At 35.5% G+C, this 144,179-nt stretch overlaps 3 protein-coding genes across 3 annotated transcripts; 1 reads left to right on the forward strand and 2 right to left on the reverse strand.

Moving 5' to 3' along the window:
* Nucleotides 1-7,091: 7,091 nt before the first annotated feature.
* LOC132544950 (plasminogen-like) lies at nucleotides 7,092-25,137 on the reverse strand. Its single transcript, XM_060208614.1, has 6 exons — nucleotides 25,131-25,137; nucleotides 24,220-24,491; nucleotides 23,830-23,920; nucleotides 18,933-19,115; nucleotides 16,419-16,610; nucleotides 7,092-7,312 (listed from the first exon to the last, which is right to left on the reverse strand). The coding sequence occupies exons 1-6, from the start codon at nucleotides 25,135-25,137 to the stop codon at nucleotides 7,092-7,094; spliced, it is 966 nt and encodes a 321-aa protein (XP_060064597.1).
* A 2,727-nt stretch (nucleotides 25,138-27,864) lies between these two features.
* Nucleotides 27,865-45,554, reverse strand: LOC132544937 (lactase/phlorizin hydrolase-like). Its single transcript, XM_060208599.1, has 16 exons — nucleotides 45,368-45,554; nucleotides 42,338-42,471; nucleotides 41,491-41,751; nucleotides 40,992-41,175; nucleotides 39,824-40,030; nucleotides 39,113-39,245; nucleotides 38,484-38,665; nucleotides 36,940-37,164; nucleotides 36,157-36,261; nucleotides 35,838-35,965; nucleotides 34,391-34,648; nucleotides 31,932-32,115; nucleotides 31,460-31,702; nucleotides 30,947-31,076; nucleotides 30,283-30,464; nucleotides 27,865-28,390 (listed from the first exon to the last, which is right to left on the reverse strand). The coding sequence occupies exons 1-16, from the start codon at nucleotides 45,552-45,554 to the stop codon at nucleotides 28,191-28,193; spliced, it is 2,943 nt and encodes a 980-aa protein (XP_060064582.1). The 3' UTR covers nucleotides 27,865-28,190.
* A 2,770-nt stretch (nucleotides 45,555-48,324) lies between these two features.
* LOC132544951 (uncharacterized) lies at nucleotides 48,325-106,427 on the forward strand. Its single transcript, XM_060208615.1, has 58 exons — nucleotides 48,325-48,448; nucleotides 51,659-51,729; nucleotides 52,118-52,372; nucleotides 54,913-55,081; nucleotides 55,592-55,723; nucleotides 56,009-56,090; nucleotides 57,312-57,493; nucleotides 57,809-58,105; nucleotides 58,521-58,657; nucleotides 59,404-59,661; nucleotides 60,461-60,623; nucleotides 62,953-63,168; nucleotides 64,054-64,183; nucleotides 64,653-64,837; nucleotides 65,228-65,557; nucleotides 66,238-66,368; nucleotides 67,507-67,767; nucleotides 69,074-69,257; nucleotides 69,664-69,903; nucleotides 70,020-70,149; nucleotides 70,650-70,834; nucleotides 71,485-71,814; nucleotides 72,594-72,715; nucleotides 73,362-73,619; nucleotides 74,615-74,798; nucleotides 75,347-75,589; nucleotides 76,499-76,628; nucleotides 76,948-77,132; nucleotides 77,488-77,796; nucleotides 78,885-79,012; nucleotides 79,967-80,227; nucleotides 80,401-80,584; nucleotides 80,991-81,233; nucleotides 81,793-81,922; nucleotides 82,400-82,584; nucleotides 82,898-83,175; nucleotides 86,455-86,548; nucleotides 87,547-87,674; nucleotides 88,844-89,104; nucleotides 89,530-89,713; nucleotides 89,877-90,119; nucleotides 90,794-90,923; nucleotides 92,330-92,514; nucleotides 92,880-93,197; nucleotides 94,762-94,889; nucleotides 95,227-95,487; nucleotides 96,666-96,849; nucleotides 97,261-97,506; nucleotides 97,802-97,931; nucleotides 98,488-98,672; nucleotides 98,997-99,350; nucleotides 101,257-101,384; nucleotides 101,572-101,829; nucleotides 102,126-102,303; nucleotides 102,455-102,697; nucleotides 103,549-103,675; nucleotides 104,639-104,817; nucleotides 106,084-106,427. Exons 1-58 carry the CDS (start codon nucleotides 48,325-48,327, stop codon nucleotides 106,425-106,427), a joined length of 11,520 nt encoding a protein of 3,839 aa, XP_060064598.1.
* The last annotated feature ends 37,752 nt before the right edge of the window (nucleotides 106,428-144,179 follow it).

A 144,179-nucleotide genomic window follows, 5' to 3' on the forward strand; every position in this document is an offset into this window, starting at 1 on the left:
GTTAAATCTTTCATTGTCTCGTTTAGGGACAGATAGTTTCCAAGTGAACGAAACGATATGATATAAGAATTTCTTAAATACAATGTGACTCTTCGAAGCATTCTTTTTATACACGACTCTGAATTTCCGTGAATTTCATCTTAAACTAGAGAACTGAAGTTTTCTGGTCTGGATTGTAGAAAAAACACACAGGTGAATATCACTTTTCAATAAAAAGTTAGAAGTCGATACAGTAGGTTCAAATAACCAATGAAACTATCGTACAAACAGCTGTTTCATCGTTCTAGAGATGTTAGAGAATATTTAACACTAGCAATGTATGATTCAGCGACATTCGGTTACAGTTAATGAATGGTAACGCAGGTAGCATCTACAATGTAGCAAATCTTCCTTACATACGATTGAATTCGTTCTAAACAATTGTTATTGCTGGACGTGTTTGGTGCTCGTTATTTTGCCTCTTGGTTCCGTTGTTGTATACATTGTTTTCATGTAAGAAAGTGACATTTCTTCAATAGGATGTGGGAGAATATTTTTAGGATTGTGGAACTGTGTGGATATCATTTCACGCCTGGACAATTGAGGTTAGAAGTCCAAAGGTGGGACGGAGAGATTTCAAGAAAGATATAATACACTATCGACAGGCAGCTCAGAATATTTCGGTCACCCTATCAGAGGTCTTGCCTATTTGAATAAGGTTTTGTCTTATCGTCTAGTGTCATCAGTCGTCAGTCACGTGTCTCTAAACAATATTTTCGACATCACAAAGACAAATTTAAATGCATGTAATATTGCAGAAATAGTCCATGGCAATAGGCGATTCGAAATTTGAGAATTATATAGCCCGCATACCAAGGGACCTTAGGTAAATGTCCAAAGACAAAAAGACAGACAGTTATGTAATTTAGCATATGTTTTGAAACATTTGTCCATCGTTCATCCACTGTCTATTGCACCTTCAATTCATATTTATTTTCACTAATTCTTAAGGAAAACTGGAAAGAAATATATCAAACCTTGTTGGGAAACTGGCACTGAAGGCATTCTTTGGTTTGTCAATATAAGTGTCTTATTTCGTGATTATTATTCTTCAGTTCTAAGACTGGTCAGAAAAGAAAATGACTGGGAGGCAGTCATTATAAATTTTGGTTATTGAATTCGTAATTTAACCATGGAGCCTTTATTTGCATTAACAATTTTGAGTTTGGTCAGAAGATAAAAAAAACAGTTGGTCATGTTGGGTAATGACGTTTGAAGTTTAGGTTCCTCTTGGTCTTTCATCTCCAGACATCAACATTTGAACTTGTTTAAAGTGAACTGGCATAGAAATTGTACTAGTTTAATTTGTGGTGGACAGATAGAAACTAGAGAGACAAAGCCATAACTTAAACTTTTTATCACGCGGATGGGGTGACTGGTATTACAAGTTGGTGTGATCCAACCAAACCAGTCAGCTTGAGACCCAATCTACATGAAATGAAATCAGTACATTGAAATGATAATTTCCTGGTGAAACCATGCAATAGCACTGCGTTAATTCAAAGCTGTATACAGTTTATTTTGTTGTTTTGTTTGTTTGTTGGTTCTGTTTCTGGTGTATTATATTTTTGTGAAAGGTTAGATAACTTTAAATCATGCATTAATGTTAATACATTATTAAACAACACATTAGGATGGTAAGTATGTTTCTAACTTTCCATTCATGGCCATTAACTAATTCTATTTCTGTTTCTTGTTTTTAATAACGAAACTGACGAGGAAGCTAGGAAACTTAAATAATAAACCAATATTGGAAGTGGAGGTAAATAATTAATATCCCTCTTGTTCCTTCAGAAAGTATTTAACTCGGGGTTGAGGGACAGAGAAAAAGCAAAAGGGGAAATAGAAATTGTTCTCTTTTGCTTGATATATATTGTTTCAAGTAGCAAGGGTATTTTTAGGTGCATGGAGTCACCTTGTAATAAGTGGTTGCTACTTCACTGAACAACATGCAGGAGGCCTGTCACATGCTGTCCAGAGCTATTTTGGCAAAAATCTTTCGTATTGGAGAATAAGATATTTAACTGTCAATATAACTGCACAGTATGTGAATGAGATTCTGGATGAAAAATCCAGATGTTTGTTACAGTTATTATCATTATGACTCTCTTAACGGCCTGTCAACACATAAAAGGTCATTAGGCTCGTCAACCCTGTGAAAGACACAGACCTCCAGAAAGAAATAACATCAAACGAACTAAAAGGTAAAAGACAAATGCTAAACATCTTAAATGGTTACATTATCACAAAAGATAAAAATATGCTGTACAACTGCTCATACCATCTTTGTTTGAATTTTAGCGGCAAATTTGCCTTTCAGTACTTGCATAAAATGTCTGCACATTTTGCGTTGCATTGATGCTTGGTACATACACAGGCCATCAAGATTTGTACATATTTTTAGCTCTACTGTCTAGAGTCAACGGCTGCAAGAGGATATCTCGTGATCTCTCTTCTGTCTGTGTGTCTTTATTAGAAATCACCTATATATCATTTGGACCATCATCGCATTCAAGATGGAAGCCATCTCAAACATTTTGTTGGTTAAAAATATCATCTTATTCAGGTTGACTGTCATGTAGAGGATAAAATAAAACGTAAATGCAATGATTCAGAAAAAAAGTATCTTTAATGTGTTAAATTGTTTTCTCAGTTGTTACTTACCGTTATATAAATAGAAAGTACTATCGAAACAGAAATCATTGAATTGTATAGGTAACAGTGTAATAGAGTAGATAAACCTAGTTCTTTACTCAAACCTCTTACTTGTGATTTATTAATACAAAATTTTAAGTAAATATTGTAGGACAGATCATATCCTTTTTGTATCTGGATTTACTAGTCCCCCATCGTGAACCCCAGTGGACTTCAGGTTTATGTTGTGTCTTTCCATCCTTCTATCTGCCCTATGACATTTTATCTTGTCCTGGATCAATCGCCTACCTATCACCGAAACTTCATACTAATGGGTAGACAGTAATAGGTGAACACAGTAATAGGTTCAAACAAACTTGTTTATTTTTTATCTAACGATGTGCGAATAGCCAGTTATTACTGTTCAATGACAGAAAGGTTTTGTAACGATTACATATTATATATGAAAATAATGTGAAAAACATACCGAAGATGTTATGTGACATTGTGATGAGGGTTATCTGTCTTACAACATTTAACGTACAATCAGAGAAAAAAAAATCAAGTAAGGATATAACTTTTTCCCTGCGTAAAAGATCATACTTGTGTTATGTATATCATTAAGGAAAACTTGAATGTAAAACACATTTTGTCCTATCTTGCGTTCAAGTGAGATGCTTTATACTCCTTATTAGAAAATCATTGGGTTTTTTTCACTGAGAATTTTGCAGTTCCAGAACAATATGAAACTGGTTGGTCGAGGCCAACATTTGCCCGCGATGTCTCGTTATCAGGGACTTTTCTGAAGTGCTACATGTATGGACAGAGGGGTCTAGATTTCATCTAGTTAGTGTGTGAAGTGCTACATGTATTGACAGAGGAGTCCAGATTTGATCTAGTTAGTGTGTGAAGTGCTTCATGTATTAACAGAGGAGTCTATAGTTCATATCGTTATTGTCTGAAATGCTACAGGTATGGACAGATGTGTCTAGATTTGATCTAGTTAGTGAGTGAGTTGCTACATATATTGACGGAGGAGTCTAGATTTATTCCCGTTAGCAGCTACACTGTGGAGACAAAGACTTGTTGCCTTTTTTATGAGTTTATTCTTCAACTATTACAAACCCCCGGTATGAGGTAAAGAACTGCAAATTAACATACACAACGTTCGTTACACAATTTGCCTATCAAACAGTAATTTACATAACAAATTATAGGGCCTAACTAGGATGACATAGAAAAATACTACACTAGTATCATATTGCAGTCCACAATGCCAGACCTATACATATTGACCTAGTTACTGATTAAACTGATGATATAAAGTCACGTAACATGTCCTTAACCTGATTGTGTTTATATATTACATGTATAGTGTAACCAGACCGAACCAACTACCCAAGTGACCAATTGATATGATCAGATTACAGAGGTGTTTGCTTTAATACAAAGTTTTGATATAACCAAAGGAGGTAATAACTAGACCAAGAAAAATATAATTCCTAATACAGTAATTGGACGGGCTGGTTCAGACTAGTTATACTGTATTATACATGTCCTAATAATATAATGATACCGACACAAATGACTAGTAACAGCTTATAATTCTGACTACAAAGATAACTAGAGACAGCTAATAATACTGAATACGAATGACTAGCAACAGCTTATAACCTACTATAAAAATAAAACTAGGAAAATCTAATAAAATTGACTACAAATGACTAGCAATCATGCATCATGCAATCTCGAATGGACTGTACCACGTGTATATAGTCACAACAAAGGTATAATTTACGCATAAGGTAGAATTACCAGCGATACTTACAAGTCTTTATGATTCATTCATACAGCAAAATCACATCATATATAATGTTAGTAATGTTCATATTTCGGACGAGAAATACACTTACACTGTGTGGGAACCAAGCCTAATTGTTTTGTGCTCCAACATTCCACGCCATTTTACTCTGTAAACACTAAACTGGGGATTTCCCCACAAGGGAGATAACTCTAACGGCACTCCTTGTACGTAAGCATAAGCTAGACTACAAGTACACTATGAATAGTAATCCGAAAACACTCTTTTTTGGGATTTTCAGCTGGTGGTACGTTACAATGACATTTGCGTAATCAAATGTCGCCAGTTGAGGGACAATATAATATAGGGTTGCAGTATCGGCTACTTTGGTCTACCGTATCGTCAGATTTGTCTAATCGAGCATGTTTGAGATGAAATAGAGCGGTTTCTATGTCACGAGCCATACAATCAATCGGTGTTGGACGCATTTCGTTGTACATTGTCAGGCATAACATTTCTGCGTAATTTGTATAGTCCCTTGTGGCATGGATCTGCGCAAATGGTGGACAAAAACAGTATTACACTTTCGAAACTTCATTTGCGCCTTTTCTTTTGCCGTAAATTTCAATTCTGATTGACCGGTTGTCTGTTTCACGGTGTCATTATAAATTTAATGCATGGTAAAGAAAGATTAAGTACAAAACGGTTTTTTTAAAATCATTTTGCCAATGACATTATAGATGAAACAGTGCAGATATGTAGTTTGTTTATACTATTCATATATATCAAAATGACTTATTAAAGATTTAAAGATTTATCTTCCATGGGTCTAGAAGCCTTGCTTAAGAAGGCATTTTCATTAAAGGCTCATTTTAAAAGCAAGATATTCAATTTGTCTCTTTTATTTGCCAATAAGTCTCGTTCCTTGCATCACACGGATAAAGCTACATGCCCAAGTCAAGGCTGCGAGTCTATTCTCATCGTGGAGACACGTGCGCTTTGCAGTATCCGTATCATTGCACTTGAACCGGACGCCAGGGTCAAGAACTGGTGTTATTTATAAAGTCATCAGCAAATAAGAATGAGACAATAAGAATATCAACACAAAATTGATACGACATATTCACTTTGGGCGCATTTTCAACAACTAATATCCTTATTTAAAAAAGAATATTGGGAACCATGCCGCTATTCGAATGAATTAAAACATAAAGGTTACAGCAAAATAGATCAAAGAACAGGAAGGCATCCATTTAAGAAGCGGGTTCTGACACAACATGACCTATATTTACAATGTACCTTTCATTTCTTCATCTGTAAAGGGTGTATATATTACGTACTGTATTGTTGGTAATATTGTAAAAAAAAACCAATGTTCTCAAAAATATGTGTAACATGAATAAAAAACACATAACATTAATCAAAATGTGAGGAAAGTGTTATATTTCTTTAAACAAGGATCGAAAATATTAGAATTATTTTCCTTTGACGTTTGACAGGAAGTAAGACATTATTCAATATCAAACGAATTCCAACACAATATCTTAGATGTTTTTATACTTATACACTTTGTTACTTATAATTGCATTACTAACTTTTTGTTAACGTTTTGTACGACGTCACAAGGAATTTCATATCTGAAGTTCATTTTTGACGGCGTAGTTGACAGTGTGATTCTGTCAAAAAGTCAACAATTTAAGCGTTTTCAGGTTTCAGATCACAACTAAATGTTTGATGAACGATGACTACAGATCACGGATTTTAAATTCTAGACTTACTACTTGGTGGAACACTTTCCAGCAATATTATAAACTAAGAGCAAATACTGTGTCTTGATTTGGGATAAACTGACTATTTGGGTGAACATTGCAAAAAATTTAAAGCGCGGCGACCTCATCTGCTTTAACCATGAAAACTATTCTCGAATTTTTCTCTATCCAAACATAAAATCTTTTTAAAAGTTAAAACTAGAAGATGGTGAAATAAAGGATTTAAATAATCTTAAAACATTTTCGTTTTGTGGTTGCTACGCTGTTTAAAGCTGGTTAAAATAAAATGAAAACAGACGAGAATTTCTTTCTAAAAAATTTCGCCGCGAAAGTTACCGAAAATGTATGTTATTCAGGGAAAACAAAGAATGATATGATCTGTTCCAAATATACTGACGACTGTGAACGATAAATATCGTGCGAAAAATTGTTTTTTTATAGCTTTTAGATCTACTTCCTAAAATCAAACCTTTTTAAAATCATCATCGAAAGAAAAAATTAAAACACGGAAATTCAACAGAATTTCAATAACCGTTTAACAAACCCGAGCCAACGTAAACAAAACACATCACTTGCATTTACATCGATTCAATGACGTTTTCTTGTAAATAAAGAAATATGTGACAGAATAATGGTAATTACGTATTAATGGAGAATATAAAATGGTGAACGAAAATAGTTTTAAACCGTATAATAAAGATATAGACATTAATATAAATGATATATTATCACCTGTGTCACATTTGAAAACAAAATGAATCATAACACCCGCTAGTATGAACACTTAATAAAAATTAATAATATATGCGATACTGTCCCAACGGAATATTCAATTATTTCTATGATACCTAACATCTAGGCACTGCACAATGCTCCCATCTTGTAGAAGGATCGGTGGTGAAGCACCATGGTTGTTCAGTACTAGCAATACGGCAGTAATTGTCACTTTTAGTGATAAAGTAGAGGTGTGCGTGTGGACTTTGTGTATCCCAGCGTTGACAAGTTCTCCCGGTCACCGTGCAAGCAATCTGGCCATCGTAGACACCATTACTAGTATAGCAGTCCTTTACTGCAAGAACAACCCACCATGTAGTATTGATACGCATATGGTTAGTCTACCTAGGGAATTGTTTTAGAATATCGTATATATTTGCATGTCAGAAAACTCTCAAATATTCTACTTTATAAATTATACATTGAACACTTTATATAAATGAAACATGAGGATAGGTAATATGAAAAATACCATCAGCGTTTTTATTTTTAATTACCCCTTTTCAGTCTTGATTTCAATAATATTCATTACATTAGAGGTAGCATATCATTTACGGAAGTTATTGTATCGTAGTAAGAACACAGAAAGTTGACATCTGCCCCTTTCCTGTAACATGTAAATGGTAACTGGACAGAACGTTTTGTCTTTACTTGTGGGTAGTTCTGTTTGTGAAGACGTCAAGACAATAAGCATAAACAAAATAGATGAATGTCAAGTCGAGAACAATGACTAACATTTGTATAGACTTAGGTTTATCAAAGAAATTAGGCGGACTCCGGTGCATGGAATTCTAACTATATTATAATTCATATGACTTCTGCATAACTATTCCATTCCAAGTGGCATTAAATGACGTCTCAAAACGACTGGTTGTTAAACAATCGATAATAACGATTTTCATTAATTAATCGAAGAGAGCAAATTCTGAAAAAATACACTTTTTTCGCTCTGTGATAATTTAATTAAGATTATTTAATCTAAAATTTTATCGTTTTGGCAATATATGAGTGTCACACGTCATACTAATTTTAATTCAATGTAACAGAACCATCCACTTTGATACCATAGAAAATCCATTGTCATGTCACAATACCAAGGAAATATGTGAAAACTAGTACCAATTAAACAACTATTATACATGCATACCAGAAACGGAACAATTGAAACACTTATCATGTTTTAAACACAGAATATTGAACCCCTTTCGAATCACACTTCTACAACAGTCGTACGCAACGGTCATTAACATATACACTTGGTTATAAATTAGGAAGCACCAATTTTAGCTGGAAAATTTTAATCAAAACTGATTTTTCATAATGAATGATAAACCTTGTGCGGTGTCTCCTTTTGTAATTAATGTCGTATGCCACCATGTGATACACCAAACATGAACTGGGGTATCCCCTATTCTAACAAAACACATGATTGTATTGAAATCTAAAGCAATTTGTGTTACTATTAAATCAGAGATGTGCCCTTCTGTTTTTTAAAAATGGCAAATCGGAAATTGACATAGGCTGAAAGATGGCAAAGAACTTGTATGACATACAAGCAAGTAGCTGTAAGATTAATGTCGACGATTCAGTCATTCATCTGAAGCAAACCGGGCATGTTGCCCAGCGTCCCAGGTCTGGCAGGCCCCGAAATACTACAGATAGAGAAGAAAAACTTCTGTGTTGGCATGCAGGGCAAGCCCCTACTCACCGACCAGTAAACCTTCCTCTGTTGATTGGAAGGCACAAGCAAGCAGGGCTGCAATCGGTAAGTATTCAAAGGACATGGAATATGAAGTCATGGCGAAGCTTGAGGAAAGCTTAATTAGAACAGCCGACGGCAGGAACCGCGTTAGTGAATTAAGAATTGCGGCATTCCTTCAGAATCACAATCTGGACACAGCAACATTAAATACAAGCTTGGCTTGCATGCATCCGTGTAGATCGGCCTATCCATATGGATGTCAAAAGAAGTGATAGAGGCGATCCAATGGCTTGTAAAGTCACCATTCTAGCCTTCTTCAGCACGTCGCTTTAAAATAATACCGACCTTCAGGCTCTGTAAATGTCTTTACCTATATCTATATTTTATATAGTGTGTATAGAGGCCTAGAAATTACCATATATTTTCTTAAATACAGATAAAACAAAATTAAACCAAGGTATAAGTGGTCCCTAACTTATAGTCAGATGTGCATATTTTTCATCGCACAATATGAGAGCAAATTAAGATTACATACCTTAGCATCAGCAAAAACAACCGTTTATAGTTTAGATAGTAGCATGGGAAAGTTAACAAAAAATGTGCGCAAAGCATGTCATGGACACTTATGACAACTACCTCGCGATCTTCAGTAGGAAATGAATTTCAACTTACCATCAAGGTATCTAATATTGCTTTTTGATTTTACACTCGTGAATTTAATGTTACAGAGGTCATTTTTTATTCCGATGCCTCCGCTAGGACTCGAACACGAGACCTCCGGTTTACTAGCATGATGCTCAATTTTGATCCATGTGATCGAGAGGCGGAGAAGTGGGTGGGAGGGGGCAGGGGAGGGGGCTGAAAAATCGTGAAACTCCCGACTTAATATTGAAAGCTGGCAAGTATGGGCTACTTTGGTCTGCTGTATCGTCATATTTGTCTAATGGAACATGTTTGGGATGAAATAGAGCGGTTTCTATGTCACGAGCCAAACCCTCAATCGGTGTTGGTCGCATTTCGTTGTACATTGTCAGGCATAACATTTCTGCGTAATTTGTATAGACCCTTGTGGCATGGATCTGCGCAAATGGTGGAAAAAAACAGTATTACACTTCATTTGCGCCTTTTCTTTTGCCGTAAATTTCAATTCTGATTGACCGGTTGTCTGTTTCACTGTGTCATTATAAATATAACGCATGGTAAAGAAAGATTAAGTACAAAACGATTTTTTTAAAATCATTTTGCCAATGACATTATAGATGAAACAGTGCAGATATGTAGTTTGTTTATACTATTCATATATATCAAAATGACTTATTAAAGCGTGGGCGTGCACAAGATAGAAAATAGTCTTTGGAAACACAATTTTTATGCAAAGATTTATCTTCCATGTGTCAAGAAGCCTTGCTTAAGAAGGCATTTTCATTAAAGGCTCATTTTAAAAGCAAGATATTCAATTTGTCTCTTTTATTTGCCAATAAGTCTCGTGTTCCTTGCATCACGCGGATAAAGTTACACGCCCCAGTCAAGGCTGCGAGTCTGTTCTCATCGTGGAGACACGTGCGCTTTGCAGTATCCGTATCATTGCACTTGAACCGGACGCCAGGGTCAAGAACTGGTGTTATTTATAAAGTCATCAGCAAATAAGAATGAGACAATAAGAATATCAACACAAAATTAATACGACATATTCACTTTGGGCGCATTTGCAACAACAAATATCCTTATTTCGCAAGCAAACCTTTTTTAAAAAGAATATTGTGAACCATGCCGCTATTCGAATGAATTAAAACATAAAGGTTACAGCAAAATGGATCAAAGAACAGGAAGGCATCCAATTAGGAAGCGGGTTCTGACACTAACAGACCTATATTTAAAATGTACCTTTCATTTCTTCATCTGTAAAGGGTGTATATATTACGTACTGTATTGTTGGTAATATTGTAAAAAACAATATTCTCAAAAATATGTGTAACATGAATAAATCAAAGTACTAAAAGTACTGAGAGGCTAAACGTATTGAAAAATGTTCACAAATAACCGCTAAGCTATATTACTTCCCTCATACTCCTACACTTTGGAATGTAAGAATTACTAAAATAAGAGAACCAGAAGCTATTTTTCTTAATTTTAAGCGATTTTACATCTTCTTTAATTCTTATTTCAAATTTGACAACAATAATGTGAATAAATCAAAATAGGTAAAAAAAATAACAAAATACACACAACCATATATTTATCGCCAACAAGCCAAATGATAAATAGCTCTATGATAAAGTTGACTAAATAAAACCTTTAAAATACCCATGATGTTGCAATTACTATCCTATCAATATGAGGATTTAAACAAATCGAAAGGACTGTATACCTACTTCTTTACTTTGAATGTATTGCAAAGTAATAGTCCTTACTCATCATAATTATATTTGTAGTTGAGGCAAGTAGATAAGGTACACACAGCATTTCAGATAGATTAAAGTGTAAGTAATTACATTAAATGTATTTACATGCCTATCTTCCTTGAAGTATCATGGTTGGACTTTTCTTCCAGTAATTATGTCTATAAAGGCAAAGTTCTATGAGATTAAACCAGACTTCCATATACATACAAAATTAACAATATTTTCACTATAGCTACTACTATTTCTGATCTCCAATGCATTAGATAATGTCACTATGACACGCTAAATGAATAAGTATGTTATAGAAATATTTCGTTCTAGTTGATTGATAATAATAAACATGAATAATTTCCGGTTATTTTATACGTGCTTTGTTTGAAGGAATATTTTCATTTCAAGGAACTTTGATACGCATTAACAAACATTGAGAAATCAGCACAATCAACCTTAATCAAATTAAAATAAAAGACAAAAAATATAAGTTATAACAAAGTCAACATCATGATCAGTACAGTATTATTAATATATCATTCATATATCATGAGCACCAAATGTACCTTGCCTACGAAGCGCAAACTTGTATCTTCAAAAACTTGAAAAAGTGTCATGGTGGTGGATGTGAAAATCCTGAAAAAGTGTCATATCGGCGGGTGTGCGCGTAGGACGAACAGTCCAATTTTGTGACGTCTAATGAGGTAAAGTGATGTTATATATTAAGATGATCTTGCCACAACGACAAGGATTAAAGCAAAATTGATGTTCTGTTTGTAAGTTTTGTTTGTGTATAAGTGTTGTTAGCTGATAATTCAACCCAAGCCCCCAGACTAGCTTCTCATTATGGCGCCAACTCGCACGTACAGTGTTCTGTACGCTTACGTCATGTCCAGAATTCCGTAAAATATTTTGGTCAAAATTTATCAATAGTTCAACCACACTGTGCTTCTTTTTTGAAATATATAGTAATCGTATTGTTATTTAAAAAATAAACTAATTTTGGATGATTTTGAAATAGCGATTTGAAAAATCGCGGCATTATTTACGCAGAAAATTGCCGCTAGAGGGCTCTAACTCTTTTTGATATTTCAGCCAATGAGAAGGCCAGGATCGGTAAATTTTGTCTGAAAGGCCGTCGCAATAGGCTATACGTACTGAGTAAGTTTAGCCTAAAACAGATAACATTAATCAAAATGTGAGGAAAGTGTTATATTTCTTTAAACAAGGATCGAAAATATTAAAATTATTTTCCTTTGACGTTTGACAGGAAGTAAGACATTATTCAATATCAAACGAATTCCAACACAATATCTTGGATGTTTTTATACTTACACACTTTGTTACTTATAATTGCATTACTAACTTTTTGCTAACGGTTTGTACGACCTAAGAAGGAATTTCACATCTGAACTTCATTTTTTGACGGCGTAGTTGACAGTGTGATTCTGTCAAAAGAGTCGACAATTTAAGCGTTTTCAGGTTTCAGATCACAACTAAATGTTTGATGAACGATGACTACAGATGACGGATTTTAAATTCTAGACTTACTACTTGGTGGAACACTTTCCAGCAATATTATAAACTAAGAGCAAATACTGTGTCTTGATTTGGGATAAACTGACTATTGGGGTGAACATTGCAAACAAAATGAAAGCGCGGCGACCTCATCTGCTTTAACCATGAAAACTATTTTCGATTTTTTCTCTATCCAAACATAAAATCTTTTAAAAAGTTAAAACTAGAAGATGGTGAAATAAAGGATTTAAATAATCTTAAAACATTTTCGTTTTGTGGTTGCTACGCTGTTTAAAGCTGGTTAAAATTAAATGAAAACAGACGAGAATTTATTTCTAAAAAATTTCGCCGCGAAAGTTACCGAAAATGTATGTTATTCAGGGAAAACAAAAAATGATATGATCTGTTCCAAATATACTGACGACTGTGAACGATAAATATCGTGCGAAAAATTGCTTTTTTATAGCTTTTAGATCTACTTCCTAAAATCAAACCTTTTTAAAATCATCATCGAAAGAAAAAATTAAAACACGGAAATTCAACAGAATTTCAATAATCATTTAAAACCGAGCCAACGTAAACAAAACACATCACTTGCATTTGCATCGATTCAATGACGTTTTCTTGTAAATAAAGAAAAAATGTGACAGAATATTGGTAATTACGTATTAATGGAGGATATAAAATGGTGAACGAAAATAGTTTTAAACCGTATAATAAAGATATAGACATTAATATAAATGATATATTATCACCTGTGTCACATTTGAAAACAAAATGAATCATAACACCCGCTAGTATGAACACTTAATAAAAACAAATAATATATGCGATACTGTCCCAACGGAATATTCAATTATTTCTATGATACCTAACATTTAGGCACTGCACAACGCTCCCATCTTGTAGAAGGATCGGTGGTGAAGCACCATGGTTTTTCAGTACTAATTTTACGGCAGTAATTGTGAAAGTCACTTCTAGTAGTAAAGTCTGAGTGTGTGTGTGGACTTTGTGTATCCCAGCGTTGACAAGTTCTCCCGGTCACCGTGCAAGCAATCTGGCCATCGTAGACACCATTACTAGTATAGCAGTCCTTTACTGCAAGAACAACCCACCATGTAGTATTGATACACATATGGTTAGTCTACATCTACCAAGGGAATCGTTTTAGAATATCCTATATATTTGCATGTCAGAAAACTCTCAAATATTCTACTTTATAAATTATACATTGAACACTTTAAATAAATGAAACATGAGGATAGGTAATATGAAAAATACCATCAGCGTTTTTATTTTTAATTACCCCTTTTCAGTCTTGATTTCGACTGGCTGATAATATTCATTACATCAGAGGTAGCATATGAATAATATCATTTACGGAAGTTATCGTATCGTAGTAATAATACAGAAAGTTGACATCTGCCCCTTTCCTGTAACATGTAAATGGTAACTGGACAGAACGTTTTGTCTTTACTTGTGGGTAGTTCTGTTTGTGAAGACGTCAAGACAATAAGCATAAACAAAATAGATGAATGTCAAGTCGAGAACAATGACTAACATTTGTATAGACTTAGGTTTATCAAAGACATTAGGCGGACTTCGGTGCATGGGATTCTAACTATATTATAATTCATATGACTACTGCATAGCTATTTCCATCCCAAGTGGCATTAAATGACGTCTCAGAACGACTGGTTGTTAATCGGTAATAACGATTTTTATCAATTAATCGAAGAGAGCAAATTCTGAAAAAATACACTTTTCTCGCTCTGTGATAATTTAATTAAGATTATTTAATCTAAAATTTTATCGTTTTGGCAATATATGAGTGTCACACGTCATACTAATTTTAATTCAATGTAACAGAACCACCCACTTTGATACCATAGAAAATCCATTGTCATGTCACAATACCAAGGAAATATGTGAAAACTAGTACCAAATAAACAACTGTTATACATGCATACCAGAAACGGAACAATTGAAACACTTATCATGTTTTAAACACAGAATATTGAACCCCTTTCGAATCACACTTCTACAACAGTCGTACGCAACGGTCATTAACATATACACTTGGTTATAAATTAGAAAGCACCAATTTTAGCTGGAAAATATTAATCAAAACTGATTTTTCATAATGAAATAATAAACCTTGTGCGGTGTCTCCTTTTGTAATTAATGTCGTATGCCACCATGTGATACACCAAACATGAACTGGGGTATCCCCTATTCTAACAAAACACATGTTTGTATTGTCACCTAACGCAATTTGTGTTACTATTAAATCAGAGATGTGCCCTTCTGTTTTTAAAAATGGCAAATCGGAAATTGACATAGGCTAAAAGATGGCAAAGAACTTGTATGACATACAAGCAAGTAGCTGTAAGATTAATGTCGACGATTCAGTCATTCCTCTGAAGCAAACCGGGCATGTTGCCCAGCGTCCCAGGTCTGGCAGGCCTCGAAATACTATAGATAGAGAAGAAAAACTTCTGTGTTGGCATGCAGGGCAAGCCCCTACTCACCGACCAGTAAACCTTCCTCTGTTAATTGGAAGGCACAAGCAAGCAGGACTGCAATGGGTAGGTATACAAAGGACATGGAATATGAAGTCATGGCGAAGCCTGAGGGAAGCTTAATGAGAACAGCCGACGGCAGGAACCGCGTTAGTGAATTAAGAATTGCGGCATTCCTTCAGAATCACAATCTGGACACAGCAACATTAAATACAAGCTTTGCTTGCATGCATTTCGTGTAGATCGGCCTAACCATATGGATGTCAAAAGAAGTGATAGAGGCGATCCAATGGCTTGTAAAGTCACCATTCTAGCCTTCTTCAGCACGTCTCTATAAAATAATACCGCCCTTCTGGCTCTGTAAATGTCTTTACCTATATCTATATTTTATATAGTTTGTATAGAGGCCTAGAAATTACCATATATTTTCTTAAATACAGATAAAACAAAATTAAGCCAAGGTATAAGTGGTCCCTGAGAATTAGTCAGATGTGCATATTTTTCATCGTACAATATGACAGCAAATTAACATTACATACCTTAGCATCAGCAAAAGCAACCGTTTATAGTTCAACATAGTAGCATGGGAAAGTTAACAAAAAATGTGCGCAAAACATGTCATGGACACTTATAACAACTACCTCGCGATCTTCAGCAGGAAATGAATTTTAACTTACCATCGAGGTATCTAATATTGCTTTTTGATTTTACAATTTTTTTAATGTTACAGAGGTCATTTTTTATTCCAATGCCTCCGCTTGGACTCGAACACGAGACCTCCAGTTTACGAGCATGATGCTGAAACGATCGAACTAATAAGAAATCCGATGTCTATGCAACAATGCCAGGTATTTATTCCCGAGGTCCTACAAGGTGCGCCAATGTAACAGAGGTGATTATGTATTTCAATGCCTCCGCTAGAATTCGAAATCGGGACCGGGACCTCTCGGTCAGTAGCCTGAGGCTCAACCGATCGAAGTTCTCTCTAGCCGAGAGATGTATTACGGCTAGTAGTTAACCAAGATTGTACAAAAAACACACAAGTGAATTGCACATATTTATAATTTAGAGTGAGAAACAGCAGAGCCAAACAGTAAATTAAACATCATTGTACAGCTGTTTCGTCCTTCTAGGATTTTTGTAGCCTAGGAGGCGACTAAGGAAAATCCAAAATGACCAAAAGAAATGTCAAAATCAAGACAGGGGGTGCAGCAACCCCATTAGATAAATTTCGTAATTACATTAACAATTTAACAAAATGTATACCTGAACACGATAGACTAAAATTAGTCCACAATTCCACTCCTATGCATACTGTGATTGGGCAGTGGGTAGCGGCAACATCACCACTTAGACTCGGACATTCGTAATTGGCAAGAAAGTTGTCACCATCATATGGATATGTGACATCGTGTGGAACAGACAAAAGAGGAGGAGTTCCGCAAGCCTCTGGAAAGGCTGTAACAAAAAAAGTCGTTAAACAAAGGTGAAATATCAGACAAATGTTCGTTGGATGAGTATTACTAGGATAGATTTATGATCAATGAAGTAATAGCAACAGTGTGGACATGAGAATTGTCGAGGCAACCTGCCCCTTTATCAAGACACAAATATTACATAAATTACATCAAATACATAGAACATAAACAAATACAAAGAAATAAATCTTAATCGAGAGCGGTGGTGTAAATCAAGGTGTCTCGATAATCCCTTAGGCCGATGGACGCCGTTTGTAATTTATGATATATGTGTGTCTTGATAAAGGGGCAGATTGCCTCGAAAATTTGACAATTCGCTTGTCCGTGCTGTTGCTATTACTTCATTGTAACTTAAGTATGATTTGTGTATCGATAAAATATGTGAAAAGAATTTAATCAACATGACAAATTTATTCCGTGGAATACATTTTTCATGTTGAGTTTATTCTTTTCATATAGGCTTTGTCTAATTATATCGAACGCCGATCTGGAAATTCGCGAATAATGAGCTATAAGAGACCTGAACTCTTCAAGACTTCGATATCGGTTACCAAATCAACGTCGAACCACTCCAGAAAAAAATAATAGCGCAACATTTGCATCCTCAATTGACTCTCCCCGTGTATTTGTATTAACTTGAAAATAAATCTAATGCGAAATGTCAATGATTAACAGTATGTAAGTTTTCCCAGAAATTTGATATCAGGACATGCTCTATGTCTTTTTTTCAATCCTTTTCTGTACTTCTATTTTTCTAGTGACTCTCTTTTTATGTCCCCGCCATTAAGGCTTGGTCTTTTTGACGTCATAACTTCACTTCCACTGATTTCTCATACAAAGATATTGAGTGTAATTTAGGATGTAGTAGATACAGGTCCTTGTCTATATCTAATATGAATTGTTAAAAGGTTTTCAGAGAAAAATAGGACAAGTTGTAAAGAGGCTTTGTCTACTTATAGTGAGAATTTGTAAAATAAAACCTTAGGAATTTATCATTCCAGTCTAAATTCTGTGTCACTTAATGTGCTCATCCTGATCAGGTTGGTAAGCTGGGCCGTTGTATTCTCTGTAGTACCATGGTTTTAAACAATAGCGAAGGATTATTTTGCAGAATATTTTCTATGGATTCAATTTTTTTTCTTTTTTTTCTTAAATTCTGCAATCAGATCTAATTTGCCTCGGATTCTACGATCAGGTCTCCAATTCTTATACAGATACTTTAACACGGGATGACATTTTCGCAGCACATTAACCTGAAAGCTAGCATTACTGGGAAGTTTCATCAAGTAAAAAATGAGATCCCTTCATATCCAAATCGCAAAATTTTGATTTCTTAATAGTGAAAGTAGATCCTTTTAAAAGAAAATCGTGAAAAGTATGGCCTGTGGAAATAACGGTATACCACGTGTGTAATTAATAAGTCGTTCCATTGATGTGCAAACAGATGATTAAGTGGCTTGGTATTTCTGTTTCTTTAATGCACGCTTTACATCATGTTGTGACTCATTTGTTTATGTGTTCGTGTGCATTTGTTTGGAGAAGTCACCTGACAAAACATATAAGGTGCGATGTTACTTAATAGTTGTTTGTGTTTGTGGTGTTTACAAGATTTTGTCATTTGTCTTGTTTACATGCTTCTTGCATATTCAGTTCGTGTTGCTTTTGGGACATGTATCTCATCAGAAAATATTCTCTGGGGCCGATCATATATCATATCATTGAGAAAATTATTGCTGACCTTGTCAGGCTTAGTATCAACATTGGCAGGTACTCATTATAATGGATTTGTAGTGAAAAATAGATCATAGTTTTCAGTCCTCAGTCAATTAAATTACTACATTTGATACAAGTCAGTCACTTTTCATGACAGTCTATCTTTTTTTTTTTTTTTTTTTTTTTTTTTTTTTTTTTTTTTTTTTTTTTTTGTTTGTTTTTTTTTTTTTGTTTACATGGAATATTTTCGTTTAAGCTATTGTACCTCAAGGGCGAGACTTGTGGATTGCAATATTTTGTCCATTCAAACTGTAGCTTGAAATGCATAATGATTTGAAAATTCTTCAAATTTCCATTCATTACGTCTCTAAAGAGCACATGCGCACTGATAACGCACCCCGAGTCCATCTGTAAAATTTATCACGAAAAACCAAAACGACAATACCAATGGATATTGAATTGCATGTGAATTCACTAAACATTGAAAATGGTCAATATCATAATTTGAAAAATAGCAACTACTAATTTCATAGCAACAAATGAGGGAATTTGCAATGTCATATACTGCTTCGAAATGCTTTTTACTTACTGGGTTTGCAAACAATTCCCGGTACACTCCATGTTCTTGTGGCTGGATTACACGAAGAGTTTTTGTCTCCTGAAGTGTAGTTTGCCCATTCGACGCATGAATAGTCAGCAATCGGAATACCCCCGGACCTGTCGATGGTGAACTTGGCGTGCATTATAGACGCTGGCTGCTCATCGCAAAAGTCTGTATCAGACCATCATACGTGTAAACATTTCTAATGCTAAATATATTTTCTTTACTTCATAAACATCAAAACTAAATCCTTAGAATATGAAGATATCAGTTAACTTACATGATATACGTGCAGTTATCATATATACTAAACAAAAAAAGAAAGGTAACACTGCTTTATTCTGTGATTAATTAAGTAACCCCTTCATAAATCCTTACCAATCATGTACGAATAAAGTAATTGATCAATTCTGATAAAACTGCAGTCATGGTTCATTATAAAACTTTGCGTTCAGTTGATTTTATTCGACTGTAAAGGACGTTGGGGTCAATTTCAAAGGTAACACCATTAGTAACGAGTATGGCAACCGTTTGCGAAGTAAACAGCATTGCAGCGTCGTCGTATGGAACTCGCAAACCGGCGGATAATTCGAGGAGAGATGTTGTTCCATTCACCGATCAAGGCTTGGGCCAGCTCCTGCAAGATGATTTTGACGTTCTCTCACGCGTCGCCCAAGAACGTCCCAGACATGCTCAATCGGTGACAAATCAGATGATTTAGATGGCCAATCTAACACCTGTACCTTATTCTGCTGCAAGAAAGTTCTGCTGACGCGACTGGTGTGCGCTGGTGCGTTATCCTGTTGAAAAATGGCGCCAACGCCATGGCGTATTAAGAATGGCAGAAGCACTGGTCTTAAAATTTCGTCCCGATATCGAATGCCGGTTAAATTGCCATTTAACACAACAAGCCTGGTACGAGTCCCCCCACAAATACCACCCCAAACCATTACACTTCCGCCGCCAAAGCGGTCCCGTTCTGCGACGCAGCAGTTCGCAAAACGCTCCCCTCGTCGCCTCCACACTCTGCGCCTTCTGTCACCGTGTTGCAGACAAAACCTGGACTCATCTGAAAACAGAACATTGTTCCATTGTCGTAAGGCCCAACGACGATGGACACGGGTCCACTTACGCCGATTATTACGGTGACATCGCAACAAATTGGGTCCAGTGTAGGGACGCCGCACTTTCAATTGGTAAGCCCTCAACCTGTTGTGGACTGTTTGGGGAGACACACGACGCCAAAACAATGTCCTTGTACTCTCTACTGCGGTTACGAATCGATTGCGCAAGTGTATCAATCGTATACGACGGTCATCCCTGGCGGTCGTTTTACGGGGTCGGCCGCTTCGGGGACGATCGGATGTTGACCCAGTTTGGTGTAAACGACTTACCAACTGGCAAATTGTCTTAGCACTGCAACCAAAATGCCGTGCAACTCGACGGCGAGACTCCCCAGCCTGGATCTTGCCTATAGCCCTTTCTCTCTGTACTTGTGACAGCCGGGGTATAATGATAAAGTTGATAGATAGCAAGATTCGGTGATTTCTAAGTCCTAACGATCTAAGGAACAGTTGTCAGTTTGAATGTTTATGAAATTTAAGCGAAGATACAAGTTAGTCGCAGAAAACCTCGTGCAGCTCTTTCGCTAATACAGACTTTCACGCTTGAATGATTTTGGTAACCCCCATGGATTTTGTAATGTAAAATATTACCACTTTCTAATATTCACAAACGTCATTTTGTTTTCACTCATTTACAGGTATTCGCCAAGGAAACACGTTAACCTTTCTTTTTTTTGTTGAGTATATATTTACCATAAATCGACACGTCACAGAATGGAATAAAGGAGGAGTTCCAATTTTGGCCTTCTGGTGGCCATGACGAATATCTTTTATTTTTGTTCTATTAAAAACTTGAGGTCAGACGGTAATGACATGACATTAATCTAAGGTCAGCTCAAAGCCGTTCAGTTGTTATAGGGGGGACAAGTGGGGGATCAAATTCATAATTATTGCAATAATTATCAAACTAAAATATTTTTTTTAGTTTTTTTCTCTTAAATGTCATTTGATGATATATTTTAAAACCTTCATTAGAAAAAATGACCAAAAAATATGCCCGTTGTTGAAAAGTAGGTCACGGTAATTAAGTGCCCTAATTACTAATTAAGTCACACTTGAGCACCGTTTTTTGTCTTAATGCATCTATAAACAATACGTTTATCACGTGCAGTGTATTTATTTGAAATATTTTTGCATGAATTAGAGCAATGAAGAAGTTACAGTCAGGGTAAGAGAGGCATGCCATTTAAATAGACTAGTTTCAATTTAAAGTGCAAGAGCACCAGTCACTATCTTATTCCGGTTAATGAAAATGAATATTGAATTATACTGTATGAAAAATTATTTCAAATAAATTTTACAGTATGATAATTCTTCCGTGCATTAGTTGTACTCTTAGGCTTTAACATAAGATGGTTTGACACTAGAGCTTTAACATAAAATAGTATGATTTCATGACATCTCCCTGATGTATAACTTGTTAATGGACTTGTTTTGAACACTAGCAAACTTCGGTAATCTACAATGCAGTGTATGTAACACATGGTATATCCAGATGTATAAGTATATTTTGTTCTGTGCAGTTCGTACATGCATTGACTTATGCACATATCTTGTGTATAACTAAACCGTTAAATATAATTTCATTCATACAGGTGTGACATATATATAATAGTATTATAGTATTTTGTTTAGTTTTTATTAACTTTTTGTTATTTTTGTAAAATGCCAGTACACAAGTAGTGTGCTTGCTGCAAAGCAGATTATAAAGTCAGAATATATTGTCTGAATCAGGCAGATGTTCTGTCTTTCTTGAAAGATAACATCAATAAATATTTATGTTTAGTTAACCCTGTATGTAAGAAATGCAGAAGGAGATTCTACAAACACCATGAACCAGTAGAGCATTCTAACAGTGGTTAAGACCATCAGAATGAGACACCTGACTCTAAAAAATCAAACTTGATATTCCACGAGCTACGCTTACTGAATCGCGATGTTTCGTTTGTGGAAAGTCCAGAGATGGAAAAAAATGTTGAAACCATGCACGGAAATAAGAGTTAAGATTTTTATTAAGACAGGTGTCATGATTCCAAACACATCTAGGTGCTGTGCTCCTCATATAGTGGATGGTGATATTCATTTCAATGTTCTTCAGTCACTCACTCCTACCAGTGAAGACTCAAAACTGGATTCATCTGAAATATTAGAAATCCTGCTTTCACTGATATCACTGGCTTCTAGAAAAAGTTGTTTAGACTTTGATTCACCTGATGGATTAACTGATCAAGATTATTATCGACTCACAGGACATTATAAATGTTGCTTCGAAGGTGTACAATCTTTGGATTGAATATTCTAATGGACTGACCCCAATATCAGACTGGTATTGTCAATGTAAGGTTGTTGCCAGAGTAGTCGGCTGCTGTGCCCACATTGCATCTGTCCTAAGTTATCTTTCTTGTGACCGACACCAGTCTGATACTACACAAACAACTGCCTCCTCAAGTTTCCTTAGTTGTGTTGATGACGCAATGACGATGGAGAACTGGTCAGATTGTGACAGCGACAGTGACTCCTAAATGAATATCCCAACACCACCATTCCCCTTACTAAAGCAGTAAACAAAAATACAATCCTGTAAGTAATAGACAAAGGTCATTTATGATCCTGTGAAACCCGGTACTAAATTTACTTTTTCCATTTTGATGTCATCCATATTTGTAAAAATATTTCAAATAAATACACTGCACGTGATAAGCGTATTGTTTATAGATGCATTAAGACAGAAAACGGTGCTCAAGAGTGACTTAATTAGTAATTAGGGCACTTAATTACCGTGACCTACTTTTCAACAATGGCATATTTTTTGGTCATTTTTTCTAATGAAAGTTTTAAAATATATCATCAAATGACATTTAAGAGAAAAAAACTTTAAAAAAATATTTTAGTTTGATAATTATTGCAAAAATTATGAATTTGATCCCCAACTTGTCCCAAACATAACTATAACAACTGAACGGCCTTGAGCTGACCTTAGATTAATGTCATGTCATTACCGTCCGACCTCAAGTTTTTAATAGACAAAAAATAAAAAGTATTCGTCATGGCCACCAGAAGGCCCAAATTGGTACTCCTCCTTTACATATCAAAATTTGAAAACCATCGCCACTTTAATCAGATTATAAGTAAGAAACAGCAAATGTCATGCGAGAAACAAACCCGCAAGTGAAAGATAGTATACAAACACACTTTCTTTAGGTGATGATACATATAAGATTATATCCATATATGATATATTTTTAACGTTGTACAGACATGAGAGTAAAAAATCTTAACTTGTTATTGGGCAGAGCAATTGTGGATTGATTTCACATTGAGGGATGCTTTATCCAATACACTAAATCTATTTCAATCCTTTACTTGTGTTTCGAATTGGTACAGAAAACATATTTGTAACGATTAGAGCAATTAAAAGTCTGCTAGGAAATTGCTTTAAACTGGACAAATGTAGTTAAACATTACTTATGTAGATTAAACTAGATTTACATTGTGAGGGTTGTCAACGATATTTTTCATGAACACCTGGTGATATTCTCTCTTTGTTGACATATTTCATTTGTTGATATCTTACCCTAATTTCGTGAAATTTGAGTTTGGATAAAACCTCTGTGAACGTATTTTCTTTTTGTATACGTTGTATTTGATCAAACATGAAAAAGACAAAAATGGAAATATTCCCCCTCCTCAGAAATGAAAAGAATGATATGAAATGCAAACAAAACAAATGTAAATAAAGTTCAAGTAAAGAAACAACGTACCAAAAGGAATGCACACATATCCTCCAGACCGCCTTACAACACATTTCTCAAATATTAAGCAGTTGTGGTCAAAGCAAGTTGCAGCATATTCCTAAAACACCAAATGTAATGCTGCAATGTTTTTGTAATTTTGTATTTTCCACGCGGAAAAGGAATACCGCTATGTGTAAAATCAAACTAACCATATGTAAAAGCTACTGATAGAAATGGTTAGCCTCAATGAATACACAAACAAATATTTATTCGCCTTATGCAGGGATCATGCCTGGTGTATGTGCTTGCAATTTTGCTTCACACATAAGATACCAATTTGGATCACTAAAATCATTTCAAGTTGAAAGACAATAAATAATTAATTCAAAATGAATTTTTTTTAAAAAAAATCCTTACCTTTGGAATGTCTTTAGCATCGATGGCCATACCATCTGATGACGTCACTGTATTTCCTGATTCACCGGTAGAATTTTGAAGGACCATCTCACATCGTAGAGAATTCTGATAAATGTTCACCGACCTACACAATTTTAATGTTGCACATTCTCTCATACACAATATAGGAGATGTTTCTACAACTCGCAGCGCGTGGGCGCTCACAACTAAATTTCGTGTCAGAACCGCAGAAACCTCTAGAAGACATGAAAGTGAAGTCGGTGTAAGACTTGCTGTTTGGAATGCACAAACCAAGAAAAAAGAAATAATTACGTAAACCTGCATGATATGACTATTTGACTTCGTAAACCTAGGTAAACAGGAAAACATGTCACAGGAAATAATATCAATAAATGTATGTGTTCACTACTGGCATCCTGTAAATTTCCCTATCAATACTTGCTCCAGTGTACAAACAACCATTACAAATTCATTGGAACGTTCAGGAGAAAAAGGACTTCAATATTTGTAAATTCAAGTGTGTTTCTTGACGACGTCATTCATTTTACTAACATAATTACAACACTATACTAAGATATTAATCCACTTGAATAAGAAATAGCCAATGTTATTTGAACATTTCATTCCAATGAATTTACCCACACAATCTTGAAGGTGAAAATTAATCTGAGTTTCAAAGCTATATCATGTTTATATTAATCAAACAGCCCGTGTATCAGTCCGTGCGTATCACTGACGTTGATGTAATTTGCGATAATAATATAAAAGTAAGATTTGTCAGTCATGAATGCAGTCAAATCCGCAATTGTAAGCTTCCCCGAAAACTGCTTTAGCTTATATAAAATCTCAACTGTTTTCGTATAGGCTTGAAGCAGGCATTGGTTCATTGACTTTTATGTCCTCATACATACAATCCATATTAATGAGGTGACAAAAGTTATTACAGATTCACCAGGCAGACAAAACCTAGCAGCTTTCCATTTATAACTACCATCATGTCACGGGTCTGATACTTCTGTTTAAATATTAAACTGCTCTGTTGATTTACCATAAACCCAAGCCAGATATACCAAGTTGTACTCACTTCTTTTAATTAAAATTGTCTTTTTTAAAACAGTCAAACATCTTTCATCTCTTAGTAAGAAATTATTGTTGCTGATAGTTTCATTGTAACGTCACATTATTCTGCTTCTATTTATGACAACGTTACATTTACATATGTTTTAATAAAGGTTTCAATTCATTTCGTCACCACATTAATGAAGAAATATTATGTACGTTAAAATTCTACATAAAATATCTATATAAACATAATACCTTCAGTCCTGCAGGTTGCCTAAAATGTGCCTATTGTTGTGCCTATTGTTTCCATTAAATGATTGTTATATTGAACTTATGCTCTGAATATATAATTTCTTTCTGTTAATTTTAGTGCAACACTTGCCGTTTTGCGGAATGCTATGATTTTTATACTATAGTCCGTATTTTCTGTTTTGTTTTTGTCATTAAATTTGGTCTTCAACAATCTCTGCTTGTATGTTTACTCAACAGACGGGGCCATATGAGGACAGTTGTCATAAGGTGTATCAAGTGTGGACATCACCATAAAGAGGGCAAAAAAGTCGGAGAAGTAATTATCAAGATGACCATTGTTACGATGTCCATTTGGTAGAAGGCAATGGGAAAACACGATTCTGCAGGGGGCCACTTTGAGTTACCTCATACGATCATAAAATGAAATCCATTTGCACGTATTCTAAGCATTTTCCCTCAGTAGAAGACACTGGTGAAGCTATCCTCCACCTGCTGAAGTGACTAACAATTCGTCGCTTGTTAAGACATGTGGCGGATACAGCAGGGATATCTTTTCCTTGACTTATACACTGGTCGTAGTAGGAAGTAGATTATTGTAGCGGAATGGAAATGTGAAACGACCCTATTGAATGAACAATGATGCATTTGACATATACAAAGACATATAAACCAAAGTCATGTCAAGATGCCACTGTTCGTACATCTATAAGAAAACAACACTATTTACTGTAATCGTTATTATCGTTTCTCCCGGAAATGTATATTTTATTTTTGTGATAACAATATGAGTTACAAGGCCTAACTCTACGTCAAAGCGAAACTAACACACATTGTAAACACGCAGTAATAAATGCAAGGTATTCATCACACACATCCTAATCCCTTACGTATTTGTGTACTAATAACTACTTTTTAAACAGAAGTCAAAGCCATTTCGACTAATTAGTTGGGTATGGTTATGGTAATAACGCAGTTGTAAATTCGATTTTGTAATTATCTTTTGAATTATGAATCTTAAAAGTATAAAACATTGTTAAATTAATTAGCTAGCCTTCAAGGTTAAAACAAGCCCAGTACATTTGAAAGAGTTTCTATTGTGTATATCAGCCGCGGTGGTTATTGCTTTTTGAGTGAGGCACTAATTGTGTATGGGTGAGATACAAAAACAAAAGGTAGTTATCTCTTTCCGATGTATCTCTCCTTTAACGACGGAGTATATATCATTTATTGTAAGGGTACGAAAGGGTAAATAGTTTAGATATTTCATTATTGAAAAATATCGCTTTCATAGCATATTTCTCTAAGATAGCAATAAACATTCTGCAACCTTTTCAACAGCCTCATAAAAACGCTTGTCGGGACTGTTGGGTAGGATGCAATATCCAAACTTTATTCTTTACTTTTTCTGTACGAAACTACACGGAGTAATTAGGCAACTCAAATAGGTATACAAAGTAGAATATTGTATAAAAGACATACAAGGGAATATTACTTTACAAATTTAGAACTGGATACAGTAGAGCCAAATAAAAAATGAAGTTAAATAATAATGGTTTGGCATTCCCTGGTTCCTGTTGTTCCATGATAGGACGAAACATCGGTATAATGCTATTTTATTCAATGTTTGGCTCTCTAGTGGATTTTATAAATTACAAATATCAAATTATATAAATTAAATAGTGCTTTCCAATTTTGTGTCTTTTGTACAATTTCAAGATATTTTGGCGATGAAAAAACTGAATGTGAAATTAGACACCCGTATGCACATGAAAATAATCCCTACGGGGCTATTTGCTTGTGGTATCTGCTGGTGGAGTCTCCTTTCGTTCAGAATATCACGTTCACACATCAGCTGGGCTCATATGAACACGGACACATAATTAAGAGAGAAAAAACATAGATACTTTTTTCGTTTTACGGAGTCAAACATTCTTGTAGAAACAACGGAAACATGAAAAGGGGTTACAGAAGAGGACACAAAGTGTAGAAAATAATTTACAAATAGAGCAAACAAGACAGATAGAAAAATATCAGGATAACAAGTGATTCAAGGCTTTACAATCAGACGTCTCTTTGAGGAAATCTTCCCTCGGTACCTGTAAGTAGTTCTTTACAAATCATGTGGTGTTTCCAGTTTGTGTTTGACCTGGATCAGTATACATATTTTCGAATTTATACTGATAATCCGTTTGTTATGTTTATATCTGGAATATCGCAGAAAACGGGCTTTGTAAACGAAAACGTGAAAAAAACCCAAACAAACAAACAAAACAAATAAAAAACGAAGAATATAGTTGTACAAACATAATTGTCATTTTATTTTCTCACGCCTACGCTAGTGCTAGCTATATAATAATGAAACTCATAGAGTACACACAAAATTGATCATAGTTACCAGAAAATTCGTATTTTACATTAGCTAACAAACGTTTTCATTCCAGTATTTCTTCTTGATTAGGACGTGCTCAAAAGTTAGACAAAAAAACGTTTAATATTAGTGGCAAGAGTTAGTATCATATTTCATACAACCAGCAACCATTCCAATAATAATGTTATTTAGAAATACAGAGAAGCCATAGTTTGGCGGCAATAATGATGTTTTAATTGCATCGATTTACTGTATCTGACATAATGTTACCTATAATCTCGATAACATCCTAAATTTCAGGGAAGCCATTGTTCTGTATGATTTCAGAATATACTGATACTGATGACTTCATGGATCGAACCCGTTGTGGACTGTTGAAGTCTACCTGATAAAGACCGAATTTCTGAGTGTAACCACTGGTCCATTCAAAATTGTCCATAAGTGACCACGCCATGTAGCCTCGTACGTCCACACCGTCCAGTCTCACGGCTGTGAAATCAAGGTAAAAAATAACACGTCAATTACATTTTGACACGCATTAAACAAAAGTGCAGCTTATAATTATGAAATTTCTTTTCATAGATCAGCCATTATTGATATTCATTGACGTGGTGATTTTGCAATATTTACGGTGTCGATCAACTTCATATTTATATTATATTAATGAAAGTATCGTTTACATGGACAGAAACATCACGTCTTTTTCTTTGTGCTAAATGTATTTTCAAAATTGCTAATCTATTTTCTGCGGTGGCTGCAATATAATATTCATAGTTTCATACATATAAATAGGTCATATCTTAGTATTAAAACGATGCAGTCATAATTTCATGCAGAGTTATGCCTTACCAAAAAACGAATAAATTCGACAAGAAAAATCGATAGTTGTTGAATATAATAAGACCTTACTATACATCTATTTATCTGGTAAACATAAGTGGTTACATACTAGACTGCCAACAATTACATACATATATTAGAGGTCACACACATACATATATTAGAGGTTACACACATACATATATTAGAGGTTACACACATACATATATTAGAGGTTACACACATACATACATTAGAGGTTACACACATACATACATTAGAGGTTACACACATACACACATTAGAGATTACACACATACATATATTAGAGGTTACACACATACATATATTAGAGGTTACACACATACATATATTAGTTGTTATACATATATATATTAGTGGTTACACATATATATATATATTAGTGGTTACACATATATATATTAGTGGTTACAAACACATATATATTAGTGGTTACAAACACACATATATATATATTAGAGGTTACACACATACATATATTAGAGGTTACGCACATACATATATTAGAGGTTACACACATACATATATTAGAGATTACACATATATATTTATTAGAGGTTACACATATACATATATTAGAGGTTACACACATACATACATTAGAGGTTACACACATACATATATTAGAGGTTACACACATACATATATTAGTTGTTACACATATATATATATTAGTGGTTACACATATATATATTAGTGGTTACACATATATATATATTAGTGGTTACAAACACACACATATATATATATATTAGAGGTTACACACATACATATATATTAGTTACACACATACATATATTAGGTTACACACACATACATATATATAGTTGTTTACACACACACATATATATATATATATTAGAGGTTACACACATACATATATGTATATTAGTGGTTACACACACATATATATTAGTAGTTACACACATATATATATATTAGAGGTTACACACATACATATATTAGAGGTTAAACACATACATATATTAGAGGTTACACACATACATATATTAGAGATTACACACAACATATATTAGAGGTTACACACAACACATATTAGAGGTTACGCACATACATATATTAGAGGTTACGCACATACATATATTAGAGGTTACACACAACATATATTAGAGATTACACACATACATACATTAGAGATACACACATACATATATCAGAGGATACACACATACATATATTAGTGGTTACACATATATATATTAGTGGTTACACACATATGTATATTGGAGATTACACATATACATACATTAGAGGTTACACATACATATATTAGAGGTTACACACATATACATATCTGGAGTTCTTGTAAAAGCGATTTTTTCACTACCATTAATCATTTTTAAAAGTTGCTAAATCCTTACCTTTTGCGAATGTTTGTATTAATTATCATGATTATCATCGTTTCTTCGGAAAATGAATAACGAGAGGGAAAGAAGAACACCCTCCATGTTGGCGTAAAACGTTTTTGGGACCACGTGTTTGTTATGAGACGTGATTACCTTTCATCATTTCGTTTATGTAACTACGGTAGTAGAGAATGCGTGTTTCGTCATCAAGTTGCCCTTTGTCTGAAACCCCGTTTTCTGTGACGTAAATCGGAGGGCTATCATATCGATCATGGATCCAATTCAGGAGCTTTCTCAGTCCCCAGGGATTCACTCGTAACCATGACGACTCAGACCTACAATCAAACAGTTCACTTTCATTATTAAACTAATTAACATAATCTACTGATAACGAATTTTTTGGGATATCGATATTCTAATTTCACAAAACATAATAGCATTTGTGTATATTCAGCTAAAACATGTTAAAACGCTAAATAGTACTTGGAAATCAAAATCGTATTTAGCATTATTTATATAGACTGTACAAAAGACACAAAAGTAAACAGCACCTCTACAGACTAATTCCAAGTTGGATAAACAATCGAGTCAAACAATGAAGTGCATTATACAGCTGTTTCATCCTTCTAGGACTCGGTGATGCTAGGGACATAATTTTAGTGCATTAAAGACGACTGAGGAAAAGCCAAAATAACCGAAAGAAATGTCATACTTGGGGAGGCTCACTAGTCCAATAATACAATGCTTTTTTAAGATGCATATATCTGATAGTTTTGGATCAACGTGAAATACAAGCGTATTTATTACTATAAATTACCTGTTCCAGCAGTTGTCGTAAGTGATGTCGATGTCTTGATCATTATCATAACTCTGGTCCTTTATCGGCCGATCAAGTTGTGAAACCAAGTTGGAAGTATAGTGATTCAAGCCGAAAAAATCAGCTGACTCTGGAATAAAAACGATTAAGAAAATAAAATGATTGTAGAACTTCATAAAACATACGATTTGAGTCGAAGGCTTAATTGCCAACCACCAGAATTATTTCAAATGGAAATAAAACAATATTTTAAGAATATTAAGAATATTGTCATCAACATTTCTTTATTAATTTTTGTTGTTTATTTCGGTAATCTAATCTAAAATACCTGTTAAAAGATGAGCGATTGATTTTACATCTTGTGACATCTATCGTTGCAGCAATGATGTGGCAACTGCACCAAAGGAAACTTATTCTAAAAACGATTAATGACATACTGAAGAAGACAATTTGAGGTAGGATGTCAGTTTTTTTAATTCCTGATTAGAAATTCAATTCAAATAGTTAACTTACTTTTATTTTGTTCAATTTCCTCCGGAGTGAACTCCGGAAGTCGAGATTGTGAAAGCCCTTGAGCCAGACTCTTGGCTTTCACCACACGCTTCATAACTGAGGGGTAGTCTCCATTTCCAAAGATTGGATTAGCAAACCAACCAAGCTTAAACTGCAGTGCTCTCTCAGCCGCATATCTATCCTTAGCCGAGCGGAATTGATTCGGCTGTTTCCAATCACAGTCTAGGGTAATCCCGACCTGACCTGTAAGGGAATTCTCAAAACTAAGAGCACATGAAACAGTGACGTCATTACAACTAGTACAGCTGGCCAAATTTTTCGATACAGAATATATCAAGGAAAGAATAGTAAATTTACATCAGCAACATTACCAACAACAAAAATAAGGAATTAAAGAATGCCAGCAGAACGCGTTGCAGCACTGCTATGAACAAAGTATTAAAGATTAAAGACTGGTGACAGAATTCCTTACCGTTATATTTAGACCGGAAGTGATCATCGTATGTGTGGTAAGCCTTGACGTGAGATCGGATGATGTTATGTGCCACATTATATACACCGGTTCCAGGACTATAAACGCCAGGGGCAAAAACTCCGATACCATACCCCAACCAGGAAACAACAAACGCTTCATTAAATGTGATCCACGATTTGACCTGAAAAAATGCAGAGGAATATTTAAGTTCCAGGAACAACCCCGTAATAGAATATTAGCCGTTAATTCATATTCTTTGCTGTGCCAGATTATATCATCACATTTTTTATAAGATAGCATTTCCTTGTAAATTCTCTAGCTGTTATAAAAATAAAACTGATATTATTGTTTGGTCAGAAAAGATTACAGAGTGAAGATATGTTAGTGTAAATAAATGTCTGCATCACTTGTAGAATGAAATGGAAAATGATTCTCATATGAAGATGCAAATACCACTGAAAATTTCTCTGCTACTTCAAATGACTTCAATTATCAAAAAAAATTAGTAATACAACCAACAAAATAAGCACACAATACATATACAAATGCTTTCATCTGCTTCCGATCTCCAAGTACATTTTTTTATATTTGGTGAAAAATATTACAGTCGATTATTTTAACGGATCGCGACTTTTATCTAATAAATATATATATAAATTTTAGTAGCGATATTTCTCCCTTAATTGTGTTCCAAATAGGTGCAGATTCATAGGTCAACTATGATAAGATTCATAATAATGACTATTTATGTTTTAAAGTATTATGTGTTGTTTAATTAATAATAAATTTGTTAATAAATAATTATTCTGATTTATTGAAGAGTCACCTTGAGAAGGAACCGATGAAATAACAGTCTTTAGATGCAGTTTAATCAGATTATTTTAAACGTGTCTTAACATTTCCGGATCAACTATTGCGCTTACGTTACTGCCCCGAGAAATAGCGAAAATAAAATACCTACTTATCTTATCATTTATAGAGAGAAAGTAGGTGTTTATTTCTACTTAATCAGACTACCTACTTATTTCACCATTTATATAGAGGCAGTAGGTGTTTAGTAAGACCAAATTAGACTACCCTACCTACTTATTTCACCATTTACAAGGAGGCAGTAGGTGTTTAGTACGACCAAATTAGACTACCTACTTATTTCACCATTTATATAGAGGCAGTAGGTGTTTAGTACGACCAAATTAGACTACCTACTTATTTCACCATTTATATAGAGGCAGTAGGTGTTTAGTACGACCAAATTAGACTACCTACTTATTTCACCATTTATATAGAGGCAGGAGGTGTTTAGTGCGACCAAATTAGACTACCCTACCTACTTATTTCACCATTTACAAAGAGGCAGTAGGTGTTTAGTACGATCAAATTAGACTACCTACTTATTTCACCATTTATATAGAGGCAGTAGGTGTTTAGTACGACCAAATTAGACTACCTACTTATTTCACCATTTACAAGGAGGCGGTAGGTGTTTAGTACGACCAAATTAGACTACCTACTTATTTCACTATTTATATAGAGGCAGTAGGTGTTTAGTACGACCAAATCAGATTACCTACTTATCTTACCATTTATATAGAGGCAGGAGGTGTTTAGTACGACCAAATTAGACTACCTACATATTTCACCATTTATATAGAGGCAGTAGGTGTTTAGTACGACCAAATTAGACTACCTACTTATTTCACCATTTATATAGAGGCAGTAGGTGTTTAGTACGACCAAATTAGACTACCTACTTATTTCACCATTTATATAGAGGCAGTAGGTGTTTAGTACGACCAAATTAGACTACCCTACCTACTTATTTCACCATTTACAAAGAGGCAGTAGGTGTTTAGTACGACCAAATTAGACTACCTACATATTTCACCATTTATATAGAGGCAGTAGGTGTTTAGTACGACCAAATTAGACTACCTACTTATTTCACCAAATTAGACTACCTACTTATTTCACCATTTACAAAGAGGCAGTAGGTGTTTACTAGATAAAATTAGATTACCTACTTATCTCACATTTGATCTTATCTCTTAATCAATAGCCAATTGCTAGTTTCAAGGAAGTAAAAGTAAGAGTCAGGAAATATGACCTAACTAACTAGCTACCTAACTAACTAACTAACTAACTAACTAACTAACTAACTAACTAACTAACTAACTAACTAACTAACTAACTAACTAACTAACTTACTAGCTAACTAACTAACTTATTAACGAATTAGCTAACTGACTCACCAATTAACGAATTAGCTAACTAGCAAACTAACTAACTAATTAACGAATTAGCTAACTGACTCACCAATTAACGAACTAACTAACTAGCAAACTAACTAAAGTTTAAACTGTAAATATTTTGTTGTATTTAATCCCTTGTTAATACTCAGCCAGTAATGTTGAGGAGAACGAAGACTTTTGTTTATCCTCTATATGAAATCTCGTTACCTTGTGTCCAAAGTTCGAGAAGCATATTTCAGCATAAGTGTTGAAATGATCTATGATGGTATCGTTTTCCCAGCCCCCAATCTCCTGTAGAGCCTGCGGCAGATCCCAGTGGTACAGAGTCACGAAAGGCTGAATCCCATTGGAGAGAAGCTCGTCTATAAGATCGTTGTAGTACGCAATGCCCTTAGGATTCAGAGTTCTAGGTGTGCCGTCTGCCATGATTCTGGACCAGGCGATGGAGAAACGGTAGTGAGATACCTAGAGAATGTAGAAAATAAGGTCACTTATGGCATTGACGTGAAACAGTTATCATGATCATGGAAGCATTGCACTGCGCCAGATGGTTGTATACAGTCCATATGAATCATTGATAGATGGTGATATAAGCTGTACCTGTCACTCAGATTTAATTCACAGTGAATGTGTACTGCCATCCGCTTACAGTTTAAATTCTTCTTTTTACATTCATACAGAATTTTCGTAATTTGAAACAAAAAGTGCGTTTAAATTTACCTTTTAATCAAATCCAATGAGAATTTAAATTCGATAACAACGGAAATAATACAGTTCCCCCATTTGGCTTTAATGTATCTAACTCTATAACGAAAAATTGCATTTTCACTTGTGTCTTTTGGTCGACTAAATTTGCCGTAACTTACAAGCCACGTTTTAATTCATTCCAACAGTGGCATGGTACAGGTTATACACATGAACTGGACATAACACATTAAATTACATTATAAATAACTTAATAATGTTGATGTGTTGGATAGTTGTATATAGTTATTCCTGAATTTCATCTAAAGTTACCGGTCAGTATTAAGCATGAATTGTTGTCGAGACGATAATTAATTTTGCGCACTTTTTTTTTTTTTTTTTTGATATGAACAAAAACGTCCATGCATGAATTGATACTTATAGGCGTTATCAGTTACGGTTGAGTGGTTTCAACTCATGTATGTCTGTCTAACATAAAAGCACCTGTTGGGAATGCAAGAGAGGATTTAAGATTGGTAGACAGAAGGAACAAGTGTCCGTTAGAATATTCATACACACACATCTAATTGACATTCATTTGTCTTCTCACTCTTAACTGGACAATCGCAGAGTAATGCCATCTGGTTAGATCATATAGCAGATAGTTTGTTAATGGTAAATAATGTTAATTGTAGCTCTGTTGTACATGTTTAAATCTGTTTTGATGTTTCTCAGTATGTTCTGTGTATTTATTCTTATATGAATCTTACTATTGAAGTGTGAACATACATTGGCTGTCTTTAAGAATATACAAATTAGTAAGAAAGAATCTCAGAGATTCATAATATAAAATCACTCCTTACGCGTTAAGATAGCATGATTTAACGTTTATATATAAACTGAAGAAAGCACACAACAAATGATGACGTTTTATGTAAGTAATGTGGCTATGTGATATTGGTGACTATACCCCTAATTGTTTCAACATCTGCACGTCCTCTTTGTACTTGTGGTAACTATCACAGGCCACATCCCCGGTGTCGTGGTTCGCTATTCGACCGTTGTGTGAAAATACATCCCAAATACTTGGCCCCTTTCCTGAAAAAACATGTATGTGGTTACTTTCAATAAGAAAAGTTTACTTGAATATACCATGGCATATGGTGAAAATGATACATAGGTTCCTCTACAATGTATCTAAAGAACAAAACAATCTATACGTACACAGGCATCTGGGTGAAAGATTGAATTAAAATTTAAACAATGTACAACTTCGAAAAAAAACCTACCATCTTCGTTCCATGCCCCTTCTACTTGGTAGGCAGCTGTAGCGGCGCCCCATGCAAACCCGTCAGGGAACGAACCATGCAGGAACATGTCCCTCTCTTCAACATCTAGAAAGAAACCCAGTAATTCAGTATACAACCACATACTCTAGAATTATCTTATGTATCAAACTACAACACACAGTTGCTTTCAGAATCATCAGTTATGCTGAAAATCTAAATGTTGAAACTTTGTGGCAGAGTGAAATATCCTCGAATCATATGTCAAAAATCACATGGGAACGGTCAATAATAACAAAATTTAATCATTTTCAATCATAACTATCAATATTAAATAATGTCAACAGGAAGACCCCTAAATCCAAACCGTAGGTATGAAATGAAGTGTAGGTGCACCACAAATGTCACAAAAATGACAATGGGAAGTTTGGGTCCTCTCATCGACACTGGCTTTTTAATTGCTGTACCCATAGCTTTCCAAACTGTGACAAGTAATATTTTACCACTGTTGACGGCAAAAGTCTTAAATAAACAGCTCTAAGTGCAGTTATAAACACCTCATCAAGTGCAACACTATCTCACATAAACTGACCACAATAAAATGACAACATTATTTGCCTCTTCGCTTCGCCTTATAAAACAATGGCATGCATTATAATATTTCTATCCGTCAAAGTGTAAATGAACGGGAACCAAATCATAACAGATACGGCAAGAAGGAAATGGTTTATGTAAAATGGCAGGGATAATACAAATATCCAATATAATAGCAATGCAAACGCTTACCTGCCATTATGTAGGTCGAGGTATCCCAACCAGATGGGAAGCCATTGTTTTTGACAAGGTCGGCAAAGAAAAAGGCAGAGTCTTTGACTGTTCTTGGTCTCTCGTTACGTTCGAAGTCCACTTTGATTAGTCCGAATTTTTCCGTATACCCGGATGCCCACTCAAAGTTGTCCAGCAGTGACCAGGCAACGTAGCCCTTTACGTTACAGCCATCCACTTTTATTGCTGAAAAGACAATGAAAGTAAAATTAAAAGAAATTTTCATTATAAAAGTTATGATTTAGATGATTATTCTTATGGATCTTAAAGTGTTTCTAGTGCTTCTCACATTGGCAGAGAGAGTTAAATCAAATTGCTTTGGATGAAATGCGACGGGAATTCCGTATGTTGTTCAGGAAGATGACCACCAGTTATTACAAGGAGGCCATGTCCCAAAATGCCTCTGACTGTTGACGGAGCGATACACCAAGAAAACATAGAAGCAAATCTATTTATGAAGTAACTTTTCTTGAAATTTGAATCTGTAGTCCCTTTAACAGCAGTTGCTCACTGTGACCTACTTAAGCTCAAACAAGATGGACATTTGTTCCCCAACCGTTCGTTTTATATTGATATCTCTTCCTAATAAATCTCAGTCTGTACCGATTTTTTTATTACAGTTATTGTCTTTACCTGCTAATCTACCGGGTAGGTTCAATATTTGTTACAGCCGGGCTATTCTTTTGTATGCAGCCTACATCTACGTATCTATGTATTGTGTTGAAATTTGATGACAAACTAATCAACTTCCATTATGAGGCTTTAAATATGACACGGATTGTCTTACATCTAGGACGTTACCGAGGTTGTCAACGGTGTTCCAAACCAGTAAATGGACTAAAGTTGGCATCATTTACTATTTTGTTTTATTTCGATCGCTAATTTTGAGTTATGTTCCCATTTTGATTTCGAATAACATTCGATCTATGTGAAGTGAACACATGCCTAATACAACAATGTGTGTGTGTGATTAACATCATAGTCCCATGAAAGTGAGTAACGAGGGGCATCCGAATAATCTTCTTTGTCTTTCTCAGTCAATTTACGGTTATAACTAAAATGGCCGACAACTAAATAATGACATGAAGTGATTTGTTATACCATATTAGCGTATATCCAATTAAAACTCAAGTCTCCCATTAAAACTTGTGTATCCCATTAAAACTCCTGTCTCCCATTAAAACTCGAGGCTCCCATTAAAACTCGTGTCTCCTATTAAAACTCGAGTCTTCAATTACAACTTGTGTCTTCCATTAAAACTCGTGTCTCCTATCGTGTCTCCAATTACAACTCGTGTCCCCCATTAAAACTCGTGTTTTCCATTACAACTCGTGTCTCCCATTGTGTCTCCCATTAAAACTTGTGTTTCTCATTACAACTCGTGTCTCCAATTATGTTACCCATTAAAACTCGTGTTTCCCATTACAACTCGTGTCTCCCATTGTGTCTCCCATTAAAACTCGTGTTTCCCATTAAATCTCGAAGATAAAAATTGCTCGACTCACCCCTCATCATATTGTTAATGTAACCTTTGTAGTAATCAAGTCTGGCCTGATCCTGTAATGTTCCACAGTCAGATACACCATTCTCTGTGACATAAACATCTGGGTTGTTGTACGTGGTTTTGATCCAATTCAGTATACTCCTCATTCCACTAGGATTGACCTTGAGCCACGACGACGATGACCTTCAAAATATACATAAATACTAGAGTAACTGCTTTTCATATTGGTACAGCTATATACACCTTTGACACAATAACAAATTAGTTATAAATAAATTCACATGACAGAAGATCTACCCTATTACCCCTAGTGAAGACATTTTATTTATTAAACACTAAAACCAGACTTTGGTTGAGGCATTGTCAAATAACGACGATTCCGAACAGAGGGTTACATACGTTCGCCATAACTTTTCAATATCATTTTGTATTTCTTTGTTTCGGAAAACAGACTTAATTGCATATTTTTCGACATCAAATTTGTTTCAGTCATAGAATTCGCGAAAGTAAATCGTATGCAAAAATAATACCACTTTTGTTCAATTTTGATAAATTATCTTCATTCAAAGTTTCACAGGAAGAAGAAAAAAGAATAAAAATCAACTCAGTTGTTTGTAATATTTTACAAACCCTCTCCAGCTGGGATCAGCTTCTGTGCGAGTCCTTATATCGGTAATGTAGCTGTTTGGATCAGAGGCAGAACGTGGTTTGTCGGACACCAACTGACTTGTGTAATGATTCAGGCCAAAGAAATCAGCAGAGCCTACCAAACACAAAAATGTCCTTATTTGACCACCAGTTATTCAAGGATTTACTTTTTTCATGTACTCTTGATTTATATACTTAAGCAGATATATATGTGAAAATGTGATAGATACTGTTTAGAATTAATAAGCTTATCAAACCAAAAACTGTTATACCAAGATAAAAAAATATTTACAACTGAAATAGCATCCCATATTGTATATAAATCTCGGCCAAAAATAATGGTAAAACCACACCTAAATCAATGGCACTTAAAAGCTGAATACTTTTTCGATTGTCTCCTGTAAGTTTTGTAAGACGTCATAATAATTTATTAGCATTATTTTGTTATAGAAATGAGGTTCATGTTAAATTGGAATTGAAATGGTACCAGTCAGGCTGGTCAGTGCTAAGTCTACACAAACTGTAGTATAGGTTATAGGTAATTAACAACTGTTCTTGGCTTTGTTTCCTACCTCTGAATTACATGTCTCAGTTTTATACTCTTGTGCCACGTCATTTGATTTACTGTATGTTGAGAAGAATGTCCATCGTTTCACTAGTAGATAGTAACCGCTTAAGAGTTTCATGTCCTACCTTTATTGCGTTGTTTCTGAGCAGCTGTGAAAACCGGAACTCGTGAAATACTTTTCATGGCATCAGGATAGTCGCCGTTACTTCCATATATGGGGTTTGCGAACCAGCCAAGACTGAATTGCATCTGTCGTTCAGCTGCGTCAATATCTGCCTGTGATTGGGATTTAGGAATGGCCCAATCACTGTTCATCGTAATACCGATCCGTCCTACAAGACAAAAGATTTTCACTTGTAAGTGACGTCATAGATTATCTAGGTATGGTAATTTGAATCATTGTTGTGATAGAAGTCGCTAACCCTGAAGCTATTGTCATTAACCGAGTACTTTTTAATGGGTTCCTCGTCGATCTTCTTTTCTTCTATTCTTTTACCCTCATTTTTACCGAATTTGACTTTCATGATTGTTCAGACAATGTCTTCATGAAGTACTGTAACCGTTGTCGATAAATACCATCATTTCTGTCTTTTTGCCTGATAAGGTCGCTATACCATATATGACAAAATAAACGATATTCACGATAGTTTCTTTGCCTTTGCCGGGATCGATAGTCAGAATTTACCCTACAGTGTAATGACCACACAAAAATTTATCAACCAGTACATGATACGGCAAGGTATTCTAGCAATGTTTCCAATAAATTAACGTGTGGTAGTTATAAATCAGTCATCGATAGAAAGAAACAACTTTTTAAACCAACGCATGTGTCAAAGCCAACGATCTCGTGAGATTTTAAACAGGTATAGTACGTCAACTCGCGAGATCTTGGCGGCCAATTTGAAAAATGTGCTTATAAATTTAATATATGAATATAAACTTCAAATTAAGTTACATGTTATTCCTGACGTTCCGGAACACTATCCAAATAACGCACGGAAATGATGTGTTCCAAATCAACAGAGCTTGAAAGAGGGATTCGGATGAATAAATTTACCATCCAAAAATGTTTCATTGACAATTTGCTCACAAATTGTTGATTATAGAGCATTTGACAACCGATATACCTAGAAAGAAGATTTTAAACTGGCACCATTATCTAAGTCAGAAGTATTTACACATTCCAATTATCGCAAAAACTGTTTTACTTATCGAGATTTGAAATCGAAACACTTGATATATCTCTTTTTTCCAGACAAACAAAACAAAAACAAAATCAAAACAAAACAAAACCATTCTGGTATATCCTGAATTCGTCATTATATATGTGGTAGGCCTCCACGTGGGCAAGGATTTGGTTGTGTCCAACAGTATACGGGGCAACGGCAGGCTCCTTGATCCCCGGAGCGTTTTGACCCGATCCATACCCGAGCCAGGCAACTACCCACGGCTCATTCAAAGTGATCCAGAACTTCACCTGAAACCAGTCAAAGCAATTATAGCGTCATTCAAACCAGTTTCAACGTTTCGTTGACAAGAATTAATAGAAAAAGCTAAAACTGATTTTCTTTCGTTCAGTGCAGTAGAAAATTTATGGTATTTTAGTTCAATATTCATGTGAATACTTTTTACTTCATCATGTTAAATCGTAATAAATTTCGAAAAGGAGATTTCGTATATTAGATATCAGAGAGATGAGGGAGGGAGTGAGTTAACAGAGAGAGAGAGAGAGAGAGAGAGAGAGAGAGAGAGAGAGAGACGTGAGACAAACCTCTAACAGAACACGGCATACCTGATCTCCGAGTTCCCTGAACATAACCCTAGCATATGCACCGAAGTATTGCACAATCGAAGCGTTCTGCCAACCGCCCATTCTATCGTGAAGGGCTTGGGGAAGATCCCAGTGGTACAGTGTCACCATAGGTTCAATCCCATTAGCCTTCAGCTCTGTTACAAGATTTTTGTAGTAATTTATCCCGGCTTGATTCAAGGACGCCTCAGTTCCATCTGGAAGGACGCGGCTCCAGGAAATCGAGAACCTGTAGTATTTCACCTGAAAGGAAACAAACGAAAATGTCCTAATCGTTTGGATGAGGAGTTATTGTTCCTACTCAAATTATTTGCATTTCTAGTCGATATGGTTTAACAAACACCAGGTCATCCCGAAAAAAATCTTATTTTCAGCAAAACAAGCCATGACGCTATTTCAAAGCTTTGTGGTCTGTAATTCATTTTATCACCCTATAAACTTTAATAACAAATTCAGGATAGAAAGCATAAACAGGTAATATGTTTTATCCAATTTTACTATACAGTGTTCGGTAGCAGCACACACTTTTGCCAATTTTTGAGGTTTTATCTTATTTCATTCCGCTGCCTAAAAGTCGGTACATATGATCGATGTACAAAACACTTTTGAAGCCCGGAAAGCCCTACGTTATAGTGTATATTGCTCATGGTATCAACTTTGACGACCTGAAAATATTTAATAAATGTCCTTGATAATCTTTCTGATTTTTCTCTTTTATTTTTGGTCACACTTGCGCTTTGACGCGCAATATGTTTTACCACTAGGGGGCTCTGCTAAGATTATTCAAATTATTCGAGGTAATATAATCTTCTCGTTCATGTGCACTAACGTTAAGAGATTTGATGAGTTGCACGTCCTCTTTGTAATGGTTGTACTGGTCACATGCCACGTTGCCATTGGATCCATCCTTCACGTGACCTGATCCGTCCATGGTGAATATGTCCCAGATACTAGGAGCTCGCCCTGAAATGTTGAAAAATGTATTGATGGACAGAATCTGTCTCGACGTTCCTACCACCATATATCTCAGTATACTGGCCGTTGACAAGGCGAAAGGAAATTAAAACAAAAGTAGACTTAGACACCTATATGCCTTTGTTGGTAAATTACAGAGTACAAGCAACTATTTTATATCTACCCCTTCACAATAACAATACCAATTTCTTATCTATATTTATATAATAAAGTTGTAAGCCAGTTTCATAGATTTTATTAATAAATTAACTGATAAAAGTACTTTATTAAAGATTTCAAATATTTTTTTCCTCTTTTGACCCGGAAATATTAGTCAAAATCATTAACATTATATAGTAAGTTAACATGATATAGAATTACGTTACCAGCACATAATGACTTCTGCTGGTGCTAGCATATTTAATTAGCCCCGAGATCTCGTATACAATTACTTCAGTTTAAGGTATAATGTTCCGGGCAACGTGTCCGAACACTAGTGGTCATAATATCTATTTAAAAAGAATTCATCTTTCATACGTGTAGACATTGTATAGACGCCACAAGAGTTTCTGAAAGTACGAAAGGTTCTGTATTCTGCTCGCGGTCGATAACAGACCAAGACAAAAAAGGAAATTATGGATAGATGGTCAAGAACATTCGGACTAAAACAGAATAAGAAAAATTCGTATACGTACATTGCTTACTTAAACACGTCTTATTTAATAATAAGTAATGTGTGAAACGGATACCAAACGAAATCAAAGCGTGAATCTGCAGTGTTGCAGGTTTATGCAAACTGATATGACTATGGTTGTATAACAATAAATGTTATTCCTACACAATTATTACTACCTTCGAAATTTACACAAAAATAATCAATGAATGACATTGAACCAATACTTTGTGATCACCGCAGAGAGCACAATTTCTGACCCCAGTTTTGAACTAAATTAATGTTCAAACAAGTTTGGCAACCTTTTAAACACATTTTCGTGCTACTATACAACTTTGAAATGCAAATGCTTTTGACATATATACCGCAGAGGTTTGTTACAACTTATATATCGTCTCGTCCTAGATAGCAAAAACGAATTCCTTTGGTCATAGGTTAATAGAATCAGACAATTAGTTCTTCGAAATATTTGATTCTCCAAACAGACATCTGATGCTGACGTTTTGAAACCTATATTCCAGTAAAGTGTATTTACAACAATAATGTTAACATCTGACAAACGGTATGAAATTAACATTAACTCTTGAGGTATTGACAACCTTGACATCCATATCACTTAAACGCTTTAAAATGACCGACATTTCATTGAAGACAAGCACATCTTGCATACGTAGCGCCACCTACCGTCATCTATTTACACAAACAATGACGGGGTTACTACCATCAACACCATCAAGACGAAGAGATAGCTGCGCCCGGTCAGAGGTTTGCTAATTCAGCGACGGAAAGAAAGGGGTCACTTAGAATTTTTGGTTTCTATGTTTTTATCTTAACAAAGAGATTTGTTCCAATTAAAACTAAATTGAAGATCGCTTACATAGCAAATTTAATAGTCCCTTTCACAAACTGAGCCAACTGAAATACAAACACACATCAAATAAACTGAGCCGACGCAGATACGGACCAATCACAAAGAAACTGACCCGACGCAGATACGGACCAATCACAAAGAAACTGACCCGACGCAGATACGGACCAATCACAAAGAAACTGAGCCGACGAAAATACTAACGCATGATAAATAAAATTGGGACAACGGAAATATGGACATGAGAAATGAGATATGCAATACAAAATACAAAATTTTCTTTCTTAGGAATACAACCATATTTCAGCATTTAAAAAATCTTGAAGTAAATTCAGGTCTGGTCAGTGATCGCTTTAAGCTCCATTTCAAGTTGAAATGAACCGAGAAAACAAACCAGTACTAGTAAATGTGGAGAAATCTGTCTTTTTTGAAAATAAAGCAAGAGTGACCTCTAGGAAAATAATCAATATACAACAAGGAGTTGTACTTTTACCCTGATAAACTGTAAATGATTTATGTTTTAATGGAAAAATCCTTGAAATTGAAAGCTTTTCAGCTTTAAGAAAACAACCGGTGCAATGGTTTGTTATATTTAATAACTCAAGTAAAACCTAAATCAAATATTCTTCTCAACAATAATCTTATGAAGTATTCGTGTCTTAAACAAGTTTTACGATGCATTTTCTATGGGTTTAGTTCCGTCCTAGTGGACACGACAGGTGAAAAATTTTGGTGGCTTTTCTGACTTTCTACTTAAACAGATGCAGTCTTCGGTTAACGTTTTGGCTTTAGACTAAGACACCAATACACTTACCTTCGTGGTAATAGGCTGGAAATATTAAATACTCGATCTTTGAATTAACTTCATCAATTTTATATTATCAATCATTTTGAATTCAGAATCGCGATGAAAAAGGCACACTAAATAAGCTAAGCATAATTACATACATGTCCCTGAAATATTGTGAAAACCTTTTGCTCAATGTCATGATATATTTTGATTTTATAATCGCGGCGATTCAATGCCATCTGGTTCAGTCGGTAAGTGTAGAATTTACATAAACGATATTGGTACTGCTCTACTTTATTTATAAATACATATGTGAAAGAACAGGAGAAAATACACATTCATGCTGAATTTCCCGACCAGGAATCGGACCCAGGTCTTCGGCGTAATACTCCACGGGTCAACTTACTCAGTCAAGGAAGCATGCTCTGTCAACTGAGTGACTAAGATACAACGAGTCTTTGTTCCTGAGCACTTCCTTGTGGTGTTCAAACGTCTAAACCAAAATTTCTATCTCTTAATTTGTATTAAAAAGTTCTTTTCACTTGTATTGTCTATTCTACAATTGTCTACTTACCATCTTTGTCCCAGGCTCCTTCCACCTGGTACGCGGATGTCGCCACACCCCAGGCAAAGTCATCAGGGAATGTCCCGGTGGTCACAGCATCTGGGTCGTATTGCGACTGCCCCATCTGGGCCCCGCCCCTGGGGAGGAGGACGAGGAAGCATGACGCTAACATCCATATATTCCCCGACACCTCCATTGCGATATCGGTAACAATGGCTGGCACACCTCGCTGGCCTTCCTTTATATGGTCGGGTCAGTTGGCCTAAAGCGAGGATAATTTTATCATTGAAGTTCAATCGACCATCTTTTGGTGAAGACATTTTCTAGACTTAGCTACCGACTTATATTATCTGAGATTTCAGTTTCAGCGAGAATATATACCATATTACGTATGATATTTTCAATTTTTCATGTTACCTTTTTACCTTGTCTGGCTGATGAGTTTATGATTACAAAGGGACACGCAACAAATTGCGTGACCGAGAAGCCTTCGTTTTCGCGTTAACGAACAATTTACCTCGTGCTTCACTGGATTTTTTCATAAACCAGACAAGGAAAAAGGTAATAAGAAAATTTCAAATGTCGTTGACATGAGATAATTTACTCTCTCGAAGTTATGGCCTTCAGTGTTCCTGATCATAGAATGGGAATGTTGACACATTTGATGCAGCGACAAACGCCAGTAGAACAATGTCAGAGCAGTATCTGTACCAGCCTGTATAACCAAGTTAGAGTAGACATAGTATATTTAACTACCAGCGTAACCGGGTTAGAGCAGACATATTATCTATAACCACCAGACAACAGAACTGTTTCCAGTTGAAACTGTTTACATCAATTTTCACGATTGTTTTTATCCAAACCTTCTGAACCTGTCCTCTATCAATAGTTCTTAACATGGCAATCTTCATTGTTCTGAGTGTAAATTCATTGTGTATGTGGGTTTTGTTTTTCTCATCAACGGCTTTCGTTTTGATTTTTGTTGTCAGAAAATGTTCTTTTCCTTTTATTTTACCTACCATTACAAACTGTATTATTTACATGGGTTCGATAAAAGTTTCCTATATATCCTCCTATATAAATCTAAGTCCAGTCTAGGTATACTTGGGTCGTTCAACCCGTTCTAACCACCTAATGGATAGCGTTCACATGTTCTGCAATGTTACTCTGGATATGTTGACACATACTTCGGTCGACACACTATCTAATTTATCAGTACACAAGATATGGCCTTTAACAGTAAAGATCACAGCGCTGTCTGATTAGTCTGTATCCAAGTTTAGAAAATATTCCAAACGGAGTTACCTGCTCGTAAAAAGACGCCATACTTAAACATAAATTATTTTCTACCCATCCATCTGGGTGTCATAATCATGTTTTAATTATACAAATATCGCCTTATGTCGTATATTGAAAGACGTCTTTGGAGAGAAATGTCGTCATTTTTTCAGTAGCGCAGACAATAAAAGAATATATTTGTTAACAAATGTTTTTCAATTCTTGTAATCATATACCGTGTACATGCACGTGTGCTGAATTAGGCCAGGTTTCGTCATTTATTAATATCCGTAGCTATATATTTCAATTCGTCTGTTTTTATTTTATATTCACCTATTTACAATTATTACAGAGACACAACTTCACAAATACGATAAAAATTCACGGAAGAGTGTTCAGATAGTTAAAATACAAGAAGTTAACGATTCCATGACTCGAACGCGCGCAAAGTCAAGCACTTACCATGTCGAAAGCAGAGAACACCAAAACAGAGGAGTTCCGAATATTGTTCAGATTATGTCCACTAGTACGGCCCTTTGGCCTTTAAGGTAATGATCAAAATCAAAGAAGTCCCGAATTTTAGCGAGGTCTGCGTTACAAAAGAATGACTATAATCGTACCAATTAAAGCAGAGGCGTTCCGAATGTTGGCGAGGTATTCGATACCAAAGAACGGCTGATGCCATGCCCATAAAAACAACAAGAATGTATCATACCAGCATGTAGACATAATCAATATTCACACTCAAATAAACTCAGGGCATAATATGAACAAGAAAAATGTTTACACGGAGACTCCTTAAACGGTACAAGGGAAATAAGATCAGATGTTCCGGAAGAGTAAGCGTAAGTGCCGACTGTCGGAAAGGTAAACAACCCCTAACCCCTTCCAAAAATAGTTACTGTAAACAAATGTTATGTGTGATATACTTTGGCAAGAGTTTACAGGGGTTGGGGGTGGGGGCGTGGTAGGTATATTGCCTTCTGCCATTGCCTGGTCACGTGGGCTCTCCCGAGGAAATCCGGTTTCCTCCCATAAGGCATTCCGCCCTCAGAACCAACAATTCATTTGATTCATTTGTGAATCAATGAAATATAAAGATATTATGTAAGGAACGACAATTCTGGTAGAGGTTGAAGCCTGATATCTTCATTGTTATATGATTTCAAATTCGGCAACGATTTTGGATTATCAGAAAACATATTAGTGAATGTTTTCTTTGAAGAAAAGCCTTAAAAATCTGTTTTCAAATCTTTGGACTTTGGTGTGGACTTTTTTCATCATAAGCAAATTTGATCCGATGAAATCAATATCCGCCCAAAGCTTAAAACCTCAGACAAGCATGACAACAAGTGTTAAAGTTAAAAAAACTAAATTTAGATCTTTAGTGATAAAATGTTAATAATGTTAGTGAAAATACTGGAATTAGTTAGCCATTTGGGTAGTATATCGATACGATTGACGTCGCCTTAACAGATAACGCATTACATACCTATATGTATATATATATACTCTGCATACATTGGTTCTTATCAATAGTTACGCACCAAAAATTCCTTTACTCACGTGTATAGCAGAAACAGAGTCAAACCGAGATCCCCTTGGTAACGAAATCTCGTGACTATCAGAGAGTCAAATAGCTAGCCGGAGGAGTAGCTCCAGACTTCTCTGCATCTAAGGCGTCGATTATGTTCGTGCGCCTTACGCTTCTTTTTGGCGCCCTCGCCTTCGCCCGGGGGTCGGGCGAGGACTTCACATTTGGGACGTTCCCTAATGATTTCCTTTGGGGTTTTGCAAGTTCGGGGATGTTCGGTAAGTGATGAAGTATCGTATATTTATGTGTGTACTGTGTTTCTTACCTCTGCTTAATATGTTAAAGTTAGCGTTTAAAAAATAATTATGTATCATGTCTTCATAGATTAGAAGGGGGAAAAAAAGAAAAATAATTTCCACTAGTATCGTTTATTTTACACCTCTTTCGTGTAGTTAATAACTTTGAATGAGGTAAAATACTACTTTCATGTTAGGGTTGTATGCTACTCAATTCAATATAACCAACAAATGTACCTCCAATGGAAAGAGTTATTTATTGTGGAAACAATTACATTTTGTAAACATTAAACCTTTAAAATGTATACAGTCGATACGACTGAAGGACGACATTGATTTGCATGAAAATATGAAGTACAATATGCTACTGCATGCCTGCAAAGATGTTAAAACAGGACAGTAGAATGGCAAATGTTAGTCTTGTTTACGGTTATTGCATTTTTGTTTTGTTTTGTTTTTTTGTTTTGTTTTGTATTTGTTTATTGTTATTTTTGTCGATTCAATAGCAGATTAAAAAACAGCCAAAATCATACCGGCTGTAAAATTTCAAGCATTGGATTTAAGTTTAAAGTTAAAATCGTAAAAATGCGAATCGGAATGATTCTCGTAATAGAGCGAGACAGTGAAATCACTCTGACTAATTATCTTTATGGTATTTTACAGTCAGTAAGCCTTACATATGTACGAGATTGTATACTGGTCTGGAAGGATATCGTTCTGTTACGTAACCCAGACATCCCAGCTTCCCGATAATTCGAGTGCAAATAGCATTGCGTCGTATTGCTCGCGGGATATTGGGTGTATTTTTTTTACCAATAACACAATAAATCTTCGCGGATTTGACATAACCTTATCTCCCCAATACATCTGTGTGTAATCGCTAGGCTATCGAATCCGCCGTAATATCACATTTAGTTTTATTTGCCTTCAAATCTGAGTGCATGTGTACTAAGGTTAACACCTTATAAAACCTTGAAACGACGATGGATTTTGTTTATAGTGACAGAAGTGTTTATCTGTTTAACTGTTCTCTAAGTACCCCACTTATCGGTTTTCGCTGACAATGACCTTATTGTTATCTACACAGTAACACCAAAATTTACCCTAATTTTCCTACCAGATGTGAAAGTCACTCGGCCAATTTTGTCACCGCCCTTCAAAATCCATATCAAATCCGCCATTCAGCCCTGTTGGCTAAGTCCTTAGGGGTATTATGAAATATTTCTTCGGTTTATGGGGAATGTAAATTATTTTGATAACGATATGATTTCTCACATCACAGCCTTAATCTATGAATACATAAGGAATAGATGTTGTTAATTTACACTATTGACATTACCAACCCGAAGAAAATGTTCCAAAATACCTGAATATATATATATATATGAATAGATATTTATACATTATGACTAGACCGAACCTTCAGCCGTCTAAAACACCACTTTATTGTCTTAATTACATTCTACACATTTCAATTTTAAATTCTAAATTAAAAAGTGAAAATTTTTGATTAGATCAAAAAAGTACAGGAAAGTAGAGAATAATCCGTTGTAGTGCGCGCGGTATAAAATGTCTGACTTGATGTGTAATCAGACGGAATCAGTCATTGGACTTTTGTTAGACTAGACTAATATACCGCGATCTCACTCGCCAGGGCTCATCCTTTAATAGTGTTAGGAAGAGTATATACATATTCTGAATGATATTGAATATATTTGGATCTTCGCTTTCAAATTCTAAGCAGTTTGAACTGTCATGTTTTTGTACACACATGTACAATTTAAATCTCTTACACCCCTGAATGTAACTCAAATCGATCAATTAGATATAATTTTGTTTGGATATTTTGATTTATCACATTAAAATTTGACCATCGGCATACTGATTGAGACTTGCCAAGGGTGATAACTCCTATTCGTTTTGCGAGCAGATCTTCCGGAAACTGACTCGACAGGACAAGGGCATACACTTCGATTGGGTTTAGTTAAGTTTTACAACGTATGGCCTTAGACTGTCTAAGTGATATCTGAAGATTTATATCGGCCACTTGAACTACTTCGTTTTGTATTTGATTTCATTTTTTTCAAAATGACTATAAATTCACTTTTAAGGTAATTACGGACAGATTAAAGAAGCTTTGATTTAATATAAATGTCAGGATTTGATATGTGGATCTTTCGGTCGCTAAGTGACAGAACATTCGTGGGTTGAAGTAAACAGCAGAAGAAAAAAAGTTATAAGATGTATGGTATATATATTATAAGTATAGAGTAGAGAAAAATAATAAGCGACTCCATTTTTATTTTATTTTTTCATAATTTCATGACGCCATGTTTTTGTTACCTATGACGATATAAAGCCTATCTTTTAGGTACGCTATAGATATGAAATGAGTGTAATTGTATATTTGAAAAGATAATTTGGTATGAAATAGAAAAATATGTTAATCCGAAACAGTTCCAGCATTTCAATGATAACTTGATTTCGATACTTCGTATGTGTATTATAACGAATATATTTGAAGTCTTATCTAATGTATAAAGTTGGCATGCCAATAAATATAAATGTTCTTCAATTAATTTAAACTGATAGGTCAATCTCACCTGAATCCTGGTAACTGAATAAAAAAAATAAATAAAAAAATACCAACTAACAAAAACAAAAACAAAAAATAAGGTCGACCCATATTATTCCAGTCATAATTAATCAGCTCTAACTAAATACCATCGGCTCAGAATGTGCATCTTCGAATATTTCCGACAAAACTCGGATGGTTATCAAGCATGTCGTAAAAATATGAAAACGTCCGATAGGTTTGCAACAGCATGTTATACATAAAATTTCCAATGATGTTACATATAAGTGATGCAGACTTAGTGTTAAATACTGTATCGATTTCGCCTTCCTCCCTTATCAGTTTCGATGCTTCCTGTGCATACTTACATGTGGTTTATAAAATTTGTTGTCCTACCTTTTGAACATGTGGTTTATAAATTTTGTTGTCCTATCTTTTGAACATTGTGTACAACTCCGTTAAAACTTCGGTAGCATTTCTTAGTCGAATGATTCTTTTAAAAGGGTATTCTTCTATTTAATAATTGCTTACATCTTTCATGCGTTTTTTCAGTCTGAAGGTTTAGATACTGAACAGACACCAACACTTTAATAACAAAATATATTTTTCGTCTTCAGATAAAGACCCAAGCCATCATGTGTCGTCGGAGGAAATTGACAACAGTATCGATACAGCCAAATTCCTTGGGGTATTGAAAAAAAAATTAAATGTTTATCTTCGTCCAGGACAAAATCCTGTCTTGAATATACCTCTATCCATAGTTCTTTTACGTACTTTCTAAGTTTTAAATCATAAATTTTATTTAAAGTTTTAAATGAAAGAATTGAGAAGATTTTTTTAAATGACAAACTTCCTTACATTCTCTGGTTCAATCCTATCAATTTTAATGTTTGAAGAAAACATGCTATAGTGTTTTTTTTATAAAGTGACGTCATAAATGGTGTTTACAGATAAAGCGAGCAAAGAAATCACTGAAAACGATAATGTTTTTATATCATATTGGCGATATGCGAAGTGGCAAGCAAAACAAAAGGTATTATAACTAGAAATGAATATACGTTCCACATCTCTTTCAGGTCTCACATTATCACTTCGCCCTGAACTGGTCAGCGCTGGGGAAAGAAAAGAATATCCCAAGGGATAGCCCCATCTTGGTTTATTATAATCACGTGATCAACGCGACATTATCAGCTGGTATGACACCAGTGGTGACGTTACTCACAGGAGAACTTCCTGCTCATCTACAAAAAATTGGCGGCTGGCTGAACGCCTCTACCATACGTCACTTCCGGGACTACGCCAGCCTCTGCTTTGAAGAATTTGGAGATAGAGTAAGTATAACTTTGTTACTTTATAATCTATTTTGTTCTTTTAACTTTTAGTTTACTAAGCTAATGCAGTATTAAAATTCTCAACGATGCAAAGCATTTAAAGATGAGGCGAGTTAATTAGTGCACAGCAGATTAGTAGCTTTATTCTGAAATCTTATTTTTTTTTGTTTTGAGGGAGGGGGATTGCTGTCGGTCAGTTTGTCTTTTGTCAACTATAGCCTTGCCCATGACTATTGTACCGTAAGAGGTGCTTCCATATTTGGCTTGTGTGTTCCTTGTGACAAGACCTTTCCTATGATGCCAATTTTTTTTCAACAGGTAACCTTGACCGGGACCTTTGACCTACACTTGAAATTAAAAAAAAAAGTACTACAATGACGGCATTAGTGTTTCACAAAATGTGCAATTAACATATGTTTTACACCGTACAGTTTTAAAGTTCAGAATTTTGTTGCAACTTGGGGTATTGTGTTTCATAAACACATTTTTTTATTATTATCATTTCATCGGGGTACTCTAAAGTCACCAATATTCTTGTAAGGGAGATCACTCGTCGGGTATCTAGTTTATTGTCTCATTTTAAGAGTCCTTATCGGTAATATTGAGAACTTCACTATAAACTTGTGTGCTGATTTGGAAACAATTTGACGATCATAAGGAGCAAGTTTTCAGAATTAGGAGTTTTCATCAGTGACCTCTGTCTTTGGGATACCGCAAAAAACAACATTTAATCTTATCTCATTGTCCTTTGAATCCAGGGTAATCCCTCGGTTTGTTAAACATTTCCAGTTTTGTCGCAAACATACAATTAGCCATACCGATATGTTTTCTTCTGTGAAAGGACTGGGAACGCAAATAGAATGACTCTCAGACTACATTTTTTCACAATTCAACTAACAAGATTATTCCTTTTATAAACAAGTACAGGGAAAATGAAATATGACTATTTTGGACACGATTAAAATTGAGAGTATCTAGGTCAACCAGTAGATCAAACGACATGGTGGGTACACAGTGTATCACCTTAAGAAGGAGTTCTTAATGTAAAGGCTGTTTTCATAGAACATTATTGTTCCGTAGCAAACACTATTTACAGGAGTATAAATATGCTGACTTATCAGCGTAAGGGAAAAATAAAAAGTAAAATGTAATTTGAAAAAGGTGTGTTAGATAGATATTTGTAAATGTACTGAAATAATGTTGTATGTACTATAATCAACAAATTTCAGAGTGTGTCACTTTTCACGTGTGTGTCACATGCAAGGACGGACCTATATAACTGATATCCCGTGTACCGTGGTCTCTTATGACGAGTATCGATAAGAGTTACTTAGAAACGCATGTCCGGAATTTTGTGTCGCTTTGTTTATTAGTTTGACCGAGAAACACACCTTCCGGTGTAGCGTTGCTGAATCGAATGAACTTGTCGTTCGAGCTCCAAAGATAAAAAAAAAACATGACGATTAAAAAATGATTGAATTTAATTCATTCATTTTGAAATAATTATGATAACAAACTTTATGTGGTATTCGTGTATGGAAATATATATTTTATTCAACATCTCATTTTATCCAGCAGACAAAGGAGTGCTAGGCGGGTCCAGGGGCTAAAGTGTGGTTTCCATGTTGTTTTCAGCATACAAAATCCCTTGTTCATATCTTGGATTAGAATAAATGTGTCTTATACTTAATCTTCTATTGACATGTCGGGTACAAATGTTTATTTCTGACAATATTGATGAACACATTTCAGTATTTAATTGAATTCAAGATTTGACGTAAAACTTTGTTTTTGTTACAATGTCATAAAAGATTACTCCTATACTGAGGTTGACACAAAACCAAGGAATTCTTGAATTTCATTACTGATAGCGACACTGTGTATAGAAGTAGAGAGTTCAATTTACTTTACCAATTTTGACTATATTGAAAATTTCCCGTTCGCGGTTGAGAAAAGTTTCAAGTTAATGCTCAAATGAGGGATGGCTTTTTCGTTATTTTTCCCCTTTTGCACCTGGGGACTGTAGGATTTAAAAGGATTATAAGATTCGATGTATTTCTTTATCAAATGCAATTCTTACATGTATGTCGTGAATTTAAGGACCAAAAAGATCTTTTGTTCAATTTAGGTTGTGTTTTGCATGATCTCAAATGACATCCAATGGACCCTTTTGTAGTGTGACAACAATTCTCGCTGAAATGCACTTTGGTTAATGCTGCTGAATACATTGCAAAGTCCTCAAAACGGAACATCAGAGTAGTTTTTTTATGTTGACTGGCGAACACCTGCTTGCTCTAGCGCATAATTGATCTTATTACCTATTTAAGAACATTATACATTGCCGGGATATATTATCACTTCACGAAGTGTTATTTATTTGTTCTCTGATTGGCTTACTTTACGTCCAATCCGTGTGTGTGAGAGGGGGAGGGGGTTATGTTCAGTACTACTTTATCATTGCCCATCGTTATCAATATGTCAAACGGATTTCCACGTAACTGGATTCTACAGAATGTGACACTTCAGTTTTCGTTTTCCAGGTCAATTTCTGGGTCACAGTGCAAGAACCTTATTCCATAATAAAATCTGGGCTAGATGAAACTATAGAAGATTTTACTACTCTACATTCCAAAGCCACTAAAAATTTGATTACAGCACATAACGAAGTGTACAAGCTGTACAAAACCGACTTCGAACAAGCAAGGGGAGGTAATACAAAAAGAATATCCAATTTTGAAAAATAAAGACTTTTCGCTATCGGCTTGTGCTATTCAATGGTACTTTATCTCGTTATCCATAAGTTATTATTTATTTTTTTTTTTTTTTAATTTTTTTTTTTTGGGGTTTTTTTTTTTTTTTTTTGTTCTTTTTTCAATAAACTATAAATAAGTTGCTTTATCAGGATTTACGAAATAAAATACATTTAGTGAATCATGACTGGTCAGTAATGTAAAAGTGCATCAAACTGTCATTTTTTCTTGAGGACAATTTAAATAACTATTGAAAATTATTATCTTGAAACTAAAAATAAGCACAATGGACATCTGGTAATAAAGGTTGATTTTTGCAATCCGAAAATTTATCCTGACTCTAACGTGTACATTTAATGAATATTGTGATGATGTAATCAATATAACGTTACGGATAAATTCTGATGCAATTTAAAAGTATTTGGAATAAATATTTGTTTGAATTCAAACAATCCATTTCCTGTTGTAGGACAAGTAGGCATTACTTTATCTACCAGATGGTTGGAGTCACGTGAACCTCACGTGCATGCTGACGTGATGGAAACTTCTACGTCATGGGAGAGTGACGAAGGAGACTTGCTTTCTCAGCTTCTACGAAACCGTAAGAAATACTATACGCACGAAATTAAAGCATGTAAATATTTTCTACATTAAGGAAAGCTTGTTCATAATTGTATGATGTTGAAGATTGATTCCATTTTACCTAAGAAATCCTTTCCGATAGTTTTTTCTTCTTCTTCTTTTCTTTGACGTTTCAGGTTAAAAAATCAAACCATAGACATAACCCTAAATTGCCTTAATCCTAAATCATCAAATATTTCACAGAAATTAGCAGCATCAATTGAAAACTTGAAATGATTTGAAAATTACCTCACTAAAATTTCAGACACCACTGACTTTCTGGGTGTGCAGTACCATACGGCTGACCAGTCACTGTTGTCTGGACATGAAACAACCGATAACGACAGGTAAATTTTTACAAGTCATCAATCTTAAGATTTTGAAAATAACATGTTCTCTGGTTCTGACAAGTCATTGCTAGTCTTGCGTAAAACCCACTACCATTGATTCATGTCTTATCTCCCATTTTTTGATTGCAAGTACAATGTCTTATAGTTTAACTATAAATTAACACAGAATTAAGATACATATATAATATTATGTAACATACTTTTATTCTGTAACCATGTCCTGAAGACTAGACTAAACCCAATAATTGTCTTATTTAAAAGGCACTCAATGGATAGATTTCCTTATGTTTTTCAATGCATTTGATTTCGGGCAAGCGTTGTAATTACATTGCAGACAAAATCAACGCAGTTTTTGAGAAAAAAAATTGCTACAGACTAACACTGGCTGGTCGACACCGCTGTTGTGTCTACCGCCGTTTGCTGTTTTGATTGGATATAGTCGAGTTCGTCACGTGACCTTTTGGAACCTCATTTAAACCCGCCGCTTTGTTACGGTTGTAAAATTTTTCCGCATCGCGCATGCGCAAAGACGTCGTTTACACTCTGAGTAATAATGATATAAATTAATGTTGAGTCACTCATATTTTATCTTTATTTTTTGACAATTTTAAATAAATGGTTTTAATTTTATATTCAACAAAACGTGCACAATGTTTAACATATATTTGAATGTAATAATGGTTTTTATCAGTTATGAAATAATGAAAAGCTAATCATTTAATCGCTTTAAAGATTGAGTATTGATGTCGTGTCTCACTTTTTTCCTGCTCGGTTATCAGATTAACTGAGATTTACATATGAAAATCTTAATATCTTTATTTGGTCAGTAGCCGCTTTAAATCATTATATCATAAAAATTCGTAATGTGCTGCTGATAGAAAATATCAGGACAAAGATATTTTTAAAGATTGATTAAGTTACAAAAGTTTTCATAAAATGATAAAAATTAAATGAATAAATATATGAATAGAAAAATAAATTGAATTTTTGTCAAAAATGTTTTTCTTGACTTTGTTTCCGGTCTGTATGATAAAGGCTAGGTGTAAACGATACCCTAGTAGCTACACCTGCGATCACAGTGTATTCCTTCACGAATATCGAATATTTTTTACTTTCAGCCACAGTCAAAAATGATGTAACTTTAGTGTGAGAACAAAAAGTACACAACTTTGGAAAATGAAATGTGAAAAATCTCTAAGGTATAATACTTATTTTTAGACAAAAAGAAGCGGCTAGTTCTCCACAAAGTTTACGACAGCTGTTGAACTGGCTTAAGGGAATAGATCGAGAACTCCCATTATACGTCATGGCATATGACGCTTGCGCAGATGGAGCTATCAGCTCTGGGGATTTGGAGGGAGTGGAATGGTATCGCGACCATTTAGATGAGATATTAAAAGGTACCAAGGTGTATATAATGCTTTAGTTTTGATTTTTCTTAGCAGCGTTGAAGATTTGTATATTCATAAAACAGATGCTTTATTTCACTTTTAATCATTTTTAAATATATATTGTAGTTTTTTTTCAATTTCTTATTTATAAAAAGTCTCGCACTTGTAATTTTGTACAATATTTTGAGACTTACTTTTTGCGTTCATTGTACTATGTTACATTAAAAAACTTATCTAAATACTGTAGCCACAAAAATTATGTTTCACATTTGAAATGAAATTGAATGATCGTAAGAATTTGGTTTACTTCTTTAATTTCTGTAGCAATCACTATTGACGGCTGTTTCGGAGTGAAAGGATTCTTAACTATTTCTCCTATGGCAATGTATAATGAGATGGAAAACAGAATAGCTGGCACATCCCTACCGAAAGCTTTCGAACTGTACCTTCAACAGGTTGTCAGCGACAACGGATTCACAGAAGGCTATAACATGATAGGTGGTATGGCAACAGGCCGCGTTGCTAACGAAAACACCATGCTTTTTGGCAAATTTCCAGAGGGCTTCCGATGGGGAGCGTCCACCTCCGCTTACCAAATTGAGGGAGCATGGAACGAGGATGGTAAAATATTTTGATTTCTTCAAGACGTTGAAGAAGAAAGTGCTTATGCTCTGTTTACTTCTGAACACTTTCGTTTTTTTAATGCTGACTGTTACGTCTTCTTTTGTACAAGCAAAGATGGCATATGTTGACTGCACTAGGAAATAGCGGGGCCATGTATCATTTGAACAGATCCGTCCTTTTAAGTAATTGCGTTGAATTACTGACATTCCAATGTACAATATGTATTTTTTCTAACTTGAAGTGGAATCAAACAGTTTTTTAACATTTCGAAGAATTGTTTCATATACATTTATAGTTATCAACAGTCTAAACTGAAGGAACTAAGTACTCGATAGAAATAAGTTCTTCACTTTCAAACACACTGAAATAATGAGCATCTTTTAAAGATTGATTGAAATCGCATCTATTACAGGGCGTGGCCCGACCTTTCTGGACAGGATTTCGCATAGACACAGTAGTGGTGCCATCATTGACAACTCTACAGGGGACGTGGCGTGTGACAGTTACCATAAGTACATGGAAGATATCAAAATCCTAAGAGAAACAAAGGTAGGCAGATTTTCATTCTTCAACTGTGACACTTTTGGCGAGCAGTGGTTTTGCGTTAAGATTCCCTAGTTTTAGGCCCTTATCTGTGTTTGCATTATTACACTACACCAAACAAAGATAGTACCAGAGAACTATGTTTGAAAAAGGCCAACATTTCACGAAATGAATATCGATCACACTTCAATGAATCTGTTTCTGCAAAACTATAATTTTTCGTGGATTTCAAATTTCGTGGTTTCCCCAAAATGCACATTTTCGCTGACACTTTATTATTTTTGTTCAAACGAATTTAGAGCACCAATCAATTCAACGAAAATCCATCCCCCTACGACATTTAATTATTTTACAGCACACAAAGAAAGTGGTTATCATAATATCTAGATTTTATTTCCAGTATCGAGTTATAAATAGATTGTTTTCGACGATATTGTCAATTTTGATTTTTCTAACTCTTCTCCTAAATTACACAAGTTTAGTCCTTTAGTATCACTATGAGTCCTATAAAGACGAAACACCTGTATGATGTGATTTGAACCATTATTTGGCTCAAGTGTATCTTATTTGTATCGGACTGTTTTTTTCACTTGTCTGTTATATAATCCATATGACTGGTAAAATAGTTTAAGGTACAATTACATTGTATGCTAAATTAAATCATATGCGTCTGAAATAATGAAGTTTTAAAATTTTTGATATATTATTCAAAACCATTGACCAGAAATATTTTCCTTGCATTTTCTTCATAGGTGACGACGTATCGTTTTTCAATCTCATGGGGGCGAATTTTTCCGCATGGCGCCAACCACACCGTGAATCAGTTAGGAGTAGACTATTACAACAAGGTTATTGATGCACTCTTAGCTGCTGGAATTGAACCTATGGCCACCATTTATAAATATGACATGCCATTGGATCTGGTAGATGCTGGTGGATGGACAAATCAGGATACCATCGAACATTTCAAAGAATACGCAAGAGTCTGTTTTCAGGAATTTGGAAGCAAAGTAAGACATTCATTTAATAAATAAATAAGTAAATAAGATAAGATATAAAAAAAATCAGCTAAATTAATCAATGATTAGAAGATCATATCTTACGATAATTACCAACCAATTTTTCTTTCTGATTCAAACAAACAAAGTCTCATATTAAGTATCTTTCATTTCAGTTAAAAATATTCTTAAAAGTAATTACAGGCGGCGCTTCCGATTTAATGTAATAATAAATTGTAAACACTATTGGAATTAATTTAGGGTTTTCTTCAAAACGCATGGGAAATAACAAGATAAAAATCAGATACTAATTAAAATGTGATAGTTTGCTAAATCCTTAATTCACTGTAAACTGTCTTGATTCTCTCATAACTCAAATATTTATTCAGCCTTTTCATCGATAAAAATTCAGGACTAATAAATACAGAGAAAGTGGTATAAGTTTACTTTTCCCTGAAAAGTGAAAAAAACTAGATTGAAAATGTTACACTTCTTATTTTCATATTTTTGAGGCATAGATAACATCACTCAGGACTATAAATATTCCACTCCGTTTTCACATGTCTATCACTGTTATGACAGTGTAACACAGCCTGCCAAATTTGACAGTAAATATTCAAACATATCAAAATCTCATGGCCGATAAATTATCATTAAATGCAATCCATACAGTTTTACATTATGCAACAATCATGTTTCAAATTATTAAAAAAAGCTCACCTCATTTACGTTGTGCAAAAGGTTTGCCCTGAAGACAAATACAGGAAAACAATTCAATTTGAAATGTTTTCTCATTTTTGAATAATTAAAGGTGAAGACATGGTTTACCATTAACGAACCGTATCTGATGAGTCAAATGGTATATGCTGACAATGGTTCGGGAACAAATGATTACATCGCTGCTCACAACATGATCCTGGCCCACGCCGAGACTTACCGCATGTATGAGAGAGACTTCAAGCCCACACAAAATGGTGAGTAGCTTGTCATTGGGAATAAAAACATCCTCATTGTCAAGCTATTATCTGATTGGGTTTGTTAGTGTCCTCTTAAGTGTACCGTTATTGAATGAAAATTTTCTGGCGGCTGTTTTGGTTTGTTAGTAAGTGCCCTCTTACTAAATGATAATTTTCTGGCAGCTGTTTGGGTTTGTTAGTAAGTGTCCTCTTACTAAATGATAATTTTCTGGCAGCTGTTTTGGTTTGTTAGTAAGTGCCCTCTTACTAAATGATAATTTTCTGGCAGCTGTTTGGGTTTGTTAGTAAGTGTCCTCTTACTAAATGATAATTTTCTGGCAGCTGTTTGGGTTTGTTAGTAAGTGTCCTCTTACTAAATGATAATTTTCTGGCAGCTGTTTGGGTTTGTTAGTAAGTGTCCTCTTACTAAATGATAATTTTCTGGCAGTTTTGGGTTTGTTTTGTTACTAAATGATAATTTTCTGACAAGTGTGCCCTCTTACTAAATGATAATTTTCTGGCAGCTGTTTGGGTTTGTTTTACTAAATGATAATTTTCTGGCAGCTGTTTGGGTTTGTTTGTAAATGATAATTTTCTGACAGCTGTTTGGGTTTGTCAGTAAGTGTCCTCTTACTAAATGATAATTTTCTGACAGCTGTTTTGGTTTGTCAGTAAGTGTCCTCTTACTAAATGATAATTTTCTGGCAGCTGTTTGGGTTTGTTAGTAATTGTCTGCTTGTTGAATAAGTTTGTCCTGGATACGAATATATTTTCATCAGTCTATTTACAATTACATTGAATCATGCAGTTCTGCCTGCTGCCTATTCAATACTAAATGTGAGATTAATCACCAATTACAGGTATCATCAGTTTGCTTTTGTCTTGATTTATGGAAGACGTCTTTCATGTTCACGTACGACAAAATATTTGTATATGCATTCCAAAGCTAAGTTTATCTCTTACAGAGAAAAAAGAGAGCAGTTAACTGCTAGATGTTGCTTATTTCTTTTGACTTATTTTATGTTTCCTAAGAAAAGTTTAAAGCAGAATCCAGGATCGTATTCCACTAACAAGAAAAAAAATACCGGCGTCTCAGCGGAATCATAATTCAAATACAAATCCGATGAAGCTAAGGCAAAATATAAAGGAATAAACATCCACATAGAAACCGCTGAAACAATACCAGAAGAATAAGACAAGACATTTTTGTTTACATACATTGGACAGCAAGAGGTAGATTAATTTGTAATGTCGTGCTCTGTTGGCTGCCTACGTTGACAAAGCAGTGCATTCAAGAACTAAGTTAAAATGTGCCAATACGACATAAGGACCGGATTGTCCTTAATATGTATATACATATTCAGTTGGGCAACAGATACACATTTGGAATTAGACAGAGTATAGCAAAACGTATGCATTAAACTACATTATACAGTTGTTTCGTTATTTTTGACTTGTCAGTGATCTTCAGGGCCTTAATTTGTTTCTGCCGAGGGGCGACTGAGAAAATTCAAAACTGGTGCAATTTTCGAAAAATCATAAGGATATGGGCATCTCCTATGTCTTTGTGTGCATTTATAGTTCAGTCGCTGTATTATTCAATACTTCGGACGTACTTAAAAAAACCTTAAGATGCTATCGTAATTAGAGCGTGACTTCTATATCAATTTACTGTTACATATACACGTATCTTATAAAACTGTTAACACTGATTAAATCATTTGATAGTTATTGTAACGTATAATATTCTACAAATTAAAATCGTAAAGTTGAGCTGAAACTTGAATTTAAAAAATACATGTTCATATGTTTTAGGAAAAAATTCATGAACACTTTTGCTCACACACAAAGTCGTAATGAATGATCTTCCCTGTGGTAAAATCTATAATAAATAGATAAATAATTTTATTTTATTTCAATCAGTCGATGTTAAAACATTCTTTCCTGGAATGCATCAATAACATAGATACATAATGAATACCTAAATTTCCGAAATACTTCTTCACGGAATCACGACAAGTGTGGGAGTTGACAGTTATATTCGAATGTTCAAAATTTAAACTATATCAAAAGCAGACGTTTGTGCAATTTTGCAATATGTTGAGTTAAACAATTTACAAAATTACATGCTGTGTTCCATTTTGTTTTAAAGGAATAACGGAGACTGTGGCATGCATATAGTGTTAAACACAGTCTCGGTCGCTCATTAGACAGAGCATGACGTTTGGTTCGGTTGATGGAGCTGTGGAATATCCCGCTTGAGATCGGGGTTCGATTCCATTGTGTATTTTACCCTATTTTATTACATGCCAATCCATTCTTACTTATTTTTGATATCTATTCATAGGTCAAGTAAGTTTAGTGCTTTACTCGGAATGGATGGAGCCGAAAAATGCTGAAGACCCCTCGGATATCGAGGCATCGGAGCGAGCGATGCAGTTCAAGCTCGGATGGTTTGCAGAGCCAATATTTGGTAGCGGTGACTACCCAGCTGTCATGAAAAGTCGCGTGCCTGAGGCTAGATTACCAGAGTTTACAGATGATCAACGTTCAATGATCAACGGTAGGATAGAACTAAGTGTTATTTTTAGATGTCGATGTTATACAATATTTGAAAGGTTTGATAAAACGTGTCGGAAAATATGAAGAAAGGTATTATTGGTAAATACTGCCATTCTGATGTAATAAAATGTTTTCGAATCAGTGATATATTTACCTATTTAAGTGGATATTTTAATGTAACCCTAACTGCCAAGTGTAAAAGTGACCATGCCACATGTTGCAATAGGTAGGCTTGTCGATCTACCGTAGTAAAGCCCCATCGAACAGCAGGGTCAGTTCTAGAATGGATGGCCGCTTCGTTGTATTTGTGCATGCTACATTTGGTGGTCACAAACCAGCCTCAGGGTGCCTCAGACAGCAAGAGAAGCACAATTTTATTGTAGACCTGGTGGGAACTTTGGGGTCTATTCCTAAGGTGACACCACTGTAGCAATAAAAAGAGCTTCAAACCGAAAAAGCTGAGGGTAAGGGGGTGGTGTTTGTATTGTGGATAATGTGACGGCAGGTCATGGATGATATGAACATTGCGACTGTCTACAGACGTATTTTAAAGTTTGTCCTTGTGCCTCTGCTTTTTGAGTGTAGTGTTTATGTACCGAAGTATAGTAACGTCGGGCATGATCAGCATATTTAATCAATGGCTGCTCCGTTGGGTCCCGTCGCACGTGACATTTTTACGTAAATTCAGGAAATGAAATTATGATATATGTATTCCGAAAATGTTGGCTGATTTGTGAAAACATGATGAACAAGGAGATAAAATTTCATATAGAAAAAAATAGATAAAACCTCTTACACTTATCACAACGTTAATGTATTGCAGCAAGTTACTTTGACAGAATTTTTGTTGAATATATGGCCAACATATGGTACGTCTTATTCCTAGGATCGGCCGATTTCTTTGCCATCAACATTTACACCGCGGCTTTGGTAGCATCTGCCGATCCGACCGAACTGAAGACTACATTCGAAAAAGATGCTGGTTATGTTCTCAGCGCAGATCCCTCGTGGAAAGTGTATGTATATAATTAATTATTTGAATATCCCATAAATTCAATGTTATCCTCTTAAAATAAGAGCGAAAATTACATAATACATGCCGTGACTTCATTTGATGTATTTCATCAAATGTGATCATTTGGTTTTAAATTATATTTTCAGTTTCGGAAAGGAATATATTCTTCCTGTTATAACCCATTATAGACAACATCCTGATCTGTTTCGGTCTTTGTCTGGAATATTCGACTGTGAAAAAATCTTTAAATTCATTGCAATAATATCTCTGATATTTTGATGTTTGACAATGTATATACAGTTAAATTTCGTCAATATAATCCAGTCTAGTTTCTTGTTTCCATTTTCAATTGATATTTCCTTGGAATAACACATTATACTGTCAAATATGTGACGTGTTTAGTTTTCTTGTCGAAATATATACTCTTTGATTTTATAAATGAAACATTTTTTATCCATTTCTTTCTACAGAAAATGTGGAGATAGAATGTATTCAACCCCATTCGCCGTACGTAAAATGCTGAACTGGATCCGCACCAAATACGGAGACATTCCAATTTTGATAACAGAAAATGGGGCATGTGATCAGAGGGATGGTATCGTTGATCCCGATCGAATAGACTTCTTACGAAGTTACACCAACGAGGTACTGAAAGGTAGGGACGAATCTTTAAGATAAATTATTGAAACAAATGGTGAATGACAATAAAAAGCTGTTAAGGTGAAATGAATCTCATTTTAAAGGAAATAAGTCAATAAATCGTAAACGTTTGTGATATGTCTCCTTTCAAATCAAAGTCACCTGGTAAATTGTCATCAAAAACAAAATTATGAATTCACAGGGCAGGAAGTTTTGAACCGAATTTCTCAAGCTGATAGAATCAATGCTATAGATACCACAACTTTTTCATTATCTATATGATACGAATGTAAAACTTTTTTTATTTTTCCAAACTTGTCGTTATGAATGAACATGTATCAGATGACACGAAAATGAAATAAAAATTAAGTAAGATTAAGACATATTGTTCTTCCTTTCTTTGAAGCGATACTCATTGACAAGATAAATGTAACAGGATATCTTGTTTGGAGTATCATGGATACCTTTGACATCACTTTTGGTTACCAAAATAAATATGGACTGTATCACATCGACTTCAGCGACCCTAGTCTGACTAGGATTCCGAAGCATTCCGCCTCCTTCTACCGACAACTTGTGTCGGAGAGTGCATTCCAGCATGGCTATCCTGGAATAGGTGGACGGGGCGTAGCTCCGGAAATGGAGAATGAGTTCCTGTATGATGTTTTTCCGGATGATTTTGTTTGGAGTTCCGCGACAGCAGCCTATCAGGTTGAGGGAGGCTGGAATGAGGATGGTAAGAAAAAATAGGAAACAAAATGGGAATTTATGTAACATTCTTCTCTTGATGATGATGATGATGATGATGATGATGATGATGATGATGATGATGATGATGGAGGAAATATTGTGTCAAAACTCGTCATGTACTTTACTTGTAATTGATATTTCAAATGTAAAAAATGTCGGGTTCAATTCTGTGTGGGTTGTTTACATGAAATAGTGCATAAAACTGATAAGCGAATAACACTTTTAAATACAACTTCAAAATTAAAGTATATATAGTATAACCATACAGTGAATACGGTAATGTAGGGAGACAAGAGCGGAAAATCGAAATTGACCAAAACCAGTGCCAAAATGAGAAAGTTAAATAAAGTTTGTTCGATATAAAGCTGAACCTGTTTGATGCTCGTTTGTTTACCTGAAGGTTCCCTTGTTGTACACCCTGTTCTCTTTTTACTTGGATCGACCTAGATTTATATGACAGATGTCGTCGATGATGCAGAAGATGTTTACTCTGCTGGAACACCTGGTCTTATTCTCTTCATACTTTTGGAGGAGTCAGGCAAACTGAAAAATTTAAGACTCGCTTTCATCATCCTGTCGTATAATGAAATGTGTGACATAAGTAAGGTATCCAAACATCCCGGTGGCCATCTGTCTATAGGTGTAAAATTGTAATATTGTTACTAGGTCGTGGCCTGTCCATCTGGGACGTTTGGGCACAGACTCCAGGGAAGACAGCCAATAATGACAACGGCAATGTGGCCTGTGATAGTTACCATAATTACAAGGAGGATATCCAGCTGCTTAAACAACTCGGGGTACGAATTTATGTGATAACTTTTACATTGATGATGATTTCCTCTTCAGTGTTGTCCAAAATGCTTCTAACGAAAGAAAATATTCCCAGCTAATGCATTTGATTTTATTGACGACATTGTCGTTATCAGACAGACCATGTCATTAATACTAAGGTGTGGTTTCCATGGTGTTGAATATTTGTGTTCCCATAAAACCTGTCTGTTAGAAAATTTTTGTTGCTCTGATTTTAAATTGTTTAGGAGACAAGTTTTTTAAATGACAGATTATTAGGATATGCCACAAGATCAATATTTTCTATGTTTTTTTAAAAACTATCTAGATCTTAAAACTTAAGTATAGCTGAGATTTTGGCTATTAGAATTAATTCAAAATTATTACTGAAGATATACGTTGCCATCGTTGCAAGAAACAACAGTTGATTCATATCAGACGTGAAACTTTTCACTTATTTTCATGAATCGCCATGATAAATCGTTACTTGATTCATTATAAAAAAATTCTTCTCACTGTCAAATACTATCCGTTAAATTACATGAAAATATAAATGTGATCGAATTCACATTCTCTCCTTTAAATGTAATTTCCTATTATCGATCTTCGTCTCTAACTCATATTTCAAACTGTAAGAAATCAATTTGTAAATTTTGGAAAACATCTTGTTTGATGGCTACCATTTAAAATTCTATGCTACAACACTACCTAAAACGTACTGAAACATATCGTCATCCTACATCACAATACTTGCTGATATTCATGGCGGTTCCGTGCTCTCATTTGAGAACGTGTGATTGCTTACGCGGATAGTCAAAGATTGACATGAAGCAGAAAACGTTTTCTCTCCATCACCTGGAATTGTTCTTCCTGTAAACCTTTTCGATGGTCTCCTACCAAAATGTTTCCTGATCTCATATTTAATCCTTGTTTCATTGATTCTCTGGCCATTAGGGAATTTCATCATTGATACATCCTTGTCTTTTATTTTTAGTTCCGTGAAAAACAAATAAAAAAAGTAAATTCAGTTTCTGCCACAAATCTATACTGCTAAATCCATTGAAAGTAAAATTTCATCATTACGAGAACTTTCACTAATACATTAATCAGCGATATCAATTACTTTATTCCCAACCTTCTCTCCAGGTTTCCCACTACCGTTTCTCCATCTCATGGCCACGTGTTTTACCCGATGGAACTGTGTCCAGTGCGAATCCCAAGGGAATCGAATATTACAACAATCTAATCGACGGTCTGCTGGCAGAAGGTATCCAGCCAATGGTCACACTTTACCACTGGGACCTTCCACAGGCTTTACAACTCAAGTACAATGGATGGCTCAATGAATCAATGATTGACATTTTCGCTAACTATACAGATTTCTGCTTCAAACAGTTCGGAAACAGGGTATGTTTTTAGTGGTTTTAAATTATTTTTCTCGTGATTGAAATGTTTGCCCGTGATTATGTTTGACCTTAGAAATTGGAAAAATGATTACCTTAATCGTGTTTTTTTCGTAATATAATTACTCTTCTCTATACGCCAGCGGTTTTTGTTTTGGCATCTTTTTACTTGACACTCTTTACATATTGAAAAACTTTGCAAATATAATAAGACGTTTGGTTTCCATTTACTCGTATACTTCATTTTGAACTGTCTGTTTCGAGGCTTCATCGAAGTGGAAAATTCCATAAAACATTACAATGTGATGAAATATAAGTAATCAGTTTATAATATAAGCAATACAAATCCTTGCAATATATCAAACACATGGTGGACACCTTCAGCGACGATCCTTTTCCCTGGCCTTAAATAAGATGTGCGCCTATCTTGATTGGAAAGGTTTAGAAAAACAAAACAAAACACCATGTGGTTTAAAAGAACAGGATATTTGTTTTTTCTTTATACAGAAAAGTTTTAGGTCAATGTTTTCCCAACCAATCAAGTAATCGAGATCTCTCCGTTCGTTCAGCAATCTAGGTTTCTCGGTTTTGTTAACTATTTCACCAAATTGAATTTCCACACACCGCAATAACTTCAGTTAAATATATTATGAATGATTGACTATCATTGTCTTTAGCGGTTTTATATACCAGGTAGACAGCAAATTCCTGTGGTAGTGTCAGAACCATTTTAGTTCAGTCGAATTTGATTTCAAGTAACATCGGTCATTCAGATTGGAATACCTTATTGTATTAAGCTGACTTTGAAATTGTTCCCTTAATGATGTTTCCGGCATTTCAAAGAAGGTTTTGCATCGCTGTTCTACTCTCTATTCCCTTGTAGTTAAATTTGATCTTTTTAGCATTATTTTTTTATATGAATATGATATATGTAATATCAAACCATGTTCTTTCATGGTAACTATTTTGATTTCAGTTCTGCGTGTTGCAATTAAATTATTACCAACACACAAGACTATGCACATATAGTATGACTGATTACTTTATTTTTGTGGCTGGTAAATAACAACGTATACATTTATCACCATATTTATTGCAGAAAAAACAGAGACACCAGAAAAATCTAGTTTAAGTGTGTATCTTTTGAGTGTATCTTTACAATTGCGTGCATTGTCTTTATAAAAAGCCAGACTCTTCAATGATTTACAGTATATATACTGTAGTCCATGCTTTAGGATAACGATGTATGAACTAATATCTTTATCAATAATACATTTTACATCGTGTTATTCTTTGATGAACACCGTTAGGTAAAATTCTGGATTACCTTTAATGAGCCTTGGATTGTGTCGTGGTTGGGGTACAGTGTAGCCGTATTTGCTCCGGGTATGTACGGACCTGGAACTAACGCGTACACTGTCAGTCACCACCTGATCCTGTCACATGCAAAAACCTGGCAAATCTACAACTCCACCTACCGGGAAACTCAGAAAGGTAGGGACGATAATTTCTTATATAATTACTTATAGCGTTGCATCTTTTTTTCAACGCTGAATGACGATAATAAGGGTGATTTAAAAAGAAAGTAAAAGTGTAAGTTTTAAGTGATTTGCTTCGTTAGGGTTAGGGACATGGATACAGGCACATGTACAAGACACACATTTTTAGAAAGCTTGCTCTGCATAGTCATCTATAAGAACTCAGTGGACAATAAACTGCCATTTGCCCTATGTAAAGGAAACAAATACCAATTTCAGCTTATAAATTATCTTACAGAGCCTCTTAGATTTGTCGATATCGAAAAACGTATCTAGAGGGCTGATTACCGTTTCGTACTAGCCAAAAATTAATTTTGATGGAAATAATAATGTATATGTAATGTATGAAAATATATTTACAGGACAGGTGGGTATAACGTTAAATGCTGGTTGGTCGGAGCCACAGGACCCTTTCAACCCCTCCCATCTTGAAGCTGCAGAGAGGGCGACCCAGTTTGACTTCGGCTGGTTTGCTAACCCTCTCATTCACGGAGACTATCCTGATGTCATGAAGTCGCAAGTTGGAAAGAAGAGTGAACTGCAGGGTTTTAACAAATCACGACTTCCGGAGTTCACAGCCACTGAAAAGATGATGATAAAAGGTTTGCATTCAGGACCATCCGCCAGATATGTATATTTTTTAAAAACCTAGGATTTTGGTAACGGAACAATGTCAATATAAAACTTCATTCAACAATTTATTTTTATCCTTTTTAAGGCGCGACAGATTTCCTTGGACTCAATTTCTATACGTCTGGCCTGGTCCATCCTGATGTGAAAGACATCAACGATATAAGTTACGACGCGGATAAAGATAACGGTGGTTCCATAGATCCGAAATGGCTGGGGTGAGTTAGTCATTTCTAAGTTATACTTAAGTAACTGATGCATGATATAGACTTCTACTTGGCGTTCATTTTCAATCGTAAATATTGAAAATTACGACATTTATCGAATAAATAATTAAATTTTATTCAATTATTTGCTTTACTGTATCTTAATCTAAAGTTGCATTAAAATGTGCTGTTCGCTTATGAACATGTGTATTTTAAACAATCTTATTTTATTACTCTGAAAAAAAAACGAACTTGTTTATTTATAAGCAGTCTTAAAAATTCATAACTGCACTAAAACTGATAAAGTACCTGATTCAGTTTCTGTTAACCTATTATATCAATGTGTTTTAACTCATTTAAGAACAGAGAATCAACCACAACTTAAAAATACTTTCAAAATATAACGAAATTTTCGTAAACAAAAGGTTGTAAGATACCGTCACTGAAAAATAAGTGACATACTCAATACACGAGCGTCGCTTGTAATCACACACACAAAAATCCGTTTCAAGGTCGGGGTCAAACTGGTTATGGGTGACTCCGTGGGGTATCCGGAAAATGTTGAACTGGATCAAAAACCATTATGGAGATACGCCAGTGTATGTGACGGAGAATGGTGTGTCAGATCGGAATGGGTCGTTACCAGACGTACACAGAATTAACTACTACAGGTCGTACATTAACGAGGTGCTGAAAGGTAATTAAACATCATATATGAATTTCAAATGTTGGTTAATATCAATATACGTACTTAATTTTACACGATCAAAGAGTTTTTGGTAAATCACTGCGAAGAAAGCTTTGGATTGGTGTGATTAACACAAAAAATATTTTAGCCCAATACTTTTAGCGAGAAAGTGCCCTCGAAAGATTTTCGCTTAAACATACAATTTACATGGTAACAGTACATAAGTAACAAAAATCAGTAGATGAACAGATATATAAATGTTAATTTTACCCTAAAATTTCGATAAAAAAACGCGGTTAATTTTATTTAATAGTAAACAAACGAAAGTTTACTTAATACGAAACTACAGGTTTATTTTCAGGATAGGCCTACGTTCGAGTTTGGCTTATTTTCGAGTCTGTAGGGTATATAAAAGCATATTACAAACTGAATTTTAAAGGAAGTCGTATCAATGACGATGAGGAATAGATCTTTTTTATTCCATGAAATAAACAAAGATCAAGTTGAACATCTATTTAAGCGGAAGTGATAAAGATTGTAATCAACAAACAACATATATTGAAGGAACGACATATTATGAATGATAAAACAACAGATAAAATCTGAAGATCATGACATGTTCGGAAGTAGGTTGTATCGGAAGTTATTCTGATTTACAGCTCGAAAACTCGATCAAGTCAATGTAAAGGGATATACAGCCTGGTCGCTGATGGACAATTTTGAATGGGGTAGCGGTTACGACGAAAGATTTGGCCTTCACTTTGTCAACTTCAGCGATCCTGCTCGATCCAGAACCCCAAAGGAGTCGGCCTTTTTCTACTCTCAGGTTATCAAAGACAACGGTTTCCGGCGAGGTGCTGTAACGGCCCCTGGCGTTATAACTACCATTCCTTCCGAAAATGAGTTCATTTATGGAGAGTTCCCGCAGGATTTTGTATGGAGTGCTTCTTCATCGGCCTATCAGGTTGAGGGAGCGTGGAATGTGGATGGTAAAATAACTTTGTAATGGTATTATGTGATGTTGTTTTCTCAGAAACATAATTAATCAATAAAACTAGAATTTAATCTTTACCTCGAAATTAATCCGGCAATCTTAATATACATATTTTACTTTAATACGAAACTACCAACATAAATATAGATCTGATATAGTAGATGAGCATGGACATTTAATGCTTCTTGCTTATCTTCAACTGGAAATCACCTTTGGATCCAAAACAGGAAACCACTCATTTTTATGTAAATTTCTGAAGAGATCATCGACTTATTAAGGAAACTTTCTTACTGCTACCTGAAACTCTTGGTAACAAGAACGAATTTTTAGTATATGAAAGAACCTCCTTGGAGATGACGAAAAACAGTTATATTTCACTAATATGTAACTTGAACTTTACAATAAATGTAATAAATTAGTGTTAATTTAATCTGATATTTAATTAATCAAGTTTTCGAAGATTTAATTAAGCCGAGCAGATAAAATGAAGTCAGATTTAAGATATTTTTATGAAAACTTTGACAGGTTTTAAAAGTAAAAATCGGGAGAACAAAATTAAATGAAGGTAGCCGCGTTACGGTGCCATTTTCTGATTACGACACAATGTCAATGTTCTTGGTATAGCGTCATATTCGATTTCTGACTGGTGTAGCCAATGAAAAACGCTAAAGGGTATATTACACTGGTGACAAATTATTACATGGACGAATTCACTGGATAACTGCCGGATTGTGTTAGATATGTCCTTAATCTTGAGAATTTGTATAATTACAGGACGAGGTGAAAGTATCTGGGATTCCTACCTTCACAACCACACAACAAAAGATAATGCTGATATTGCTTGCGATAGTTATCACAATTTCAATGAGGATGTTCAAATGCTTAAACGACTTAGAGTGAGTATCATGTGATCTTCAAATGAATAAAACTAGATCTGATAGTTCAAGAAGAAGATATCAAAATAGTCCGTGAATGGGAAATGTTTGCTATATCCCACAGCTTGTCAAAATAAACGACCAGTTATGATGTTATACTAGCAATAACGTTATATTAATCCTTCTGCATAAAACGAAGATTGTATTTGGAACTCTAGACAGCGGTAGTCAAAACCAACAATTCTCTATAGAAAGTAAAAACGATTAATAATAAACTTTGTCAGTCATCGGACTGATATTTTTTCTATATCCATTTTCCTCTGTCAAACGTAAAAAATGTCAAGCCCTTAATTGTAATTGTCATACATATGTGTGTGTGTGTGTGTGTGTGTGTGTGTGTGTGTGTGTGTGGCTGTGTGTGTGTGTGTGTGTGTGTGTGTGTGTGTGTGTGTGTGTGTGTGTGTGTGTGTGTAACATATATACATGTGAAATTTGCAGTAACGGTCAAATTGTTGTTAAATAATACATTAAGTATAAGTGAAAGAAAAATGAAATCCTCCTGGCATGTGGCGACGTTCAGTCAGATCTATGTTCTGCTCTCTACAATGTTGAACAAATATCATTGCATCCATCACAAACGTAATGAAGCAACGTTCCTCGTTATTAGATGTCACATTACAAGCTCTCGCTGTCCTGGTCACGGATCCTTCCCACTGGTAAGGCAGGCAACATTAACAGCCAGGGTGTGGCATACTACCATCGTCTCATAGACGCTTTTCTGGAGGCCGGCATTCAACCTATTGTAACACTTTTCCACAATGACTTCCCACAGGCCCTTCAGGACGATGGAGGCTGGCTTAATGAAACAATGGTCAACCATTTTGTTGACTATGCCAACATCTGCTTCAAGGAATATGGAAATAAGGTTATTTAAAAACGATGTATTTTTTGTTTTTTTTTTTTTTTTTTTTTTTTTTTGTTGCAATAAACCAATGTTAACTTAAGACTTAAATTTCATTTATGATGAAAATGAGAATAGGATTTTTTCATTCAAAAATTATAACAAATGCGAAACTGCTATTGAGTTCTGTGTCTGTTGCACAATATTCGAAACTGCAGGTGGTACATATCATGTATAAGTTAATCTGGATAGTGGATATGTAATTTTGCGTTCTTTTAGAAAACATCAGATAAACAAAGGTACTAAATAAATTTGAGGGCTAGTGCACCTCCCCTGTCCACATTTTGACATTTCTTACAATCAGTTTGGTTTCCCTAGGTAGCTTCCTTGGTTTAAACGTTAAGGAACTTATTGTCACTAAAGAGACCTAAAAGGACGAAAGAGCTGTATGATGCAATTTAATTTATAAACTGAGTCTTCTGTAACTATATATAACTTTTAATTGAATTGTACTTTTCATTTTTCATTTGTGTGTCTTATGTACAATTGCTTAGTGCGTCTGTCATATGTCAAAAGTGCTACATATTAAGACTTCGCTTTTAGTTTTTACCATTTCATTCAACGAAGATCCCACAATATATCATGCTAATGACGGGTTCATTTCGTCATGTACGTTTTCGATATTGATTTTAACAAAGCAAGGACATATTGTTTTTGCCATATAAGGGCAGTGACTCATGTAACTCATTGCCAGTTATATTTCATCAGTTCAATTTTCGCCATGAAATCTTAGGGGGATGGTACAACGTTGTTTATATGCCACTATTTTAGATATCATATAATAAAAAAGTAAAATGAAACAGGCATTGAAAATTGGAAAAAAGTGTCACATGACTACAAGTGCTTACACACCATTGCTACTTGTGCAAATCATTATTTATTTTATAAAGTCAACCAATGTGAGATGCACCCAAACATCTTCCATACAGAAATATACACTCTTGCTTTGTTCTACACAGGTTAAGATGTGGTACACTATGGATGATCCACACACGTTTGCTGTATCTGGATACGGTACCGCTTCGTCACCGCCACAGGTATCCGGAATCGGTACAGATGTCTATACAGCCGTCCACAATCTAATTAAGGCACATGCTCAAGCTTACCATTTATATGATACGGAATTCAGACAGAAGCAAAACGGTTAGTTCAAACCCCAAACACCAATGCAGAAAATTATAAGGATTTTATATAGTTTTTAAAATTGATTCCAAGCTCTTTTTCCTTTAAATTGCTAGTGGCCAGAATAACTTGGGTCAATGGTGAAGATTAGAAGGTCAAGGATCAAACTTGATCTTATTTGATCAACAAATTAAGAAGAATTTAATATGGATGACTGCGCGTCACCCCGCATTGCCTTTATAAGATAACGGTATAGATCGATAACGCCTTCTTTTTAAAGCTAATTATAACTTATTCAAGTTCAAGATGTATGGATAAAATTAAAACGGAGACTTACATGCATTTCTTTCTATTGACCATATTTTGCCCTAGTTTTATGGAATTTAAATTTGAATTATCATTGTTGCCATGTTGGTATTTTCATTGTTTTTTGTTTTTGTTTTATATTGTTTTTTTTTTTTTTTTTTTTTTTTTTTTTTTTTTGTTTTTTTGTTTTTTCTTTTGTTTTTTTTTAATATGTTTTGTTCATGATGAATGAATGTTGACATAATTGTTACCTCATTTCACAGGATCGATTGGAATCATATTACACGTTCAATGGGCTGAGCCAAAACAGACATTCAACCCTTTTGATGTGTTGGCATCCGAACGGTATCTGGATTTTAATCTTGGATGGTTCGCTGATCCCATCCTCTTGTCGGGACAATATCCGCCAGTGATGGCAGCACAAATCCAAATGAAAAGTAATCTACAGAACCTAACGGACAGTAGGCTACCCACGTTTACTTCTGATGAACAACACATGATTAAAGGTAGTGTAGTAAAGTTCTTCCCAGGACTGGTAATTTCTTCATCGAAATACCACCTTATGTACTGAATGATTCCAATTCTATGAAGGCGTTTGAAAACTGATCCTCTGTTTTTTCTCCTTTATATATAATTCTGGAAAAAAACATTGAACATTGTGCCTCGTTTTTGATTTATTGTAATAGTGGCTCTTAGCACCACTGACGAGTCCTAGAAGGACAAAACTGCTGTATGATGCAGTTCAATTCATTAATTGCCTCTACTACGTCTTATTCAAATTTGTATCAAATGGTACTATTAATTTGTGTCTTTGTACAATCTTTAACTCTATTGCTCTGCAGCAGCTTCATTCATTTAGGGATTTCAATGAAACTTCACGTTCACATATAAAAACACCATAACCATGATATCACTTAAGAGTTCAAATTTCAGGATTTTAGGGTCTCCGTTTTTTTTTTTTTTTTTTTTATTATTTATTTTTTTTTCTTTCCCTCTTATGGCTTGATTTCTTATGGGATTTTGATAAAAAAAAATACACTCTTGAACGTTTGTATTGTATTTGTAAGTTTAAACCACGAGGTTCTTTGTATCGTGTCTTGTTTTATTCACAACTGTATTCAGATAAGCTTATCCTAGCCCCTTTGGCTTATAATGATGCATGAAGTTTAGAGTGTGCAAATTTTATTCAAGAACATGGACTTGGCCAGTTAAAAACGTCCATAACATTTGATATTTGATTATGTTTTAGATCTGAACAATTGGAATATATCCGTGTATTAATATTCATCTAAATATGAATAATATGTACTTACGTGTCGCTTATATTTATTGTCCATTATTTCTGCATTATAAACGAGAAATTGATGGCTTAGTCTTGAGATTTAAGATATACCGTAACATCCTGCATTATTCAGGCTCTGCTGACTATCTTGGTATTTCGTTCTACACGTCAAGACTTGTCAGTAATTACCAGCAGCCCGTGTCATCCCCAAGTTACTTTGATGACCAAGACCTCAAAACCGAAGTAAATGAAACCTGGCCAAAGTAAGCTACATGTTAACTAGATAACGACACTTCTTTAATCATTGTTAAAATAATATTTTCTAGTGTTACACTAGGCTGCACTATTTAAATAACTTCTTCGAAAGGCATTGGCAGTGATGCTATTCTTAAAAAATTATTTAAACATTATTCAAATTTTTGAAACTAGTATTCGAAAAGGAAACAACGCTTTTAAAGTAAAATTAGAAAGGATAAAGTCTTTGTGAAATAGAAAATAATTTTAATAATTTTGTACATACTTCATTGCCCCACGTATTTAAAGTTGATCTTATTAAACCAACTCTGTTTCCTTTTATTACAGGAGCGGGTCCTCATGGTTACGTGTGACACCATTTGGAATGAGAAAGCTGTTGCGTTGGATAAAATTTAAGTACCCGGATGTACCAGTGTACGTTGCGGACAATGGGGTGTCCGACAAGGATGGTTCTTTAGAGGATGACAACCGTGTCAAGTACCACAGGGATCACCTTGACGAGGTCCTCAAGGGTAAGTAAAACGGAACATAAAAGCTATTGGCTGTCAATTCAATTTTTATCAAAATGATCCAATGAGCAAGTTTTCCTTACAGACCAACGTTAGCATCAATTTTTCAAATACATTAATTTCCGCATCAACGAAATTTATCCAGTACAAATCCTCATTTTTACGTATCTATCCAGACCCAAGTTTACCATTTTCCAAAACAGAGTTTACAAAACATTTTGAGTGAATCAAAACAAATCCATAACCCGTATGAAGTGGTTTCTTGCATGCGACCATTATTTACCTGTTTTCAGTATTTTTCCAAAATAATTCATTTCAGTAGTTGTTACGATACATTACTTTGCGTTTCATTTTGCAGCCATTAACCTTGATGGTGTTGACGTACGTGGATATTCTGTATCGTCACTGATGGATCAGTTTGAATGGAACGCCGGTTACACAGAGAAGTTTGGACTGTTTCATGTAGATTTCACAAATCCTAATCGTACAAGAACCGCAAAAAAATCCGCAAACTTTATCCGGAACATGGTTAGAGCTAATGGGTTTTTTAAAGGTCCGGACCCACTGCCATACCAGGACGAATTTTACTATGGAACGTTCCCAGAAGGCTTTGCGTGGAGTGCTGCCACAGCAGCTTATCAGGTGGAAGGTGGCTGGAACGAAGATGGTAAATATATCGAGCGTCTTTTGAAACACCTTACAGTTTTACAATTTACAAAGTAAAGACACGTTATAATGCCCTATAAAGAAACTATTTAAGGATATCAATTTACTTTCCGGTCCAAAAAAGGATCGATTGTAAAGGTATGTTTTGTTAACTATTTGGCAGTTGTACCATCCGTTTGAAGGACATGGTGATGGATTTTTCACAAAAAGATTACAATCTACAATTACAATTCAATTACAATTACATGTCACATTCATTACATTATTTCTGTTTCCAAATCATATGATGTCACGCCTCGTACATATTCTGATTATCGATTACCACAAGCCTTGATTAAACTATAATTGTTTTTAGACGAAGGTCAAGGTCATTATTAAACGGCAGTATCTTGTTCATCACAAAATATCACAATTATGGAAAACGTTACGATTAGGCGACATGCCTCCTAAACGTTAAGATTTTATGCGAAAATTGTCAAATCTGAGTACAATCTATTCTTGTCGACGGTACTGTAAATTCACATTTCATAGAGTTGCTCGCATGCAGATATTCATTACTTTAAGAAGCAGCCATGAAAGTGTAATTGTAGTATTAGTTTCACTGTTCAAAATTGTAGTATAATGATGTCCCGTCCCTTTTGTAAAATATCAGCGTCACATAACATGAAGGAAAACCATTTCAAGAGAGACAAACGTGTGTATTGGGATGTACTACTTATTTACCAATCTCTGTTGTTTTTGTTAAGTTTTCTTCTTTTTTTATTTTTTTCTTATATAAGAAGTTGTCATACAGGTATGGCGCATAATGTATTCAGTATCGTATCTTATTAAGCTATGAACAGATATTTATGTTGAAACAATGAATGGTAGAATCCATATGCTTAGTACTGACGCATTTGTAAGAATATCATTAAGATGAATGTGAAATTAATTGACGATACAAAAAGAAAACTGAAGATTCTAAACTATATTCTCTATTATCTACTATGATTTGATATGATATTAAATCTACAATGGAAAGTATATCCGTTTCGCTATCCATATTTGCATGACTGAACAATTTTTTCTTTCATTCTACCTTTATTACAGGAAAAGGACTAAGTATCTGGGACACATTCTCTCATCAAGGACACGTAGACAATAATGACACGGGTGACGTGGCCTGTGACAGTTACCATAAATACTTGGAAGATGTGCAGCTTCTTAAGGATATGAAGGTATATTAGATAGGGAAAAACAATATGTGTCTTAAGTGACAAACGGAAAACTGGCAAATAACATACCACTGTCGATATGAATATCCTTAATCTGATACGAATTAATGTTTGTTTTTTCACATATTTCTTTTAAGCGCTTAGAAATGTTTCTATTTTTTTTCACCTCAGATTTTCATATGTACAAGTGTCTCATCTGCAACATCTTCTTAATGTATCTAGTATCCTCCGTTACTTTGACTGAAGACATCACTGGTTTTACAAATAAACATATAATATGTTCTTAAAGATGCGAGATTGTTGTTAGAATCTGCAGCAATTAAAACAAGTGTTTTTTGTGATGTAACACAAATGAACAAATTAAGCCAACGTTTAGCTACAAAAAATCCTTTTCCAGTTTACTTCGAATGACGAATTCAGTGTTACCGCTATATTTCTAGATTTTGACCTTCATCTAGATTACTTTTGATTTTCCTCAGTCACCCCGTAGGCTTCAAAATTGAGCTCTTGGCATCACTGACGAGTTCCAGGAAGACACGTTATAATTATCTTGAATAGTGGCACGATTAAAAAGATACACATGTACTTGACGCTATTCTAAAATTATCTGATGTATGAAAATTACGAAATTTATTTAATCATGGGGCTGCTACACCTCTCTGTCTTAATTTTGACTTTTCCTTTGAACAATTTGAAATTTTCTTAGTAGCCTCCTAGGCTTCAAAATTTAGACTCTTAGCATCACTGACGAGTCCTAGAAGAACAAAACAGCTGTATGATGCAGTTTAATTCTTTTTTTTTAGCTCTACTATATTTAATTCTAAATCATTAAATGGTTTTATTCTCTTGTGTCTTTTGTACAATCTTCTGTCTCGCCCATAAGTGTTAATCCAAAGTTTTCTTCCAAAATCTGAAACATGTTGTATTATCATCGATGTTTTTGTCATTAATTCGTAGGTTACGCACTATCGCTTCTCTTTGTCGTGGCCACGTATATTGCCAGATGGAACTACTAACAACGTTAACCAGCTGGGTTTAGATTATTATAACCAGCTGATAGACGCCCTAATGGACGCTGGCATCACACCAATGGTCACACTCTACCACTGGGACCTGCCTCAAGCCCTACAGGACCTTGATGGAGGATGGCTTAATCCCTTAATACCTGTACTATTTGCCGATTACGCCAGACTAGCCTTCAGGGAGTTCGGAGACAGGGTAAACATAAAAAGTTTGGAACTCCTATAGGATTTGTTTGCAAGATTGAAATTATCTTGAAAAATCTGTAAAAGTTTTATTCAGTGAACCTAATATTAAGAGGAACCGTCTTAAAAAAAATGTTACAACATTCAAAAGATTCAAAACCAATTAATTCAAAAAATATTTCACAGGTAAAGACATGGATAACACTGAATGAGCCATGGGTGGTGTCTCTCCAAGGGTACGGGCAGGGTATCAAAGCCCCGGGACTTGTTAGCCCTGGGGACGGGGTATACGTCGCCGCTCACAATCTCATTAGGGCCCATGGCATGGCGTACCGGGTTTACGAAAAAGAGTTTAAGCAAATCCAACGTGGTACGTATGCATAAGATTTTGTATAGCAAGATATTGTTTGAATGTTTGATGCACATTTTGAAGACATATAATGTTTATTTTCTAAATTCTTAATAAAAATTAAATCATCACATATTTTAGAGATAAATATATTCAAATTCAATTTCATTTAGATAGAATTTGTCGATGTTCAAGTCCATAGGTCGAAGATGAGAACACGTAGAGTTGAAAGGAATTTTGACTCACTCGATAGGTCATCGTTCAGTACTAGTAAATGGTTCCAAGGTGTACTCCTACTAAAGTTATTAGAATCATGAGTATCAGTTTTAAACGTATTGGCTAAAAACTGATGAAGTTCAGTAATACAAACAGAAAACAAAAATGTTCATGTTTACGTGTAATGGTGAGTATGTGTATCTGCTTCCAGGGAAGGTTGGTATCACATGTAACTGTGACTGGGAAGTACCGAAAAGTGAGAATGTTCCCTCCGACCGAGAAGCAGCCGAACGCGCCCTCCAGTTCCATTTCGGTTGGTTCATTAATCCAGTTTTGAACAATGGTGATTATCCAGACGTCATGAAATGGCAAATCGGGAACAAGAGTGAGACACAGAATTTATCAAAAAGCAGACTGCCTCAGTTTACACTAGAGGAGAAACAGTATTTACAGGGTACGTTATAACTCGCATCCCTTAATTCTCTAGTTTGTAAGAAGACACTCACCAAATTTGTGTTATTAGAAGAGTTCGCTACCTTTCGTTTAGGTACACTTTCAAAAACGAATTGTCAACTTCATGTCGGAGCGATACCGTTAGTTCAAGTGTTTGAAGTATGACCGAAAGGTTGAAGTAAAGTTGAAGTGAGGTAAATTTAAGTTATGAATAAGGCAAAGCTTGTCTTCGTCAATGATACCTTCAATATATCTATTTTCTGGATGTTTTCCATTGACAAAAATCGATTCTCTAAGATCACATATTTTTATGTGGCTCAATGTTCGTGATTTTGTGTTTAAATGCTAGTTTGTGGACTATTTGTTTCGTGGATAATATAGCTCAATATATTTACCTACACTTATTTAACAATTCGTGGGCAAATGTATTCATGGATCAAGAGTACATACCTCATTAATGAAAATTTATCTTCCACCAAAATGAATGATTTTACGGTAAATAAACACCTTCTCGATCATAATACATTTTAGTACAGTAACTGTAGTTTATCTCATTTCAGGAGCCACAGATTTCGTGGGTTTGAACTTTTACACGTCTAATCTGGCAGAATATTACCTGGACGAGACATATGCACGTGATTATTATTCTGATATGGATGTCCACTTGTCGAAAGATCCTTCCTGGCTTGGGTAATTATATCTAAACCACTCTATGGATGTCCACTTGTCGAAAGATCCTTCCTGGCTTGGGTAATTATATCTAAACCACTCTATGGATGTCCACTTGTTGAAAGATCCTTCCTGGCTTGGGTAATTATATCTAAACCACTCTATGGATGTCTACTTGTTGAAAGATCCTTCCTGGCTTGGGTTATTATATCTAAACCACTCTATGGATGTCCACTTGTTGAAAGATCATTCCTGACTTATATAAATATACGTATATATTTACACGCTTTTATCTAACACAGAACTAATCGTTTGTGATTATGCGGGTTTGGTATGGTAAACAAGACTATCCGCGATTGTAAACATCGAGATTCGAATACTAGAATTATGTTTGATTTGTTCATGCTGTTGTAGATCAGACTTGAATATACGGGCATAACCTATTTAGTGTTTTTGTGGTAGTACTACATTCACTTTTTATTTTTTTTTTAAAATCAGATCCGGATCATCCTGGCTCACGGTCACTCCGTTTGGAATACGTCGCATGCTGAACTGGATCAAGAACCACTATGGTGACGTACCGGTTTATGTAACGGAGAATGGAGTCTCCGACAGAAACGGCTCCTTGACTGATGATCATAGAATATTCTACTACAAACACTACATCAATGAAGTCCTGAAAGGTTCGTATATTTTATCGATTTTGGAATCGTTGAATTTTGAATTTAATTAAATAATGTTATTGAACCTTGAACATTGCTTTTTACTGGGTGGAGGCTGCTTGTTGCTTTAATATTTGCTTTTAACTATTTGTTTGTGCTTTTCTTTCATAAAGATAAGACAAGTTTGCTTTATAACCACACTTTGCTTTCCATGACTTTGTTTCAAGGCCAGCTAGAAACACTGGGTGCCAACATTTTAGAAACTAAGAGTTCAAGTGAAATGCATGTAAACACTAAAATGCTCTTTTCTAATTATGAAATCGGTTCCCTTCAGCCATTCACATAGACAATGTTGACGTGCGCGGTTACACTGCCTGGTCGTTGATGGATAACTTTGAGTGGTCGCGAGGATATGCCGAAAGATTTGGTCTCCACTACGTCGACTTCACTGACCCGAAACGACCCCGTACGCCTAAAGCTTCAGTCCAGTATTACCGACAGCTCATCCAGGATAACGGATTTTACCGACTGTTGCCGACTGCTCAAATAGCACCAACCACGCCGAAAAGTATATCAGGGTCAAGATCTTTACATCAAATACCATTACTTATGGTAACTGGACTCTTCCTAGGACTTAGATTTCTTACGAACACTGTGACAAAACGTGTTAATTATCTATGTATATGATATTTTTTTCACTTGTATGTAATAAAAAGTTTACAATTTGAAGAGTTTTAGGGAGACAAGCAGGAAAAAAGAAGCAATGCGTCATGTACATTAAGGAAGGCAAGGGGGATATTCTTCTTGAAAGAATAAGAGTTTTATCCATGTATCTAGTTTTCCTCACGAATGAAGAAAAATAGGAAACGTAAAATTGCAAAGATATACCGGAAGATGAAAACTTTGCTTTTAATAGCATTACTCTATTGCATACGTCTCTGATGTATTAAACCAAAATCACGGTATGACCATTTTGCTATGCAAGTCACAAAGTGACAATTTTTTTATCTACCATCAAACCATACACCCAATTCAACAATTCTTAAAATACATTTATTAAGATGTTCTTCATGTCTAAATATACAAAAAGTTGTTAGTAGGCATTTTTTTCTTTTTTCTATTATAACATGTCTTGATATTATATGCCATTCATCGCTCCGGGTGCAAATAGCTGAATATGGTAAACCTGTATCTTCTGTATTTATCGAGACTGTGTGAATAGTTGATATAAATTAGTACAATGTAAATATGTTTTGCGGCTTTATTAAGTAAATATTACAGCAGTATATCAGCATAATATAAACTGTGTTTTAACACTGTCTCCTGTATGATTTGTTTGTCATGCTTTTGGTGCTCATACCAAAATTATATTCATACCAGAACTTCTTAAGCAATCAGCAGTTTGTTTCTGAGACAGAGATAACTCCAGAAGTATTATGATTGGTATCATAATAACGTGTAAAGACCATGGCTAACTGAATTATTTAATTCTGAAAACCGTTTCATATATCTTCATTTAAAATGTACTTAACCTACAAGTAAATGATAATATCTACCATGTCTGTTTATAGAGAAGCAATCAAGAGAGTGTTGTATTGAAAATTCATGTCAGATCATGATAAATAAAGAATTGATTGAAACTGGAAACAATTCAACAATTGGTATTTGTAATTTGCATATACTTCCTTATATATCGTTGTGTTTACTTACAGAATATAACTTGGATATGTTTTGATTAATGGAATTAATGGGAAATGGCTGAGCTAAGTCATCTCACACCTGATAGCGCTATTGTATCAAAGAAGAAAAAAGTATAAAAAGCTTGTGGTAAACCTGCCTGTTTCTTTGTTGCTTATTCCCAGAAATCGCTTTTGATCCTACTGCTGACGTCGTTGCTTAACCTTGCAAGCTTCTAACCTTCTTCACAGAAAAGCAGATTTCGCTAACTTGATTTACGCTTCAAAGACACCATATATGTACATACCTTTATTTCAATACTTCACTTGACATCCATAAACCAGATCAAATAAACGCAAATCTAGACAGTGACATACTAATTAAAATAATAATCTTAATACCATTCCAAATTTTATCAAAAAACTATATTTAACAAAAAATCCAATTAATCACAGATTTCATCTCTGAACTCTTATCTTATTCCTCTGCATTTTGAATCGTTTTAAAACTTGTTAAACTTCGAAACACAAGTCACTCAGTCGTCACAAACGCATTATTCTACTCTTGTAACTTTATTGTGATTTGAATTGTCGTACATAAATATACTTGAGAGAATGACTTCCTAATCATATAACTTGAAATGGACTTTGATCGTATCTGAAGTAAAATGTATATGACGCGTTACCAAATCTCTCTAATGCAGACGTCCATGTCTTAAACTAAAAATTCGAAACAAGTTCATTTCAAATGCAGTAGCTTACTGAAATGTTCCTGTATAAATCTGCTTTTAAAGTTATTCAAGTTTGGAACATTTGTTTGTGGAATATTTGCGTCTATTCAAGCAAAACTAAGACATACTAAGGTTTTCGGTTTATTATACGACAATTTGTCGTTTAGGGCAAATCAGCACAACAAGATACAAGGAAAAAGAAGCCATCAAAACTTAAACTAAACCCTTAAAATTATGTAAACTACACAGCAAATGAACCAGTACGCAGGTAAATAAACAAATATGGGCTATGCAAAGGTTCAAGATAAGTTTTCACTATGATTTACAATTTTTCAAATTTTCAATATGATTGAAACTAGCTTAATAAATACATGTAAATTTATGACCTTATATAGAAAAATTCTAATCACGATTTCTGAATTTTGATGTAAGAAGCCTTTCATGAATCACTGATTTTTTAACCCTTTAACTAGCTTAGTATATAAAGGTAAACTTATGACCTTAGATTGTTTTTTCCTATTCACAATTTCTGAATATTTCGTGTAAGAAGACTTCCATGAATAACCGATTCTTTAACATTTTAATGCTAGTGGTACATTAATTTTACGTCAGAGTGCAGGAATTTAAATGAAATTTTATAAAATTATAATACTAATATTGCAGCAAAATTGTAGTGAAAGTCATTTTGAACTGAAGTGCAAAAATACAATTTCTTAAAGAGGAAAAGGTCTCAGTGTAACACACTGATTTCTTTTGACGACCTTTACATGTTATAAACAAGCAGTGAAGCTTTCTTTCTTGAAATGCATTTTTGGATTAGCCAATGCTTGAGCTCATACACGGCGTGACTTCTCTGTCTACAAACTTTGCTGATTGATCATTTTCAGTTGAAATGACTTGTCATCAGTCGTTTTTTTTCACTTTGAAAAAAAAACTGCAGTACAATATATGTTATTCATTCGTTAAATGCTACATCTTCTTGATTAATGACTTTAATGTGCTGTTGTTATATCCTATTTAGCTGATTACATAGGTTACCAAGTTCAAAGGAATAATTTCATCTTGCTGTTTAGCAAATCCAAGAATGCAAGTTTAAGTCTAGCAAGTTTTCATCAGTAAGATCATATCAACGAACATCGTTTCTAAAACAGAAACGTAGAGTAGGCTTCTGGTGACTTCATCACATATCTTTTATAAAGATCATAGTGATGTCATTCTTTCTATACCGGTTTCCTGCAGCCATTAACTTAGACAATATCGATGTACGTGGGTATACTGCCTGGTCTCTGATGGATAACTTTGAGTGGTCGAGAGGATACTCGGAGAGATTCGGTCTCCACTACGTCAACTTTACAGACCCAGCGCGAACAAGGACGCCCAAGGCCTCGGTAAGGTTTTACCAAAAATTGATTCAGAACAACAGATTCTTCAAAACCACGCCCTCTAAAACTCCTTTGCTGTCAGGCCGTGGTCCCCTCATACAGGAAAATGATTTCATGTACGGAACCTTTCCAAAAGGATTTGCATGGAGTGCAGCAACTGCGTCCTACCAGGTCGAAGGCGGCTGGCAGGCAGATGGTAATTTGTGTTCATTTATTTTCACGCTTAATAATAATCAAATTCAATTTAACTTTTGAAGATTTATGTAATGTAAATTAACCCAGTCCTAAAATCAGTCATTAATGTCACACATAATTTACATACATACAATCCTAGATCAGACTTCGTAATAATATTGAAATAATTGCCAACACAGAGAACCTGTAAATATATTACGACATTATGTTTTATTTCAGTATTGTTCTTTTCTATTGGCCCAACTTTGACCTTGCATTATAATATACGAGTTTTCAAAAATACACACATCTGTAACGCTATGCGAAATTGATTTGTTTGGTGATAAGGTATCAGACACAATGCTATACCCTATCGTCGTCAAGAAAGAAATAATATTCATGACATTTGTGATTTAGTTTTGAGATCAATATCTTTTTTATTATCTTGTTGCTTTAAACGTTTTAATGATACTGAAGGAAATAGTATATTTCATACAAATTTAGAATAAGATACAGCAAAAATAAACAATAAATAAACCTGCAACACACAGCTCTTATGTTTCGCCCTTCTTGAATTAGTCGGTAATGTTAAGTGTCTAAATCTTAAAACCAGCTAGTAGGCGACTGAAGAAAACCCAAAGTGAACAAACGAAATGTCAAAGTCTAGATAGGGAAGTGCGCTGGCCCCATCATTGAATTAATTTTGTTCTTTTTACATATTTGATATTAAAAAAAACAAAGTGCGTTCATGTTTAATAAATTATCATATTTGAGTATCTGTAATTTGTCAAAATTGACATTTGTTACCTGATCAAATCAAGGATTAAATGTTTAAATCTTGAAAAATCATTATGACAAAAACATTTTCCAAGAGCTATTTTTGTTTACATCCAAATGATACAATGCCGATTTATTGGTAAAATCACGATTAAAAAGACCTCTTTAAAGAACTTCTTGCGTTGAGTTAATGTGCTTTGTATTGGATAAACCAGTGATAACAATTTATCACAATTTCTCTAGGTAAAGGTCCTAGTATCTGGGATACGTTCTCTCACCAAGGTCACGTGGACAATAATGACACGGGTGACGTAGCCTGTGACAGTTACCATAAATACTTGGATGATGTTCAGCTTCTCAAGAACATGAAGGTATATTTTTCTATATTTTATCATTTTTTGTAATTACAATCAGGAGTATCCCGTAATACATAACCTCCCTGAAGGACAATTTAGCTTATACCATGTTATTAAGTTTTCCTTTCAACGACTCCTTTCTCAATGAAGGCACTAGAAACTGATATTGGGATCTTTAACATGCTTAGATAAAGGATTGCCAAGTTTTTAAATATGAGTGACCGTTACCTATTCTCAAGATCACGTGGGTCAAATGCGTTTAAATTTTCAAACGACTTTTCAATAAACAAACGTTTCAGGGTACCGATATTGTGCTTGTAGAATGCGGTGGTGAAGGCTTGTCAAGTTAGTGTAAATAAATAACCTTGACATTTTTTAACAAGCGATACAAAAAAATATCAAACAAAAAAAATATTTCTCAATAACCAAAAGGTTTAGGGTACTGCTGTTGGGTATGTTAAATGCTGGAATGAAGTAGATCAGTCATTCTTTTAAATAACCAATAAGCCCTGGTTATGCGTAAAAAGCATGCTGTGAATATATTTATCAAGTTTGCAATAAATTGACTTTACAAACTATTTTTTTTCTAAGCTTCAGATCATGTGAGCGATTCAGGCTTATTGCTAGTCTACTTTGGCGATAACCGTTTATTATCGAAGAGAGCAAATTAATGTAGTTATAGTGCGCAATAAGTGTCTGGTTGCTCTTGCGTGACCAAAAGAAATCACTCGTGTTAAAAACAATGAAATAGCCCTACTTTGACGCTAAAAATCAATTATATTTCATGTGTTTTAAATACCAATAACTGAAAACATCAATGCTTAATTATTGATTTCACGATCAATTGACAATTAACAATTTACTCGTCTCTGATATCCTACTTTACTACTTCCTTTTAGCGTTTAAAAAATGCAGTATCCAATGAACATCACATTTACACGTATCCATATCTTATTAATAACTACATGAATTTAATATTTTTAAAATCTTAATTTATGACAAAAATGGTGAGTCAATATGATTTAAACAAATATTTACATTTTAAAATTTTAATATATGGAACGGATACTTCCCTGTTCCTGTCTAGTCCCGCTAATACCAAATCACCTGGATTGTTTACAATATTTTAGGTATTTCATATATTTTTAAGTTGATGACAAAGATATGATTTTTGTTAAATACAGGTGACACATTATCGTTTCTCCCTGTCATGGCCCCGAATATTACCTGACGGAACAACAAATATTATAAACCAAGCGGGGCTGGATTACTATGACAAGCTTATTAACGCCCTAGTAGAAGCTGGAATAACACCGATGGTAACACTCTACCACTGGGACCTGCCCCAGGCTCTACAGAACAGAGGTGGAGGCTGGTTAAATGCCTCCATAGCTGACGTTTTTGCCGACTACGCCAAATTTGTTTTCGAGAAGTTTGGAAACAGAGTAATTACAAAATAAATTACAACTTTGTATAAATTTTTTGAAAGAAAGAGATTTATATATTTATATATATAGAATTTGTTTGTCTGTTTTCAATAACCCTTAGACCCTTAGTATAATTGAAGAGTTATAGGACAAATCAGCGCTATGATGCAGTTTAATTTAATAGTTTGGCTCTTTTGTATCTTGAAATGTGATATTCACTTGAGAGTCTTGTGTACTATTTTCTTACGATCCCAGAACTAAAACAGGTTCCTTACTTCAAAATAATACTAAATTTTGTTAAGGATGACATTTGTTGAGGCCATATTTTGTACGAACTAAAAAAATCTAAATGAAAGTAAACGTCCATACTTGTATTTCATACCTGAGAAAAACAACAATAAATATTGACATATAATGTTTATTTCTATTCGCATAACAATTAGGTGAAAACATGGATCACACTTAATGAGCCATGGGTGGTGGCTATGAAGGGATATGGGGACGGAAGCATGGCACCTGGGATTGCAAGCCCCGGGAACAGCGTTTACATAGCTGCCCATAACCTCATTCGGGCTCATGGAAAGGCATATCGTGTCTATCAAAAGGAGTTCAGCCAAGTTCAAAATGGTACAGAAATGAAAACTTTTCTTAAATTGTGATTTTCGATTTTAAAATTTTGAAATGTCAAACTTTTCCTATGCGACTGTTTTCTGATAAATTACAGGTTGACAAGGCTACTGCTTCGTAAATTTAATAATATGTCACATATTTCATATTTCTTATTTTTAAGGAAGCGTGGGTATTACATGTAACTGTCACTGGACTGTCCCCAAGTCGGAGGGTAGTCGTTTGGACAAAGCGGCCGCCGAGCGCGCGCTCCAATTCCAACTAGGCTGGTTCGGGCATCCTATTCTCGTCAATGGCGATTACCCGGATGTCATGAAAAGGCAGATTGCTAACAAAAGTGAAGCACAGAATCTTCCAAATAGCAGACTCCCACAATTTACATCAGAAGAGAAGCAATATTTAAACGGTAGGAAACGTCAAAAAATCATCAAAAAAAATAATAATAATTGTCGCGTGAATTTAACACATAGTCCTTGTGAACTTAATTTGATAAATCATGAAACAATTTCGTTATTCAAATTCAATGTTCTGCAGTGTCTGAAGTGTAGCATCACATATAATACAGGATTGAAACTATAAAAAAATTAAAAATCTACAAACGCTTTCTGTCACTCGGAACATGTCAGCTGCTAAAAAAGTTTATATTTTATCCCGCTGGTAAATTGGTCGTATTAAAACTGGTTTTATAATGGCAAATATAACATTTTAAACGAAAAATTGAAAAGATTTAGCATTAGATATGAAATACGCTGTTCAAGTTTGCTATATTTGTGACTGAGTGGAAAGACGCAGTCATGAATCCAATTTAAATCACTATTGAATGTGTTATGCCATATCATTGTTCTTTGAAGACGTAATGACACAATTATACAGATATTGTTTGTATGTTGTGACATAATCAGATAGATGAAAAGGAAATTCAGAATAAGATATAATTTGTTTTACCCCACTGAACCAGTAATTAAACTTTCTGTTCGTTCTTGGGGACAAAGAATGAATATTGTTAATATGGCTGTTTACAATATTCACAACACATTTTATGAAAGATAAATTATTCACGTGTTGTTGATCAACTTTCAGGCTCTGCTGATTTCATTGGACTTAATTTCTACACTTCTGACGTCATACAGCATTATGAAGACCCAGACTTACCATTGGATTATTACTCAGACATAGATGTCAAAATCTCCAAAGACCCTTCTTGGCTCGGGTATCGTTTTTACTTATGTTTTATAGTCATAATATCAATAAGGTTGTTGAAATTTCGCATTCGTCATAATTAAACACAACGGCATAAACGAAAGGAAGCATTGATAAAGCGAAAGGGTTCGATTGGAAAGCCAGCAATAACATTTTAACAAAATGAAAACAATCTGAGCAGCCTAGTGTATCAGTGACTCAATATATAATTTTGTCTCACCTTTGAATGAAGGAAGAAAGACATATTGGTTTAGTAATGTCTTTTTTCTTTGGCTTATTCTTCTTCTTCTAGTACTTTTTTGTCAGGTAATAATTTTAAACCGTAAAAGATATCGTAATAGAAGTTCTTTACTTCTATTACCGAAAACCTGATGTGCAGTGCATTGCCGTTAGGTTACTATGACCTTGATCTCAATGTCAGATACTAGATAATTTATTCTAGTCATGTCCTAACAATGAACCCTGTCGAACTCCAGCAGAAGTGTTATTGTCTTTTCTTACAGTACTTAACAGTACAAGAAACATTTATTAGTTGCGATCTTTCAAAATATACATTTGTATTGTTTCACATTAGCCAATACTCTCTTAATTTGAAAATAAAATACATGAATATTCATTAAGACAGGCTAAATTAACACACTCGATAATATGTGAATGGGATATACATTTGATATTTTGATATTATCAGCCAGTTCTGATAATGAATCGTATTGTAATTATGTGTGAAATAATTGCTGTATCTAGTAGGTTTACTTGTTTTAGCTACCAACACTTACCAATATTTTCAACAATAAGATAATGTCGAAAAAAAATGATTGAGAACAGTTTTTTTCTAGCAAACACATTATACTACAAAACAGCAAATATATTCGCTACAAAGGAGATATCTATGTTCGAGACGTTTCATCAATACAGGCCTTAAGTTTCCATGGTGTAAAACACGGCAGTAGACGTGGAGTAGGAGACGCTTACAGTTCTGGAACATCTGGTCATGTACTGTTTACTTTGTAATAATTTTGTTTTCGCCATATCCTAGTTTTATTCTTAATAACGTTTTACACGTGGCAAACAGGAAACGGTTGGTCTAAGTGTTTAGAAATCCGTCAGTGAAGTGTACCATCACACTAACTTTATCATTTTGTTTCGCGAAGACAAGCTGTTGTTAAAATCGATCAGTTTTTATGAACAGGATTAAAGGGCCTGAGGGTCTAACTATGGGGGAAAACTAGGGCACATGTGAAAAACCCACGTGCTCGGACGTACAGCCCGATTGAAGTTTTTTTTCTTTTCACGGCCGATTAGCGAATCAAACTTTAGTTACCGAAGTGAACGAGTGCGTTACCCTGGCGACCATTCGACAACCTGAACAAGATTGTGTCCGGAATGCATGGCTTTAATGTTTTTCTTTCTTTTCAGATCTGGATCTGATTGGTTGAAAGTGACCCCTACTGGGATACGCCGTATGCTGACATGGATGAAGGACCATTATAAGGATGCCCCTATCTACATTACAGAAAACGGGGTGTCCGACAGGAATGGCTCGCTGCTAGACGAACATAGAATAAACTATTACAAACATTACATCAACGAAGTCCTAAAAGGTAGCAATTCATCTTTGTAAATAGTCGTTTTATACCGAGTCAAAGTATATTTTTTTTCATATCGGGTTTCTCAAAGAGGTCACGTACTGGTGATAAGAACCGAATTTAATATAATACATTTATGCCGTTTTGAATAAAATATTTTATCGTTGTTTCCATTGCACAGCAAGAACCAGCAACAGCAAAATGAATATCGAAAAAGAAAAATGCCGTAAGATCAAATTGACTTATATTTTTACCATAGATGTGTACATCTTAAAGTATTAAAAACATTGAGATTCCAATGTTTGCACCGCTAGGAGGTACTCCTGTTGATATATGCTATTTCGTTCTTTCATATTGTCCCGAAATAAATGATATTTCAGCAATTCACCTGGATAACGTGAATGTACTAGGCTACACTGCCTGGTCGTTGATGGATAATTTTGAATGGTCGCGAGGATACGCGGAGAGATTTGGTCTCCATTACGTGGACTTTTCCGACCCAAAACGACCTAGGACACCTAAAGCCTCGGCCCAGTACTATCGGCAGCTCATTGAAAACAATGGATTCCAGGAGCTTCAATCGAAACCTGCACCTCAGACAGAAGGAAGTGAATTCTTCTATGGAACTTTCCCGGAAAATTTTGCATGGAGTGCTGCGACTGCAGCGTACCAGGTAGAAGGTGGCTGGAAGGAAGACGGTACGTATCAGTATTGTCAACATCTGAATAGCCCATCAACACAGAAAGTGTTAAAAGGACCAATACAAGATACCATGTTGAAAAGGAAACAGCAAGAAACAAATTGTGATGTAAAAAATGATCTCTAAACATCAACTGAAAACTAACGTTAAAAAATATAATCACACACATAATTAAAACGAAAAGTTTCTGCACCTTTTCCTGTCGTATGGAAAATGGCTAACTGCTCTCGTATATTTAGAATCATGTGTACATCAACGTTTTCAAATAGAGGGTTTATATTTGTAGTGCATTACCAAAATACCAAGCGCATACATACATTCTAATAGAACAAGGTTTTAAAATAAACTGCAGATGGTATGTTATGTTCCAAGGCCGGGTCATCGTGCTTTGATATAAAGGAATATACAATGTATGTATTTATTTGCACCTTTATGACATTGAAACCACTGGCAGACTTTTGGTATTAGAGAATGTATTCTTTGTTAACATAGTTGTTGGACTCGATCCTATATATGTAGTCTGTCTAAAATCATTGATTACAAGCCGATTTAATGACTCAAGCTGTTTGGTTATGTGATGATTTGGTCATCGGAGATGTTCTGTGGTAGAACAAATATGGAATCGGAGCTTAAATACATACATTACATCTATCGATGTGTTCGAGCGTAATCACGAGGTCCCCCTTACGAGAATTTACGTGTCTTACGACAGATGGTATCAAATAGCTGCATTTTAACAATCATAGCTGAGGCTACCATGCGACCATATTTATAACTTCTGTATAGAATGACTTAAAGTCATTATATTTAAAGTGCAGCTTCGTAAAGGAAGAAGTAAAACATGGATAATCAGTGATATAATTACTGGGTTTATGAACGGTATTGATTTGATCGTATATTTATATTAGTTTGCCTGTTGAATCCGTATTGCAGACATTATTCTCATTTAAGAAAGTGACATTACCTAGTTGAATTTGCCAAGATTCTACATGGCGGGTGTCGTCCATAAAGGAGATACCGCTTACTCTTCTAGAACACCTGGTCTTATTCTCCTTGATTTATTTATCAGATTTTTTTTTCGTTCATATTTTCCCTTACTTTTTATTGAATTTTATTTTGGCTTATGAATATATTAACATGTTGTTATTTTCTTGTCTTTTTTGTTACATTTTTGTTTTGTTTTTTTTTTAATAAAGACAAATGTTGTTTTATTGTCACATTGTATTAAAGTGCATAAACTAGGAAATAATTCTTAATGATCAATCTTAAATCGATTTATTCCCCTTCGATTTTTGTTAAAAATTTGGACAAGATTTGAAAACAATCATTATTTGTATGGAATCAAATAGAAATCGTCGTGTTAGTATATCTGTATTAACATTATTTAAGTTTCCTTCTACGGACCCCACTATGAATTACCTACAATTTGAAGGTTTAAAGCGTTATGACGAAAGACAAGTAACGAATATCGAAATACTGGATTATCCGATGGTTTGACCGATCGTTGCATCCTTACTCCAACGACTTACTAAATTCTTAAATTGTATCTTAACCTACCACAGGAAAAGGGCCGAGCATTTGGGACACGTTCTCTCATCATGATCACGTGGACAATAATGATACTGGCGATGTTGCTTGTGACAGCTACCATAAATACCTTGAAGATGTCCAGCTTCTCAAAGATATGAAAGTAAAGTCTCGGACTAATATCGAGTTTTTGTTAATGTTGCAAATTTGTTTTCCATGCAAATTTTTCTTCTCAATACTGGTATTTCCTATTGAATACAAATTGTTAGATACATTGAAACGAAGCGCTCCCGCTTTTTGTTGTCATTTCAACATTTGCCATTGAATAACATCTTAAAATCATTCAATTAAGACTATTCCACACAGTTTCATACACTTTTTAATGAACAAAAAAATATCAGCATACTTCACGGTTTTTAATTAAAAGTCTCAGAGGATCATTTCAATAAATAGTGAACTTATGGGTAGTGTTCGAATTATTATTAAAATAAATCCTACAGGTAACACACTATCGCTTCTCCCTGTCATGGCCCCGGATATTGCCAGATGGCACTACTCGTCACGTGAACCAAGCAGGTATAAATTACTATGACCAGCTGATTGACGCCTTAATTGACGCTGGAATCACACCAATGGTCACGCTCTACCACTGGGACCTACCTCAGGCTCTACAGAACCAAGGTGGAGGCTGGCTGAACGCTTCAATAGCCGATGTTTTCGCCGATTACGCCAGACTAGCTTTCCAGAAGTTTGGAGACAGGGTAAATTCTCAGATAATCAAAAGTTCTTTTTATGGCCCAATATGGCGGTCGAGGCATATATTGTTATCAATGTCAATCATTTGTCATGATTTCAATTTCGTTTCCGGTAATTGAATTATTAATTGTTTTATTTACGTTTAACGATGATAGATTTAAGAACGTTGATTTCTATGCTACATAAATGACCAATATTGTGGAGCCTTGCCTAACTCCCGTTGAATGTAAAAAATAAGACAAAAATCTGTAGACGGAACTTCAATTGCATTTTGAAAAACCATGATGACACAAATAACACATACAACATCTCCCTGATTGTTGTCGGAGGCATTCGTGTCGGACACCTCTAGTCTTTTCATAGCATTGAAGAAAACAGAAATGAGAAATATGATAAAATACTAAAATGGCAAATGTTTTATTGTAGAATTGTAGGGTGATAATCTTTTTGCAAAAATGCTTTGATATTGGTTGGGAAGATGGAGCGATATATTTACTATTAATCACTACGGCGCTTGGATTCAATTACCGTTGATCCCTGTACTTCGATGCACAGTCAAGTCATTTATAAAGTTGTTCGTAGAACGGCGGAAATAAAACAGAACTAGATTGTTTATCAAGGAACTGTTTACTATAAATATATGTAAATGGTAAAAGAAGCTACAATGAGCTTTAGATGCACTATTTTCATATTCTGACAGCTTCCAATTATTATGAAACTAAAACATTAAAATAGTTTTTCACTTCCTGGTCCTTGCTTCATTAAAAAAAAACTTTACAAGCCAGTTATCGGAGATGAAGCGGAAGACGCTCAAACGTCCTGAAGATCTGGCCTTATTATTATTACTATGGATGTTTTGTAAGTTATTGAGACGTCCGGTAAATATATTGTTGGTCTTGGAAAAAATTATTTTTTTTTACATTGTGATGGAAAAACCAAGTAAACATGCACGAAATTTATACTCGTGAACATGCCCAACCCAGTACAACTGCGAAATGTTAGCCCCGCGAAATGTTTGCCCCGCGAAATTTGACAACTTATATAAAGTCTGATGTTTATTCACAAGTTGTAATGATCTCTATATTGTCAATGAACTTGAAAATGAGTCTCATTCGCCGCACCAATATAGAACAGATCTCTTCAGCTAAAGCAATAATTGAAAGAGAGCTTTGGAATATTTTAGGTAAAGACGTGGATCACCCTAAACGAGCCATGGGTGGTTTCTGTCCAAGGGTATGGACAGGGTATCAAAGCCCCGGGACTTGTCAGCCCCGGAGACGGGGTATACGTCGCCGCTCACAATCTCATTAGGGCCCATGGGAAAGCCTACAGGGTGTATGAAAAAGAGTTTAAGCAGATCCAGCATGGTAAGCAATCCAATTTCTTATAAACATTCCTGAAAATACCGACTAACTGTTATTATAAAAATGGCAAGTTAGATTAAATGATAAAATGCCTTATACAAAATTCATATCAAGCAGTAAATGGAAAGCAATCCGGTTTCTTATAAACATACCTATTTTCTGAAAATACCGACTGACTGTTAATATAAAAAAAACGGCAAGTTGGATTAAATAGAAAAATGTCTTATTTATGCAAAATTCATACCAGGTATCAACACTTCTGTTTTAAAAGAAATTAGAATTAACATCTTCTTGTCTGTGTTGAAATCAATCGAACCGTTTTCATATTTTTCTTCTTCAGCGGTTCAGGGTCATATCAATATTAGTTTCGGTGCAGCACAAAACATACTACATGTATTGCCTATCTGTTTTCAGGGAAGGTCGGTATCACATGTAACTGTGACTGGGAAGTACCGAAAAGTGAGAATGTTCCCTCCGACCGAGAAGCAGCCGAACGCGCCCTCCAGTTCCATTTCGGTTGGTTCATTAATCCAGTTTTGAACAATGGTGATTATCCAGACGTCATGAAATGGCAGATCTTAAAGAAGAGCATCACCTTGCAGAAGTTAAAGCAAAGCAGACTGCCAGAATTTACCAACGAGGAAAAAGAATATTTGAAAGGTACAAACTCAGTATCTATAACTCAAAGGTACTGTACGATATATCTATATATATATATATATTTTTTTTTTTTTTTCTTAATCATGAAGAGATCCCATTACTGGCTACCTTTCCAGAACACCCGGTCGTTCTCTTTGTTCTATTATCAATGGATCAGGAGATTGCAATAAATATTGTTCTATTAACAATATCTATTATGTTTAGAGACATAATAGAATATTGCATTGGTTGATAAATAATTAATTTCATGAATAGATGATAACAATTTCACTAAATTCATTTTCTCTGAAATTAGGTGCCACCGATTTTCTCGGTTTGAATTTCTACACCTCAAACCTAGCAGAAAATTATATCGACCCATCCACTCAGGCCGATTATTACGGCGACATGGATGTCAAGCTTTCTAAAGACCCGTCGTGGCTTAGGTGAGTTTAGTTTGGTCGCCTTCAAATACCAGTGTCACCCAGTGGTCTTGACAACCTGTAAAGGAGATATCTATTTTGCTCGCAATGTGTGTGTGTATTAGCTCGCAGCTTGTTCATTTATATGTTGTTATGATTATTTGTGGGGTACAAGCGCACGTTGTATATTACTCTAAATCAGTTATCATAAGCAGTCTAAAAATCTTTCGATTTTTCAAAAAGGTTGTTTTCTTCGCTTATAATATAATATCACGGATCACTTTTGCTAACACTAAAATTCACAATTAATATTGGACACTAAAATTATCAATCAATGTCCGTTAATACTATAAACGTATATAATTACACGTTATGTTCATACTTAAATCAGAGTGATTTAAATATCAATATTTAACAATTCTTAGTATAAGCAAAGTCTTAGAACTGAATCGGGGTCAGAGTACAATATTTATTATCATCATTATATAAAAAGCAAATAAAAGTTATTTTTCATTTAACCAAAGATACATTGATAAAATTTGTATCCCTATTTGCAACTACCGTTTACTTTACTTGTTAGGTCCGGATCATCCTGGCTCACGGTTACTCCGTTCGGAATACGACGCATGCTGAACTGGATCAAAGATCACTATGGTGACGTACCAGTATATGTAACGGAGAATGGAGTCTCCGACAGAAACGGCTTTTTGACTGATGATAATAGAATATTCTACTACAAACACTACATCAATGAAGTCCTGAAAGGTAAGTAAATTACAATGGGATGCGAGGATAACATATAGCGGCTGATTTTTGCAAATAGTTAGCGACAATTTTCGAGAAAAGGCATGGGCAAAACACAAACAGTTAAAACTTATATACTTCATCCAGGATGTAGGATGTAGAGATTGTATAAAAATAAAACATCACAAGTTTGTGGCAGGGCTTCCCTTTTGTCACACTAATTAATATAAATTAAGATATTTTGTTTAAATAACAAAGTAAAAGGAACAGAGAGTATGGTATGGCGTCAGTTGTGTTACTCCGATCATTTTGCTTTCAACATCAAATTCATTTGTCTTATTTCAGCCATTCACCTAGACAATATCGATGTACGTGGGTATACTGCCTGGTCTCTGATGGATAACTTTGAGTGGTCCCGAGGATACTCGGAGAGATTCGGTCTCCACTACGTCAACTTTACCGACCCGGCGCGGCCTAGGACGCCAAAGGCCTCTGCCAAGTATTACCGGAACATCATCCAGGACAACGGCTTCATCCCTGGTACAGAGACTGCGCCTACAAGTTCATCCCCATCGCCAATGATACAAAAGAGAACCTTGGAAAAAGAGAATGTCTTTGTGTATGGTCTATTCCCACAAGAGTTTGCATGGGGTGTGACAACATCCGCCTATCAAACAGAGGGAGCATGGCATGAGGACGGTAAATCATTTTCATAAAAAATGCTGGTCTGCGAGACGCTGTTTTTCTTCCTTTTAATTACCTCTCTGTCATATCCTCTTCCGTTTTTCAAAGTTTAACGTTGAATGAATTTTGGAAAAATGCTTTGCTGTCGTTGAACGATCTTATAAATGCACTGCTTGCGTGCAGATGCGGAAAAGTATATCGATGAGGTAATGGCTATTTCAAGTTAATCTGAGTCACACAAGGCATATATCTTCCCTATCGATTTATCAATCCTAAAATATCAGGAATTAACTGATACAAAAATACAACATGTTGTACAACCCCTATAACCCTCTATAAACTTCCATAGGCCATGTTATATGGGCCTTAATCGTTTGTATCTATCAACATAATAAAGTCTTTCAACGTACAGAGACCTTTTATATCGGTTAATGTATTAACGATGCTTAAGGTAATATCAATACATTAAGCATTGCAACTGCTACGCTTAATTCAATAAAACATCAAATTTATCGTATCAGTTGCAACGTTTAATGTAATTATAAAAATATAGAGCGAAGCAATCGCAACGTTTATTGCAATAAATGTTATATCAAGCATTTAAGAGTTACAACAAAGAACTAAATCAAAAGTCACTGAACCATGGAACAATTGAATGTGAAGCATTGTTTTGTTTAACCGATTTGTTGCTGTAACGTGTACTTATACAGTTCGATTGTAAATATAACCAAAGTCCAATACAAAACATATCCATTGACATGATTTTCATTATATACCCGGGAAAGTCTTGGCAAATAAAACAAAAACATTAAAGTACTCACCTGCTTCACATGGATGTGAGTCGAAGTTGTGCCGAAATGCAGTGAAACTGCTAATGAATTTTTTACCGCTTGAAAAACGATTGTGGGTACATAACGAAGAAAATTTCGATATTTTGAGATTTATATATCATAAACGCTCTACACTATTTCTTAGATAGACTATATATAACCCTATAACCCTAATTATATGTTATCAAAAAGAACAATATAATTTATTGGTTGGGGATATAAAATTTAATGCTTAATTTCATATCTGTTCGCATGGTTATAAAAGTTGTTATTATAATATGTTATTTGTCCACATATTGAACAATTTAATAGTTATGTAATTAACACGAATGTAAATTGATTGTTTTATTCTACAGTTTGGATATAATTTTCCAATTTAGCCTGCCGGTACTCAAGATCGTCAGTAACATATATATATACAGTTCTTATTTACTCGAATGTAGATATTTCCATTTTCACAGAGAAGACTGGTAAAGAAACCAACGAAAAGCACATTTAAATACAAATGTAGACTTAGACACAGTGAGCCAAACAATAAATCGAAATCCTTCATCTGTTCCATTCTTATTCAAGAAGTCGTTAATGATGCTAACACCTAAAATGTTGAAACCACAGAGGCGACTTTAGATCATCCAATTTGTGCGAAAAAGAAATTTCAGAAATTAAATTCAAAATTCAATTAATTTCATAGAACACAAAGTACATATGTTTATTTTGAGCTGTGCCACTATTTGACTGGATAGAAATGCAGCACGCTGCGACAGTACACCTGGGGGCTGGAAGTCTGCCAGCAGTGTCTTCCACCCGCACACACAAGTGAATAACATTTTTAATACAAATTTAAAACCAGATACAAAAGAGCCAAACAATGAATTAAAAACTGTACAAAAGACACACAAATAGAGAGCATCTTTTGTTACAAATTTGATTTAAACTGCGTTATACAACAGTTTCGTCCTTTTTGGGGCTCGTCAGTGATTTAAACAAAGGGCAAATCACAAGTAAACTGAAAGCAGTATTTATCAATAAGGAAGAATGTTAGTGAAAGGAATACCAATAAATGTATCTCCCTCGGCCTGTTGTCATTTCAGGTAAGGGCGCAAGTATATGGGATGTTTTCACACATAACCGTAAATCTCCTAATTATGACACTGGAGATGTCTCTTGTGACAGCTACCATTACTGGCGGGATGACATTACTATACTGAAGAAACTCAAGGTAAAATCAAAAATACACGTAACAATTGAATGAACTGTATAATGTATAAGTGACTTAAATCAAACATCATTCTTTTTAACACATTTTCACCATCGAGATATTTCCAATTCAAAATGAAGTGAATACTTGTTACTTTTGAAGTAAAATGCAGAAAATAACAACTTGTTTCCTGAATAACTTATTGCAGGTATCAAGTTATCGGTTTTCTATCTCCTGGTCTCGAGTTTTACCTACTGGATCAGCCAACAACGTTAGTAAAGCTGGTATGGAGTATTACGACCAGTTGATCGACGCCCTGGTGGAGGCTGGGATCGCTCCCGTAGTAACACTTTATCACTGGGATCTACCACAGTTCCTGAATCAAACTGGAGGATGGCTTAATGACGATATCATCACACTGTTTACTCACTTCGCTGACCTTTGTTTCTCACGGTTTGGTAATCGAGTAAGTATCATTCATAACCCGTTTCGAATCAGATTTAAAAAATGTGTAACACAAATAAAATGAAAACAATTACTGTAATAGTTATTGCGTTATTCAGGATTGTGCTTATTTTCGGTTTCATTCATCATTATTTACTCATTTTTCATACCTTTTAATTTGACATCTTTGTCTATGAACATTTCTTTATTCTCATCTCTGGATTTCAGACAACTTTTTATTCTTATTTCACATTAACATAGAAAATATTTGCTATTTGACTCTATTTGATTTCTATTTCTGACATTTGATCCTCATAGGTAAAGACTTGGATTACAATATCAGACCCCTATTCCATAGCTGTAAAAGGATATGGACAAGGAACCTTGGCCCCTGGAGAGATGAATCAGGACGTGTACAAAGTTGGGTACAACCTCCTACTAGCTCACGCTGCAGTTTACCATTTGTACAGCCAGAAATACCTACCTTATCACAAAGGTGTGTAGGTCAACTGATTATAAAAGCAGAGCAACATGGCGTATCATTCTCAGAGCGATGTCACTCTAAGTTGGGAAAACTGTAAAAATGTCATCTTGAAAATGTTTTGCGGTTGTGAACTTAAACAGCAAGGTATTTCATCTGTTTACAGGTAAAGTGGGGATAGCACTCACTGCACCATGGGCTGAACCATTGAACAAATCACACGAAGAAGATGTGCTGGCATCAGAACGCGCGCTTCAATTCATGCTCGGATGGTTTGCCAACCCAATATTCAAGGACGGAGATTACCCCGATGTGATGCGAGCATCCGTACTTAAGAATAGTTTGATGGAAAATAACCTCGACAGTAGATTAATTAAATTTACGGCACAGGATAAAATAATGTTACAAGGTAAGGTTTAATCTATTTATAATCTATACCCACAGTTCTTTTCCTTTGTATGTGTCATCAAACAACTCCTCTCTCTTACTTCACCACCAAACTATACATTGGTGGGAAAGAATGTGGTTGCTGTATGTTAGAGAATTCGGGGACTATTAAGTGGACATCGGGGGGGGGGGGGGGGGGGGAATAAATAGATATGCTACCGTCTTTGAAACTAAATTCTTACCATTTCTTTCTTTTCTGTCCACTCAACATTTTCCAAGGCAGGTTTGACATTCATTCTATCACGCAACTGATGAGAACGTTGAATCCCATGAAACTTTACTACCATCATGTTACCTTATCAGACGACGTTTCTGGTGCAAGATAGGAGCAACAACGTGTCAAAAATATAAAATCCGTAGATGGATTTAATCTTAACATAACCATATAACAAACTCTAAAATTTTAGTTCTCAAATTCGGATTTTTGTAATACGCCATCTGCTGTTCATAACTAATTATTATCTTGTCCACAATAAAGTCAATATGAACAGTTTTGCAAAAAATTGTGTGACGACTTAATTTTCCAAATGTGATTTACCATTTTTGGATACAACATTCCTGCGTCCCAAACATTACATATCGCAGATGATTCTAGGACCTGTTTCAAATATCACAAATTTCGCGCAAGAAATTGACAACTTACAGAATTTGTTGAGAAGTATTCTATTTCTGTGTGCGATAGTATGGTGCATGTTAAGACAAGTTGATGTTTTGATAAATCAAATATCTTGACCTGAACTTGGTGACTCACAAGGATTGTTCGTCCAAAAAATTGTTTGTTCGTTTCGTTTAAATATTGGGTTTAATTTGCAGGTTCTGCTGACTTCTTAGGACTCAACTACTACAACTCCATAGCGGTCAAACGAAGTCCACAATCACAGACTCTGACTTATTTCTCGGATATGAATGTTGATATCAGTGCTTCCATCCCATGGCAAACGTGAGCATTGTGTATCTGTCAAGCATGTTTATGTCCCACCAAATCTGTAGCAGAAATGGGGGACATATACCTTTACCCAAGACCGCCCGTACATTCCCGTCTCCTCACGTACGGTATAAATTATATATCTTTAAATCCTCTCTACAGATTTGTATCCTGTCTTACCTATAGCATCATAACAACAAGATAAACATTTGTTATATTAAAGTTGTCATCGGTCAGTGTTATAGGTCAAAGATCACATTTGACATTTAATGCAATTCCATCAAACATTGATATATATATAACACATCTATATCCTATATACAGGAGTTATTTTAATATTTTATTTTCACACTGATGACTCATCATCTGATAAAAATAGTTTTGTCTTTCACGAATTTTCCATGACACCAAGCTGCAGTTGGCTGTCTAAACGGACTTTTACAGCTCTGGTGGCAAAACCAGGAAGTGGAAAACAACCATTTAAATGTCATTAATCAGTAGCCATTCTATTAGAGGTCATAAATCATTCTTAGTTTAATGGCATATTTTCACTGGAAATATGATCAATGATATTAAACAATAAGACATCAATTACAACTTGTTTATTCTGTGATAAAATTACCATTGATTTAAAAACATATATAGGTAGATAAAGTTATAAGGTTTAAAGATGAAACGTATTTCCTTTTCGGAAACATTTCATTTGTTTTAAGAACACGATTTTTGAAATTTTGGAATTGTGTCCGTGTCAACTTACCCGATAAAGAACAAATTCCATCGTTTATTTATATACATGAAGAAAAATGACGCTTAAAGGAAACGACAAAAAATGTGTCGCACAGACTGTAAAGAACAGTTGAGTCAGAATAGCCTACAACAGAGATACATAATGTACCTTCACACTATATTGTGTTTTGTATCTGTGTTTCTAAGCTGAAGAATGTTATCTTGCCTATTTTGACTTTTTTTTTACATTAGCACTGGCCATATGACGAAACCCCCAGAGGGACTACGACGGATTCTTAACTGGATCCACCAATCATATTCCTCGGTGCCGATTTACGTCACAGAAAACGGGATGTATGACACGACTGGTACAATGGAGGATACAGATCGGGAGGAGTATATAAGACAGCACACCAATCAACTGGTTAAAGGTAAAAAATCATCATTTTAACATGTATTGGCTTTGTAGAGTTACAAGGTGTTACACTCTGATCCTCGCCAAAATCCTACTTATACATATCACAGGAAGAAATGACTGTAAAATGCTTCACCTTTTCTTTTGATCACTTTGGATTTCCCTTAGTCGCCTCCTAGGCTTCAAAATGTAGGACCATACCCTCACTGACGAGTCCTAGAAGGACGAAACAGATGTATTTTGCAGTTTAATTCATTGTTTGGCTCTATGTATCTCACTCTAAATTATGAAAAGGTGTTATTCACTTGTGTGTCATTTGTTCAATCTTCTTGACGAAAACCAAAGATTCAAATATCCACGAGCGAAATTTCTTCAAGTTCAAGATGTCGTATAAATCTCCCATTATCAACTTGTCAGTACAACTATAGATAACAAAATATATAAAAAGACAGAAATCTAAGATATCTTGTTGAAATTCGTTTTATATTGAATCATATCTTACGTCTTACATCAGAGGAGTACAACCGTAAAACAAGCAAAAAATCTTTAAAACTTCGGTGGTAAAATTTGAAGGCAGTTGTGTACCTGTTGATTTCTGAATTTTACATTATAAATATAAACTTTATTTATTTTACAACAATTGCGAAACAAGTTATGTCAACTTATACTAATCACTCTTGTTGGCCCGGATGTAAGCGCGCTAGGGGTCTTATTGTGGGAGGAAACCGGAGTACCCGGGGAAAACCCACGTGGTTGGGCAGGTGACCCCTTACCTTTTACATTACGTACAATTAGAATGCCCCACCAACACAGATAAGGTACTTTGAGTCCGATGTTTAGTGAAATGATAAGTCTTCACTGAATTAGATAAAGTTATTTAACACATGGTTAACTATACCTTTTACCTTTATAAAACCGTTCTGAAAATTTCCCATCTTAATTTATTGATTATGAGTACCGGAATTTCTGCAATGTTGTAATCTTAGATAGAAACACTCACTGTGAGTGTAGTCTGTATAACATGGGTATATATTTAAATATTTATACGTCTCCATTACAGGTAAGAGCAACAAATTAAGTTTTATAACTGAATTTCTGAATTTCACGAATTACGAATGTATACCACAACTGTGGAACACGAGAAATCCCTTCAGTCAAAATTTCACTTTTATAAAGTGAAAATTAATTCACTTTGTTTTAACCCATTCGGCTGCTGAGAATCATGAAACATCCTAATTTTATGGCATAAACACTTATTTACGTCTTTTTTAAAATTTTATAGCTATAAATCTGGACAGAGTCAATGTCCAAGGATATTTCGTCTGGTCATTGATGGACAATTTTGACTGGGAACATGGATATACACGGAAATACGGACTTTACCACGTGGACTTTGAGAAGACAAAAAAGACGCGCACAGCTAAAAGGTCTGCAAACTTTTATAGACAGCTTATAGCCGATAATGGTTTCCATGACAACAATACAATGACGTCAAAAGCACCTCTCGCTGTGGTCACAACAACTCCTAAACAAAACCACGGAATATCCGGGACATTCTCCCTTCACCAAACACCATTACTACTGATCACTCTTCTCACAGGATGGACTCTTGTATCTTCTCATTAGATTAAATATATGTCTACATCATTGTAAATGTATAATACAATATACATATCGGATACTTATCGCTACAGATTTCTTCAGTGTGTTTAATTAGTATCGAGAATGTGATGAGTTTGGGACTGTTTATAGACATATGGAAATGTATGACAAATATGTTACTACAGTAAATGAGAGAACGTTATGACTACTTGTCAAACACAATCAGAGGAGATAAAATGCATTTTTATAATCAATTAATTATTTTTTGGCAAATTTCAAGGTTGGAATGAATTTACCTAGTTTATCGAAATATTCGGATATTCATTATTAATTTAATTTTCTCCCCGAAAGGGTTTACTTCACAAATTCAAATACTAATGGACAGTCCGATGAACGTAATCAGAAAAATAATTCACGAGATTAAAAAGATAAATAAATTATAAACATTTATCTTTTACAGAACAAGCTTTGAACTTAGTTTAGATGTTAAACCCTAGGAAGCCTCCTTTGAGAGACCACAATATAAAACAGTGATCATACTGTCAGATCGTCATCATACATGTTCAACAACATAGATGTACAACAACTGTTTGTTAAAATCTAATAATTTCGTGTGTGAATGTTTTGTTTTCTTCCTGTAACGTCATAAGTCCATCTGATTCAGATATGTTTATCTTATTGTTGGTTAATATCGTGTACTAAGGCCAGTTTCTTTGATCGTTAATCTTTGTGACGAACAATCGTTAATGCATATATACCGCAAGAATTTTATACACAAATATTCAGATTTTAGACGAAATACGCAATGTTCAAGTTTTTATGATATCGGAGCTTTGTGCCAACACGAATGTTCATTAACAAACAGCTTTATATCATAAAAGCGTTTTAGTTCTTGTGAGTTCATTTTATTGAGGATTTTGAAACAGCCGAAAGGAAGTTTCATGTCATGATATGGGAATGTTACTGGCTAAAGTGTTGGAAACGGATCCAGACACTGAGAAGTATTTTGATAAATCGTAATATTATTGTAAACGAGCCAGTTCTGAAACAAGGATGATAATCTCGCGTGACTTTCGAAACATTTCACAATACATTCAACTCTCTGTTACGGTCTGGAATTCGTCAACAAACTCTACCTTTAAGAAAGTGGTTGAATTGAGGAGGTTCCGTTACTTATAATGTAACATTTAATTTGAATGTTATTCTAAGAATATTAGCATTGTCACGTGTTGCAGGAGATGTTTATTAATTAAAGAATACAAATCCAACTACATTTTTTATTATTTATTCATTCTGATGACAAACTTTAAATAGTTATGGCAATCCTTACTTATCAACGTCTCCATGGTAACTTAGTCGACAGGGTAAAAAATGAATCATTAGAAAGAAGCCCATCTCTTCTCGAGCTGATAGTGATATCAAGGTCGCAATGGAAGGGACACAACTCTTGCAGACCTGATTTTCCAAAGAACTGCGAGATCCTGTTCACAGGAACATGTAACACACAAAACGAAATCTAACATTACATTATCCATTAGAATGAACGTGAGCGCGATGATTCCCCCAACGGAAATTTCACTCTGAATTTTATTATCATTATTTCTTCATCAGGTTTCCGACACTTTTCTCTAAAATCATAAATTGGACATTCACTTTGAGAAATTAATACTGATGGCCTCTAGAAGAACTACTTCCTTTTTTCTGATTTACAAGGCTGGCCGCCGTTTGTGCCCCTGACTGACTAATACAAGGTTCACTCGAGGTCACTGGAGTTCTGATTGTCTACCTTTGAGACAAACAATATGTCCGAACAAGATGTCCACTCCATTATTTCTTTACTGTATCTGTATGATTCCACATTGTCATATAGTTTTATGAGGAAAGGTGTCCTCCTTTAGATATAGTCAATATATATATATTATCTTGTATGGCGGATTAAGTCTTCAGTCATGTCTACAAAACTAATAGTGCGACCATTCATCAATATGTCCGAGAACGAACCTGTTGTAAGAAAAACATTTTTTATCTCCACCATTAAAATGACCCCTGACCTCAATCCTCACTCCGTCATAAATCGGTATCCGCTCTTTTAGTCTGTAGTGTATTAAGATTTTGAATCGATGTAGTTGTTTTGGTAAATACTGCGGTTTAAGTTTGGCTTAAAACTGGTCAACTTATTTTTTTCATTTCTTCCAGAGTTATCTTTCTTTAACTTACGATTCTACCAATTTTCTCAGTGTTGAATCTGTATATCGAACGGTTGATTGACGTTTATTACAAGAAGAGACAAATCAAGTTAATACTGGGACATTAGCATATGTGTTTGCATTGGTGCATCACAAATTCATACCACCAATAATTCAAGTACATGAAGCATACCTGTTGAAGCTAGCTCTATGCTATGAATGAATACGTAATATGTCTTATAGAGGAATTCTGAGTATTTCATCGCCCTAGTATTATAATTAAGTCAGTTGAAATGTCATTTCAGGCCAAAAACTCGAGAGTTGGTTTGTTTAGAAGCATTACACAATTGTACCTCAGTATAACACAAACAAGATGCACTCATGAATATTGGAAGATATTGTTATTCTCGGAAGTGCGAAGATGATATCCATCTTTTGTTGATTTTCATTCTTAATGACAGCCTTTGAATAACGAATTAATTATACATACTTTGACATACACATTGATTCGGAGATCAAAAAGGGATATAAAACTCCACTTCATGCCTTTTTAGTTTAATTTGCTTAAAACTATCCTTTTGTATTGATATTGTAAGACTGAAATAGTTTGCCATTTATCCATGTCTTAGTTATATGTACCAACTACATCGTTACAATGTTAATAAAAATAGAAACACATTGAGTTTATACCTTGCCGAACCATTTTAACATATTTCGATCTAGAACCGTCTGATGATATTCATCGTTGTCCTCGCCTTTGTCGACATCTTCTTGTCCCCCAAATTCATGCCTTGTTGTCGATGATGAAACAAACGAAACATAGATGAGAGGAACCGGAAATGGGACAGTATGGTGCATGCTGGGTACTTACTTAAGCGGGAAAAAAACTACGAAACATTAATCCTTCCACTCGGCAACGTGGACGACCCTCCGCGGCTTGATTTAAAAAAAAAAAAAAGCAAAAGCAAGCCAACACAAATTTATACACATATTTTGATTTAAAATAGTTTTAGGTATAATTACACTTGATTGGAAATGATTTATTTTTCGTTCAAATGGAAAGTCCGCGACTCGATTGTAAGATTTTACTACCAAGTTCAATACTTACCTCGCGACATTCTTCTCTTTTTGTCTTTGTGTGAAATCCGTTTTATTTAAAGATAGAAGAAAGGCGAGAAATGGACAGACAACAATAACGCCATATGTACATTTCTCTCATGAATTGCAAGTTTAATAGTGTTTTACAAAGAAATGTATATTTAGTGATAACCCACCAGTAAAAACGAATGTGGAAGCGGAATAGGAGCAAAACTCCTGCAGATTTCCATAAACAAAACCATGAAAAGTCAAATTTTCTTTTCACTTCTTGAAAAACTATACCAGAAATGCAATTACATGCCATAAACAAATAAAAAGAAATAACATGCTTACTTACTTCGACTGGGTTTGTTTGTTTGTTTTATTTTTTGTTTTGTTTTTTTTTTTTTGTTTTTTTTTTTGTTTACTCTTGACAGACATTCTTCACTATTTCAAAGTCAACGATTTGGTCTTCCGTTTTGTACAAGACACAACAGTTACAGTGAAACCAACACTGTTAAAATATTGGTAGGAAAACATGCTGTAGATTGTAATCGATTGGATAAATACTATATCAATATATCGACCTGCTATAACTGTGTCTATTGAAAGGTAAACACAAGACTTTAATCACTAGTATTCGTCAAGGCTGCAATCTAAGACCTTTCTTTTGTACAATATAATTTATAAACAACATTGTGTCGTGTATTTAGCGATAATTCATTAAATTTGTTGTTGTAGTTGTTGTTTTGATTTTGAGGGCGTTACAGACCAGAAGAGGGCCAATGTTACAAAAACAGTAATATGTCTCTTGTTCCTCTAGATGAACGTGCAGGAAAAACAAGATATTATCAACGTGTCTAAACAAACCTTAATGCAAACGATGTGCAGAAGTCATATATAATATAGTCAGAAAATTAACTTCGAGTAAATTTGAAATTCAAATCGATGTTTATCTAGTTTTTCTTTTTAGGGAGGGGGTGTTATTTATTTTTTTTATTTTTCTTAACAACTCTTTTTTTAATTAATTAGATCAATAAACATGTAAACATTTTGATATTTTTGTGTTTAGTTTCTGAAAACAAAATGAATATTTCCCATGGTGCATCAGCGTCATATAACATTATTGTGCACCAGGAAAAGTAAGCTTGGGTGTACAGTTTAGATAAAGGCTGTCCCACTCAATCGTGTTGTAGGTGTATATAATTCATAGAATTTATCTACATTGTTAAGTCTTTCAAATTGTGTGTAGAATAATTATTAATGAAGTAAGAGGCCAAGCGGCGTTAACGGTCTCTTATGGTAACGTGTATCCAACCTGACAATTGAAACTGACTCCAGTTTGACCTATCGAGAAAATGTACCCCCTTCCTAGAGGGAACGCTAGACTCAGGGGGTCATAAAATTAATTTACAATTTACAATTCTGGTAAAGCACATTTAGACCCATCCCACCATTTATTTTATTTATCATATTTTGGAGTTGAGAAGATGTAAAAATATTTTTTTCTGTATAAACTTAAGTAAAGTTTGCACCCTCCCCAGGGAAAATGTGAGACCCTGGGGTCATGAAATTTACACTTTTGGAAAAGCACTATAGTACTACTGCATTAAGAAAATTCTTCCAGCATACATATGAAACAGTAAACCCGGCCCAGTATGGGTTACCTCCCTTCAATCACTAGTGACTGCATTGAGAAAGCCTTCTTCGTAAACCCGTCCTTTGATATCACCTACCAACACCATTTTAGACATATCAAATGACCTATTCGGAATATACATATGTATTTTAAGTTCGTGTAAATAAATAAAGATAGATAAAAATAACGAAATCTTATGAGTTATTGTATTTGTGTGTCTCCGTATGTCAATTTTGAGATTCCTCTCGATCTTTCTGGATTTTTCCAAAGTCGCCTTTTACACTTCAAAATTTAAGTCATTGGCTCATATTTTTAATGCTTTTAAGATTTAATGGACCTAACAAATTATATTTTGGCAGTAAATTAGGGATTCTTATAACACAACCAGTAGAAGATTAGAGTGTGACATATCGATGACTACTCAGTCACCTTCATCATATAACACAACCGGTAGAAGATTAGAGTGTGACATTTCGATGACTACTCAGTCACCTTCATCATATAACACAACCGGTAGAAGATTAGAGTGTGACATTTCGATGACTACTCAGTCACCTTCATCATATAACACAACCAGTAGAAGATTAGAGTGTGACATTTCGATGACTACTCAGTCACCTTCATCTTATAACACAACCAGTAGAAGATTAGAGTGTAACATTTCGATGATTACTCAGTCACCTTCATCATATAACACAACCAGTAGAAGAGTGTGACAGAGTGTGACATTAACACAACCAGTAGAAGATTAGAGTGTACATTTCGATGACTACTCAGTCACCTTCATCATATAACACAACCAGTAGAAGATTAGAGTGTGACATTTCGATGACTACTCAGTCACCTTCATCTTATAACACAACCAGTAGAAGTTTAGAGTGTGACATTTCGATGACTACTCAGTCACCTTCATCTTATAACACAACCAGTAGAAGATTAGAGTGTGACATTTCGATGACTACTCAGTCACCTTCGACAGACAAATCATGCATTACATTTGTCTGATGAAGGTGACCATGTAGTATTACATTTGTCTGATGAAGGTGACCGTGTAGTATTACATTTGTCTGATGAAGGTGACCATGTAGTATTACATTTGTCTGATGAAGGTGACTATGTAGTATTACATTTGTCTGATGAAGGTGACCGTGTAGTATTACATTTGTCTGATGAAGGTGACTATGTAGTATTACATTTGCCTGATGAAGGTGACCCTGTAGTATTACATTTGCCTGATGAAGGTGACTATGTAGTATTACATTTGCCTGATGAAGGTGACCATGTAGTATTACATTTGTCTGATGAAGGTGACTATGTAGTATTACATTTGCCTGATGAAGGTGACCGTGTAGTATTACATTTGCCTGATGAAGGTGACCCTGTAGTATTACATTGGCCTGATGAAGTTGACTATGTAGTATTACATTTGCCTGATGAAGGTGACCGTGTAGTATTACATTGGCCTGATGAAGGTGACCATGTAGTCATCGAAACGTCACACTCTTCTACTGGTTGTGTTATAAGAACATCTTTTATTCTATTGGCATTACAACCTGAAGAAAATATTCAGAAATATGTTGTTGATAGCTCATGTTCTATACCCTTACCTACTCGAAAATGGACAACTTAGGTTTTCCCATCGACATGGGGAAATTATTCACCAAATATAATATAACTATGTTTATACTGTAACTAGAAACGGTTTGTGTCCTTAATGTACCTACATATATAACTGAAAGTTCGACTTTCTCCGAATTGAGATATAGGAGAATTATATCTGTTAGGAGGATTTATAGACATGTATAAAGTAGTGATGTACGACATAAACCGAATGGATTTTCACTGAAGTCAATAATAAAATTTTGTAGAGGGCTGCATTCATTTCTAACTGTCGTGTGTAAACTTTAGTCAATTCCCTATAGGATCAAATTGTGGAACAGCAACAATGTTATATTTTAAGCAGATTCTAAAAGCAACAACATGATAAGTCGACTTTATAGTGGAGATGGGGAATTTTAATACAGGTGGCGTTGAACAAATGACAACGTAACGAAACGTAAACAAAATATCATGTATGTTGTATTCTGCGTTTTTGAAAAGTTTTGGGAAGTTATTCACTGGAAATAAAAAAAAATAATAAAACAAAAACAAACAAAATACAAAACCATATATAAGACACAAAAAACCCACGCAAACACGTAATTTCATGTCATAATTACATTATGATTTCTTTATTTCATTAGATAAGTTCATTTTTCATGATCTATAAGTCTGATTCGCTTCGTCAATTTTATGAAAAATAATGCCCTGCATGTTAAATTCTACAGACGTCTGTGAGATGATGATATTGTAGGCCAAATTCTTTTTTAATTCTATGGCGACTGCTGTCCTATTGCAACATTGTCGCTCTTACATTTTCCTCTATCATCCCTTGTTTTGTCTGTTGGTGTTTCTCTAGACACACTTTCTCATTGGACATTTTCAAAGACGTAAAACCCTTAACAGATCATGAAAGAATTATGTCAAGTATGTCAAAAACCTATTAGTCAGACTTCCAACTGAACCGAACGAATCGTGGTGTCCCTTACCCAACCAAAACCTAGGCACATATAGATGAGAATCACAGTCAAAAATAATGTGTGTGTATTTCGCAATGTTTAGATTTTTTGTAATACTTCCGGTGTGGTTGTTGACGTATGCTCTGATGTCCATTCAAACTGATTCTACCTGTCAAATCACTGCACATAGAAGACGATATGAAAACATGTCTTGTTGAGTGTCGCAAACTAACACAAGATTCTTATCAGTGTCTGAATTTGTGCATGGGACTGCCTAATCAAGTTATTCTGCAAGAATAGAAATCATTTGACAATGATGTATGGGTGACTTAAAATAACCTACTGGAATGATATGTCCAATTCATTAAATGATGACAGGTTGTCCAAAAAAGAAACAGTACAGATGGACTTTTTAAGGATACAATACATCCTGATGACACAGCCAGGGTTTGGCGCTTTGTTTTACTTTTACAAGAAGATCCTGAAGACTGTTCAGTTTTAAAAATATTCTGACGTATCGCCCCAGGCAGTGTCATCATGGTCGATTATATTTGCCAAGAGAAGACAGGATAGAAAGAACATTATAAAAATCTCAAATGTTATAACGGAGGCGGCATTTGAACATTGAAATCTCATTATCCCTTTAGGCAATTAAGATCCCCTCCCCTCCAAACAGACACCGTCTCTATATCTCTTAGACATACATACATCCCACACCCCTGATTATACCGGTGTCTTCACTGAGGAATAACAGCAAACACTACCTTGTAATAGGGAAGTATGAGACACTAAATGTGCACCTGAGCGGATATCCTCCACAAGATCGGATAGTAATTGTCTTTCTGCTTTCTTCTTGTGCAAAAAAATCACCACGTGACTTATATGATATGCGGGAATCTCCTCCAAGGGTTTGAGATTGTTGTGCTCTAGCCTCCAGTAGGGGATGGTCCTTTTTCTACCCCTTATCACCATTAAACGTTAAATAGATTATCGAGAAAAATATATCCTGACAAATTTAGAAAAAAATCAGTTAAATAACGACTTTTATTTTAACCGATTTATAATCTACATTATATACTGCACAAAGATAATCGTAATGATAAATCCTTGTCATAGTGCAATAAAACTTGATTTGTATAAACAAAAATGATCAGATACTGTCTTATAATAACATCAAACATCTTAAACTGTCGACATCTATTAGTCAATTCTCTCACGTCTCAAATTAACAACTTCCGGTTTAGCACGTGTTTGTGATCACGGCGTGTAGACTGTCTTACCCTAGCAAGACAGGGATATATTACCCTCGCGGGAAGTGTGGATGTTTCTGTCCGATGGGGTAGAAAAATAACCCCGTGCTCTTTTGAGGTACGTTTCTGACTCGTGTAAAGTAGCTCCTTTGCTCCTACAATAGACAATCGCCTACCCTGAAATTTTTTTGCCCAATTAGATCTTCGTCTCCCAGGTTTCAGTATGGAATTTCGAGGAAGAAAATGCTGCTGTAGCTAAAATAGCTGTAAATCTCCATAAAAGATTTTGGGTTAGGAACATTGTTCAGAATGTTGTTCACTGTGGTATTTCGCTGTTAAATTTCATGGATTGGGCAAAAGCATAGAACACCTCTAGTTTCTGGCCAAACGGGAAAAGGGTTAAACTGGAAAGAAATGTACAACAATTTCTGCATTTTTATACGCGTTAGATTCATTACTAGATATAGCTGACCCATTCTGGCTAATCCAGTTTGTGAAAGGTTTTAAAATCCCTTCGCCTGACAGGAAATATGGCGTCACACAGTTCACAATACATATCACTACAACCAATATCAATCCCCTAAATCCACAGGAATCCAATGTTCGTTGTTAATCCTGACACGTCTGGCCAAGCTCCGATGAATATCGATGTTTTAACCTTGTTTCACTGATCGCCAAGGAATCTCTTATCAGCCTAACAAATACTGAGACTGTTAACTGTATAGCACATGACTATTAAAACTAACGGTCATTCCATGTCCAGATTCAAGGCGAGTATTTCAAATCCTCCCGAGTACTTTATGTGAGCAGTTTTATATCAGTCATCTTGAACGACTAATCACGTGATTGTCTTAATTAGCAAATTTTCAAGAAATCTCGTAAAAAGGTTTTAGGAAGGAATTACAAAATATATTTTACTACATTGCCAAGGAATGTCTGGTTCATGTAGTGTTGTCCTTGACCGTCCTTTCACTTCCGGTCATTTACAGTGTACTGTGGCACGTAACAAAAGATATGGTTCTTGGGAAATTTCAATATACTCTCAGTTTATTGTCATTCTCAGATACTTATTAAGGTCAACCATTATTAGACAGGGTCTAAGAAGCTATGGGTACACCTATAAAAAAGTCATTAACACCTAAAAGCTCTAAACGTGTGCGGGACTTATATTAGTGGTAGGTGGGAGGGGGTTGCTGGTTGGAGTTGGGGTTGCTGATAAAAGTCGCTCATAATAGACTTAGCATTATGCAATTTTTTTAGATGTGCTAGCAGTACAGGACCGGAATCAAGTAGCTAGAAACAAAATTGTAGCCAACAGTCAACTCCCAAACACTTCTACTGGTTCCGGACTACACCGACTATCACACCTTTGCGACTTTTATACCCCTTGACCCCAAGGAACCTAACCGGATTGAAACCGAAGGTAGCTATAAGACTCAGCGACTGGCTCCACCGTTGAAGCTTCTATCAAATCACAGCGCGTAATACAATTACCCATGGCCCATCTCACAAGATGGCCGAATAACAACCCGACACTTGTCATATCAGACACGACGTCCTTCTGTAAACCATAGGATGAACCGCCATAGAACTACTGTAATTGCGACTAAGGGTATGTATGCCTTATAAGAGCCAAAACCACTACAGTTTCACTTATCACCAAACACTAACATTTATTGCCAAGTCGCAGACGACAGAAATTCCGTTTATATCACACATCATAATATTTCTTTCATTCACTTCATATTTTATCTAGGTTTGGCGGACTGTCTGAAAAAATGGTCCAATATCTTTATACTTAAAGACATGTAAATATATTGCACGTGTGTGTCTGAATTTATTTAAGTCCCAGTAGTATTTCCACTATCACAACCTTTCAGCAGACTGAGAATCGATTGGTTGCTCCTTAACGTACGTAGCTAAGCGAGCTTAGGTCTTGGTTAAATAACATACTTATTTCAATTAAACCAATAAACTGTAACGAGCCCATCACTCACTAAACCTCAAGAACAGATAACTCTTGTAACATCATCAAATTAAAGGGAGGTAACTTTTACTAGATGTTTCCGTTCCACCAACTTTTGGTGGATCTTACGGGAAAGATTCCATAAATTTGATACCAAATTGAATTTCCTTACTAATACCGAATGAAAAATTGGACAGACACATATTTGCGGAGTAGCTAAGACCATTAATATGGGTCAGACACAGCACAAACGTATAACGAAACCCATTCTCCAGGTAATATTTCTTTGGCAATCATCAGACATGCTATTACATCGCTTAGCTTTTTCGCTTTTGATTTTTTAAAGCTGTCTTATAGACGTTCAGTAATTAACTACCACCTCTAAATCATGACCACCTCACTGTTAAGACAACTTAACGATTAAGACCATCTCACTATTATGACCACCTCCCTAGTAAGACCATTTCACTATTATGACAACCTCTCTAGTAGGACCATCTCACTATTATTACCACCTCTCTAGTAAGACCATCTCACTATTATTACCACCTCTCTAGTAAGACCATCTCACTATTATGACCACCTCTCTAGTAAGACCATCTCACTTTTATTACCACCTCTCTAGTAAGACCATCTCACTATTATGACCACCTCTCTTGTAAGACCATCTCACTATTATTACTACCTCTCTAGTAAGACCATTTCACTATTATGACCACCTCTCTAGTAAGACCATTTCACTATTATGACCATCTCTCTAGTAAGACCATCTCACTATTATTACCACCTCTCTAGTAAGACCATCTCACTATTATGACCACCTCTCTAGTAAGACCATCTCACTATTATTACCACCTCTCTAGTAAGACCATCTCACTATTATGACCACCTCTCTTGTAAGACCATCTCACTATTATTACCACCTCTATAGTAAGACCATCTCACTATTATTACCACCTCTCTAGTAAGACCATCTCACTATTATGACCACCTCTCTAGTAAGACCATCTCACTATTATTACCACCTCTCTAGTAAGACCATCTCACTATTATTACCACCTCTCTTGTAAGACCATCTCACTATTATTACCACCTCTATAGTAAGACCATCTCACTATTATTACCACCTCTCTAGTAAGACCATCTCACTATTATTACCACCTCTCTAGTAAGACCATCTCACTATTATGACCACCTCTCTAGTAAGACCATCTCACTATTAAGATCACCTCTCTAGTAAGACCATCTCACTATTAAGATTACCTCACTAATAAGACCATATCACTATTAAGATCACCTTATTAATAAGACCATCTAACTAGTAAGTTAATCTCACTACTATGACCACCTTTCTAGTAAGACCATCTCACTGTTAAGATAATCTCACTAGTGAGGCACCACACTATTGAGACCACCTCACTATTTAGACCTCAATATTAAGACCGCCTCAACATTAGTAATTCAAAACAGTTTTAAAGTCACAAAGTTACTCAGGTATATTCTACCGTGTACAAGGTCTCAGACATATAGGACAAACTGACCACTCAGATGTAACAACCGTGTGATCAATGTTATAAATCTCACGCACTATCTCCATGACCATGAACAAATTGACTAAAAGTTAAGTCTATAGACTTTAATCTTTACTCAGACCACTCCACTATGAAGACTATTTATGTCCAGTTCTCAAAGTGGTCTGGACATTTTGGTTACTTTATTTTTTCGTCTTGAATATTCCTTTTGGTGAAATATTGCTATTAGATATAATCGATATTAATTTCTCAAAATAATTATTTAACTCCAAGAGGGATAGTGTGAAAATCATTAGTGTCATATCTGAGTGGAAATTTACAAAATGAGATCTATCCATTTTCATGTCAGTTATTTTTGGTAAATAACAGATATTATTAAACTGTCGGCATTGCCAAAGAAATATATGTCCATGTTCGGACCGGGCACGTGACATTGATTCCCCACTGCGCGTTGCTGTCAATTTCCGTTATCAAGAGAAAACATGGGCAGCCTATGTATCGACCACCTGTCACAACCGCCTTTATCTGAAATAGGATTTTTCAAAACGATCGGTAAAATCTGGTCGGCGAAAAATCCAAAGTAGAAAAGCGGTTAGTAAAATATAACTTTGATAACAGGCTATTGCCTAATGCGTGTTTGTTATTTTTGATAAACCCTGTCATGAATCAGTATGATATAACGATCGTGTCGGCACGACAGAAAGCGGCTTTTGGAAACCGATAAGAAATATGCCTTTACCAATTAACTGTAATTATTACGTCGGTGTATGTCATTTTGAAATGGGTTTTTTTTTATGAGATCTGACTCTGAATAGTATAAATATTCCTCTAGTAGTTTTACAAGGATAAAATATTTATAGCAAAACGCAAAGTAGATTTTTACTCTAAATTTTGTGATTTTTAAGTAATAAAGTTGACGAGCTTCTATGATTTTAATGTCTTACCGTCACTGTAAATAGATAATAGGGATACAATACATAAATACAATGTGGGGTGAACCATCGGAAAGAGCAACAAACAACTCTTTAAAGAGATACGTGTCTTTTGTGTTATTACGGTAGCAGATCAGTATTGTCCAAGAGAATCACACAGAGAAGAACCCCTGCCAATTTCTTACAACAACCCAATTTGTTACAATTATTTTTGCAACCAAGTTTCACGTATTTGACGGTATATTGCATGTCAATTTCTTGCAGACATTTATAACAAATTGGGTTCTTGTAACCAATTGGCACGCTGTTTTCTGTCACATACGTTCCAGTTTCTTACGAATGTTATTGTAACAAATTGGGTTGTTGTAACAAATTGTCACGCTACAACCCCTCCTGATCCTGAAGCAACATGTGTGGTACCTTAAGGCCCTGTATGTAGGTCACTTACAGCTTCATCAATCGGTCAAGGACACTTTCCAAAAGTCATGACAGACATGACAAAGTCATCAAAATGGTACCTCGTGCTCACGTGGAATGGCTAGTTCGATGTCGATATAATGTGAGCAGGTAGGATATGATACTGATGAATCCAGCTAATGATGTTTCAGTGTGATGGCACTATAAAGACATACGTTAGTGTCTCCGACATCAATAGACACCATCTGCACATGACCTTGACTGTTGCGAGGAAGTTCAACTTCTATCAGATAAATAAATAAAGGTCCTCTCAACAGCCAGGATGAGATTGCACAACTGGGAAATCAAATCCTTTGCCAGTGAAATGGACTGATCCATTTCCGCTATATAACATATGCTCAGTTTGTGACTTTTGATGTAATTGGACCACAGGGATACCACGCTCTTGTTCTCCCCTGCCAGAGAAATGGACTGCTCCATTCCCGCGCAGTTTGAAACCTTTTATTGTATTGGTTTCTTCCTAAACTCCCGTTTTGATATGGCCCTGTCTGTGACGAGACCGTTAAGCCCTAACCAATTAACTTGAATGCTTATTCTTCTTGTTTTCAGCTCTTTGATTGCAATTTTTCACTCATCTAGAGCGAGTGACCAGGAAGGTTCCTATTACACCCTACTCCACAGTTTCACGTGTGAGGAAACCAAATGTATTCTGAATCTCATTAACGGTGTAATGATAGGAACCAATCTCATTAATTATATCATAAATCTCTGTGTTGAAGATAAAGATCTCCAAAAAATCTGATCGACTTTGGTGTAGGCCTGTAGTCATGAGTCTATCATGATAAAATACATTGGATGACCCCGTAATAAGGCTTCAGTTTGTCTTTGCTGAAAATAATGATTTTGTTTATACGTCAAAATTATCTTGTCAATATATTTCGGAATACGCAGTTCTCCGGATTGTGAGAAAGTTTCATAACATAGGTTAGCTATACCCAATCTGAATTGAAATTTCGGATTATCCAAGTTTATTTTACACTGAAATATTCCATTGTATCATGATCCGGCTTTCAATCTTTGGTGAATTTCACTGGCACAACATTTTGAAAAAAAAAATCAATGTTTTTTGCAAGCGTGAATGTTGATCACTTTCAATGTTGCTTCCATTAGGGATAAAGCCTTATTAACATGCGAGATCTATTTTGACATTCTGCGGCCGCAACCGATCTATCTTCTGCTGTCAACACACCAATTATATCCCATTTCTCTAGCAACGGCAACGTTTAAATTCGAGGCAATCGAATTTATCAAAACATATTTTAGCAGGTACAGCATCAAATTCATGTTAACTAATTGGCTGACAAATGGATTTGCTTGTGGCGAGGCGGAAAAAAACATAAGTGTATTTGGATTCCAATTTACAAATTTGGAATGCATAAAGCACACGGCAGCAAACACTTAGGCGACCATGACTTGTTGACACTATCCCGGAGACGCTTAAGTATGGATTCTCGCGCGCGATCCCGGTAGTCGTATTGGGAGCAGTTGTTATCAAAAGTCATGTCATTTCTAACTTTGGTAATTTGGATTTCGGAATGCATACGTTCATTGGCACAGCAACAAACACTTACGTGGAAGTGACTTGTTGACACAATCCAGAAGACGCTTAAGTACAGATCTCCGCGCGCGATCCTTGGCGGTAATTCGGCTTGTTCCCATGGGAACGGATTTTATCAAATGGCTTGTCATTCTTGCTTTTAACTTATCTCTTCCAATAGTCCCACAGATATTAGTCATTATTGGCTGTTCTTGAAAACTCGATCCCGTAGGAGTAATTGTATTGGAATTCCAATAATAGAAATTTGGTAAAATTGTGTGGTAGTTCAAGATTATATACACTTCCCTTCATCGCCCGTACATTGGAATTCAGGACCTGTCAATCAGTCTCGATTGTTTATAGGAACACGTGATGCTCCAAATAAAACATGTTTGCATACATGTAAATGTCAAATGTAAGGTCCGTTAGGGATGGCACGGGACACTGCCTGAATTTCTGTGTAGTGAGGAAAATTTGAGTCGAGTTGTGTTTTTGTGAACCTGGTAGCATAGTGTGACGTAAAAATCGATATAGTGCCAGAAATTTGAAGTGAGGTCTCGGCAAATAAAGAATGCTATACTGTAAAAATCTGATACAATGTCTCTCGCAATGATTAATTCACAAATAAATGTATAATGTTACTCATTTGTCTGTGTAGTTTAAACTCGATACACGTCACTAATCTGTGTCTATACACTAAAACTCGATACAACGTCACTCATCTGTCTCTGTACACTAAAACTCGATACAATGTTACTCGTCTGTCTCTAAACACTAAAAATCGATACAACGTCACTCATCTGTCTATATACACTAAAACTCGATACAACGTCACTCATCTGTCTCTATACACTAAAACTCAATACAATGTCACTCATCTGTCTCTATACACTAAAACTCGATACAACGTCACTCATCTGTCTCTATACACTACAACTCGATGCAATGTCACTCATCTGTCTCTATACACTTAAACTCGATACAACGTCACTCGTCTGTCTCTAAACACTAAAAATCGATACAACGTCACTCATCTGTCTCTATACACTTAAACTCGATACAACGTCACTCATCTGTCACTGTACACTAAAACTCGATACAATGTTACTCGTCTGTCTCTAAACACTAAAAATCGATACAACGTCACTCATCTGTCTATATAGACTAAAACTCGATACAACGTCACTAATCTGTGTCTATACACTAAAACTCGATACAATGTCACTCATCTGTCTCTAGACACTTAAAATCGATATAACGTCACTCATCTGTCTATATACACTAATACTCGATACAACGTCACTCGTCTGTCTCTAAACACTAAAAATCGATACAACGTCACTCATCTGTCTATATACACTAAAACTCGATACAATGTCACTCATCTGTCTCTAGACACTTAAAATCGATACAACGTCACTCATCTGTCTCTATACACTAAACTTGATATAATGTCACTCATCTGTCTTGTTATACTAGAATTCATATAACGTCACTCGTCTTTATACACTACAACCAGTTTTATTATCCCTCGTCTGTAGGAGTGCTGAAGCAGACTCGGCATTTGAGGTTGGATATTCGAATAACGATTCCACAGTCTGCAACGAAATGACATTCATGATTTTTATTTCCTTTTTTTCTGAAAAGTTTGCTCCAAATACAAAAATAGTGGTCATTTCATAAATACAATTAATACAATCAATCGTTAGGAGTCGAATAATGAATGCACAGTTGATGGTAGGTTCGTCATTCGAATCTCCAGTAACGAATCCGCTGTGGTTACGTAACAATATGTCAAGAGTTAGATGGTGACATTAATGGATGACATGAACGCCATTCGAATATGACAGTTGCATATTTATTTATTGATTGATTTAGCTAATGAGTTTCTTTACATCAAAGCCGTAACATGGTCGATACCGCTCGGAGATGAATTCTTACTTATGTAAAATATCTCTAAAAGATCGGAGACGAAAACGCGTAAAGCTATATCGAGCAATTCCTTTTATGGAAATCAGTGTTACTAGATCGTCTTCATTGAAAGTACATTTGCGTGCAAATTGGTTTGAATTTGTTAAAAACAACTACCTGTTTTCCTTTTATTTAGATGAGAAACAAATCGGATGTTTGTCTTGCTCGGAAACGCTTCATCACTTAAAGTGTTCGTTTCGGCTATATCCCTTCAATATACATACGTTCGCTCACGTCGACAGGAAAACATGATAGTTTTAAAGACATATTGTTATCGATAGATTTTCCTTGTATAAAAAGCCTCGCTGAAAGCTAAGCCCGTCTGTAAGCAAGTTACACGGTAATGTGTTGCGTGTACACGATATTAACGTGTCCGTCATCAAAGATTTTAGTTCCGCTGTCCGCATACATCCGCATTTAGTAACGTCATATATAAGACGACCAACGAGTATTACTCGGGCACTTCCGGAAACCAATGAAAAGTTTCCGAGATCAATACATTTTATCTGGCACAGATCTGTCACCAAATATCGAGATATTTGAGTTGATTATACAGGATAAATATTCGACAGGAAATGATGGTCCTTGTATCGCCAGATAAGTTGACAGTGAGAAAATCTTAATTACTTTTAATTCCTATTTATTTGTAAAGATCCGTTTGGAAGTCATCTGACTCCATCTCTATTACTAATAGAAGTTCCATGGATTCATGCTTTTGCCAAGAGATTATTTCTAGCATTGGAAATGATAGTAGTGGCACAGTGATATGTTTTAACGACATCGTGTTTAAAAATTATTTCATTCGCTTGACTTGATTATGTCGCGTGACGTGGACAAAAACGTAATTCCACAAAATGGAAAAATGGTGGTTAATATAGCTCTCGCTGTAGAAAGAACGATTTTCTTATTTTTGTTTTACACCTGTAAATTGAAACTTTACGGTGGCTGATTTGTGCCGTGTCGTTATTTAGTATTTTCGCCGCGAAAAGACGACAAATAACAAACCCTCTCAAAGACGAATAGTCGACAAATCACAAGGGAAAGGATGAGATAAATGCAGGCTAACTAGTGAAACTGGTTTAGATACGCTTTCGAATCGTTGTAAAGGAAGAAAATGAATAACAAACTCCAGATTATTTAAACGATCTCTTGCCACCTATTGTTGCAGATAATAACCGATACAATCTTAGAAATAACAATGATTGTAGAGTTCCTCTATTTGGGCTTTCTCTTACAAACCTCTCTTTTATACCTTCTGCGCTTCGTAGCTGGAACTTGTTAGATTTCTCTGTACGGTCACTGCCTTCCATAAATTTGTTTAAAACCTCATTTACTTTAAATTCACAACAATCCCCACCTATCTATTTTAGTTATGGTGAACGGAAGTTAAACGTAATAAACACTAAACTTAGACACAGTTGTAGTTCCTTAAATATCGAGTAAATCTTATCGAAAATCCAGTTTGCTCCTGTGGACATCCTTGTGAGAATGCCTTTCACTTCTTCTTTGAGTGTCAAACTTTCAGAAATGAAAGACGCACTTTGTTTCATAATCTGGCTGAATTAGACGTAGATTTGAATTTAGAGCTTCTTTTGTTTGGTAGTATTGATCTTTCTGAGGACCTAAACTATTTTGTCTTTAGACATGTGCAAAATTTCATTAAATCCAGCAAAAGATTTTAAAAGATTCTTATACATGTATGTGTCTGCGTGTGAATGCTTAATATGTATAATTTATGTTTAAGCCTATAATTTTATAAGCATGTATTTGAAAATGTATGATGTAGCTCTAATAAGTTGTAATAACTTGTGCCCAATTCCCTTGTTCAAATTAATTTTGGCAATAAAATATGTTTAAACTAACTAAACTATCTAGTGACCTTATTTTACGTATTTTCGGTTATTAAAATCTCGTCTTTCCGTCTTTTCATGTTTTCTTCCCGAAAAGACGAGAATTAACAAACCTTAAATATTGTCTTTTCAGGGCCAAAAACGATTATAACGTGAATTAAGGTTAGTTGATTATCATCTTTTCGCGGCAAAAAGACGAAATAACGAAATGGCACATATCAGCCACCGCAAAAACTATGTACCTTGCAATACTTGTTATACTTGGCGACAGTATTTTCTATATATATCTTGTGTTCAGCTTCCGAATGTAACTCTGGTATTTGCCTGATCAGCAAGATTTAACCGTTTTTTCTTTATTGAACAGTTTAACCGACGTCGCGCTCTCAAGATTTATTCAAGTTTTATTCATTTTGTCTAATTGAACATTTTTGCCGGTGTAGATCTCTCCAGGAAAAAAATACGTCTGTTATGAATTTAGCCTTTTAAAACATTAGTCCGATACATGTTAGATTCACTATCTCAGTATAAGCGTAGCTATGGAAAATCGGTCGGTTGATAAAACGTGCCCAGACGCCATCTACTGACAAAACATCCGGTTCGGGAAGCCCGTTCCTGTTTCATTGCCCATGGATGGCTTCCGAATTTCACCGGGAGTTGTGTATCGGAAATTAAATTGTCAAGTTTGACCTTAGTGAAAGCAATGTTGAGACTTAGTTTACTGGCTGAGAGCTACGCGTGATTGATTAAAGAGTCTACAGCCCTCCGGACCTTAATTCGTGTTTGTCTCCGACAGATGGCGCTCGTGACGGACCATCCTCGATCACTGATGTTCTGGGCTGTCGACCTCATGGTAACGAGGTTGACATTAATTCGGGTGCTATCTTTCGGCACGAATCATGGGTATTATTCATTGTCAATTGTTCGGAGTTACCAGGGACCTCTGTAAACTTTTGTAGACATTGCTTTGAACAAACAGTCTGGATTTCGATAGCCTCTGCTCTAAAACACGTCGTCTCGGAAGGAAATTACTTTTCCAGAAGTTCGGTCAATATTGTGATCTGATTGTGTATATCAAATAGTGCACAGTGAATAAATGGCTGGATGAAATGAGAAGGGGTTTTCGGCACTAATTCCGGTCGATATAAACTAATGACCTTTATTTACATGCTCCCAACAGACTGTCTCGCTCGTTATCATATTGTCAAATTACATTTTGTCTGCCTGTCCTTACAAGCATTAAATTAGTTCCCATATCAGATTCGGGGAGAGCTGATTTGACTATCAAGTGAAAAGTGCGAGTCTACACAGTCAAATCCGCGTGTAACAAAAATTACAATTAATGACACCAACTCAATGGACACAGAACTGTTCAAGTATATATCACAGTTATATCCATCAATGGGCGGAACAAGACGAAAACGTACAGAATTGAATGAAAGAGGAGAGAAGTGCGCCACATTTTACGTTGGAGTCTCCGAATAGCAAAGTCTGTGTTCTCCGTCCGGTTAAGTAGCATTTCATATCATACTCTTTAACTATTCACTCCTATACCTATATCTAGTACTCAACCTACAAGCCTATATCTAGTCTTCAGCCTACAAGCCTATATCTAGTCCTCAACCTACAAGCCTATATCTAGTCCTCAATCTACAAGTGTATATCAAGTTCTCAACCTACACGCCTATTTGTAGTCCATGAACTACATTCCTACATCCGTTCCTAAACCTACGTCACTTTATCCAGTAATCTACCTAAACGCCTAAATCTAGCCCCTAATCTTCTCGCCTATATCTAGTTCTCAATCTTCACTCCTGTTTATAGTCCATGAACTTCAATCCTATATTAATTTTCCTAACCTAAATCCCTGTAAGTAGTTCTCAACCTTCACAACTACATCTTGTTGTCAACCTACACGTCTATATCTAGTCCTCAAAATACACTCCTCTATCTTTCTTAACGCGCATACCTTTATGTAGTCTTCAACCTATATCCCTTTACCTTGTCCTCAATCTACATTCCTATATCTAACCATCAACGTACATGAACATCCTTGTATATAGTCATTTGATATCTCTCACTTAATTCCTACTTTCTATGCCTGTATATCTCCATTAATCTAAATACTTATATCTAATCCTTAGACAACATTCCTACAGTATCTAGTCCACAGCGTACAATCCTACGTCCTGTCCTCAACTCACATCCCTATATCTAGCCCTCAGTTTACACGCATATATCTAGTCCGTAATCTGAACTGTTTTACAGTCCTCAACCAACATTCCTACATCAAGTCATCAATTTACTCCTATATCTAATCCTCAAGTTGCACGCCTATTTATACTTTTCAGCCTACACGCCTATAGATAGTCATTTACCTAAGCTCCTATTTCTAATCCTTAGCCAATATTCCTTTCTCTAATTTTAACTTACTCTCCATATCTTTGCTCTCAGCCGACCTGCCTATATCGTGATTGGTGGTTGTGTGGTGCAGTTTCAACACACTCGCCTTTCACTTAGACATCCGGCGTTCGATTTCCGGCGCGGACGTGAAAAGGTATGTTGTTACCTGTCTGACTACGTGGGTTTTCCCCGGGTACTCCGGTTTCCTCCCACATTAAGACACGTCAAATATTGTGCAATAAATAAATTTCTTTTGTTTATATTTCGTTTCCATCATACGACCTATAATTTCCCTTTTACCAATCACTTTCCTATTATCTAGTATTGACACCTAACCTTCTCCTATATCTTGTTCGCAATCATCATTTTCTTTCATTTATGTCACATTTCAAACTACTTCCACACCTAATAGAAAGTTTCACGCGATTCAACCCAACTTGTTGATCGGTTTTTATGTTTATTCTACAAAACTGCAGTCTGATATTTATGAGTCGAACAAAGAGAGATAAATATCTATCGATTTTTCAGTATAAAGTGTGTGAAGCTCGGCTTAACGTAAAGATTTGGCATAATACAAGCATAGGCACCAATAACGATAATTAGATAGATAGCACGTGCTTAGCACGCGCTCCGCTTGTAAGTATCAGGTAGCCAATGGCTTTCAAAATTTAACTAACACAAGTATTCTTTTATGATGTGGGGTCTATTATCTCACCACTGTAATAGTGGCGTCGCGTCTCATGTTTTCTAACTAATGGTGGTTTTAAAAGATAGTTTTGACAATCAATAAACTTTTTTACCTTTCGGTGCAGAAGAGTGCTGAGTATTTTAGGCGCGTTTGAAGCCCGATTGTATTTATTGCTTTTCTCGAGTCGTCGTTTGCTGTTGATAAAATTGTGGTGTTTATTCTGTGATTTTATTGTTTTCTTGTGCAACGTGATAGGAATATTGACAAACTGTCAGAAATACAGCACATTGATTTACATGGTGAATATTTCAGACTTTCTATCAGTGGAGAAACATTGTGAATGTACATGGGACGAAGAAAATAGATATTTATGAGCTCGTTAAGTTCTCGTGTTTTCTTATTTGACGAGAGTTTGCCTATGACCTCTCACGCCATGTGATCAGTGTGATTTATGATGTCTGTGACATTCATACGCTTTGGAATGTTTTTTAATTGACATAATTCAGAGGAATCTGTTTTGCAGTACTCCGATTCCATATTTGTTTGAAATAAACCACGGCTTCGTACAAGAAATGCAGTTCACGGCAGTTAACGTTTAGAAGGACACGCCGGAACCGGAAATAAATAGCCTAAAATTGGAAATTCTAAGGCCACCAAAGGGACCATCATTAAGGTAAGATAGTCAATTTGAAAATTAAGCAGAACTTATGTTTCCATTACTGAGATGTGGTATTGGGATAGTTGATCCACTAGATAAATAAATAAATAATATTGGTTACTTTTGATACTGAAATACAGTAAGATTTATTCAGAAGGTACACCTATCAAAGTAATATTGAAGTAACGTATTTTTGCGGGGAAAGAGTCAACACAAAACTAGCAACGATTTTCACGACACAGACAGTACCGTGTCTCTAAAAAAACTCTGAATGATTGAAGATTCGACCCAAGAAATTTCTTTCTCGAACTGAGACTGTAACACAAGATTGGTCTATCAAAAAGGACCAATGTATTTTTTTTTCAATTCTCGTCAAATATTGAAGTAATAATTTCTTATGACGTAGTCCTCATATTTTGTCCAAAACCGGTGACGTAGTATAAATATGCTGACTATTTATTAACTACATATAAAATATGCTGAAAATTTGTTTTATGTAAATATCCACAAATCGACACGTTGCACACTAAACAATAAATAAGAAGGTTTCATTAACAAGACAATTCAATTATTGTACATTCAATCCATTGACAAACGTAGTCGGCATTTTCCCAACACCTCGTGGAGAGTCAGAAGACTTTATTTTGTGAAAGCTTCACATCAAGAGCAGAGTTTCAAGCATCTATGTGACTATAAATCAAGTTTAGACTGATGCTTGGGACGTTTCTTTACAAATGTGCGTCTTCCAAACATTCTGGTACATTAAGTTTGTAGTGTTCTTTACAACGCTTTGATGTATACACATTTGGGGAATGACTGTAGCGTTCAAGCTCCCTCCAAGCTGGCGTTTAGGATTGACACTTATTTAGACAGATCTCTGATAAGAGAAAACACAAATAGAAGCGACTACAGCATCTGAAAACTGATGAAAGATTTTTTTTGAAAGAAATGTGCTGACATATCCTTTTAAAGATAAACTACATCACAGCCCTGTCCACTGTCGGGTCTACAGGGTATGAAGCGCTTTTGAACTCTAGTTATCAGTTTCGATTTATTTCGGCGTCTGGGGATTTTTTGTTTTTGTTTCATAAGCTTTTGAAGTAATAGTTGAGTTGTCATTTATTACGAGGCAACCTTTGGTGAAAATAAATCTTCTTTGGTCACGAATTTAGTACTACACGAAATTATGTGCAATAAACAAAAAAAGAAGAAAGGAGATGGAGAGATACCATATTATATTCAATCGCGTTTTTTAAAATAACGATGTGAAAATATCCCCATTAGTTTTAACATGATCATTTGACAAAGTAGCTTTCATACCCAGGAAGTAATTGAATTTTGGTTGTGCAAGCATGATTTTTTTCCCATAATTTCAATAAATCAGTCTTTCCTTTCAAATGAAATCTTCTGATAAGTGAGTTTATTAAGGCTATATACTACGTTCCACATCAAACACCAAAAGTATGTTAGAATTACCTCCCTTCCCATTTTATGGAGTTATTTCCCTTCGGATTTACATGTTTAATAACTTTTTAGTTTTCCTTTCAATAGATATTTTATTGGAGCGATAGCCAGAAAGAAATTTTCCCATCGATTTGTAGTTTCTCTTAAGGCTATATACGTCTTTCATACTTTAACTATATCTGGTTTGTCGGGGTTGTATTCCTTTAAACTATTAAGCGAGATATGTTTTGTTTCTCTATGAAGTTTATTATCATTCTAGCTAATTTGTCATATTAAGTTATACTGAACTACTAGAATCAGAGAAACAATGAAAAAAAATGACGAAGAGACTTTCATTGTAACTGCCAAGTCGGCTTAAGCAGATGTTTTGTGCGAGATGACTTTCACCAAGCACTCAACTGTAGATATTTTGTCTCCGTATTAACTTTGTGGAACTCTTTTTTGGGAAAACTACATTTCACAAAAGGCAAAATACACCCTTAACTTTGTCAGATTTAAAAAAAATGTTGAGGGACTAGTAATTCAACAAGGAGCACAACAACAAAATGTGTTGAAGATGCCATGTAGAATTGTTAAGTCAGCATCGTAAAAAATAAGTGAAGGGAAGAGATTGCGTGCTACAACCCCGGACTGCATGTATATTTCTCAGGAGGTAGATTTACTCTGTAACACCAATACATTTCGAGGTTGTGAAGTGACAGGGTTATTAGCTGTTACAGAATAGACGTTATTCGTTTTCCAGACATACGTCGGTGTGAACTGAAGACAGTCATTATTACCGAACGTGGCGAACAGCGCGTGTCCTTGGATTCACATGAGTCGAAAATGTCTTGTATATAAGGCATCAGTCACGTGCAAATCTAGGATTTAGTACATTTCATCAGAAACCGTGTATCATAATTCGAAATTTGTAGGATATTTTGAAGAATTATTTGAAACAGTTTTAGACATAATGTAGATATTTCAGATGGCGATGCCTCTTTCCAACGAAGGAAAGTTCACGTATCTGTTTTTTCTTCTATAAGCATAAATTGACAAAATGCAAGGTACAACTAGGAACCCTTTGATTTAACAGTAGACTTGTCTATAACTATCAAAATCCCATATAAATACTTTGTTATAAGTTTCACGTCCATTACATAAATTACGCTGAGAACAGGTGTGATAACACCTAGCGGAGATGCGATTGGCTGTAGGTTCGCATAGTTTTAACCGTGACTTGATCAGTATATTATAGATATGCCTATCGGTTGGCCAACGTGGAAGTTAAAGTCATTCAATTATCTGATAAGCACAATAATACATTCACTTCAAATTCCAAACGAAATACACAAAACTCGGTACATATTTTTAAATTTTACAATGGAGACATACAAAAATGATAAAGAAAATAGAATTTACTCACAAATACAGATTGAAAAAGAAATTGTGTTACCTTTTCTTTATCTGTTCTAAAACATTATACAAAATCTAAGTATAACTCTGACGACCAGAATAGTGTAATTATTTAAAGATATCTATCTCAAACGGGATGAATAAATACTTCCACGTGACATTCTTATATAAAACCACAAATGATATTTTGTTTATTATAAACTAATAAATTAATTATTAAGCCCATTTTCTCCTTTTTATAATGGTCATAAAATTATGATAAAGTAATGATGATGATAATAATGTTGCTGTTATAAGCTTTAACAATTTATGTGTTCAACAAGCTCCGAAACGGCGGCTACCAGAATTTCTCATCCGCGTTTCGATTCCCAACTATCGGTGTCAATTTCAATTACTATTCCATCTTGATTCAGTGGAATTTCCGAAATGTCCTTTTCATTTATACATAAGGTTGACCAGATCAACGCCGCGCGTGCATAGGAGCTTGTGTCCAATCATTTCAGACAGTTTTCCCAAGAAATTAGTCCATGTAATAAGAAGTTCGCAGTTCATTAAATACTTCAATTCATCACTTTGAAATAAAGGAAATACGAGTCTTAGACCATTAAATCCAATTTCTCATTTTAATGAGTGTTAAATATCTTCTGTCTTAACAATTTGTTTCAATCCCTGTTAAGATCCGAGAACATGTGGCATTCTATAACCGAAAGTTGGTCATTTGGCTTAGATTATCGCCTGTGAAAAAAACAAACATTTAAAGACGGGGTTTCTTTGTTTTAAGTATGAAACAGGTGGTGGCTACATGATTGAAATTCTTGCGGGAGGTCCGTCGAATGTTATATAGAGAAATTGAAGAAATATGCCTTGCCAATGAGCACTTCCGCAACAATGCAAAATGGTCCGTAATTTTAGGATGCAACTTCGTGAGACATATTGATTAAGAAATACTCATTGGAAATATCGCAATATTCAAACAATTAGAAAGTACCAACACGTGAACATAGTCATAATTTCTTGTAAACTCGTATTCAATAAAGCTATGTGAAAATATGAACGAAAACAACATTCACATTGTGACCCCTGAAAAAGCAAAAGGAGAATAAAATCAAGTGTTCTGGGAGAGTAAGCGTCTTCTGCTTCATCAACGACGCCTGCCATGTAACTCTTGGTCAATCCAAGTGATATCACTATCTCAGATGAGAACAAGGTATACAACAATCGAATCAGCAGGCAAACTGACGAGCATCAAACACGCCCAGTCATATCGCACAAACAAATGAAACATTAGCTGTGAGATCACTATGACGACCGTAAAACTTCACAATAAACTTCGTCAATCCTCATCTTTTGAAATCCTGTGTGATGAGTTTGTCAGTAGGATTTTAAAGGTACTATTAAAACGATGGGTTGATATTTTCCGTATTCCGCAGTGGCTACGGTACATATATGATAAGTTAACCAAGACGAATCATATATATATATTTCGTAAAATGTGTGGGTGAAGATTTCGCATATATTTTGAACACCATTCCTTTAAAAGTTGGAATTCAGTAAATGATTTCGGATGCAAACATGTAAAACTGATATCAATTTGAGTGCAACTTTGATACATTTTTATACTTCTATACGGCTGTTTAAGTGTGTAGATTTTAAAATCAATTTATCACAAGGCACCAGTGAAGGCGGTACTGTTTCAGATTGAGCCGTACACGGCGGAACATCCTTATTCGAACGGCGTTGGTGTTGTAAAAATAAGGATTTCAAAGATTAAAAATACGGAACGATTGGATGATCGCCAATTCGCCTTTATGAGCTACGCAAAATTTTACTGTAGCGACATCGATTGGTTTTTTTTTTCGAATATCTCCAAGTCAGACTAGTCTACACAATAAACGAGAACATCAAACTCGTTTTAGATACGAAATGTATATTCCAGTTTAATCTTCAAAAGGGGATATTTAATTTACAATTGTAACTCTGGGCCAATCAAACAAAAGGTATCTATGTTATGGCCATACGAAATGTCATTCCGTCTTGCGTACGCATTAATATTCCGTAATAACACTCTGGGGATATACCAAAGCGGAGACGTCTCTCTGAATTCCGCGTATCAGTTTGATTACTGGTTAAATGTGTGCATGGTTACGCCTGCTTATATTGCAGATGCAACTTTAACAAAAAAAACGAAATCAATAAAGAGACCAGAAAGAAACCATATCGACAGTGCCTTATCTTAACGACTTCGAGACTGCCCCCATCATCTCGCCAAATTTCCGATAGCGTCCGTAATTGTGAGTGTATCCGCAACCTAATGTCCGTCGAAAAGGGTTTATATAACCACGATTTATCATTTCCGAATCTCATTCACTTAAATGTTTGCCTTTTATGGGAACGTCGTGCTTTTATGGACGAACCAATAATGGTCTCGCACCAAATGCATCCATGACAACCGAAAACATTTCATCAAGATCGCTAGCTGTTAGAATAAAGAACATTGATTATTTAGGAAAAAAACATATATCTAATTATTCATATTCGGATTTTATTGATGTCTAATCAATTTGTCACGTCTTGGTGGGTGTATATTGCAAGGAAGGAAGGAATTTATACAGACACGGATAGACCACGTTTGCACGTACAATGGGGCGCTATAATGAAAACGCTTTTCGACATGGATATCAATCAAATTGAATTTTTATTTCTAAGAGATTCACAAATAGTTGTTGTGGAAATTCTACAATAATGTGTCAAATCTACAATATGAACATATTTGATAAACAAAATGTTTCAAAACTTTGAGTGAAAAAATCCCGGGCATTTTGGCTACTGCTGATACCGATTGCAAAACATCAATGTATATTTATCTAAATCTCTTATGTTCTCAAAACAACTAACATAATTTAGATTAAAAAAAACAAGCGCAGAAAGAGAGACAGACGGACGGACAGACAGAACGAGATGTGATTTTTTTACTAATCAATCAGGGAAATACAATTGTATAAGAGGAGCAATTATCTTTTAAAAAACGCGTTTAAAGTGAGAGTGACAAAAATGTTAATTGAAAACATATTAAAAATTTACTTCGATATGTCTTACTGCAAGCCAGGAGAGCTGAGATATTATAGCTGAATTTATACCACGCCTCTTTCTTGTGTGCAGTTACGGTGACAAGGTCGTGAAGGCAAGGGTCATCGGTCATATACTATCTAACGGACGCTGAGGTCGCCGTCTTCATTAAAAACAAGTGATAAATAACTCTGATTGATGAAATTACCCTAGCCTAAGTAGACACTATCAAAACGCCTCGGCAACACAGACGGGAACAATTCCAAGCTCCTCTTTAATGAAGTTATCACATGTCTGCTTAGATCAACACAACGCTTGATTTGCATGATTGTTTCGCCTCTGTGGAAACGTCGCTGAAGTGGATGTATAAACAGAGAAGAGCCACGAAACACCTCGTGAACCGTGTTACCATGGTAAACAACAACTTTATCATGACAACAATAATCCCAGGTTTTATTTAGTATCTGATTGGTACATGTAATTTAATCTATAGGCATATTTCTTGATTAGAACTCGTTTTATTTTTAGCTAGTACAATACGTCATCAATGCTCAGATACAAAGGAAAATGTGTTGCACATATATTGGTATTTGATTACAAAAATTAGAACTGATAGACAGGGAAAGACGATCAATGTTTTATATGGAGAACCAGTTATATAAACCTCGAACCTGATAGTGATAATAGCAATAAAGATTGATGAAAGTACCCAATAAATCACGTGTTCTCATATGCCGAGACATTTGCATGTTAATAGGGAGAATTGCGTCGGTTCATACAACGAACGAACAAGAGCGAAAACACTGCCAAGAGGTCCCCTATGACAAGAGGAAGATATGACGAACGTATTTGCCTACCGAGAGAAGCCCTCTTAACAGTAGATACTTCATTTAACATATGGGGCAATTGTCAGAATCGTGAAGTTCCAGTGACAGATAGAGGATCTGCCAAACTTTTCCTCTCGAAACATCCCCATGTAAACAGTAAGTGATCGAACCCATTGGATACTCCACACAAAGTATATGGACAGGAGTGATTGCGAGCGACAGGGAAAAGACCGCGTGGTTATAGATAGGAAACATTCGGAAATCCTCAAATGTGTTTTACCTGAAGTTTTCCGAATAAACAGCAGGATCTTTTAACTAATGTTTACCGGAACGAGAAATACAACGTCATCAGACAAATATTATTGTAGATATTCGAATGTTTACGAACAACCGTCAGAAGCATTTTCTGCAAAGATATCCCTTATAGATAGGAGTATTCACCAGACGTATTAACTGCCGAAACATTACCCAATAAAAAGAGGTATAGCGATTAGACCTATTTGACTGCCGAGACATCCCTTGTAATAACGATTTACTTTCGAGATATCCATTTTGATTGAAGAAGGAGATTGTCAGCGGAGAAAATCGTCCAATACTACGATTTGTTGTTTTCGTATTTTCTGTCTGTATTTCTTCAACTAATACCAGGTCTCTTAACATCGTAGATGTTTATGTCAGACGCAAAGTTTTGCTCAAACATCCATTTGTTGAAAAAAGAACACATCATTTGTAAGTTTTAGTACCCAAACACTCCCTTATGTACAGGAAAAAACACAGTCTGTCTGTTTAATGTTTATGCGTGTATGTGCTTACTGTGTACAAGAACGAGTCCGTTAGACATTCTCATTGCAGAGTATTTCTATGAAAATAGTTATTCATATAGATTGAAAGGCATTTTTCTTCATAATGATATCATTCAAAATTACTTATGAATCTAAAAGGATATTATAGCTACCGAGACTTTCCCTAAGAGATTAATTCAGATATATGTTCTTATAAAACATTTGCCTGAAAACACAAGATAAACTGATGGTGACACTCTTTTTTTTAACATAAATTAGATTACCGAGATGCCCCCTGATTGAACAGGAAGTTGTTATCGTTACTCCCGCTAAGTACAACAGGAAGTAGCTTGCCTGCTTTAATAAAAAGTCAATATATAGCGACTCTCCTGTAGAAACCGGACAATAACGTCCTCATTTTAAAAACATGAACTTCTCTTCTCCTTTCAAAATACACCGCATGTGCAAAATGTGACAACTTGAATTTCTTTAACCGGATGCAATCTAGCCAACATGGAACAGAGTTACGACATACACCGGATATAATTTTATTTTCGATTTTTTTCTCTCGATTACTACCGATATGTCTCTGCAGAATTACAAGCATATTTTGTGTTGACATTCCGTCATGCATATTTAAGCTGTTAGCATTTGCCCTTTGGTATTTGCTGAAAAGCCAAACCCATCAGACAATTTCCCTCATCCATAAGATAGATACACTATATGGAGTTAAATATTCACCACAGCGGAAATCATACCCGTTTTGAAAATCGTTTGCCACCATGTTCAAATATCACAATAGGCCTAAAAGCCTTAACAGTCACCTGAATTACAACGATGTTGTCACAGAGATTATCTTGTTAAAAAGCATGATAACTTGAACTTCATTATATAAAAATGGAAATGTCAAGTTTGTCCCTATTGCAAAGGATTCAAACCAGAGAGAGGGGGGAGAGGGGAAGTGGTGGGGGAGAGACAGACCGACAGACAGACAGAGGATGAACGCGGTTCGCGCTGATATGGTTGTAAAATCTTGCATTATTCAAATGGACTTGGCATGATTCTCAAACCCGACTATTTGTATCCATAACATAAGTAGAGGGAGATGATATGGATCTTTGCCAAATCCCTGAGGTATCATTGTAACAAAATTTCATCAATGACAATATAGCGTGACTCAAAAGAATCGAGGTCGTTTACACTACTGTACTTATCTAAAGGTAACGCAAGTGCAATGTACAAGTAACTTGACAGGTGTCATCCAACCCTGGCTGTCACGCGAAGTCCGCTCTCTTGAAATTGTCCGAACTACAAATTTAATTGTTTCATTTAACACCAAATGAAAAAGTAAAGAAGTTAATTGTCATGCTGTATTTCCACACCGGAACCACGAATTTGTGCTCCAGTGTCGTTTTTTTATTCCGAGCGGAGGGTTTCGATTCTGCTATGGTCGTTCATGTCACGTGACATATATGCCATTGTGGCCACGCCCGTCTGGCTCTGATGAAATGTTCGCTACGTCACTTCCGAGCTTTCCCGAACCTTTCTTGAATCGAATTTGAACGATTTTCAATCAACTGAAAGATATAAACCAGAAATGTGGGTTGTTTTGGCCGAACAAAGAATAACAACAAACAACAGAATAAGATATGCTAAATATTAAGACCAACTTTCAATGAGTTCGAGATACACGGAGAAGTATTCCATGAAGAAGCATTCCAGTAATCCGAACAAAGAATACGATTTGAAAAAAGACACGGTTCGAAATATGAGAAGTGTTCGAATAAAACGAGTTCTGGGATATGATGTCCCACTGCAATAAGCTGCCTAGTCTACTGCCTTACATAGGATCGATCCTTCATTATACCAGAAAGCCGATGTTGAGAGACAGAAAACAAGACATTCCCAGACGATCGAGGAAGCTAAATTGGATGGATTTCATCAAGTCATGTTAAATTTCCATCGGGATCTTCCAGGACTTGAAATGATTTCCGATTATGCAATGCCCCTTCACTACAACAATCGAATTATGTGTCCTTCTCTCGAAACGATCGTCAGAAACTAAATAGACCCCCTGTGGATCCTCACAAGATCCAGAAAAATCCCCGGCCGTGGGAAAAATCACAAATTTCAAAACTTAAAATACATGGATATGTTTATATGTGTTTTTGAGAATGAAAATTAAAATGACATCAAAACAATTATTTATATTTAAAACTTTAAAACAAAAAGAAGTAAAAGTGGAAAGAAAATTAATTCAAATGTGTTTCAAAAAGTTGTGTATCGCTATCGAACCTGTCTGTTTTCCGGGTTATCGAAATTAAAGTTTTGAATGTCACTACATATTCAATATATCTTATTTTATCCTTTTTTCGAAATGATCTTTTTCTCAGTTTAAATACATTTGAATATATTTCAAAAACATCGCAGTTCACGCTATATAATACAGAAGATCAATTATCTGCCGTCCCCCAAACACGAACTATAATTCCTCATTCCGAATATATATCATGTCATATAAAAACTTATTCTCAAGTCCATCTTCCCCAGATGACAAGAGGTAGACACAAAAAATTTCCCATTCTCATCACTCCCTCTATCCACCTGTCCTCCTAAACAACTCTTTCCTCCATACTCCCTCTTTCTGTCCTTCTCGGTCAACTCCTCCCAAGACCCCTTCTCTCTGTCCACATCAGTCAATCCCTCCCAGGACCCCCTCTCTCTGTCTTTCTCAGTCAACTCCTCCCATGACCCCCTCTCTCTGTCCTTCTCAGTCAACCTCTCGCAGGACCCCCTCTTTCTGTCCTCCTCCGTCAACCCCTCCCAGGACCCCTCTCTCTGTCCTTCTCAGTCAACCCCTCCCAGGACCCCCTCTCTCTGTCCTCATCAGTCAACCCCTCCCAGGACTCCCTCTCTCTGTCCTCATCAGTCAACCCCTCCCAGGACCCCTCTCTCTGTCCTTCTCAGTCAACCCCTCCCAGGACCACCTCTTTCTGTCCACGTCAGTCAACCTCTCCCAGGACCCATCTTTCTATCCTTCTTAATCAACCCCTCCCACGACCCCCTCTCTCTGTCCTTCTTAGTCAACCCCTCCCACGACCCCCTCTCTCTGTCCTTCTCAGTCCACCCCTCCCAGGACCCCCTATGTCTGTCCTTCTCAGTCAACCCCTCCCACGACCCCCTCTCTCTGTACTTCTCAGTCCACCCCTCCCAGGACCCCCTCTTTCTGTCCTCATCAGTCAACCCCTCGCAGGACCCCCTCTCTCTGTCTTTCTCAGTCAACTCCTCCCGGGACCCCCTCTCTCTGTCCTTCTCAGTCAACTCCTCCCAAGACCCCCTCTCTCTGTCCTTCTCTATCAACCCCTCCCAGGACCCCCTCTCTCTGTCCTCATCAGTCAAATCCTCGCAGGACCCCCTCTCTCTGTCTTTCTCAGTCAACTCCTCCCAGGACCCCCTCTCTCTGTCCTCATCAGTCAAATCCTCGCAGGACCCCCTCTCTCTGTCTTTCTCAGTCAACTCCTCCCAGGACCCTCTCTCTGTCCTTCTTAGTCAACCCCTCCCACGACCCCCTCTCTCTGTCCTGCTCAGTCCACCCCTCCCAGGACCCCCTACTTCTGTCCTTCTCAGTCAACCCCTCCCACGATCCCCTTCTCTCTGTCCTTCTCAGTTAACCCCTCGCAGGACTCCCTATTTCTGTCCTCATCAGTCAACCCCTCGCAGGACCCCCTCTCTCTGTCCTTCTCAGTCAACTCCTCCCAGGACCCTCTCTCTGTCCTTCTCAGTCAACTCCTCCCAGGACCCTCTCTCTGTCCTTCTCAGTCAACCCCTCCCAGGACCCCTCGCTCTGTCCTCATCAGTCAACCCCTCCCAGGACCCCCTCTCTCTGTCCTTCTCAGTCAAACCCTCCCAGGACCCCCTCTCTCTGTCCTCATCAGTCAACCCCTCCCAGGACCCCCTCTCTCTGTCCTTCTCAGTCAAACCCTCCCAGGACCCCCTCTCTCTGTCCTCATCAGTCAACCCCTCCCATGACCCCCTCTCCCTGCCCTCTCCAATCTCCCCCCCCTCTCTCTCTCTCTCTGTCCCCCTCTATCCCCACTCCTCATTCTAACCTCCTTTCCGATATCCCTGCTCTCTCTTCTCTTTCAACAGACTGACCTCATATTTGCTATAAATTCCCAACCCCACCCCTCCTCCCCTCTCTCTCCCTCTATCCTCGTAAATGTTGCACGGTCATTAAGCCTTTGTCAATCAATAACTTCTCCCTGTTTATTAGCGTGTAATGGACATGCAAACAGTATAATTTTATATCCCTAATAGACGAATTATATCATGAATTAATATGGCCACGTGTGTTTCCCTAGATGGTCGATTGCGTGACACAGAGGATTATAGTTACCAGGACCGCCATTGTACAGTCCTGGCCCAGAATCGCCAACCATGGACGCCTCATAACAACACCACATAAAGATGAACGTTATCGTGAACAACTGTGTAACCATCCGAAAACATTTATCAATTACATGCAATATTAGCGCTGTTGTATTACTAACAGTGCTAAAAATATAATTATGTTTCAAAGTAAATATCATATATGCGATGTCGTCAGGTTACCAAAAACCTTTCGAGTAATTCAGTCGAGAACGTCTTATTGAAACATAACACAAGCAGCTATTGTTTACAATACAATAATTTTCGATTATATTTAAATTTATTATTCGTGTATAAACGTTACTGAAGAGTTAATCAACCTTGCACACCTTATCGAAGCACTTTACAGTTGACAGTCGTCTAATGCTGGTATCATGTTCAACGACATAGTCGTCGCTTTTATCCGATCAAGTACACCTTTCGTCCATACAACGGATCCTGTGCAGGGTCTGGTGGGAATCGGACATGTCGGTTTGTCTGTGGAGGGATAGTTTGTCTGAATCAAACGCATGGACAATTATAATGAAACTTTAACGCTATTCAAACATCAATGCACAATTAAAGAGAGTTATGGCCCTTGGTTAACATTACCCCATACAAAACGTATCCTTAAAGCATTAAATAGACTGCAACCTTTTTAAAATATCTTACACTTTGTTCAAAAATTCGATATTTGTGATCTAACGTCAACGGCGTATTTAATTTATTAAAAATGTATCTCCTTTGATTTGACACTCCTGCAAATAAACGAGATTCACAAGTTGCATAAATTCCCGATACATACACCCATAATACGGCATTTAACAAAACCTCAAGACCATATATATTAAAAAAAATTGACGATTCCATATATGACACATATTAATGGTGTTCTGAAGTCGGACATGCTTGATGCTCGTCAGTATGTCTGATGTTGCCATTGCTGTTTAGATTGCTCTCGTTTAAGAACTTGACTTTGTATACCTGAATAAGATTTGCATGACGGGAGTCGTCGATGAAGCAGAAGACGTTTACTATTCCGGAACACCTGGTCTTATTTTACTTGAATTTGTTTTCAATAGTCTCCGTGTAAATCTTTCTTTTGTTAATATTTTGTCCTGGTTTCATCGAATTTGTTTTCGAATGCAGATTCTGGTGACATGTTGCTATTTGCTTTGTTGTTGTTGATAATTAAACCAGTGGAATTCATCTTTACGACTCCGATGAATGACAACACAAGTAAAACAATTCTGACGTCAATATCACTTCCATTTTCATTATTGGTCCAGAAAGATACAGTATGGTTTTTAGATGTTTTGTGTAACAAATAACCTTTCTGTATTTCAGCACTCTCTGGTCTACAACTAGCTAAAAGACAATCAAAGTGTCTGACTAAGACATTAGGTTGTAATAGTTAGTTGTGTAAGGTTTCGTCAAATTTCTTTAACTGAGTGAAGTTACCTAGAAGCCGTTAAAAGTTTTTATAGACGTTTGGTCTCATGATAAATGCCTTTTGGTTCTATAAAACCAAAAACAGACTCTGTGCAATGATTCACGTTTTGGTATTGTTCTGCTAAATGTTACATATTATTTGATGCTTGCCTGTACTTTATGTTTTTATCATAGAGGATTATTGCTATAGACGTAATATGATGTAGCCCCGACTTCCTGGAAATTACGTGGTTGTTTGTTTGTTTGTTTGTACGTTTGATTTTTTTTCTCTTGGAACAGAAGTAAGCCTGTGGTTTGGATAGAATATCTATCATAAATTGTATCTTATTTGGAAATGCCTTGAAGAATTTTGCATACTTTCATATCTATCCGTTTTCAAATCCTTTTTATCGACTTGTTTGATTGTTTAATTATCAATTTTTTTATTTGTTGGGTTTTACTGGCAGAGTTTGTATATCGGAAACAATAACTAAACCATGGAGATCTGTTGGTCCTGAATTTAGCAGACCTTTACAGAAATAAGCAAGCTGCTTATCAAAGAGCCACTGGAGCACACAGGTGCAACAATCGATTCGATCATCCCCACTAGTAGTGAACTAATTACACATTATTTACAGTAAGCCAGACCAATGTCTGGGTTCTTGTTTAAAGTTTTATCTTGGTTTGGTTCTAACACCTGTGCCCGAGTGGAGGAAGGTAACTTCCTGACAACACATTGTATATTTTAGTTTTTTAAAAAAAACAGCCAAAACGATACATCTAAATGAAAAATTAATCTTCATATATTAATTTTGTTTCTTTTCTCCATTTTCGTAGCGTTTTTTTTAACTAGTTATGTTTTACGTGCGACCGTGCCCACATTGACACAACGTAAAGCTTCTAAGACTTTATCTCTCATATGACCGTGGTTGTTGCATGGACGCGAAAACAATCCGTTCAAGCCAAGGTTAAGGTTTTGATCAGCACTGTATTATTTTCAACATGGTCTCCTTCCTGCTCCACACGCATGTTCTATATAGTTTAAAAGTTAGTGATACCCGATCGGTAGATCGTGGGATTAGATCGAGGGGAGGGGGTTGATTTTCTGATATCCCCTCGAAGCTCATGTTCCGTACGACTGAATCTAAAGTCAGAATAAAATTTGAAAACCAAGTACCACGATGACATATGTTAATTTAATACATGCTCGAAATCTCATTGCAAGCATGCATGCACAGAAAAATGACCATCGCCAAAACTCGTTCAAATTAATTGTTGACGTAAGTAAATTTTACGTTGTCAATTTTATCGTAAACTCAAAAAATTCCTTTATCTTCGTAACATGTACGGTGATTTGACATCAATGTCCACGGATGATGGCGCCACTTACGGTCGCTTTTACAGCGTTATCACACTGAAATGTCTCTACCTGGACACTGTAGCACAACATGCCACCCTATCACATAATACTGACTACATGGACACATCTGAAGTGCAAGGCAACGCCCTCCAACTCTGTAGTGACTACAGGGACACTTTTATAGCTTCAGTCTACTGAAATGTCATCACCTAGACATTGTAGCACAACACCATGCAATACTACAGTGACTACAAGGACATTTTTATAGTGTCATCCCTCTGAAATGTCAAAACATGGATACTGTCACACATCACAACACCCCG

This window comes from Ylistrum balloti, unplaced genomic scaffold (assembly GCF_031769215.1).
Source record: "Ylistrum balloti isolate Yb309-2 unplaced genomic scaffold, AGI_CSIRO_Ybal_v1 Utg369816, whole genome shotgun sequence".
NCBI lineage: Eukaryota > Metazoa > Mollusca > Bivalvia > Pectinida > Pectinidae > Ylistrum > Ylistrum balloti.

What these genes read in the sequence shown, in the direction of transcription:
- LOC132544950 (XM_060208614.1), bottom strand. An exon ending in ATGCTAAAGACATTCCAAAG is followed by an intron (nt 23,921 to 24,219) that starts GTAAGGATTTTT and finishes TTGGTGTTTTAG; the next exon opens with GAATATGCTGCAACTTGCTT. An exon ending in GGGAATTGTTTGCAAACCCA is followed by an intron (nt 16,611 to 18,932) that starts GTAAGTAAAAAG and finishes TTTTTGTTACAG; the next exon opens with CCTTTCCAGAGGCTTGCGGA.
- LOC132544951 (XM_060208615.1), top strand. Translation starts at nt 48,325, where the DNA reads ATGTTCGTGCGCCTTACGCTTCTTTTTGGCGCCCTCGCCTTCGCCCGG. An exon ending in GTAAATGAAACCTGGCCAAA is followed by an intron (nt 76,629 to 76,947) that starts GTAAGCTACATG and finishes CTTTTATTACAG; the next exon opens with GAGCGGGTCCTCATGGTTAC. An exon ending in AGGTGGCTGGAACGAAGATG is followed by an intron (nt 77,797 to 78,884) that starts GTAAATATATCG and finishes CCTTTATTACAG; the next exon opens with GAAAAGGACTAAGTATCTGG.
- LOC132544937 (XM_060208599.1), bottom strand. Translation starts at nt 45,554, where the DNA reads ATGGAGGTGTCGGGGAATATATGGATGTTAGCGTCATGCTTCCTCGTC. An exon ending in TCAGGGAACTCGGAGATCAG is followed by an intron (nt 41,176 to 41,490) that starts GTATGCCGTGTT and finishes GACTGGTTTCAG; the next exon opens with GTGAAGTTCTGGATCACTTT. An exon ending in TACGACAACTGCTGGAACAG is followed by an intron (nt 30,465 to 30,946) that starts GTAATTTATAGT and finishes GTTTGATTGTAG; the next exon opens with GTCTGAGTCGTCATGGTTAC.